Consider the following 144,179-nt stretch of genomic DNA (forward strand, 5'->3'; position numbering starts at 1 on the left):
CACATGGTGGAAGGGGCTCCACCCTCATGATCTAATGATCTCCCAAAGGCTCCACCTCCTAATACCATCACTTTGGGGGTTAGGTTTCTACACGTGAATTTTAGGGGGACACTAAGAATATAGCAGTGGCATAATAGACCTGTGTTTTTGTTGAGATGTGTGGAGAATTTGACCAAGGTTGGTAATTAACTTTTAAATGTATTAGAAAATTTGTAAAATTTACATTTTGATTTATTGTGTAAGTTTATGTTGAAATGGTTAGAGAATTTTCATTTTATATATTTATAATAAATATTCCCTTCTCACCTCCTGGGACTCCTGTCTATTAATTCCAGTGTAAAACAGAGAGGATAAGTTTTACTCAAATATATATTACACTAACTTTGTTCTTTGGCAAGATTAAGATCCTTGTTGGCAAATAAATAGTGATTCTGTGTCATCAGGAAATACTGTGGCTGTCCCTGCACTTCTTAAAGAGGTAGGGCTTATGGATAATAATGTACTACCAAAGTGGTTCCCATCAAAATATTCCTTGTAAACACTCACTGATCTTCACTGGCCCCATTTGTGCTCCAGGTTTTCCCATGTCCTTGCCTTTATTTTTGTTGATATTCCATCGTTCAACACTCTCCACCCATATTTTCTCAGAGATGAGCAGTGCCTGGGTCCACACCCAAAGAGGACCTTTATAACATAGCCATGGCCTGTCCCTGGCCCAGAGCTCACCGGTGATGAGAACATTGATTCAATTAAATAAATATAATTCATTAAAAGGGGTTCATGACTCAAGATATTACTAGAATATTGCAGCACCATTTGCCTTTGAAAATAGGACTGCACGTTTCTAATTCTTAATTTGAAAGAACTACCTGAGAACTAGACGTGACTTCAAATCTCTAACAACTCCATGTATTCATATAACTTGGAGTGTCCTACATGCTAGTTCCCTGATTTTAGTGAAGGCATCATTGTTTATAAGAAACTTTACTTGTTAAAAGTAATGCGTGTAGCCATCATATTTTGCATACCTCCCTTAGTGCTATTTGGTACTTAGCATACGTCAACACATGGAACACTCCATCTAACACATGCCCTACATATTATTTCCCCAAAGATGAAATCAGAAATTTTCAAAATGCTAATGATTTCTGGGTTTATTTGAAATTCATATCCTGGTCTTATATGCCATAAACCTTGTGACTTTTCACTAAGATATACTATTTCTTTACCCCTTCAATCTTAGTTATATCATTTGTAAAATAGGTATAATGACACCTACCTATGAGAGCCTTGTTGAGTCCACTGATATTTATATAAAGAGAAGGCATTTCTCTTTCCATGGTGAGACCTAGCATGGCTGGACATTTTCAAACTTCCAGGCTACTCTTCTAAAACCTCAGCTTTGAATATATTTTTGTTTATACATCTCTCTATCTATCTATATACATATATGTACACACACATACACATACACACACATGTATATATAATACGTGTGTGCATTTATGTGTGTGTGTATATCTGTGTATATCTATGAATATCAGAGGTGAGAGCAGCCCTGTCTCTCAGTCTTAGATGGGTCACATTGTGGATGGGTGGTAATTTGGGTACCCTCTTCCTTTACAGCTTGGCATGGGATCAAGGTCTCCGTTTGTCATTGCTGAAAGTAGGGTTCCCAGGTTAAACAAATCAAAATAAAAAATGTCCAGTTAAATTTAAATTTCAGGCAAGCCACAATTTTCTCTTCTTGTATGCCCTATGAAATATTTGGATGCTACATTTGGGGTGTACTTACACACAAAATAATGTGTTGTTTACATGAAATTCAAACATAACTGGATTTCCTCTATTTTATCTAGCAGCCCTAATCATAAGCCCCAGGACTAGAATTGGCAGCTCTTACAAGAGTCAAGCCCTTCCTAGGCAAGAAACTGACAAATTAGCAATTAACAGGACAGTAAACAAAGTTTGGGGCAGACACTGAGGGTCAATCTCAAAGGTAAAGAAAAGGAAAAGACAGGCACAAGGGAAAGATTAAACACCTCTAGCTCCATGGAGGACTTGGCCCCCTTTCAAGAGAACATTCTCTTCTCCCTTCTGATATTCACATGATTTTCCTCTTTCATTTAGGGAAACAAGCAAACATTTTGTTTTTCTGCTAACTTCCAATGTGGAGACTTTCTAGATTGACATCAACTTTTTTTTTTTTTTCTGTTGTAGGGTCACATGCATTCAAAATACATTTAAATGTGAAAAAGAAAATATCTTTATTTTTCTATTTCTTATCTAATCCTTCTCCGAAGCCCCCGCTTCACCAGATGATGGAGAATCTAAATTTAGCCCAATCTGGCAAATCAAGTTCTATCTAATAATGTCAGTGAACTTTTAGTGGTGATGCATGTCCTCAGAGCTAAATATTCAGTCTTTCAGATGTTTTCCACAATATTCCTGCTTCTCTCCAAAATGGTGCCAGGGTGCATGGGGCAGAGGGCACATTGACCAGTGCAGTGCCACCCGAGTCTGTGCTGGTTCAGCTGATGATCAGTCTGGTGTGCTCCCTTGACTTAAGACTTCTCAAGGGTCAACACACACTGTAGCTCCTTTCTTGTCATGACCCTCAGAGTCTGCTGGGCCATCCGCCCACTCAGAAATCTTCCATGCTCTCCTCATGTCAATGGAAAGCGTCTGGACCCCTGCAACTCTCTCCCAGGTCTTGGGGGGCCAGTCTTGTTGCCTCAGGTCCACGTTCCAGCCTCCCTCCTCCATGGATAGTTCTACCTCCCCTCTGCCCATGCTGAATGTGTCCTTGTGGAGTACCTCTGCTGGGGACAGGTGGCCTCCTGAAACTATGCCTGGAGAAGGATGCCATCAGTTTCCTCATGTTCTGAATTCCTCAAAGCTTCCTGAATGTTTTCACAACCTCCATGCTTGCCCAGTCCGAATCCCAAAAGGAAGAGAAAAGAGGACTCTACTTCGCAATTCCTCTATTTCTCTCACTAAGCTCTTTTAAAAACTTGCTGGAGCCAGAAGGGGCACATTTCAACCCTCACTGCATCATACCCTGAGTTCTCATCTCAGCCATGCATGAAGTGGGCTCAGTTTGACTCTTGGTCTCTGTAGAACATATAGAGAAACTGAGAAAATTATGAGTCCTTTCAGCAAGGCCTGGCATCCACACTTTCACCTCACTACAGAGAGTCGGCATTGGAACTCAAAGTCGATTGATGATTTTTGTTCTAGGCAGGACTCTGGGGTGATAAACCCCATGGGTCAGCCTGGGAGTTAGAAGCCTGCAAGGAAGCATTATTCAGGGACAAATGACTGTCCAGCAGGCATCTACACTCCTGGATGGTCATGGGTCTACGCAAGGTGACTAGACTCCTGACTACCACCCTCCTCTGGCTGCTTCGTGCCCCAAACCACTTTCTTTCTTCAAATACCTCCTTCCTGGGGCCTTTGCATTTGTTATTCCTTCTCTCAGGGATGCCCTTCCTTTTCCCCTTCAGTCCTGCACTTTCTCACCCTTCAGATCTTTATTCCAGTTGCCTCTTCCCAGAAGACCTCCCTGACCATCATCTGCAATTATTTTAGAGATTTCTCTTTGCCTTAGGTTCTTGTTTATTTCCCATCATCTGTAATGTAAGTTCTGTGGTATCAGCAATTAATCTGTTTGGTTCATTTTTACATCTTATGGACTGTGTATTTGAGTATCCCCAAGTGTCAATATTGAAGCCCTATAACCCTCAATGAGACAGTATTAGGAGGTGGGGTTTTGAGAGATAATTAGATTACGTGGGTCAGGCCCTCATGATGGGATGAGTGCCTTTGTAACAAGAGACATGAGACAGCTTCCTTTCTCCCCTCTCTCTATCTGCCTCTCTCGCTTTTGCTCTCTCTCTTTGCCACATGAAGATACCATGGGAAGGCAGCTGTCTGTAAACCAGGAAGAGGGCTCTCAACAGAGCTCTACCATGCAGCACTCTTGCCTTGGACTTCCATCTTCTAGAAATGTGAAACATAAATTTCTGTTGTTTAAGCTACCCAGTCTGTGGTGTTTTCATTACGGCAGACCAAACTGCCTAAGGCATACCTTCAGTGCCTAGCAAATAGTAGGCACTCAATAAATATTTGCCAACAAAATGATAGTTTTTCCATTTATCTACTTCACATTCACAAATGATAGGTCAATTGTCATCATTACTGTATTGTAGCTGTCATGAATTGGGCCCCTACTACGTGCTGGCGCTATACTCAGTCTTTTATTTATATGATTTCTAACTTTTAAAATGTCCTGTTACATTGCACAGATAAACTGGGGCTCCTGTGAGTTAATTTTGCCTCAAGTCACTCAGTTTAAATGTCAATAAGTGGGAGAGCTGAGAATAGACACGGATACTCCAAACCTTAAGGTTTTCTGTTCTATTACATTGCCTCTCAAATAACAAAAAATACTTTGGTTTTATAAAATGCTTTGGTTTATTTTGGGAAATGTAAGGTGAATTGGAAAGAGCACCATTGGCATTTTAGTCTGGACAATTCCTCGCTAGAGGTGTTGCTCTGTGCACTGCCGGGTGTTTCACAGTGTCTCTGGCCTCTCCCCACCAGCTGCCAACAGTGTGAGCCGCCCTCCCCTCACTGTGACAACTCCAAATCTGCAGACATGGCCAAGTGCTCCTGGAGGCAAAATTACTTCTTCTGATAGAGAACCGGTGGTTTAAACTGATACTTACTTGTGTGATCTTGGTCAGTTCAATTATTTCTCTGAGCTCAGTCCCCTCCACTGCAGAGCAGGAACCACGACATTTGTCACCTGCACTGCAAACCTCGTCAGGCCATTGTGTAGTTCTGATGACATTAAGGGAAATCACGAGCACTGAGTGCCTATTATATGTAAGGTGTCCCTCCCAATGCCGTATTTTCCTGTTCACTCCACCCCACGATCCTATGAAGTTCCATTATCTCTATTTTACATAAGAAGAAAGTGAGGCTCAGAGAAGCAAAGTGACATGCTGAAGTTCACAAATTCAGCAGGCATGAGAGAACAGAGTCAAATTTCATAACAAGTGCCCTGAAAAAAACATAGCCAACTCTAACCTATGATATATCTGGAAAATATGACAGGTTGCTCCACTTGGTTATTTGGTCAGTATTTTCACCTTGAAACATAAAAAACAACAACAAAATTATTATGTATACGTATCTTTTCCTCAGCCAGGCAAAGTGGAAAAGAAACTTGGAATATTAGTATATGCCCTGAGCTATAAAAATCATGTCGATATTCCTTAACTTCCTTTGTGACTATGAAAATAAACACCCTGTTGTCACAGAAAGAAAACAATCCATAGACATAATAAAAGAACACTGATACATCACTTGAAAAATATAACATTTTATTCTCACACCAGAGCAAGGCAATGCCCTACTCTGGAATCTATCAAATTAGTATAATTTCATGGAGCATCAATACTTCAAGCTTTTAGTTTTTAACTGCTTTTTATGGTTTTCAGTAATTTCACTGTTGTCATCATTTTGGAAATAAATGTACTTGGTATTCTCTGCAGGGATTAAATAGGAAAAGGTGGTATTGTTTAGAGAGAGAGAGAGATAATGAGACAGAGAGAAAGAAAGAGATAGTTATTACTGGGTGGGAGGGAAGAAGGAGGGAAGACAGCATGAAAACCATTCCAAGAAGTTACAGGTGTACAAGCCAGAAGACAACATCCTTCTTCTCTTACAGAAGGAAACAGTGAGTTTTCTGTGCATTGAGTCAGCTGAGTACTTGTGAATAATTTCAGAGCCGAGTCCCTGTATTCTTCCTGGAGATACAGATTCAGCTGCAGTCCTACCCCTGGCCACCCCACCTGACCCAGCACACTAGGTGGCATGCAGAGTGTCACTTTGGTGGCCTGCAGGAGCGTGTTCCCAGGCCCTCCAGTTCTTCACAGAAAGGGGCTAACATAGACCAGGGAAACCCAAGTCTGCCTTTTCAAAGGCATGTGGGGACCTTTTCATTTCTGTGAGTTGTAGCATCAGCTTTCCTGGTTCTTTGGGGAGAACTATCTTCTGTAGACCATAGAACGCTTCTCTTCTATAGAGAGAACTATCTCTATCTTCCATAGAGAGAAATATATAAAAATCTCTACATATAGACAGATGGATAATCCATATATATATATATAATCTCTTTATATATATAAATCTCTCTACATATATAGATAGTTGTACAATCTTTATATATATGTATATGTATATGATCTCTCTCTATATATACACATACACATTCATAAATCTCCCATTGGTTCTGTTTCCCTGGACAGCCCTGACTGCTACAGCTTGCCTCCTGTATCTGGAAGCTGATTGCATGCCTCTCCATGGCACAGCAGCTAGGAGCAACTTGAACATTATGAGGCTTTATCATTTTACATTAGAAAGAAAATGTTCCCATCCATGATTTCAGTTAAGCCTCATATGCAATCTTTCAGTAAGCCAGGACAGAGGTCAATGTTGCCAGTTATTTTTTAACTGGAAGAACACAGGAGCCAGGAGAGACAGTGGTGAGCTACTGTCCCCCAAATCAGTTTCTGGAGGAGGAAAGTGAGGCTCAGGGAGGTAAAGATGGCTGCCTCAGTGGGTTCATGGGCCCTAGTGGCAGCACCCTAAGGAGACACCAGACCTCCTATAATCACTCAGCACCGGGAAGCTCAGGCATTAACAGGCCCATGACGAGGGGATGGGGACATACCAGAACCTTCAGCTTTCGGGGCTTATTTTTTAATTTGATTGTTTTTCTCTCCTCCTGGGCCAAATCACTGGGCCCTTACGTTCACCGTGATCAGTTTAGCCAGATACAGGAATCACATACCCTAGAGTAGAAACTGAAATGATACCCAAGACCGAGACTTAGTTCTTCCTTTGCCACTAATTAGCTTTGTAATTTACACAAGTGATTGTCCATTTCTGGGCCTGTATTTCTTTTTGTTGTTGTTCACAATATGAAGGTATTCGGCCCAGTCAATAGTCTTCTTCTCACTTTTTGTTTGTTTGTTTGTTTGTTAGCAGTGAGATCTATTTCTCAAGTGAAATGTAACGCTAAACTGTAGTCTGTGGAACCAGCACAGCAAGCAGCTCCAGTTGGCACGGTTGGCTGAACAGAGGGCAGGGAAATGAGCCAGATGGGCTTCCCTCTCCCAGAACACAGTGCCCTGGCCTAGCGGACAGGCCTCAGGCTCTTTCCCAGGTTCCTGTGGCATCACCAAAAAGACAGCGGAAATTCCTAGGTATTTTATCTATAACGGTCTCTGCTATTCTATGAGACTGCTCTGTGCATCCAATGAGACCATGTAAGGAAAGACACTGAGTGAAACCAAAAGCATATTGTTTGGTTACTATGATTATTATAATCTGTGCAGGTAGCTAAAGGGCCCTTGTTTCTGGCCTCCAAAGCACTCAGGCTGTTGGCTTTGCAAAGGATTGGCAAGAACAACACACAAGGTACAGCTTCAAGACGGTGTCTTTGTTTTCTCCTGCAGGACGAAGGGACTGAAAAAGTGTTGATCAATTCAGAGAAAGAAAGAAAGAAAAGACAGGAGAGAGAGAGAGAGAGAACTGAGTGGCTTTTCTTGATAAAGCATTTCCTCTAATCTGAAAGCTAAATACAGAAGCCAGGGCGTGCAGGAATCCCCATGACTGTGGTTAGTCACCATGCCGCCACCCTCAAATTCTTCTCACCACCAGATCAGGCAAGCAGAGGCTTGCTGAAGCGTGCTCTCACACTCTGGTGGCCTGGAAGGATGACAAGAGGCTAGCTTCCGAGAAGAGCTCATTGCACTGGGTTCCTTACAATTGCAGGAGAGAATTCATTCACTCAGTCACTCATTCATTCAAGAACAGTATAGAATCTGTACAATGGAGAACACATGCATATTCCTGTTCCAGACGCATCTGTTAGTGAATTTCCTATGTGCCAGGTCTTTAGAACTTAGGAATGAGTGAGGTTTCACAGGTTATTCCATCTCTGAAAGTCAGTTAAGGCAGCAATCACATCCCCTCGGATTAGATGCCCTACTAGGTGCTGCTATAGAAGTTAAGTTCAGCAATATCAGCCACATTCACTTCAGTTTAACTTCTGGGAGGGCAGGGCCTAGGTCTTTTGTCCCAGAGGGGCTTAGCACAACAACAGCACCTAGTAGGCATTCATGTTGGAAGAATTTAACGGTACTTACCACACCACACTAGGGGACCCAGCTACTTGCCTGTTTCTCTTCGCTACTCTCTGTATGTCCTGAGAGCCCCTAAAGGCTGGAGCCTCACCTCCTCCTGCCTGGCTTCACACCAACTGTTTCTTCCTACGGTGAAGGGCAGTGAGCCCCATCTGAATTCAAATTCATGACCTTGCCACTTGCTATGAGCTGCATAGCATGTGGCTGTGTCAGTTTCCTCATTTCTAAAAGTGAAAATGAAAACACAATTTACACATCCAGAGCTATGGAAAGGTTTAGAAAGAATGCCAGTGATCTGCCTAGGACAATCCGTGGCAAAGGATGGGCACACAGTAATTGTTAGCTATTAATAGAAACTTCAATTTATTTAAACTTCTAAAGTTCATTGAATTGCTGGAAAAAACAGTCTCTCTAGAGAACTTCTGTATATGCCTTTTTCGGATTCACCAATTTTTAACATTTTGCCACATATGCACATTTTATCCTTTCTCTTTCTCCCCTATTTCTCTCTCTCTCTTGTTAAAGATAGATATTTAGATAGAAATAGTAATGGACATGTACATACATAACATAATTATACACATATGTGTGTATAAATTATACATTCTAAAATTATTGTTTTTCTATACCATTTGAAAATAGCTTAGATATAGCCTGTTCTTTTATATTTTTTATTTTTTTAATATTTTTTATTTCAGCTTATTATGGGGGTACAAAAGCTCAGGTTATATACATTGTCCATGTCCTGTCCATCCCCCTGAGTCAGAGCCTCCAGTGTGTCCATTCTCCAGACAGTGCGCCTGGCACTCACCATGTAGTTATACCTCCATTACCTCCCCCCACCCCTCACCTCCCCGAGTCAGCACCTTCAAGCATGACCATTCCCCAGACGGTGCGCAACACACTCATCATGTAGGCATACACCCATCCCCTCCCCCCACCACCCGCCTCAGTCTGATATCCAATTGGTATCATTCCCAAATGTGCATTTAGGCGATGATCAGGGAAACCAATTTTCTGGTGAGTACATGTGATGCTTGTTTTTCCATTCTTTGGATACTTCACTTAATATAATGGGTTCCAACTCTCTCCAGGAGAACCAAAGGGATGTCATATCACCATTATTTCTTACAGCTGAGTAATACTCCATGGTATACATATACCACAATTTACTAATCCATTCATGAATTGATGGGCATTTGGGTTGTTTCCACATCTTTGCGATTGTGAATTGTGCTGCTATAAACATTCAGGTACAGGTGTCTTTGTCACAGAATGACTTTTGTTCCTTTGGGTAGATGCCCAATAATGGGATTGCCGGATCGAATGGTAGGTCTACCTGAATCTGTTTAAGGTATCTCCATGATGCTTTCCACAGGGGTTGCACTAGTTTGCAGTCCCACCAGCAGTGTATGAGTGTTCCTGTCTCTGCGCACCCACGCCAACATGTGTTGTTTTGGGACTTTTTGGTAAAGGCCATTCTTACTGGAGTTAAGTGATATCTCATTGTGGTTTTGATTTGCATTTCCCTGATGATTAGGGATGTTGAGCATTTTTTCATATGTTTGTTAGCCATTCTTATATCTTCTTTTGAAAAATTTCTATTCATGTCATTTGCCCACTTTTTGATAGGGTTGTTTGACTTTTTCTTTACTGATTTTCCTGAGTTCTAAATAGATTCTTGTTATCAGTCCTTTATCTTTAATATTTCAATGTATAATCCTTAAGAATAAGAATATTCTCCTAAATAACCACAATACCATTACATATAGGAAATTTAACATTGTTATAATAATTTCACCTAATGCAGTGGTCCCCAACGTTTTTGGCATCAGGGGCCGGTTTCATGGAAGACAATTTTTCTATGGATGGTGGAGTGGAAATTCTGCGGTGATGCGAGCTCTGGTGATCGGCTGTAAATATAGATGAAGCTCCACTTGCTCCCCTTCTGCTCACCTCCTGCTGTGCAGCTGGGTTCCTAAGCTTCATGGAAGACAATTTTTCCACAGACCAAGGTAGGATGGGGGGCTGGTGGGGAGATGGAGTTGAGGTGGTAATGTGCAGCCCTGTTCCTAATATGCCACCCACCAGTACTGGGCCACAGCTGGAGGGTTGGAGACCACAGACCTAATGTATATTCCAAATATGCCGTTGTCCTGATAATACATAAGCACCCCCCCCCCCCGCCCCCGCTCCGGTACAGAATGCCATCCATTTAGTAATCACATCCACTGAATCTGCTTTAAGCTGGAAGTTTCCTCAGTCTTTCATGACATTGACATTTTTAATAAACACAGGCCTGTTGTAGATTATCTTCATGTGGGTATGTCTGATGTTTCTTTATGATTCAGGTTATGCATCTAAGCATGTATACTTATAAGTGATGATGTTCTCCATGGATCACACCTGGAGGCATGGGACATCCATCTGTTCCTTATTGCTAATGTTAATTTCAATCGCACTGTCAAAGTGTCATCTCTTTTTGCCACTATATAGTTACTATTTTTCCTCTTTAAACTAATAAATGATCTCTGGGGAGACCCTTCTAGCGCTGTGAGTATTCCACTGCCGTCGAATTTCCCCCTAGATTTGCATCCCTGGATGATCCTTGCTGCGGTGGTTGTAGCACAGTAATTTCACAAGTTTATCTCCACCCTTCCATGTTTGTCACAGGCTTTCTACTCTAAGGAGGTGCTCTCTCAGAGGAGGCAAAACAATGTGTTTGAGGACATTTATCCTATTAGCAGAAAGAAATAGGAGCCTTGTGTGCTGGTGAGAAGTCAGGATGGAGATGGGGGTTTGTGTGTTAACCTTAGAGTAGCCCTGAGAACAGCTGGAGACAAATTTGACACCAAAGCCAGGGAAGTGAGAGACCTTCAGTATAAGGAGTGGAAGGAAGATGCTGTTACAAGAGTGTCCTTCATGTAGGAAGAACCCAGGTACTGGGTGCATGTGCCACTGGGCACGCATTCTAAATGGTAGACTAGGAGAGTTTCTCTACCTTTGAGTCTGTTTGTTCTTCCATAACACTGTGACAGTCTCACTGGTATGCTAGCATTTTCCTGTGTTTTAGAATGATATTGGATGTAAAGTGCTGAGCACAATGTTTAACATCATGTAAGTGCTCAAGAAATGCCCCCTTCCCTTTTCTCTTTCCCTTTGTGGTGTTCAGATATCACCATGGAAACTCACCTCTCTGCTTTTATTGAGGCCCCTTTAAAAATTTTGCAATTACTTTAAAAGCTCATTTTTTTCCCCATCTGAAATGAGAAATTCTAAAAGTAATAATATACTATATTTTCTGCTAAAAGTAAATTAAATGCAGGGTCAAAGCTGCTTCTGAACTCAAGTAGGAAGTCTCAGAAATGCTTTTATTGGAAAATTGTTTTCATTATTTTTGGTACATTAAATATAACAAAACTAATTATTTTCCATGATGATAAGGATATCCCTATTTCATTATTACAACTAAAGTACAAAAATTATAATGGCTACTTTTAAAATTGGATACCTAGTTTTTGGTAGGTATTTCACTATATGCTTTGCCGTCATTTCTCATATTCCTCCCAGCTGATGTATGTCAGTATTCTCTCTGCTTCATAGATGAAGATACTCAGGCTCAGAGTGTCTGTGGGACCTGACAAAGGTCTTATTACTGGAAGATGGTAAGCCGGATAGGACATGTACTCTGCCTCTGAAGCAGGTATACTTTGTACTCCAGCTGACTTCTTGACAGTGATTTCAATGTGATGAAAATCCCATGTTTTTCATGTGCTTCTGCACTTGCCTTAGCATAGAACCAAATGTAATCAATCACATAATTAAGGCAGAGATAATTATTGCTTACCATGTATTCCATATGTTCTCCTTCGCTTCCCAATCTTCCTTGCAGTTAAGTTGAGGCCAACTGACTCCTGGTTAAAGAATTATAAGCACCATGATGTGTTATTTCCATGCTGACACAATTGCAAGGTGGTTTGCTTCTTTCCTTGCTCCCTCCACATGCTGAAGTGACCTGAGAAGTAAGATGTTAGGAGGGTTTATTATAAGATGAAGATAGCTTGGATCCCTGAGTCACTGCATGGAGGAGCATCCCAGGATACTAGGAAAACTGCATTAGACTTTGTGTCTGGAAGAATCAACTTTTATCGTACTGAGGCACCATGATTATAAACTTTACTTATTACTGCGGGACAACCTAGCCTGCCCTGAGTAATACAACAGTGAATCCTTTTTGGTGACCAGTTATCATGGGAAGTATAAGAACCTCATTATTTTGGATATCAAGGAGGCTAAATGCCTCCCCTTACTATTACATTACCAAAGTGAAAATTGAATGACATCACCTCTATTCCTATTTTTAGGCAAATCAAACATAGCCTTTGTTTGTTTGTTTGTTTGTTTGTTTGTTTGTTTTGAAAGGGGAGAAAGGTAAAAGGAAAAATGAACCTCTTCTTTTTCTTTATTGAGATTTAGATAAAGCTGAATGAACAGATCTTCTACTCCAAACCAGGAGGGTAGAGGAAAAATAATCCCTGCAAAGAAGTGGTTGTATATTCAGGAGGACATGTTTTAAATAATGTTCCCACAAAATGCATCTGCAAACATCAGAATCTAAAAGAAAGGAATCACAACTAATGAGATTCAGCCTGATTAGAGAAAATGATTTTTTAAATCCCTGTGGGTTTTCACTTTTGTACTGGAAGGCTAGGCGTTGTCTGAGTCTTATTAATAAGTGAGTGATGCCAAGATAACTAAGGCTGATAAAGAATAAATACAATTTTTCTGGATTCAGCTACAAACATCACATGTCACATAAGTGACTCGAATTTGCGTAACTCTTTTATAAAGCAAGTTTTTGTTGGACTATATAATATTTTTCAATTTCCCTGGATGAGAAATGGCAAAAGAGGTTAATTAAAAGTCAACTGAAGACTACTTAGCACTTAAACATGTAATTTCTTGAGCTTCAAACTTAAATAGCTCAAACGATTAAAAAAAAGCTGACTATTATGATTCATGCCTTTCCTCTTTAAACATATTTTTTGTTTCCTTAGCTTGATTTAAAATTTTATCTCAAAACTTTGCAAAATCCTAGATGTTTAAGAACTACATCCTCATTTGAATGAATGAATGAGTGGATGAGTATATACATGTAAGTAGAGAACTAGCAGGGTACAAGAGTCTCTTCCGATCCCCAGAACACTGATTTCAGGTTTCTATAATCTGTCTTTATTTCTGTTAACCCGCTTATCTCTCCCCCCTGACTGTGCCACCTTCCCTCTCCCTATGTTGGATTATGCAGCTGTTACACATCTATCGGAAGCCTGTCAATTCTTCATGACTCAGTTCAAACTGTTCATGCTCTGAGATGCCCTTTCCGACTCTAATGGTCTCTCCGTCTCTTGATGTCCTATTATACTCCTAGGGAAACTCCCTTATCATTTCAGGAAGTTTGCATTTGTCACTGTGTTGTCAGTTTTCTTTTTATGCTTGTGTGCTGCTATGGACTGAACGTTTGTGCTCCCAACAAATTTATACATTGAAGTCTAAATCCCCAATGTCATGGTGTTTGGAGGTGGGGCCTTTGAGGGGTAATTAGGTTATGAGGGTGGAGCCCTCAGAAATGGGATTAGTGCCCTTGTAAAAGGACAAAAGGACCAGAAATCTCTCTCTTTGCCATGCCCTCATTACAATGAGAAGACGGCCATCTGTAAACCAGCAGGAGGGACTTCGCCAAGATGCGACCTTGCTGGCACCCCGACCTTGGAACTCTAGCCTCATGAATTGTGCTAGGTAAGTGTCTATTTTAAGACACCTCACCTATAGTATTCTGTTATAGCAGCCTAAACTGATTCAGATATATGCCTTATTTCTTCATTTATATTGTAAACTTCCTAGGATTAGGGAGGCTAGCCAGTGTATTGCAGAGCATCCCTAGATTTCCTGGATCCGGCTTGGTAGTGGAAGGAAGGGTCAAGTTTTCCATAATATTACTGTTTCAAAATCTAAGTTCAGCTCTGTCTCCAATAACAACTTCCTCTTCCCATGAAGAAGAGGGAGAAGAAGCACATACTCTAGCCCAGAAACAAGGTCAGTGTGCAAGGCCAAGGCCAGCTGTGGAACTGAGTGGAACTGAATGAGGCAGAGAGTTGTGGAGCCTTGAAGATAGAGAGAGGTGGACTTAAAATGTATGTGTGGGGAAGTTATTGTCAAAAACTAAACATTTCTGTATCGATATTTAAAGTTAATTTTGAACATTTATTAAAAACAGATTAAGGATTTCCTGCAATTACTAGTAGGACTCTGAGAAACTCTACTCACTTTGGATAAGCTGTCCATGCAACACAGCAGGTAGGCCTTATTTTGCCTTCAAGAACGCCTATTCAGAACTTTTTTAAATTATTATTTTGAGACAGGTTCTCGCTCCATCACTGAGGCTGGAGTGCAGTGGCACAATCATAGCTTACTGCAGCCTCCAACTCATAGGCTCAAGCGATCTTCCCCCTCTCAGCGTTCTGAGTAGCTAAGACTGCAGGTGCATGCCACCATGCCCAGCTATTTTTTTTCTTTTTTTCATAGAGACAGGGTCTTGCTATGTTGCTCAGACTGGCCCCAAACTCCTGGACTCAAGCCATCCTCCTGCCTCCAGCTCCCAAAGTGCTGGGATTACAGGTGTTACCCAACACACTCAGCCCAGAACTTGTAGGACTTGAGGCTTCATGCCCTCTGCAGGCTCCAAGCCATTTTACATATTTCTCATCTGCCTGGAATCATCTGTCTCTTTGCCAGGATAGCCCCTTTGCCAGTCTTCTTAAAAACTAAAACTCTTTACCATGATAACTTTACTCATTTTCTCAAATATCACCTCTGATACTGAGAAGCAAAAGAGAGATCTTCTCCCATCTTTCTTCCCTGCTTTAAGCTAAGTTAGTTGTTTCTGTCATATGCACCTTGTACTTTCTCTATTCTATCACTTTCCTATTGTAATTACTTTTTTAGTTATCCATCTTCCTTGATAAAGTGTAAGCTCTAAGAAGTCAAGAACCAAGCCTGTCTTGTTAGCTGCTGGACGTCTCTTTCCCAGCACATTGCTTTGGCCTAGTAGATACTGTTGAAAAGCAGAGGGAGTGTCTGGTCTTAGGCAATGAGAGAGGAGAAATTGGGGCATACCAAACCAGAGTCTCATCTTTCAGTTATACCTCTAAAATTTTTCACATTATTGAGGAAGAGATTTAAATTGACACTAGAAACCTACTGCACAACACTTATAGCACAATGCATTTATCAGGAATATGTTAAACTATTTAGAGTTCCTATTTTGTGGCTTAATTGTAGTCATTTTCACCTACATGGGTAGTGTGATCCTATAGTTTTCTACTAAGAATCTAAACAAATTCATTTCTGTCTTGACTCTGGCCCGATCTGATCATTGCTGTCAAGTTTTGTCCACAGAATGGAAACTACCATTTAAATGTCCACCTTACATAAGGAAGCCATGACTAAGAATCGTTAGTATTGTTAACACAAGCTCGTAATGGGTGAGTACTTATTATGTGCTGGGCACTGTGTTAAGCAATTTGCATCAATAATCAGAGAGTCTTGCCCTCTATACAAGGTTGGCATTCTTATTATCCTAATGCATTAATTTATACATCTGACATTTATTGGGTTCATGCCATGAGCAAGACATTGAACTCAGCATCAGGGATACAATAGGAAATAAAATAAATGTAAATTCTCCTGGAAGTTACATTTTAGTAGAGGAGAGAAATGAGACAAAACCTGAAAATGTCAATTATGTTAGTTGTTAAGAATGTTATAAACAAGTGTAGCACAGAAGAGAAAAGGGAGTGCCAGGAGATACACTTTGCATAGAGAGCTCAGGGAAAGTATCTCAGTTTGGGCTGCTATAACAAAATTAAATAGACTGGAAGACTTATAAACAATAGAAATATATTTCTCACAGTTCTGGAAGCTGGCAAGTCCAAGATCAAGATGCTGACAGATTTGGTTTCTGATGGGGACTAACTTTCTGACTCACAGATGGAGAGCTTCTCTCTGTGAGTCCTCACATAGTGGAAGAAACAAAGCAGCAAAACCTCTTTTAAAAGTGCACTAATCTCATTTATGAGGGCTGCACCTTCATGGCCTATTTGCCTCCTAAAAGGCCCCACCTCATCATACCAACATGTTTGGGATTAAGATTTCAATGTAAGCATTTTGGGGGGACACAGATATTTGGACCATAGCAGAAGCCTTCACTGATTAAGGCACATGTGAGCAGAATATTCAAGGAGGTAAGCGAGGGAGCCAGTAAGATACCTTAAGAAAGGACATTGCAGGCAGAGAGAACAGCATGTGCAAAATCTAGCATGCTAGAGTATTTGGGGAACAGGAATGAAACTATTGTGGTTAGAATAAAATAAGTGAGTGAACAAAAGGAAACTGTGAAGGAGGGGCCAGATCATGTTAGACCTTGTAGGCTATTTTGGTGATTAAGACTTTATTCTGAGAGGCAGGAGATGCTGTTAGAGGATTTTATGCAGAAAATGATCTGGTTTACATCTTAAAAGGATATTCTGGCTGCTGTGGGTAGAATAGACTGAATGGGTAACTAGAAGAAATGGGAAGTCTAAAAAGGAGGCTATTACAGTTATCCATGCAAAAGGACATTGTGACTTGAAACGGTGTTTTAATTTTGCAGATGATAACTGTTCAGGTTTAGTCACTACGTATTTTTAGGTGGGACCCAGAGGATTTGCTGACGGATTGGATGTAGGTTATAAAAGAATAAGAGAAATCAAGGATGACACCAGCGTTTTTGCCCTGAGCAACTAGAAATATGACGTTGCTATTTACTGAGATGTGGAAGATTGAAGGAGGGACAGATTTGGGAGAAAAGACTAAAATCGAGAGATTGGACTTGGACATGTTAAGTCTGATGTCCCTATTGGATATACAGTGGAGATGTGAAGTAGGGGTTGGATATGTGTGTCTGGAGTTCAGAGGACTGTTCAGGGCTGGAGACACTAATTTGAGAGTGTATGACATAGGAATGGTATTAAAATCCTAGAAACCAAGTGCACTCATCTAAGAAATTAGGGTAGAAAGACTGGAAGCTCTGAGGACTGAGTTCTGGGGCAGCCCAGCATTTAGGTACTATGTCCATTCAAGGAAGCAAATGCCCAGACAGTGTTAGGAGGGTAAAGGCTTCATGGAACATTTTGTGAAAGATCCAGGGGAGGGAAGCAGGATTGGTAGAGTTAGCCTCCAACTATGATGCAGTTCTGACAAAATTTTAGCCAGCCCAGGGGGGAGATCTGAAGTGAAGACTTCCCTTTAGGAGAGTCCCACATTGGACAAATAGGGCCAGGCTGTAGTACTCTTTCCATGCTCTATCACTGACTAGGGGCTTCTGGCAAAAGCATGGCCTCAGCTTGAATTCTGCAGTCGACCCCAAAGGCACTGACACTGAAGGCTGATTGCCAACAGCACTTTCTGAAGCTGGACATCAAGTTTTTCTTGAAGGGAAATGTAAGTACCACACTTTTATGACTGCCACAGATACCACTTTTGTCCTTGAGGTTGCTTAAGCACAGAGAGACCAGGTAACCAGACTGAAGTCACAAAGCAAGCAAGTTGATATGAACCCTGGCAGCCTGGCTGTAGATCTAGCCTCCACTGTTCATGTTTGACAGTGTCAAATAGTGAATTCAATTTTATTTGGATTGCACCCACAACTCGCTTAAAGAAGTACTACTATTAGCTGAGTAGGTGGGTACTGATTCAACGCCTCCTCCCTTTTTTGTTGGCTCTTAAACATTTTTGGAATATCTGCCTTTCCTCTTTACCCAACACACCAAGGTCAACCACATAAATACCACACAGTTGACTCCTGAGCCAAACTACAAATATTCACAGATAACTCAGAAATCCTCCCTCATCCATGAAGCCTTCCCTGGTTCTCTAAGGAAAAGTCTTTAAAGTTGTACAGCATTTCATCCTAATTATCATTGCTACTTGCCACCTTCTATTGTAATAAGTACGTGCCCCATCTCCCTGTTCTACACCATCAGCCCTTTGTCCTATGATGGTAGCTTGAGGGACTCAAGCCCTAAGTCCTGACCCATCTCAGTGCCCTCTCTCTACTCTCCAGCCACAAGACTTCATCCATCTGCCTGTTTTCTCAACCCTCAGTGCCTTCTTCACACGTTGCTCTTTCCCTTGGAATTGCTGCTTTTTCTCCAAGATTCAGCTTGAGAGCTCTCTCTTTAGAAACATTTTCCTCTTCTACCTCCTACCGATCTCACTTAGATGTCCGTCGTCTGTGTTCCTACTTACACTACACTGGTGGCTTTCAAAGATTTTCGATGATGACCTGAAGTAAAAAATGCATTTTACAACCTGACTTGGTGCACAAAGCCGTACATACACAGCCTCCCATGCAATCAAAACACAATTGTTTCACCAAACTCTCGCATCTTTATTGCTGTGCAACGCACACTGATATCTTCTGGCCCGTTTCATTCCTTTTTTAAACAATGCTGTCTGCAGCCCAGCGAATTGATTTAATGACCTGCCAATGGGTTTCGACATACAGCATGAAAAACACTGCCCCCTATGGACCTTCATTAACACACTCTGCTCACAATACTGACATCATTAGTATACTTGTCTGTTTCCCCCTGGCAGGCAGTGAACTATGAAGATATGCATCATATTGTGCTCTTGTTTTTTCTTCTATTTTAGCATCTGGAAATGTCTGAGGAATGAACCAAGTACATGCATACGCGAGGTCTGCATAACCACCTACTTCCAGTTCGAAAATGTAATGAAGTTCCCAGGATGTTAGGACGTTTACATTAGACTTACCAGATGCTTCTCCTTCACCTCTTGCCTACATACTTCCATGGTGACCTCCCACAGTGTATCAGTGGTGCTGTTCAACAGCACTCCTATTCTGGAAAGTTCTCTTTTTCTATGTTGGCATAGGAGCTATTGTGATCCTACGGAGCTACTTTTCTGACCTTAGGTGATGGCCAAGGGATGGGGACCGAACACAAGGTGAGCCACCTTCTAAATCTGTGACCAAAATGATTGTGACTCACACTTTCTCCAGGGATTGGAAGACATGTTTCCTGACACGTGGAGTAAGCCTGTCTGCAGCAAGGGAATGAGGACAATGCAGAGACCATATAACCAAGGAGGAGTAGAGATGGAGTATGTGTCCTGGCAGCACTCTTGAGCCCCTGATTCCAGTTTTCTTAAAAACCAACAGATCCCTGGATCATGCCTATAATCCTAGCACTCTGGGAGGCTGAGGAGGGAGGATCGCTTGAGGTCTGGAGTTCAAGGCCAGCCTGAGCAAGAGCAAGACCCCGTCTCTAATAAATAGAAAAAAATTAGCCAGGTGTGGTGGCTCATGTCTGTAGTTCCAGCTACTTGGGAGGCTGAGGCAGGAGGTTTGCTTGAGCCCAGGAGTTTGAGGTTGCTGTGAGCTATGCTGACACCATGACACTCTAGCCCAGGCAGTAGAGTGAGATTCTGTCTCAAAAAACAAAAACAAAAGCAAAAACAGATCCCTACATTTCTCCCACTGGGTTATTCAACTGTCAAATGCCCAGAGATGCTTCCACTGAATTCTTCTTTTAGTGCAGTTACAGTATTGACATTACCATTGACTTTTGTCAATTTGATGTGAGCGTCTATTGCTGGGAAACAGAAGTCCCAAATTGTACAGGTGACTTGTCAAAAAGTCCCAGACAAGCATGTGGCTGGGTAGACATGACTTGTGGTTATGACTAAGACTCTTTTCTGGACACCATCATTTCCTCAAATATGTCAGGAAAGAGGACATAGAATTTTTTGCTTGGTAATGGAAATATTTCTGAAACCAAGGGATATGTCGTGATTGTACCAAAAAGGGCAAAGGGAGGCCTTTTTCTTCTTATTTATAAAATAGAAAAGCTGGTGAAAATCATTTTAATGAATGAGTTCTGAGTTTCTTGCCCTTATTCTTTTTTAACTATAAGATCACCACAGTCTTAGGTTTTGTTCTGAAGATTAAATGATATAATGAATGTGAAGTATTTAGTGTGGTTCTTGTCATGAAGTAATCACTTAAATATAGCTTTTCTTATCTCTCCTTTTCTTGTAGAAATCATGACATAGTCTTCTAATTTTTAAATTATCCCTCTTTTTAAAAGTTAATGTCACAGAGAGAGGAGAGATTTTCTGTGGCCCATTGCTCTTTTTATTTAGCTTTCTAGTCTCTTCTCATTTGCTGAATTGCTAAATCTCCTGATGATTTGCGTGTTTGGTTTGGTTAATAGATAGTGGCAATAACACCACATCACATAAATACAGTTTCATCTTTAGAGAAGTCCTGAAAATGACTTGTTAACAGCTCAACATGGCACTAGATGACAGATACTTCTCTGGAGGAAGCATCTACCACCACTGACCATTACAGGAACTCGACAAAATTGTCTGTCCTTTGCCAGACAGGTAATGAAATAGCTTGCCTTGTCGGGGCCTGATGCTGATTTGTCAGAGAAAATTGAGGAGTTTCTGAATCTGCCATATTTGTAGTGTCCAGAATCTCACAATGAGACACGGTAGGTTGTGGCTGCAGGGTTTGACTTCTCACTTTAGTGTAATTTTCTGGGTAACTTGAGATTCTACGTTTGAGGCCTGGGGCAGCCTCTGTAGCCTAAGCTTATCAGGCCGAGGTTGCTTCTGGGATGGGAGAGTGTCCTGAACTCTGGACAAGCATAGAGCCCTGTCTGTGCTCTGGCCCATAAAACAGGCTATGGGTGGAAAGTTGTGAGACGTAGTTTCACATCTCTCTCTGGTGTCCACTGAACTCCAACACATGGAAAACTGGTGCATGAAAGGGTACATAGAGTCAAGACAGAGAGAAATTAAATATAAAAAGGAAATTAAATATAATCTTGACTCTGTTTTTCAATGGGCAGAGGTGGGGTTGGGGGGCCTTAGGGAATGGGGATGAATCACAATCACTTGTGAGGCTTTTGTCAATTTATCAAAGCCCTAGAATTAATTTGGATGAGAAAAGCTCTGAGAAGGTAAAACTAGGCAGTGGTGGAGTTGGCCCTGGGACTTAGTGCTTCTGATCTCTGGACCAGCTCTCTTTTTAATAGTATTATCCTAACATTTCTGAGTTCAGAACACTTTACACCCCTTCCCACAATCTCCCTGTATCCCAGAGAAGACCACATTCTTCCTTTATGATTGATGCCACTAGCATGGAGTGATTTATATAAGGATGGCACTAGAAGACAGCTTTGAGCTCACTCAGTTCATCCAACTCCTACTGCCCCATAGACTATGAAATCAAGACCCAAAGGATAAAAGTGAGGTCCTCAAGATGAACAAATGAAGGAAGAAAACCCAGCATGTACCTTGACATAATTGAGTCTGTTTTGCATTTGTGTGGCCAGGTCCCTTACTACTGCAGATACCTTCTTTGTGATGTGACCAATAAGAAAATCACATGCCAATCTTGCTACACAAATATCTTCCCACTTTATTATTATCCCAATGTCATGCATGTCCAGGATGAACAAAGAAAGATAACTTCCTTTCAAGGACCCAATACACAAGTACAGAAGAATAAATAAATATACTGTGGCAAAGCTACTCAAGAATGCATTCAGCCATTGTAGTGCTGTTTATGAAGAATTTACAAAATAAATAAATAATGTCAGTGAAAAATAGCAGCTTAAAAAAATCCACATCCATATGCTGGACATAGTGGGTTTTTGCACCCAGTGCTCATTCTCTTCTGATAACAATATCCCTGTTTTCCTTCTGGACAACATTTTTCCTTTATTCTCATCCACAGGGTCTGAGAACTTGTGAGTAAAGACTGTGTGACCCAAGACTGGTGTATTAGTTTTCTTGCTGCAGCTGTGACAAGTTTTTTCACTAACTTAGTGATTTACAGTTCTGGAGGTCAGAAGTCCAAAATGGTTTTCATGGGGCTAAATTCAAGACATCAGCAGGCAGGGCTATTTCCTTTTGGAGGCTTCAGGAGGAAAATATGTTTCTTGACACTTTTAGCCTGTACAGCCTTCTGGCAGCCCTTGGTTTATGGCCACATAACTCCAATCTCTGATTCCATTGAGTGCCCTCTGCGTTCTGACCTCTGACCCTCCTGCTTTCCTCTTATAAAGACCCTTATAAATTCCAGGCTCACCCAGATAATACAAGATAATCTTTCCACCTCAAGATCCATGATGTAATCACATTTGCAAAATCCCTTTTGCCATGTAAGGTGATGTACGCATAGGTTCTGGGTATTATGGCATTAACGCCTTTGGGATGCCATTAATATTATTCAGCCTACCACAACCAGCCAATAAAAGCAGCAAATTCCTCCAACAACAGTCATGGTTTTGGGTAAGCAGATAACCTAGGTTGGTACAATCAGAGGGAAACCTGGGACTTGTCCACTGCCATGGGGAAGAAGAGACTCTCTACAAGCCTTGGAGCTGTGGAGAGGTGGCCTTTTTTCATCCGATGGGCAGAACTTGTTTCTGACCAAGAGTCACCCCATTCATTGAGCCTCTGCCCAGGTTTACATCTAGACTACCACTGTGAAGGTAAAAGTGTTTCCATTTTCAGAAGTCAGTTGAAGAAGTTTTTTTTTTTTTTTTGATCATTTGCAATGGAAAAAAGTCCTACCAGTCACCAATAATAATAATTATATTTTCTTACTCTCTACCCAGCACCCTGATAACAGTTTTACATGGATCATCTCACTTTATCCTCACATAGTCCTATAATAAGATTTCTGCTATTATTATCCTCACTTTGCATGTGAAAGTTTGAGGCTTACAGAAGTTGAGTGATCAGCTTACGGACACAGAGCCGGTTAGTGGTAAAGCCTGGATATCACAGTTTATTTTCACAGATTTGACCACTCTGCTAAAAATTACTTTGTGATGTTGAAAGAAGCAGCTATGTAAAATGGCAGGGTCTATATAATAAAATTATAATAATGTAAACAAACTCCGCTTAGCAAGTGTTATGGGAGAGATAATATCTTTGGGGAATACTATGGTCCTTTTGGGGGATATATTCTAAATTTCCTACAATTACAGTTTGTCACCTTTTTAATGGAAACTAGTTTTTTTTATTTAACAAGAAATGCCTTCTTACTCTGTAAAAACGGTGTCTGAGTATTGGTTTTGTGAGCCTAATAATGGCAGGTAAGATTTTGAATCCTGGTGCAACATTGTACTAATTGCTGCCTTTGCACTCATTCTTCCTGGGAGTTGGGCTAGAAATGTACATATGTGCTTCACCTATTGTGCTGGTGACACTAATAGGAAATTTGCATTTTTTTTCCTGGCAGAGCACTGGATAAGTAGATCTCTGATAGATGTCATGATCATAAGGTTTTGAAATGAGCTTGTTTTCTAACAAATATACATCTCAAATATGTATATATGTGTATGTATACATATATGGGTCTATACACATATTCATCATGGGGACTGTTTCAACTTTCCATTCAGATACTTACTTGGTTAATGAGTCTCTTTTTGATTTCTTCAGCTCCGGGTGTCTCTAACTTGAAGTGACATGAAGTTGGCATTTTGGGGGCAGAAAATGTATATCAGACACATTGTCAGGTAATTTACTCACATCACCTCATTTAATCCTCACAGAAACTCTATGAGATGGGGAAACCTGCATCTTTTAGATGAGGAGTGTGCAGCTATGAGGTTATGCAATGTACTCAAGGTCACACGGCAAGTGTCAGAGCTGCGGCAGCCTGGGGTCTGCCTGACCCCAAAGACTGTGTATCTCTCATTTCACATTCCTGGGTTTTCATTTCCGAAATCCTATAGCTTCATGCTAAGCATCACATAGTTAACTGTTTAAATGTGACCTGTCTTGTGTCATTTTTAATTGTTTTATTTATACAGCTTGGTTTCATCTAAAGTGCCTACTTTTGAGGAGTGAGAATTAGAGGACCACATGAACTTCAGAGTTAGATTTGAATTTAGATCCCAGTCCTAGCTATGTGACCTTGGGCAAGTTAAGTGATATTGCTAAACTCTGGTTTCTTCATCTGAAAGTAGGAAAATAACTGCATCCTGGTAGGGTTGCTATGCACAATAAGTGAAAGGATGCAACCTCCACTGGTATTAATACTTTACTTTTACTTTTGCTCTTGTTCGTCCTTTAGGAATGTTGGAATAGCTCAGTAATATGGCCTGATGAATTAGCTAAATTAAATTAAAAGCCTTTCTTTCCTAGTCCCTAATCCTATTCTTCTTTCACAAAGAAGTACATAGAGGAGAAGGAATGAATAGCTGGCATTCGGATGAAAATACCACATCTTTTGGGCAAAGACAGAAATCACACAGTAAATCAGAGCTCATGGGGAAGATTTCATTTTTATAGCCTGGTGGGTGGCACATTTTGCTTCTCTTGTTTGCTTTTATCTTGAGGTCAAAGAAATGATGCAATACATTATCACAAGTGCACACCCTTCTTTTCCTAAACATCTGTGCTCAGAGCATATGTCTGCTGAGACAAGTGGATTCATCTTGCTGCTATCTGGTCTCTTATGTGCTGGCTCCTTTGAAGGATGGTGCATTTATTTTGACCATTTATGCCAAATAATGACAAGTTTAAGGGGAAATCACAAAAAGAAAATCTTTGTTTTCCATCTGGAAAGAGCTTTGAGATGTTTATTGGCTACTTTCTGCCTTAAATCATCAAGGTTTAAGTATGTTCAAGAGCCACGAGGCCTGAAGTTAAGTTATGACTACTGGCTTATCTTGAGCAAATTTTGGCTTGTAGACAAACACCCATGTGGTTTGAATTTCTTCCACAATAAGCTTAAAATATGAGGGTGTAATTTGTAAGTCTTGAAGTTGAATGAATTCAAGAGCGTGCAAACTCTTGGGACAAGTAAGCCAAGTGCCTATGGCAATAACCCATCCTAATGAGAAGCTATTCAGGGATTTCCTAAAAAAAAAACAATTTTCTGCAGTCCCCCAACACGATTGCTCTAAGAAGCTCTCTTTGCAGTATCATCCAAGCAAGAAGCTAGGAACCTAGGAAGTGTCCTTGATGCCTCCTTCTTCCTCTCCCCAAACATCAAGTCCTGTGGGTTTCACACATTTCCATTATCTGTCAGCTAAGCACCCAATTGGCTTCTGACGTCTGCTGTTTGACCCTCTATTCTGTTCACCCTGTAACCAACTGTGGGTTTTTCCAAACACAGATCTTATAATATAATGATCTGCTCATTATTGTACCTCCGTTATGCAGCGCCGAGCCAGGCACATATTAGATGCTCAATAACTCCTTGCCGAATGACTAATGAATAACTGAATAAGTAAACCAGGGAACTTTAAACAAGCTGCACCTTCATTTTTTCTTACCTGAGATGAATATGTGGATATATACCATTCTAGTGGATTGAGGAACATAATATACATAATATAGCTGATTCAGATGCACGTGAAAGGTACTGCGGACCAACAGACCAGCAAGGCTACTTAACTTAGTAAAAACTTTATTTCCCAGCAGAATAGTGTTTTAATTTCTGTTGTTTTTTTTTTTTCCTGGTTTCGTTTTGAGGTCTCCCTCTTGAGAATGGCCATAAGTCAAGACAGGCACTCTCTGGCAGAGCCCTGAAGGGGGAAACACTAGGTTCTGGTATGTGTTTCAGGTAAGACACAATGAGAAAGTGAAGCCAAAATGCACAAAATGGGAAAATGAATTATTACTTACACATCCCAGAGAGGTTGGGGGTGATGACGGCTTGTTCAGAGGCCAGCAAGTTCAGAGGTGGCAACCAGTAAGGGGACAGTGCAGGACTCAACCTGTGGGACGATGCCTTCATTGAGGTCCGGCAGCGTTACCCCTTGGGCTTTCCTGAGGGGGCTGTGGATGGGCTAATTTAAAGAAAACACACGTGAAGGGGGAACTTACTTGCATGACTCTGATGTCAACCACTAGATTTGTTGTCTTCAGCAGCTGTGGGGCATGTTGACGCCTGAGTTGGCGGGAAGACGAACAAAGCAGATGTATCATAATCACCAAGGGAGGGGGAATGTGAATCAGACAAAAGGTGACAGGCTGTGACTAGGTTTCACCTAACTGTGGCAGGCCCAAAAATGAATGCCGAGGAAGCAACTAGGTTAAACAAATTTACAAAAAATAAATATTTCATAGGGAATTTAATGGAAAAAAACAACCTTCCTTTGGCCTTAAAATAATATTTATTTATTTTGGGAGGACAATATGATACTTTGAAGCCCAAGTAGAGGTGTTTTTTTTTTTTTTTTTTTTTTTAGAACAAATGTGCTCACGGAATCAGTTCCAGCTGGCAATGAGCAACGTCAGTGAATTAAGATCAAGTTGAGAGGAGCATCCGAGACTCTGCAGCATGAAGAGATATGGCGTGGTGCACCCAGCTAGGAAGGGCCAGGAAACGTGGTGTTCCAGGCCCAGCAATATCCTCGGCACAACTTCCTGCGTAATAATCTCATTTGAATGATGAGGAAAGTGGGGGAACAGGCAAATGTTTATGCTTTCCGGAGTCTGTGTCATAATTCACGAAAACTCTTTTAATTTCACACAATTTCTTGTTTAATTTATTTTGTGCGCCTTGTTTACATTTTGATAATAAAAGGAAAACATTAACTCCTACACGTTTGATCAATTTTCTACAGCAAGTGCTCAGATTTGATTTTTGTTTTACAAACATGTAATTCTGCTAAGTTTCATTTCCTACCTCAGTGAGTTTTCTCAGAGAATTTGTGGGATTTGTTTTAGGCGGCTTCAACATCATTCTTCATTTTCCTGTATGCAGGGATGACTCGAGTCTCGCCCTGTTCCCTGGGTTACCTACGGTATGTACATGAAGGCAAGCTTGAACCCATCTGAATGACCTTTAAACCTACTTAGTTTCTGTTCCAACAGTAAAAGGCAGCTTCAAATATGGATCATGATGTTCTTACACAGTTTTGTTTTTCTGAAGGTGTTTTATTGCTTTTCTTTTTCTTTATTGAAATTTTCTTGCAAACGGTGCTTTTATCTTATGCCCCATCTTTCTACATTTTCAACCATACTATCTACTCTAATTTAGATCTAGTAATCTTACTTTGGGGGTGGGGCCCTTCTTTTTATCCTTTTGATCCAATATGGACTGCTTGGCCCCTAAAATGGCTTCATTAACAATATTCTCTGGACTGTCCTTTGCTGTTGCCCTCCATGGAATTCACCACTTTCTAGTGGTCGTGCCACCCTTGTTGTTTCTATTAGCTTCCTAAGCGTGGGTACATGGGAAACAGACTTCATTCATTCTTACCTATCCTGGCAATTTGCCCGCATACAACAATCTAGGTTGGAAAATTATTTTTCCCTCATAACGTTGAAATGGTTTCCCTGTTGTTTTCTAGCATCCAGTGTTCCTGACCTGTCTGAAGATACCCTGGCCTTTATTCCTTTGTAGATAACTTCTTTTTTCCCTCTGGAAGACTGTGGGTCCTTCGTTTTATTATGAGTGTCCTGACACTTCTTAATGACATATCTCATGTGGGCTTTTAAAAAGATGTCTTGTGTGGCACTTAGTAGGCCTTTTCTTTTTACTGAATTCTGATTCCCTGAAGAGGAATTCACAAGAAATTAAATCCACTCTTTTGAAGTATAGTTCGATGAGTTTTCACCAACGTGTACCCTCATGTAAATCACCAAATCAAGATGTGGAATATTTCTAGCACTACCAATAGTTCCTTCATGTTTTTTCTTAATTCTTCAACCCCTCACCTCTAGTGTTTAGGACCACTGATCTTATTTCCATCTCTGTTGCTTTGTCTTTGCCAGAACGTCACATAAATAGGATCAAACAGTATGTAGACTTTTTTTTCCTCACTTCTTTCATTTAGCATAATACTTTCGAGATTTATCTATGTTGTTGAATATATCAGTAGTTTGTTCCTTTTTATTCCTGTGGTATTCCATTGTTAGGATGTATCACAATTTGTTTATCCAATAACCACTTGAGGATTTGAGGGTCACTTTGGTTGCTTCTTGTTGTCATGTAAATAAAGACGCTATAGACAGGGCACAGTGGCCCACGCCTATAATCCCAACACTTTGGGAGGCCAAGGCAGGAGGACTGATTGAGGCTAGGAGACCAAGACCAGCCTGGGCAACATGGTGAGACCCCATCTCTACAAAAAGTAAAAAGAAGATGAGTCAGGCATAGTGGTACGTACCTGTAGTCCCACCTACTCAGGAGGCTGAGGCAAGAGGATCACTGAAGCCCAGGAGTTCAAGGCTACAGTGAGCTCTGATCATGCCACTGCACTCCAGCCTGGGTGACAGAGCAAGACCCTGTCTCTCAAAATAAACAGATGCATAAATAAATATATTGTAAATATCTATGTATAGCTTTTTGTGTGATCATATATTTTCACTTCCCTCAAATAAATAGGAGTAAGATTATTGGGTCATATGTAAATTACATGTTTAACTTTATAAGGTATTGCCAAATTGTTTTCCAAAGAAGTTATACTATTTTGTCTTCCTACTTTCAGTGTATGAGAGTACCAGTTGGTCTACATCCTCACCAGCACTCAGTATTTTTCATTTCTCCATATCTATTTTTTAATGTTAGCCATCCTAGTGGATGTGTGGCTGTGCCTCATTGTGGTTGGGACCCTTGTCCTTTTAGGATTTACATTTCCATCCCTTCTAGAAACTTTTCTGGTATCCTATCTTTGAAAATGTTCTTCTCTCCTTTGTCCCTGTTACTCCTCTCCAGAATTCTTTTTCATTGATGTTAGATTCACTAAATTTGTCTCTTTTCTCACATTCTTCTCTGTCTTTTGGATCTTTGTTCTATAAAAAGAAAATCAAAGTCTCAAGGCCACCCCCCCCAACTTCTTATGCAAAAGAAAAGGTAAAAGCCTCAGCACCTGTGAAGAGCTGGCTCCACAGATCATACATTAAGCAAATTCTTTGCTAACCTCACATAAGCAAGGACATGCAAATTGTACCTATGTCTAACACCTAAAAGTAGAGCATACCTGATTCCACACTAATAATGAATTAGGGGTTTATCTTCCAGGTAACAGAACTGGAGACAAGACGGAATCAGACATTCTTCCACCTACCCTGGGACATCTACATACTTGATGCTTCCTTCACTCCCTTATTTTAGGTAAAATGTATATTTCCTGGGCCTCACAGGAATGAAACCACCACCTCATCAGCTCCCCCTCCCCCTGCTTTCTTCCGTCTCTCTGTATCCCTTTAAAAAGCTGAATGTTTCCCCTTCTGAAAAACAGCCACAGCTTATCTGTGCTTTGTGTTTTACCTGGGCTTGCCCTTGGTATAATAAACCCTCATTGACTGAGATTTTTGCCTCAGTCATTTACTTGGATCGACAGTTCTGTGCAGGTTCTTTGACATTATCTTCATCTCATGCAATTTTTTTCCTTTAATCTTACATGTAATTTTTAACTCCCAAGAATTCTTTCTTGTTATCTTCTAGTTTCTTTTTCATATCATCCTATTCTTGTTTTCTGAAAGCATGTTGTCCTAGGATTTTTGTCAGGGATACTAATGGGAATCTCCTTGAGTCTTTACTTCTCAATTGTTTATCTTTGTCTTTCTCAGCCATTCTTTCTTCACATTTCAGATTATTCTGTGTTGTCTACTCACAATTAGGAGTTAGACAAAAGGATGTTTTCTGGAAGCTCTGTGTAAAAATGGACAAGGCAAGCAGAGCAACAGAAATTTTTTTTTTCTTTTTTTCTTTTTATTCTTGAGACAGTCTCACTCTGTCACCCTGGGTAGAGTGCAGTGGGTCATCATAGCTTACTGCAGCCTCAGACTCCTGGGCTCAAGTGATCTTCCTGCCTCAGCCTCCTGAGTAGCTGGGACTGCAGGCATGTGCCACCACACCCAGCTAATTTTTCTGTTTTTAGTAGAGACAGGATCTCACTGTTGCTCAGGCTGGTCTGGAACTCCTGAGCTCAAGCAATCCTCCTGCCTTGGCCTCCCAGAGTGCTAGGATTACAGGTGTGGGCCACTTTTCCTGGACTAACAGGTTTTTCTTTAAGTAACCTCCCTTCTTACTCATTACTGTGTATGAAACAAAGGTAAAAGCTCTGGTGTAGATTATCTGACATATAGCTGTAGAAGGGGAAATTATGCGGTTAATATTTATTAAGAACCAACTATTTGCATAAACACTTTCAAATAATAACAATAAAAACAATGAGTAGTTATATAATGATTATAATCTTCCTGGCCCTCTCCCAAGCACTATTCATATATTCATTTCGTCTTTACAAGAACCCCATCAGGGATGTCTATTATTATCATCCCTCTTCAGAAATGTGAAAACTGACACACAGAGAGGTTAAGTAATGTGTCTCAGGTTGCACAGCTGATAGGTGGCAAAGCTGGGCTTGAAACACAGAAGTTGGATCCATTGTCTTTGGTGCTAGCCAGTGTGCTCTACTCCCTTCCTGAATCCTTCTGACAAATCTATGAGGTGGGCACTATCATTGTCACTTTACCAAAGACAATTCTGAGGCCCAGACAGATTGAATGACAAACCTGATTCCACAAAGCTCACAAGTAGAATCTGTTGGACTCCAAACCCTGTGTTCTACTGCTCAGATTTGTCCAAAGAATGATAATTTTAAACACTTACAAATAAAGATTTCTTGACACTTATAAATAAAGATTTCTTAACAATTAAATCAATATTATTCCAAGCAGAGTAACATTTGAACTCAATATTTTCTTTTATATGATAAAAACAAAACAAAACAAAAACCTTGTTACTAATGATCCATACAAACTGTCTCTTCCACTTTAAAACCAACAATTAAGATTCAAAATATCAGTTATGTTGTTCCTCAATAACATAACGGATCAATAACCTTCATTTTGTGTTCTTCTTAATTACTGCGTGGGGGTTTCTGCGGAGACATTCTGGGACGGATCTTGTGTATTAATCTCTGCACATAGTCCTTGTTCTTCACAATGGAGCAATCAGACCTTGATTAATTTTAGCATTAAACTAACTGCTATCTAATCAGTTGACAAAATGCTGGTTTTGACTTTGGTTTTCTGTGATCTGTTTGTTTCTGATGCTTCTGATTGGTGTTTGCTATGGGGAAGAATAAAGAAATAAGATATACATTATTCATTGACGTGAATAGAAGGATTTTTGTTTTTTTTTTATTCCCTCAGGCTTTGACAGAATGACAGAGCAGTAACTCAAGGCCTAAATGTAAACCACCACCCTCCCTGTCCTGCTATTTTTTGAAGAATAGAGAATTTAAACCAATCATCCAGTAAGTAAAATGTCCCTCTAGAATTCCACATCATGAAAAATGGTACCAGCAACCACTAAATTGTCCATGACAAAAACCTGGGTGTGAGTCTGTTTCTTTACTTTTCTTCCTTGTAATCCAGATTCTTTCAGATTCTGAGAACATCCTTTCTCCCCTAGCTAATAGAGCTTAGCATCTTTTTCTTCATCTATTTCTTGCTGTTGTAAACATCCATCCCTGCTTCCATCTTACTTCCATTCATCAGCCCTCCATACCGGAGTGGAATGATCTTCCCAATACACAGTCCCAGACCATCTGTCTCATGTTCAAAATTCCCTAGTGGCTCTCCAAGTTCTCCACTAGCTCTTCAGAGCCCCAGGGGTCACTGGGGGTGACTCAGAGGTCCAGATACCCCTGAGAGGGACACCCTCCACCCTGCTTTGAACAGAGAAGTCCTATTTCTATCTGCTTTTGTATAGGAATTCTGAATAATATTTTATTAGAAAAATAAATACAAAGGTTTCGTAACTGAAAAGCCTTGAAAACTGGTCCCCGGGAGAAAATCTGCATTCCATTCTATGACATATCTATTTCACACTGTGTCCTACAATGACATAGAAGGTTATTAGTGAAGAGACCCCTGCCTTCCAATCAATCCATTTTATGCTCCCAATTCCAGCTCAGCCTTTAAAAATTTAAAATTGCTCTGATTTACTTGTAGCTCACTGGACAACCTGTATCTTCTCAGGTCATCTCCCTGCTGAAAGGGCAGCCTTGCAAAAATAACAGAAAAATACCTAATCTTGAGATTTCCTAGTAACAGTTAAAGATCAATCCTATGAGTTCTCCAGCTAGCAGGCACCCCCCAGGAGTTCTGTTTTGCACAACTTCTGAAAAGAGCTGAATGGACAAAAAAGAGATGTAAATCTTTCTCTTTAAATTTTTTTTTTTTTTTGGAGAATCTGCTTTTACAGAGTTCCTGAGTAATCAGCAGGAGAACAAGCTACAGCCTCAGCCATATCTTGAGGGCAGAGTCACATCTCTTGTGATAATCCCCTCTCCAAGGAAAGGCGGGGGAAACCAATTCTTGGACTTTGACATCCTGCTGCCGCTTTTGTTATTAATTGAACTGACACAATGGCCATTGCTTTTTTTTTTCTCTTCATCCCCCTTAAAATCAGCAAGCCTCTTGGCCTTAGTGCCGGCACCCCCTTCTCTTTTTGGGGGTGCCATGCTGTCTCTCTGCTCTCTTCCCCACCTCCCTTTCCCCTCTCTTTCACTCTCTCATTCTTTCTCTGCTCTAAGAAGATAAAATAAACTCTTTTACTTGTATATATCCAATTCTCTGTGTGAGAAACTTTTCTCCGCCCGTGCGGTGAGCACCTACTAGGCTTTCCACCCTAACACCTGCCTTGGCATATTTTCTTTCCTCTGCCTGGAATCTCTCGGCTCTGCTGATTTGCCTAGAAACTCTTATTTGGTCCTCAAGTGTCAGCTCAAGAACTAATTTCTGTAAAGGATCTTTGATCTGTCCTCTAGATGAGCATCGTACGATAGAACATTGTACAATGATTGAAATGTTCTATAATCTGTGCTTCCAATCCAGTAGCCACAAACTACATGTGACCATCAAATCCTTAAATGTGGCTAGTGCAACTAAGGAACTGAATCCTTGATTTTCTTTATAAAGTAATTTTAATTCTTACAAATTTAAATGCAAATAACCACACATGAGAAGTGACTACTGCATTGAAAGAACAGCTCTAGACAAACCTACATTGAGACCTTTTGTTATAACACTTCTAAAGAGCTGCATTATAATTATAAATTTGTATGGACATGCATTATAGTAGTTTATGAACATCTATCGGACAGGACTGTGTCTTTGCCTGTATGAATCCTTTGCTGCCAACACAGTGTCTGGATCATGGTAGAGATTCTTTGAATGTCGAATGAAATTGATGAAAGAAAATATAATAATCAGGGAGGAAACTGAGACATGCAAATGGGGAATTATGGGGACACTGCAATCAGATACTAAAATTGTTTTGAGTCTAGGATCTTTCGCTTAATGGGTTAACAATCTAGGCAAGTGGCTTCCCTTCCCCAACTTTTCCACCTATTTAAATAAAGCACACAATGCATAATTTCTCCTCACTAGGTTTGTTGGAATAATTTAAGGAACTATGGCACATGAATTGTATATTAACATAAATCAATTAGTTACCACTAGTCTTCCCTTCAAAATTGGCCAGTATAGATTATCTACTTTTACATTTTGTTCTGAAGCATATTTATGTTACCTGGAATCCAAAAACTGAATGATAGAAATGTTTGAAAAATCCACGCCAAGAAAAAACAGGTTGTAATATATACAAACAGCCAAAAAATACTTTTGAAAGAATTACAGCTGGTGGGTTTTAGACCCAAGCAAGCACAGGTGTGTTCCCAACTTCAATGAAACCAAATCCACCTCTACGTGGGTAAAAGTATTTTCAGAAGCATGCCAAGTGACAGGTGGTGAGCTCGACCAGCATAACTAATAGTAGAAGAAAAGAGAAAGTCAGAGGGATAGAGGCTGTTGTTGGAAACACGGTGATTTATTATTCACTGGGAAAAATGCAGTGTCAAGAAGTACAGGGTCTTGCCTGACATCAGCGCTCTGAATCAATTGAAGCAGTTTTATTCGGGTGAGCTGCAGCCAGAAACAATTGTCCACCTTTGTCATCACTTTGTATGTCTAAGCACAAAACCAAGGGAAGGCTGCAATCAGCAGGAGGGAGAGAGGCTGTAATCACCAAAAAGTATTGAAGTCATTGATGTATATATATAGCGAAAGCAATCCTGAAAACACTGCAATGATTAACATAAACAAACACACAAATAGAGGCATGTGAATAACTCCGTCTCCAAATCAAAACTGCAAGCTCATCACAGTACACTCCAGTGGCAAACTGGTGAGCTCTGCATTTCTACTGCTCCAAACCAGATTTCTACTTGAAGTTAATCTAATCAAAGCATTCTAATAGTAAGACAACTTTGATCACTTAGAATAATGAGCTTGAAGATTGATAGACTCAACTGCAAAATATGTAAAATCGTAGCACTACATTTACATTTTTCAAGGGGGTTTTCTTTCTTTCCATTTTAGGACATTTCCCTTTGATTTTTTCATTTTTTTTTTTTTCACTCTTTGGATCAATGCTCATCATGAAAAGCCCGCTATCCACTTCATTACTGTTATTTTATTTTCTTGTTTGCTATTTGATGTGCTTTTGGTTGGTGCTCATTTATTTTGTTTTGTTTTTTGCTTCACATGCAGCTAAGACCAGAGAGTTAAAAGCATTACAATCATTGAAACAGAAGTCAGTTCAACCTAAAAATTGAGGCAAGAATCCATATATTTTATATCAGCAGCTCTGCTGAGTGCTTAGTGAATAAGGAGCCCTCTTCATCTGCAGCAGGCAGAGTCCTGGGTATAGACACCAGGAATCCACACTCTACTTGCTGGAACCTGTGACTGTGAATGTGAGATGCCACACTGGTTTTTGTGCTATATGCCATTGTTGACCTTAAAAAATGAGTAATATCTTAGTGGGCCTGATCTGGGCCTGATCTATTAATAATCATGTGAGTTGATGCATTATTCTTGATTTTGAAGCTGGAGACAGCCACGTGAGAAGGAGCACAGGTGGCCTCAAAGGAGCAGAGGGTGATCCTTGGCTGACAATCAGTGAGGGAACAGAGGGAAGTGGGTCCTACAACCATAAGGAACTGGATTCTGCCAACAACTTGAATAAGTTAAAAGTGAATTCTTCCCAAAGCCTCTAGGGAACAGCCAGGCTGGCTGACATGTTAATTTCAGTCTTTGGAGATCCTAAGCAGAGAACACATTCGAGCTTACCTGGACATCTGACCTACAGAGCTCTGAGACAATAGTGTTATTTTTGTTATTTTAAGCCCCTAAGTTTGTGGCAAATTTTTACACAGCAATAGATAATCGACACTGTATTCTTGTAGAACACAGAGTTAGTTTAGCAGAAAAGGAAACTATCTGAGTAATAATTATAATGCAGTGTGATATGTATTGGTATCAGGGAAACTGAAATGTGCTGCAGTGAAACAGAAGATAGCATAGCTGACTTTGTCTGGAACGTCAAGGTGACATATGTCCTTCAATGTGAAGAATACACAGGAGTTTGGCAGAGAGAGATAGATCAGAAATGCTATCTAGGCAGAGGGCACAACATCTGCAAATAGCCAGTATCACAGATTGGTACCCTGTAAAGTAGACTTTGAGATGGAGATTAGTGTGCAGGAGTTTTATCTAGGAGTGCCCTGGAGATCCTCACCTGTAGAGAGGAATAGAATCAGGGAGAAATACGCAGAGGGAGAAATTGTGCTGTAATTCAGCCCCCAAATAGCCCTTAGCCAACACCAAAGGGAGCTCTTGAGCTGGAAAGGCCCGTAAGAGATGTCCTGAATTGTTGATCAGCAATGAATACAGGCTGTACGTGGAAGAAGAGGTGATCTTGAGCAAAGCAGTTTTTTGCAGCTGAGACTATTCTCAATGAGGGGGTGACAGCTAAGGGCTTTCCCAGCCAATTCACGTTTCTAAAGTGAGGTCTGGGAGGTGTACACAGAAGCACTGAGGAGTCTGGTCTATTGAAAGGTGAGAAATAAGGCTTAGCCAAACAAGAAGATATACAGAAAAATATGGAAGATTAGTAAGAAATTGGTCTAAAGATATGGGTGTGTCTTGGTTCATGCAGGGCCCTGTGATTCGGGCCAACAGATGGATGTGTAACCTGTTGGGATGGAGTGACAATAGAAGGTTTTATGCAGACGAGTGATTTGTGATTTGCATTTTTATTAGTTAAATATTCTTGTGGCTATGGAGAAAGAATAGGTGTCTGATTTAAGGTATAAGGAATGAAGAGAAAAAGAAGTAAATTAAGGTATCAACAGAAAGAGTCAGCAGAGTTGGATTTAAGATGTAGGGGAGAAGCTGGACTCGGATAATCTTTGTGGTTTTATATTTCATACTTATAATGGGCTTATTATATTAGTTTATTAGAAACTCTTATAAATAGTTTATTGTTTGAATAATTGGGTGTATGTTGGTGCCATTAACTAAGCTAAGAAATAGAGGTGGAGTAGATTTAAAGGCAAAAATAACTTCTTTGTTGAACATGTTTTTGAGAAGTTGGTAAAGCTAGAAACAACTTGCAGGAAGTAGGGAATACAGAAATTGATCAAATTAGGCAGAACCACGCTAGACATAGAAATTCAGAAGTCATTGGCAGAACATGACATGCATTAAAGCCTTGAGAGTGTTGACAATTTCCCAGATAGTCCTCACTGAACAGGAAGAGAGTGAGCAAGATAGAATCTCAAGGGAACAATATCTAAGAAGTAGGTCAAAAACAAGCGGAGAGTGAAAAACCCTGAAGAAGCTAGAGGTGTAGGAAGAAAAAAAAAGGGTATTTCAGAAATCAAAAGGAAAACCAATGAGTTAAATGGTTAGAAGTGCAAATGCTGGGTGTTGGAACTACAAATGGTGAGGAAAACTAGACACATTCATTGTCTTCCTGGAGTTGGGTTTAAGATGTAGGGGATAAATGTACCCATAAATAGAATAATTACACTTCTGTGGTTAAATATTATGAATACACAGTGTAGCCTGCTATAAAAAAGTAATGGGGAAGCCTGACTTCACTTGGAATATAAGTGAAAACTTCTTCAAGGAGGTGCTGTCTGAACTCTTTGAGCTGAACTCTGAAGGGCTAAGTTTGTCACCTCCCAAATTCAAACGTTGAGTACTAATTCCTAGTACCCCAGAATGTGACTGTATTGGCAGATAGAGCCTGTAAAGAGGTGACTAAATTAAAATGAGGTCATTAGCGTGGGCTCTAATCCAATATGACTGGTGTCCTTACGCAGAGATTAGGGCATGGATGCACACAGAAGGAGAAGATGGCCAGCCACAGGCCAAGGAGAGAGGCCTTGGAAGGAACCAACCCTGTGACACCTTGATCTCAGACCTCTAGACTCTGGCTAGGAGTGTGAGAAAATAAATTATGTTGTTTCAAAGCCATTCAGTCTGTGGTATTTGTTATAGGAGCCTTAACAAACAAATACAGGCAGGAATCCCCCTGCCAGCGTGGAAAGATGAAGATATAGTGACGTGGAAGAAGCCAACAGGTATTAGATATCTCCCGTGGATAGGATTTGATGGGAATGGATTGGATATCGGGAAACAAACCTTGTTGTTATGATAATAGGGTCATGAACACAGTCTTCAGTGAGTGCAGGGCTGTATGTGGGATGTAGGAAGTTGGAAAGTTGAATTGTGCATGAGAGGAGAGGAGGCGAAGACTGAGGGTGTGGTATGTGTGTGTTGCACATGGTCAACACCTTCTAGCTCTGGGCATTGGGGCTACGTTTTATTTATAGAACAGACGAAAGGTCTACCCTCATGTGACTTAGAGGTTGTTCAGGAAGTCAGACATTATACAAGTAAATACACTAATCATTATTTACTGTTGTGTTAAGTCTTTTGAAGAAGAAATATAAACTTTATGGAAGTATATATTCAGGCAAGAAAGTCGATTGTGCTATATAGGGGTAGTTACTACTAAGGATGTTATTTTAGGGTGGGGATGAATTTGATGGTTGAGATAAAAGAGCCACAGGAGGGGGAGAAAAAAAAAGATACAATAGAGTGGGAAAACTAATAAGCAGTCAGGGTGCAGAGAGGAAAAAACATTTGTAATCATGAATGTACTATGTCCAGTGCTCCTGTGGGACGGGAGGTCCCCTGAGCCGGCAGCAGTGCCACTGTGACGTTTATCACTGTGAAGCCCAGCAGAAATGGCCTCCTCTGCCTCTCTGAACAGCATGTAGGCCCCATGCCAGGCAGCGTGTCTGGGAACAGCCACACAGTTCTGCTGGGCTGTACCTTCCAGGGGGCCTGGCTTCCTGTGGAGCTTCAATGATGGTACAGACAGTGGGATACTCAGGCAATTGGGGAAATTGGAGGGACCATCTGGCAAGGATTTGAGATCAGAAAGGGAGTGTCTTAAAGTGATAGTATCCACTCTTTCAACACACTTCTAATGACAACTTGCTAGGGTACAAGTGTGAAACAAATTCTCCCTCAAAATGTCCAAGAAGGAACCAATCCTGCTGACACCTTGATTTCAGACTTCTGGTCCCCAGAACTGTGAGACAATAAATTGCCATTGTTTTAAGTTTGTGGTATTTTGTCACAGCAGCCCTATAAAACTAACCCACCCTTTAAGCTTACATTCTAGTAATAGAGGTGACAAATGCACGAGTATGATACATGCACAGCAACATGTGTACAGATGTCTGATAAGGTGTATTGAAGGAGCAATCTGTGGGACCTCATAAAGAAATGGTGGGAGGGAGATGCTACTTGGAAAGAGATATTCAGAGAAGGTACCTCTAAGGCGGTGACATTAGAGCAGAAACTTGAAGGGTGAGAGCAGTAGAAGGTGACAGCATGGGCGGACACCCCGAGCAGGGGGGAGTTTGATGTGTCCCAGGGACAGAATGAATACTAGGGCCAGAGCCCGCAGGAGGCCACAGGCAGCTACCAGGCACTTGAGGAACATGGTCAGACTTTGCATTTTATTTTGAGGGTAAAGGGAGTCATTCTGAAAGACAGAGGAGGAAGCTTGAGGTCAAATATGAGGAGAGTGTTTGGTGTACAGACTAGGCATTTGGGAAGCTAGCAGGAATCACAAAGAAACAGCAGTTTCACCTTCTCAGACATGCTCGTGACTGCATAAGATTTCCACCTGCCGGGGATGTTTGAGTTCACTTCCTGTTTTGTACTAAATGGCCTTTAGCTCCCTTTTTCCAGCCCCGCATTGACAGGATACCTTGGGCAGGATCACTAATCAGGCTATGTTTAACGAATATGGGGGCAAATACAGCAATGGTGGCCAAAAAATAGTAGTGAGAAGGTGAACATTTAACACTTTCATTTTATTTGAGGACAATCCAGAATAAAATCCTGGAGCTTATATATTTAAAAACATAAGTGCAATGATTGTGTGGCTTTATGTTCTTCTTGTGAGATCAATGTTAATCTTATGATATTCTTTCCTGGGGTTGTGGAGTTGGCTAGAGAACTAGGAAAGCCTCAATATGGTATTTATGGCCTCCATGGGGGAATGGCAATAACTAGGCAGAGGAAGAAAGAAAGGAACATTTTTGAGCAACCTACTGCATGCCAGGCATTCTGCTGGGTATTTTATATACCGTAACCCACTTAACTCTTACAACAATAGTAACTTGGTATTATTGTCTATATTCTTCATATAAGGAATATGAGTCTCAAAGAGGTTGAGTGATTTGTCCCAAGTCACCCAGACTGAAGCCAGTGAGCCCTGGCCTGCAACTCCCCAAAGCTTGCACCCTCCTCTGGCATCACGCTGCATTTTCCTCCCTGCTGAGAAGAACACCTTGACTTAGTGGACTCCAAACCAGACACCCCTATGTATGGCTCTGTTTTCTCACCAGTTAACTAAAAGGATTAGATTAGACAGCCGAAGGCTCCCTTCCAACACAGGATTGGCTCAGGCCCATGAAGCCCCAGAGCTTTTCTATTTAATTTTCCTACTCTTTCTGCATCCAGTATGCAGAATGAAACATGTTCATTCCCTCTCTATCTGCTCTTGGGGTTGTAATTCTTATCTTTATTGCTACTCCTGCAAGGAGAAGTAAATTATTATGTGTGTATTTTGTTTGTTTGTTGTTTTTTTTTTTTTTCTCTCTCTCTCTCTCTCTTGCTCTTTCAAAGTTGATCGGCTTACTTTCATGTAATTTTTTACAAAGTAGATTTCCAACTACCTTTAACCACAAATTAGTCATCACATTGGGCTTTTCAGGGTTATGTTAAGTCATTCGTCATAGATGCTGCTGATAATAGTTAGCTTAGGCTAAACGTTTCCTTGTTCAGGGTATTTATCACATCCTGTACCTGCCATGCCTGTGAACATAAAAGACAGGGAGGGTGTGAACCAGCTCACAGGAGGCACAAGATAATGAGTGTGAAGGAGCTGGGTAAACTGCAAAGGCCTCTGTAGTTGGGAGGTGGTTATTATTGGCTTTAAATCATTCTTTGGCAGGTTTTATTACCAAATGATGGAATGGATGGAGAGGAAGTGTACACAGGTTCATAAGTAAACAGGGGCTGTGTAAGAAGAAGAAGGGCTTCCGTGTCCGAGAACCAATGTGTCCTAGCTGTGACCTTGGGAAAATCACATATCCTCCCCGAACTCTGGCTCTACTCCATGGGACTGTTGTGAGATTTACATGAAATGGGGTCTGTCAAGCCCTACCCCCAACCCCCAATGCCTGGCCCATGGCATCTGATAAATTTTGGTTTCCTCTCACTGCAGTCTCCTGGTTAGAAACAAATGTCCACAGGAACAGCTGGATTCATCTGGACCAATCATGTAGTACCTCTTGTCCCCTGTTGTGGATCTTAGAGAGGTCTATAAGCTGCGATTCCTATGCGCCCCATGCAAACACACTTTTGAATGTACTCCCTTGGATTTGAAAACCTCTAGTGTGCTGTTATGATCTCTCACTCTGGTTGACCCTAGTCCATTTTGCTTCAAGAAATGGCTTTTGGAACCAGGTTCATGTTCATGCTTTCCTGGTATCCAGAATTCATCCAACCCTTAATTCTGGCTTAATGCTCTTTAGGAACTGACCTTCAATGGAATACTCTACTGGTTTCCATTATGCTGGGAATAATATTCCAATAAATCCCCAGTTCCTTGCCAGGCCCCATATCCCCAAGGATTCTCTTTCTGACTTATCTTTCTATCTTCCTTCTTTTCATCATCCAGCTCCAGCAACACAGGCCTTCCTGCTGTTTCCTTGGTCCTCTAACCTCACTCTCACCTAAGCCCATTTGCACATGCTCTTCTCCCCACCTGGAACTCTGTCTCCAAGTTTCCATATAGCATGTGCTTTCACCAGCTTCACATCTTTGTTCCAATGTCAACCCACGAAGAAAGCCTTCCCTAACCATCCTATTTAAGCAGCAAATCCCCTAGATTACTATCCATCCTCTTACCTTGTTTTTCTTTCACTGCTTTTTTTTTAAATTATGGTACATATTAACTATGTATTTTGCCTGTCTTCTCCCACTCGAATATGAATGATTCAATACCAAAGATTTTCTTTGTTTTGCTTGGTCCAATATCGCCAGCCCTAAAAAGTGCTTGACACATATTACACATGCTACAAATACTTGTTGAGTGAAGGATTGCATATACACACTGACTTCTATGAATAACTATGTCATGGTACTTGAATTAAAGGGATGGGAAACAAATATTCACTAAGCTGGGGGCTGGTCCCTTCAGTGCATTTTCTCTTTGAGTGACAACCACATCACTCTCTGTCAGGTAGGAGTTACTATGCCCATTTTACAGATAACAGAGAAGAAAGAAGTTCAGAGATTAGAATCTTCACATAAAATGATGGTATACAAAGTACCTCAGTTTCTCTAACAATAAAGGTGCAGTCAGGATTTGTTTAATAAATAAATACTTAATTGGTTACATCATCTAGGCTACAAAACTATGCCTAATAATTATTGTGTTTATTGTCATTATTATCATATTATTATTACCACTCAGGTTCCTTTAACAAAAGGCAGTGATCACTGCCCACTTGAGCTTCTTCGTGGCCACTCATTTTAGGTTATAGTAGAAGTTCGAGGGAGAGCATCTGTGGTGACACTCTCTAATGGAGGACCACTGAGTCCCAAAGTGAAAACACTACTGGATTCAGTCACCTACTAGGGCTGGCAGTGTCTCAAGCAAACTCAGGCATGTGGTTGGCCTAGGTAGAGAGGCATGAGATGGAGATCCAAAAGCATGGCTCAGTAGCCAGGAAGATCTGTGTTCAAGTCCACACTCCTTGAACTTAGCTATGTTAATAATAAGAATATAACATATATTTTGTATACTTATTGTGAAGATTAAATTAAATTATACATGTAGAGAACCCAGTAAAGTGTCAGACTCACAGCTCATGCCTGAAACAACTGTGACTGCTATTGCTACATAGTCCTGTGCTCTCTGTTCATACGAAGGAGCTGAGGCTTTGAGGGGTTGTGGGACTTGCCCAAAGTTACACAGAGGCAGAGCTCATATAAGGGCCAAGATCTGCTGAGTCTCCATCAAGTTCTACATCCACCATGAAGTGCTGTCCTTCTAATGCTTTCTTTATCACAAACCACTAGTGCAGTGCTTGGTATACAGTAAGTGCTTGTGAAATAAATGATTACGAAATTGCAATATCAAAATACCATCTATAATGGGATTCCCTTTTATTTATTAAAGATTTACAAATCTCTTACTATTTCCCAAGTGTTGAGCTATAGCTCGGGGATAAAAGGGTCTTGAATAATAGACAGTGCCCTTGCCTTCATTGAGCTTACACTTCATCCCCAGATTCATACAGTATGCTAGTAACAGATGCTAGTTTCTATACACTGACCCTGAAAAATAGAAAACAGTAATGTGTGATTTAATACTTTCCAATTCACTGCTTTTATTTAAAGAACAATTTTCATTCCAATTCTCTAGCCTTACCAGTATCACTGAGTAGAGATAATTCTTAAATACTCCACAAGGTGAAACACATGGTTTCTTTCTTTTAATGAATGCATACCAGCATCCTTTTAAAATCTATTTTCAGACACAACATCTTTTTTGTGCAAGCAGATTTTGTGTTTTAAAGAAATGAACAACTGAAGCATGTACATAAAAAACTTTGTCTTCATATTTCAAATTTTTTGTAAAAACATTTACCCATTGTTCAAGAAACCACAGTGCTCCTTGAATACTATCAAACATTGTCTTTTAAGCTAATCACATGGTCAGCTGCTTGAAAGTCTAAGATAGTATAAATACAGTAGGCTGAGCCTGCACATTCAAAAAGAGATCAATCAGTCAACAGATATGTAATAAGTGCCTGCTACATGCAAGACAATATCCTAGGCATTGGTGAAAATAAGAGAGATCTGATCTTTGCCCTCAAAGAGCTTACATTCTAGAGGAAGAAACAGAAGTAAACATGTAACCAAAAATACATTATGAGGATAATGTTAGTTCTTGGTAAGTGTTACAAAAATAGAAAATTGATCCATTTGTTAAGAGTGACTGAGGGTATTGCTGGGGGTGAGAGGCTCCGAGATGACATTTGTGTTGACAACATGATGAGAAGGGAGCAGTCATGTGAAGACCTGCGTGAAAGCACTTCACAGAAATAGTGGATACAAAAGTCCTGAAATCAAGCACTCAGTGTGCTGTTCCAGGGGCAGCAAGAATATGGTTGGAGCTTGGGGATGAAAGAGAGAGTGGCCTGAGATGAAGTTCATGACAGAGGCAGGGGCCACACCAAGAAGGGCTTGTTAGGGCATAGCAAAAATCTTGGGGCATGGATTCATGCCAGAAAGTCTACACTGTCTGATTACAAAGCCCACTCTGGCCTCCGTGGGAAGAGCAGCCTCCAGGGCACATGGGTGGTGAGGATGAATTCAGTCAGGATTATGACACTGGATCTGGATGACCGGTCAGGCTGACCCAGACTCAGATTTCAATGGTAAAGATGATACAAAAAGACAGGATTTGAAACATTTTTGGAAGAAGAGCTTATTGAACTTGCTGATGGATAGGACTGGGGTGAGGGAAAAGAAAAAAAATAAAATCTATGATGACTCCTAGTCTTGACCTCAGTGACTGGGTTGGTGCTGGTGCTGTTTGCTGAGATAAGGAGGCTTAGAGGAGAGGGGGTTTTGGTGGGGGCCAGGGTTGCATGGGGAAACAAGTGTTCTGTCTTAGCCCAGCCTGAGTTTCAGATCCCATTAGACTTCCAAGTGGAGATGCTGACTAGGAAGCTGTTCCCAGGAGCCAGGAACTCAGGGAAGTCATCAGGGCTAGAAATGCAAACATGAGAGCCTTCCTGCACTGATGGTATTTAAAGACAGGGAACTGCATAAAATCACCCAAGGAAAGGGTTTAGGGAGAAAAGAGGTTTGGTGATGGAAGCCTTGAGACTTCAAAAGTTAGAGATCTGGCAGAGGGACAAAAGACAGCATAACAAGCTAAAAAGAAGGGAAATTTAGGAGGAAAACGATGTCAGAGACATATCCTTTCACAATTTGTTTTCCCTAGTTGATCCTTATGAAACCATGTGTTCTTATTTGCCCATTTGGTAGCTGGTTTGACATATCACATCTTGTTCCTGCTGTGACTTGGGTTCTGCTCTGACTTGGGATCTGATTTTTAGATGCTCAGTTTGGAGATCTGTGAACTTAAGACACTTATGGGTGTATTGTGAAAGCCAGAAACTAGGCTTTCAAATAAAGAATGAGGAAAACAAAAACAAAGGCAAAACACTGTCTATGAAAATACAAAATCATTTCTATAATCATTTATTTTTCCATCCAACAGGTAGTGTTTCTATACATGCTTTGGAGCAAGCAGGGACTGTGGTTTTAATCTTTGGGTTCTCTCTGACTCTGGTACCTGGAAGAGGGAGGAAATAAGTTATGGACTTTGGCAGACAGGTCTGGAACAAAATATCTTATGACATCTGTAATAAATTTGTATATTTACTTGTCCACATGTATTTTCCTCATCTAGACTATAGACTTAGCCTCTTATAGGACACTGGTCATGTGCTAATAATATGATAATAATAATAATATGATAATAATGATAAAATAACTACCATTAATTTAGAGTTACCTCTATGCTAGGCACTGTGCAATGAAAAGCTTTATTTAATCCTCAAAACAAACTTAAGAGGCAGGTGTTATTATTATCTCAATTTTTCAGACAACTAAACTAAGGCTTATAAAGTTCAATACATTCTCAAGATCACCTAGCAAGTAAATGGCCAAATTGCAAATTGAACTTGGTTTGACTTCAAGCCTGTATTTTAAGCCAGTGCTTACATCACCTGATATTCATGTCAAAATGCACATTCTGATTCCACAGGTCTGAGAGGGGGTCTGAGATTCTACATTTTGATCTAGCCCCCACAATGATGCTGATCGAAAACCCTCTTCTGAGAAGCCAGGTTCCAAACCTCTATGTCGTACTGCCCTTCTTTATCTGGAGACATGTTTGCTGTGCTATGGATGTCCAGTGATGCATAGTGAGAAAATGGACATGGGGAGATGGGACAGCAGATAAATCTTCTCATCTATGTGGGAAGCTCATATCTAAAGGTCCAACCTGTTTGTTGGCCATTAGTCTGTCTTCTTTTGAAAAGTTTCTGTTCATGTCTTTTGCCCACTTTTTAATAGGGTTGTTTGATTTTTTCTTGCTGATTTTCCTGAGTTCTATACAGATTCTAGTTATCAGCCCTTTATTGGGTATGTAGCATGCAAATATTTTCTCCCATTCTGTAGGTCGTCAGTTTGCTTTCATGATAGTTTCTGTGGCTGTGCAGAGGCTTTTAAATTTGATCAGGTACCATTTATTTATGGTTGCTGTTGCTGTGATTGCCTTTGGGGTCTTCTTCATAAATTCTTTGCCTAGGCCAATGTGTGTAAGAGTTTTTCCAACATTTTCTTCTAGAATTCTTACAGTTTCATGCCTTTGGTTTAAGTGTGTTATCTATTGTGAGTTGATTTTTCTGAGAGGTGAAAGGTGCAAATCTTGTTTCAGTCTTCTACATGTGGCTATCCAATTTTCCCAGAACCATTTATGGAATAAGGATTCTTTTCCCCAGGATAAGTTTTTGTATGCTTTGTCAAAGATTAGATGGCTATATGAGGAGGGTTTTATATCTTGGTTCTCAGTTCTGTTTCCATTGGTCTATGTCTCTCTTCTTGTGCCAGTACCATGCTGTTTTAATTACTATAGCCTTGTAGTATAGCTTGAAGTCTGGCAAATTGATGCCTCCCAATTTGTTCTTTTTACTTAAGATTGGTTTTGCTATACAGGGTCTTCTCTGGTTCCATACAAAGTGTAGAATTATTTTTTCTAGATCTGCAAAAAATGATGTTGGTATTTTAGGAGGGATTCCATTGAATCTGTAGATCACTTTGGGTAGTATAGACATTTTAACAATGTTGATTCTGCCAACCCATGAGCTTGGTTTTCCACCTGTTTATGTCCTCTGCTATTTCCTTCCTCAGTTTCCTCAGTGTTTCATAGTTCACCATGTAGAGCTCTTTAAATATTAGTTTAATATATTCCTTAGTTAAATATATTCCTACTTATTTTATTTTCTTTGTTGCTATTGTGAAGGGTATCAAGTCTTTGATTTGGTTCTCAGTTTAGCTGTTGTTGGCGTATAGAAATGCTACTGATTTCTGTACATTGATTTTATAACCTGAGACTTTGCTGAATATTTTTTATTAATTCCAGTAGTCTAATGGCCAGAATAAAATGCTCAACATCTCTAATCATCAAGGACATGCAAATCAAAACCACAATGAGATATCACTTAACTCCAGTGAGAATGACTTTTATCAAAAAGTCCCAAAACAATAAATGTTGGCATGGATGTGGAGAGAGAGGAACACTCATACACTGCTGGTGGGTATGCAAACTAGTACAACCTCTGTTGAAATTAATATGGAAATACTTCAAAGAGCTAAAAGTAGAACTACCATTTGATCCAGCAATCCCATTACTGGGCATCTACCCAAAGGAAAAAAAGACATTCTATAAAAAAGACATCTGCACTAGAATGTTTATAGCAGCACAGTTCCCAATTGCAAAGATGTGGAAACAGCCCATCAATACATGAGCCTATCAATACATGAGTGGATTAATAAAATGTGATATATGTATACTACGGATTTCTACTCAGCCACAAAAAACATTGGTGATCTAGCACCTCTTGAATTATCCTGGTTGGTGCTGGAGCCCATTCTTCTAAGTGAAGTATCACAAGAATAGAAAAATAAGCACCACATGTACTCACCATCAAATTGTAATAACTGATCAACACTTATGTGCACATATGGAAGTAACATTCATCGGGTGTCAGTCAGATGGGAGTGGGGAAGTGAAGATGGTTATATTCACACCTAATGAGTGTGGTATGCACTGTCTAGGGGATGAATATGCTTGAGGCTCTGTCTAGGGTGGGGCAATGGCAATATATGTAACCTAATCATTTGTAGTCCCATAATATGCTGCAATAAAAAAATTAAAATTAAAATTTAAAAAAAATGACCGTTAGGGAGCAGCTTTTGGAAAATTCCCAACTTTGTTCTGCTTTCTGACCTGTCTCTACCTTTTCAGGGTAATCTTGTGGCACAAGTGATTGCATTTAAAAGCTTTAGAGTTTTATTAATTTCTGCTCCTCCCTGATGCAATCCCTGAGCTGTCTTCTGTGCAGTTCTTCCATATCTGCTGTTTGGTCTCTTTGTGTTCTTGTGATATTTGGACTTGGGTGCAATAGCAACTTCCCTACTCTGTGCCTTCCATCTTTCAAGTTGTGTAAGTTCTTCACTTTTTTCTTTGAGGGTCCAGAGTTTGAGAGAATTTAGCATGATTTTATTTAAATGTAGAATATGTGATATCTGGATATAAAATGAAAGTAAATCTTAAATGGGAAAAAATAAAAATAAATAAATGTCCAATCTGACCTCTACATTTCCTAACTCCCTTGTAAGGAAGGAGAGATTTCATTTCTCTTGTTTTTGTGATTGAGTTATTGTACAAGGCTGCATAAATACATGTATCAATCACATTTTGGCTAAAACTTAAATCTAGAAATAAAAAAAAATTCTGAGTTAGGTCAGGCATCTTCCAGTTTGTACCTTTGTGTATAAGATCAAGGAGAACTTCACCTAGCTTTTTCAGGCTTAACTATAAATTACATTTTGTGCATGTGCATGGTAATTTTTCCCCCTTGAGGTATTTTTCTCCTCACTAAACTGAAGCCTTTACAGCCTTATCTCCCTTTCCGTCCCACTGCTCATAAGGTAGGCTAAGTTCCCTCTGCTTCACAAAGGGAAGGATAGAAAGCACAGATAATTTAAGTGATTTGCCCAAGGTTGCCCTGGGAGGCAGGGATAAAAGGAAGAAGTGGACTCTGTACCCCTGGCTCCTGGCCCCAGACCTGTCTCCCTCACCACACTATTCTCTCTGTGTGACAGGCATTCTTTCTCAAGGAGGCAGAAAGCTGATCAAAAGGATGGGATTAACAACCTTACAAACTTAAAAAAAAAATCATTTTCAAAGAATAGGTACTAACAAAACTCTATTAGACTGCTCCCATGAATTCAAGCAGGGTGCTCAATTCTTTACTGTGTCCCTGTGGCTGGATTTCAGGGACTCTTGAGATTTAACCAGCCCAGTTACCCCTGGATAGGGTCATGGTTCCCCATCCTACTAACTAACACCATAAGTTTTAAAGAAGCAATACAAACAAGATGGTGAGCACATGATGAATCATCAGAGAAGACACTTTGCCCAGGTCTGAGGTGTGTGTCTGACCCTTTAAGAATGACCCAGAGGTAGGAGGCAGTCTGTCAGAATTAACCTGGGCTTTGTCAGGCTCTGTATTGTCTCTTTTGCTCCTCTTTTGCCTTTTTTTTTGAGAGGGGAGGATCTAATTGGAAGTGTTTCTTATTATATATTTGTGTATGTGATGCTATATGCTATATAGCATATCTGTGTACCTGTCATGTCAACTGACTTATCTTTGCTCCTGACTCTGTCCTATCCTCTCACGCTATATCTGATCTTCATCCTCCGTTTCTCCTGTAATGAGCACCTACTCATGGCTTTGCTCCTCCTGGCCCACAATCTCACTTCGTAACTGGCCCAAGACAGGTATTCAATATGGTATCTTGAGGTTGGCTCTTTGAAGTCAGTCTGAATATAGCACTTAGTCTACTCCACCCCCCTTTTCCTTGTTCTGTTCAGTGACGTTATTCACATGTGGATAGGCTTGTGGCTCTCTGGTTGGGGCGGAGATTGAAGGAGCCATTCTCCTTTGCCAGGTCACAAAGGTTGAAGCCTGAACACAGGAATTGGTTACACAGGCCAGGCAAGGGAAAGTGTCTGTGGAGATCAAGAACAAAACTAAGTCCAACCAAGCAGTCAAGACTTATAGCACATTCACTCAGCCAACTATCAAGTGCATGGAAATAAGAATAAAGATGGAAGCAAAATTTTAGAAGCCAGATAAACACAGGAATAAAGCAGGACACATAGATGGAAGGACTGAAAACAAGGTCACTTGAGACCCAGCATGAGCAATGTTAGAAGACTAGTGGTCTACCATAGATGGGCCGAGCCATATGGTACCAGGGAGGTTAGCCTGAGTTGGAAGCATAGCAGCTCAGCGGGTTCCAGGTCAGCCTTCTTTACTAGGTTGTAAACTTTTGAGAGAGGAGAATGTACTGTAATTATTTTGTATCTGTCATATAAATTAGCAAAGCCTTTGGAACACAGAGAGTGTTCAGTACATGCTCACTGTCTGCACTTTGTTATCTCTCTCATATATATGCTGCTTCACTTATAAAAACTTTTTTTTTTATAAGATACAAGTTCAGGCCCCAGTGGAAAGATGGAATCTATTAGTTAAGTTTATATGAGCTCAATTTGGGGTAGTCATTAACATCTCATCTCTGGCGTCTATCTTCTCGGGTTTGAATCCAGCCCTGCCACTTGCTAGCTACGTGAATTGGTAATTTTATCTAACCTCGCTGTGCTTCCATTTTCTTGTCAGTAAAATGGGAAACGTGACAGTCCCTGACTTTCTGGGGCTATCATGATGTGTAAATGGGTGTAAAGCACTCAGAACAGTGCCTAGCACTTAATAGGTGGCTTGACAAATGTTAGTTATATTTATTATTAATTGCAACTTAATAGTGACTGTATCAGACAGGGTTCACCAAAAAAGCAGAACCTCTAGGAGATATGGATGGATGGATGGAGATAATAAATGGGTATTTTACAGGGAACTGGTCTTCTATGATTGTGAAGCTGGTTACACAGTGTCTGTAAGGCTGTCTCCACATCTGATGCTGGATCCTGAAGTCCACACAGAGGACCTTCTGGAAGGGAAGATCATGAACAGGCTGGAACCCACAGTGTGAACCACAACCTCACAAGTTTGTACCGAAACCCATGAAACCCATGTGTATTCTCACTGCCTCTGACCTTGGTGATGAAAAGAGTGTCCTGTCCTGCAGAAGCTGGGACCATTCATCACAGAGCTAAACATATACCTGACCTGGGAGTTAGAGAAGCTGAAGGAGGGACCCAAGGGAAGGTAGAGAAATTGCAGACCTTGCTGCTGCTTCATGCCAATGATGTGAGTTGCCACAGCAGTAACACAAAGTATCAGATACAAAATGGCTGCTGCTTCTCTTCCAAAATCTGCCATGAATCTTTCTTGTGGCCCACTTTAGCTGGAAAAACACAAGAAAAGGAATCTGGGAAATGTAATTCAGCCTAGCCACATTGATAAATGACAAAACTATCACGACAACAGGCCAAATTATTTTAGCTAATTTAGCAATATATAAGCCAATTGAAAATCTTACCACTTGCAATTTAAAATATGATTTAAATTAAAACATGCATTTAAAATATGATTGTAACAGCAAATTAATTTCTTAGAATGGGAAGCTTTCTTACAGGTTAATATTGAGGTCATGAGACCATTGAGTTGCCTTTTATCTATTCTCTCTTCTTATAGCTTAATACCCTGACCACAAATTAACCTTGAGTTTCCTAAGAAGTCCAGAACTCGTGTGGTAGCTCAGTGAAGTCATGAAGGACCCAGACTCTTTTAGCTTTCTGCTCCACCATTGTTCTCATATAGTTCTTATCACTGGGGTTGCAAAATAGTTGCTCTGGCCCCCAACATTGATTCCATACTCCAGAAAAAAAAAAAAAGAAGGCAATGAGGTAGAAAAAAAGTTTCTATGGCTGAGAAATAAAGCATCCCCAGAAATCAGCTGGGGACTCCAGCTTATGTCTTATTGATCAGAATAAAAGCTGGGAATTGAAGTTTGGTGTGTGTGTGGGGCGGGGGGAGCGGTTCTTCTTATGGACATGCTATTGCTTTAAACAAAATTAGAGTTCTGTTACTAGTAAGGAAGAAGCTAGGAGAAATAGATATTGGAAATGTCATTGGCATTGACTACCAGAGAGGAAAAGATTAGAAACAGGGAGATTAGCAAGAAGTTACTAAAGAAAGAAAGATAATGTCTCGGGCACGGTGGTTGTGGTAGAGGTGATTGGAAGGGGTGGTGTCAGGATGCATTGGGATGTTGAGCAGATGGACTTGACATGGAGTCTGGGGAAAAAAGCTTATGATCCATCCTTGATTCAGCACAAGATTTGGATGTTGAACTGCCTGGATAGCCTAGATGCTGACAATGCCACAGATCTCAGGACTCCGTGCTTCACTCTTACTTTCTCAGTGATGCAGCAGGGCACAAGGAATGCCGGAACAAACAAGGAATGGGTATCAAGGACGTTGGATGATTGAATTCTATAGGCTGAAATAATGGGATCAAATCTTGGTGGGTGTTTTGATTGTATGATGGATGAAGTGCAATGTAAAACTAAAAAAGTGGGGAAGACAGGTTTGGGGGTGTGGTAAAATCTCAGCGTTAGCCCTCACCACCTGTGCCTATGAAGAATCCAAATCCTCTGAGCCTCGGCCTCCTTCTACTCAAGATGGGGACATTGATATCTTTGTTATAGGGTTGTTCTCAGGATTACTCGAAATCTTATGTAAGAACGGCTTAACTTTGCCTCTCACATTCTAGCCAGGGGAATTACCCTTTTTGTTGAAGTTCCAGAAACTCCTATATGAGATGCAAAGTGATTTAGAGGCAAACTGATGTCACAGAAAGGGCCAGACTTCAGCAACAGACAGAAGTGGTTTCAAAATCTGCTTCTTGTCAGCAGTATGTATGACTGTGAGTGACTTGACTTCTCAAAGCCACAGTTCTCATAAATGTAAATGAGGAATAATGACACTTACGTCACAGGCTTACTCAGAGGCCACAGCTTGCTGGGAGAATTAAGTAAACTTAAATAAAATATAGCACAGGACATTGGTGGTCCACGATCTGTCCACGGAGGGCTCTGTTCAATGCTCATCGGTCCCTATTGAGATAAATAGGGAGACAGAGCACAGGCAAGTTGTTCATTTCAAAACTACTGTGTTTTCCATGATGCTGAGTTTTTAACCCAGGCCTGGTTGCCACATATTTGTTAATTCTACTTTGTGGGTCTTTTCTGAGAAACCCTGTATCATGCCTGCAACTTCTCTTGCTACAGCCATAGCCCTGCAGTGTCAGGGGATGAGGGGAATTTTGGTGGCGTCTAATCAGTGATGTGATGTAGTCAATGTGTTCAACAGTGCCCCACCAGTATTATAAGTCCTAGAATGATGAAAGCAAGAGGATCTTAAGAACAGAAAAAAATAAATGCAAGGATTAACTTGGAAAGGAAGGGATGGATTTCCCTTGAGCCAAATTTCAGTGGTGAAATAATGAGTCATGAAAACAGAGACCTTGTACTTTAAATGACACATGAGGGACACCTCCCAGTTCAACCTGCTTCTCACTTAGGGCTGTGAGCATAAATCAGGGCTCAGACTGGTCTGCTAAGGCACCAGGCTGGGCTTGGCGCCCTACAGGAAGGCCGTCAGGGACTTCAGCCGTGCCTTCCATTTAGAATGCCCGCCGTCATCAGATTAATCACACAGCCTTTTCCTTGTGACTAATGGGTAGTTTTCTTTAATCTCCAGAAACCTCTGATCAATTAGCTGCTATTCAAGCCAATCAAGGAAATTGAGATATGGGGTTTAATTAGCTTTCTGAAGGTTACACATAGCATCAGTCAGCAGAGAATCCTGACGTGGAGCTCAGGGCAGGTCTGGTGGACGTGGAAAGAGTGAAGGAAGAAATGGTGATTTCTTATCAAGGTGATAAGAAAATGTGAGCAGCACCCACGAGATGGGTCAACCCCCTGACCCTGTGGGGACATCAGAGGGTCCTTTTCTGTGGTCTCTTAAAAAGAACTGACTTCGCCTTTGAATAATTAACTTTCATTTGTGTTAGTGTTTGTTTTCAGACCCTGATGTCACGTCCTTGTCTTTAGCTTAGTACATGGCTTCATTAGGCCTCCACGCGACCTGTGTGAGTGTGAGGAATTGGCCATCAGATGCCAGAGATTCCAGGCTATCACACATATGAAGATTTTAGCCATGCATGTGTGACAGTCAATAAGCCATCGTCATCATTGTTATCTGTACTCAAATTCTATCAATGCAAACTCCTTGGTATTACTGAAATCATTTCTCTTTTCTTTGTTTCTCTTATTCTGGCTAACTGCTAGAATTCCAGCTACCTCTCTTTTCGGCTTTTGGTAGCTCTAACACATCATGAGTGTTCAGCCCCTCAATCATCCATGGTTTGGCATCTCCTCCCCAGCGTTCTTTGGACACTGACAAGCTCCTGACTCAGTTGGTTTATTTGCATACAATGTGTTTGGAGCCTGATTTTGCAGCCACATTGTTCTCAGATATCCATGTCTGTTTACTCTCCTTGCTCATACACTCTTTTGGGTTTTCTTGATGTTCATGTGCTCGTTACAAACTGTGTTCCCTGGGAGCAAGTTTGACATCTATCTTTCCTGACTCTTGGATCCAGCTATCATTTCTAATCCTGTTTCTGACCTTTATTCCTGAATGAATCCCTTGACTTGTAGCCACAGGCATTTCCACCATACTCTGAAAAGGGATGGATACCCAGGGACCAGTGTTGACTTCATGGGTGTGCAACTTGTGTGGTCCTGGAGGGCCCCATGCTTCATGTGTTGATGTTGCCATCATAAAATTCTTAATAATCTTTTTTAACATGGGGACCAACATTTTTATTCTATATCAGGAACTACAAATTGTATTGCTGGTCCTGCTGGTGACACAGGTAGTCAAGACAGCCAGTGCAGTCAGTCATTACTTACTTGTGAATTTGAAGAAGCTCCAGATTTTGCAGCTAGTCTGCTCTTCTGCCTGAAATATCACTATCAAAGCTTACCCACCCTCGAATTCTCACCAATTAACTTCAAAAATTCACAGGGGCACCAGAAGTCATAATCTGCTCATGAGGTCCCATATTTTTAGAGTGAGAAGCAACCTTAATGGATCTGCTGCCTCAATTTTACTTTGCATGATACTGGCAGGGCTCATTCTGATGTTAGATCTCACCTCCACTCAAATGCCATTCTCTTAAAAGTTCCATCTCCAATTACCCATTCCAAAAGCAATCTCTGTTATCTTCCTCCACCCCATTTCCTCATTTATTTTCCTTCATAGCATTGATTACACTGTCAATTTATATTTTAGAATGTATTGCCTGAGTCCCCTCCACCACACCACCACCACAGGGACGATTCATTGCTGCATCCTTCGTTTCTGGTGCAGAGCCTGACATACAGTATTCTAACAACAGATGCTACATGAATGGCCACTGGTTGACAGTTTCTCACCATTAATGTAGCCATGTCATCCAACCAGAGGCAGAGGTCCAGGGGTAAGTGGAGCTGGAAAGTGGAGAAGAGAAATCAACATTTTTTTGGATTCATACCGAATGATAAATGTCTTAAAGTTTGTCTATCTTTCTCTACAAGAATATATGTTGTTTGAGTTAAAAGATTATTTCATTGGCCTGGCCTCTAATGATAAGGCACAGGGTTGGGCATCGGTCAAGGTATTCTAGTTTACACTGTGGTACTGACCGCCTTGAATTTAAAGCAACAAATGTTTGCTTCTTGTTTACAGGAGGCCCATTTTGTGTGCAGGTGCCTCCAGACAGCTGTCTGTCACGTGACAGCTGAGCACTGCTCCTCCGTGAGCTTCCAGAATTGTGCCATCTGCTGAAGGGTGGCTGGGGAGTAGAAACCTGGCCATTAATTCCTTCTGCCCAGAGCAACAGGGATCACTTCTGCCCTCGTTTTACTGACCAGAAGGGGAGGAGAATGCGCACCTACTATGCGACTGCAAAGAGGAACTGGAAATATTGGCTAACAGCAGTGTCAGCTGCCAGGTGGAGTAAACATGTTACTGCCTTAGGGATGAGGGTAGGAGAGCCTCTAGCACATTCTCTCTCTGCCACACCTGCCTTCACCCACCTCCTTCTCTGATCACCTTCTCTACTTTCTAGCTCTCTCTCTCTCTCTCTCTCTCTCTCTCTCTCACACACACACACACACACACACACTCTCTCTCTCTCTCTCTCTCTCCCCGGGACATTAGCTGGCGCACAGTCACAGGTGCGTGGGGTTCCCTGCCCTGTATATCTTGCCCTCCTTGCACACAGAGAGAAGGGCAAAATTAGGAGGGAGCTCTGCAGGTCCAGCAGGCCACCCCCCACCCCCTCTGACACCTGCTGTTCACCTGCAGGAAAGCAGAGGCACGGACTGTCCTCCAACCACTACCAGGGCTTTCTTGCCCTGCCTCCCAGAACACTGAAAATGGTAGTGGTGTTTTTTTCTTTGTTTATTTTAATTTTGAAAGAAAGCAAGGGTGCTTCTTAGAACTCGGGTAGAAGCAGTGGATTCTTACTCAGCGTTACGTGAGCTCTGTTCTGCGGTGAACTTGGTATTTATGCAGCTGATGCAACTGTGACATTTGATGATCACACAGCCCTTCTCTGGAGAAGAGCACCTTCTGGAAGGGTGACTGCTGGTATTCTTAGGTCCCCATCCACAGTACCATTAAAATATTATGAAAATTTTAGCTCATATAAAGTTTTAACAAGTTTAAAATTTACTTAACAAATATTAACTTCATTCACCATGGAATGGGTCACCTAGTACGGTTTTGAATGAATTATGTTACTTATTTGAATACACAGGGAAGATAACATTACTCACACTTTAAAAATGAAGAAACTAAGGCTGAAGGGTGTGAAGCAATGTGCCCGGGATATAGCGTTACTACTCGTCAGAGCAGCCTGTTGAACCACGCTCCTTTTCTCTCCAAAGCCCATCTCTGTCCCTCCAGAACACAGGTAGTATCTAACACGCTGGACACATATATATGTGTGTGTGTGTGTGTGTGTGTGTGTGTGTGTGTGTATGTATGTGTATATATATAATATTTTTAAAAATATATATTTTAAATATTTGAAATATATATTTTATATATATATTTTTAAAAATATGGATATATTTAAAGGACAGGTGGCTCAATATCAAATTATATACATAGGCAGTATCATTCTGAAATGTGTCCTAAAAAGGTAAAAGGTAAAAGTCTAACCAAGTTGCAGAAAACGTGAGACCAGAAACAGGTATTTGCTGCCAGCCATAAACAGATGAGTGGACAATAAAAGAAATGAGATGACTTGGCCATTTTGACAGGGGCTGAACCTGTGCTTAAGTGCTTAGCTAGCATTAGAATAGGTTTAGAGCTTTATCTTGCCCAGTGGAATAATTAACAAAAAGGCCTTGAGAGTTCCATAGGTTGGTCTATTGTGGCTAGAAATAGTAATGGTAATAATAATAATAGTATAGTAACAGTAGTAGTAGTTATATTTTGTGTATATTGAGTGCAGCACACATTTTGAACTAGGCATTGATACACATTTAAATAAATGTTCTGTGTGTCTATTTAATTTGCACAACAATCCTATAGGAACATTTTAAAGATAAGGAAACTGAGACACCAGATGCTACATAATTTGCCCAAGGTGCTTATCTAGTGAGTTATGGAGTCAGGACTTCAATGTAGATCTTTCAATTCCGGAGCATGCGCTCTTAACTTCTTCCCTGTATGACTTCCTCAGATGTAGCTGTTTTCTGTTACTGTTATAAGCAAGAATGAGCGTGACTGCACAAAAACTAGTGAATCCTTTTTTGGAATTAACGTCTGCTTTTCAGTGTACTATAATAGACATTGTGCTTTATATATCTCTAGGATTTTCAAGAGCACTATCACAATTTATATTCTTATGCATTGATAGTCTGTTCTATTCCTACAAATATTTAAGGCTAGAGCCTTAGTAACTATTTTATTTTTTAATCAAAATAAATTCACACAAACCATATACATATATATATATATATATATATATATATATATATAGCCATTTTCATGGTTATTTTAGTGTTTTCTCCTTGAATGTTTTAAAATAAACATTTATTGACATGTACTTTAGATGCAACAAAATACACCCATTCAGGGTATACAGTTTTGATAAGCACTCATGTACCCATTGCCACAATCAGAACATTTCCATCATCCAAAAATCTACCATTTTTGACTCTCTTATGGCAATCCCTCTGCACATTCAGCCCCAGACCACCCCTGATCTGCTCCCACAGGCTGATTTTAAGGACTGAGTGGTATTCTGTAACACGGTATGCCCTAGTGCATCAGTTTCCTGATTGTTGGACATAAGTGATTTCTAATTTTCTCTACAATAAATTACTATCTAATGAGTAACCTCTGGTAATACTTCTGATAATTTCCTTGGAATAAATACTCAGACATAAAATTGTTGGAGAAAAGGGTATGGTATTTTTTTTTTTAAATAAACTTTTTTTGGGAGAATAATTTTTGGTTTATATATAAGTTGCACAGATAATATAGAGAGTTCCCTTTTATCCTCTACCCAGTTTCTCCCATTGTGAACATCCTACATTATTACTATTGCTATGTCACTTTGATACATTTGTCAAAACTAAAGAATCAATATGGGTACTACTGGTGAATTGATACTATTGATAAATCTATACTAAATTCCTATTTCATATTTTTTTATGTTTATTCTAGGATCCAGTTCAGGATACCATATTGTATTTAATTGTCACTACTTCTTAATCCCCTCTGATCTGTGACAGTTCCTCAGTCTTTTGTAGTCTTTCATGACCTTGACACTTTTGAAGAATACTAGTTATATAATTTTTAGAATGCCATTCAAATCGAGTTGGTCTTATGTTTTTCTCATAATTAGACTGGAATTACAGGTTTTGGGAAGAATCGTTTACAGAAGTGACATGTTTTTCTCATCACGTCCTATCAAGTGTACAAATGATCACCAAGATATCACTTGCAGTGTTAACCTTGCTTGTAATGTTAAAGTGGTGTTTGCCAAATTTCCCCTCTGTAAAATCACTGCTTTTCCCCCTCTGTGCTCTTGCTGATATCTAACCCAACAATCTCTTTTCCTTCCTTCCCTTCTCGTTCTTTTTTTCTCATCTTTATTTCCCTTCTTATTTTCTCTTTCCCTCTCTGCCATCCTTTCTTTCTTCCCAAGAGATTTCACAGAGAGAGGATTATAATTTAGGTAGGGGCCATGGAGAAAACTTATTTATTGAAAACTGTACAATTTCAAAATTTTTGTTGGATGCATTATCTCCACAGATACTAACAAGTTCCCATGGAAGTGATTATGTTATTGTCCCCATTTACAGAAGAAACAAAGGCTCCCTAATTTACCTAAGGTCACACACTCATTACATGAAATGCTATCCCAGATTTCCTGCCTCCATCCTCTTTGCACTAGACCACATCTCCCTGGCTCCCATCCCACCCATGATAGTAGTTGCCTTCTGAAATTTCCAGTACATTATCTCTGAAAATATCTTTTGCAGTTCTTTTTTTTCCCCTGAAAGATTAACAGGCAAAATGCACTCTCTTGAAGTTACTATTGATGGAATTCCCATAACCAGGGTCACAGGTTGGTGCTATTTGTTTCTAAAGGTGTATAGTTTGCTTTTCTTCTTCAGCAAAAATAAATGTGCCAAAAGGAAAGTAGATGCTCTGGGACTCATGAGAACTCACACTCTAAACCCTGGAGTCCAATATCCAACCTGCAGGGCAAATGAGAACTGCCTGAACTGGGCAAGCAATCCACCTACGCTTCTTAGTACATTAAACATTTTTTCCTAATTAGCCAGCTGACATGAACTCAGAGGCCAGCAGACTTAACTCCCTGCCCACTGATACCACATCTCACTAACACCTCAGACAAGAGGCCGTGGGTCCGTGAGTAATTGCCATTGAAGCTGAATGTTTCATTTGGAACTGCTCAAATTTAATTACCTTACCATGAAAGGTCTTGAAACAGAGGCTGTAAGGATACTGACAAGAGAGAGGCAGGTGGTGCAGGTCTCGTGTCAGAAGCAGACAGTCCATGGCATGTGGCCCTGCTCACAGCACCACCACTCTGAGGACTTGGCTGTGCATCATCCTTTCTGACATGGGGTCTCACTATGTTGCCCAGGCTGGCCTTGAACTCCTGGGCTCAAGTCAGCCTCCTGCCTCAGCATCCGAGTATCTGGCACTGCAGGTGTGTGCCACCTTGCCCATGGATCATTCTTTCTTTCTTCCATTCCCAAGCCTGGTACTATGTAATCCACTACTCGAGTTAAAACCAATTATAGTGTAGAACAGTTGTCTGGCCCCAGATAACCATATATACGTTTGATATTATCAAGAGTAATCCCTTTTGAGGTAATACTGCAACACAGTGCCGAGGAGGGACACTTCATATTGCATGGGGACAAACTTCTTTACTCCTGTGTGGTCCTTTGGAGAACAAGAATGGAAAGAGCAGTGTAGAAAACAGTTGGCACTCATTCCTACCAATTCCTCTCTCCTCACACCTCCAGCATCTCTATCTACTCTCTCCCTCCCATTCAGCTGACAATCATATTGTCTATTTTACTGAGAAAATAGAAGAACTCAAATGATTTAGGAGAAGCTACAAGAAAGACCAAGAACCCAACCTAAATAAGTTTCCACTGGTGAAACATGGAACACCTTGAGCATTAGACAGAGATTGAATGAAATCAATTGATTCATGCGGAGTGTTTAAAACCTGTTAGTTCATTATGATAGTTTTCTCCATTCAAAGAGAAAAAGAAAGAAAGAAACCTGCTTTTCTACTGCCACTACCCCTCCTTAAAAAATAAAAAACAAGCAAAACAATGCAATGGTATAGACAAAAAATAAAAATAAAAAGAAGGAAGGGTGTAACAGCTAAAAGCAATGAATAGACCCCGCTTTCTGGTTCTGTGGGTATGTTTTAAAATATAAGTATTAAAAAATTGAGACAAACAGAGAAATTCAATTACACCCTGAGTATTGGATGATACTAAGAAATTAGTGACAATTTTCTTAGTTGTTATAATGGCATTCCAGTTATGTGAGATTATGTCCATGTTTGTTATAGATACGTATGAAAGAATATAGGAGTGAAATAAAGTGATTCAGATTTGCTTTACAAAAATAATATAAAACAAAGGACAAATTAATCAATTATGAAAACTGTTGGTAATTATTGAATCTGGGAAGTAGATATGTGGATCAGAAAATTCACTCAACTGCTGTATATGTTTAAATATGTTCCAATAAATTGTAAAATAATGAGTTATGTTAAATCTCTGGAGTGGCTCCTATGTTCTAAAGGATGATGGACCATTATTCTCTTCTACCATTGAACTCAGGGATGTACTGGACTCTTAGAAGTGGTGGGACCTGAAGGGACGATATCCTAGCATGTTTTTATATCTCATGTGTTCCTTTCATTGACTCCCAACACAAGAATCTTAGTATTATTGCTCCTTTCACCTAGTAAAAGTCTAAATACAATACTTGAATTTGAATTCCAGTTCTTTGTGAACCTGCATGAACATGGGCAAGTTTCTTCCTTTAAGATTAAAGTTCCTATAATATGAAATGATAAAATGAGTATAGTATAAGAGTTGCTGTGAGAAATAGAAGCAATGTGTATGCAATACTTGTTCAGGGGTTGACATGTGGTAGGTGATCATGACTTCCTTTACTTCCAGCAGTTATGTCTAATTCAGAGATTCTTCTGAGTCATCCTAGTCATTGAAACAAGCAATCACATGACAAATGAATGACCAATGATTTCTGGTCACATGATTTTTATTGGAAATGTATGTATCTACCCCTGCTTTTGGCAATATATCCTCAAGTTCAGTAAAGGTCATATTGTGAACAAATCTGGTTGCTATCGAATGAAAAGGAATTACAACCTCTAGAAAATCAATGCTGTTTTTGAAATGGATTTGCAGAAAATCACATGGAAGTTTCCAATACTGCTGCATAGCAGAGTAAAATTATAAATAGCATACACAATATCCCATGGGCTTTTTCTAACGATATAAATATCACTCTTTTTAAATCAATCTGAAATAAAAATAGCCCAGAAAGATTATGTATTTTCTTTCAGTTTAAGTTTAAAATAGACCCTTTGAGGAAAGTATTAACTCTTTTTCTCCTAATTAATCAGAGGTTTTGTTGTGCTTTGCTTGAAGGTTTCCCTCTTTTTTTTAACTGACCACCAAAAATGTTTCTTACTAACTTGGCATTGCCAAGACTGATTTTATTCTCAGCATTGGCTCCTAAAGAAGCTATTTCTGGGATGCTGCATTATCTCTCTTGCTGTTGCTATTGCCGAGACTCAAACAGTCCCCACTTCCTAAGAAACTTCCCGGTAACAGCAATTTGGGTGAGTCACATATTTACATGGAATATGTTTGTCCATCCCACTCCATGTGCCATTATAAGGCCAGGGGTACTTTGCTTCTACTTCAAGGAGAAACACTGAGCTCTTACTTATTCGGGAATGATCATATCTGTGAATTCCTCATTCTATTTAATGTTCAGTAAGCATGTGCAAACACCACGTCTTTAGAATCAACTTTAAGCTCAAGATAAGCATGCATGATTTTGATAATCTTTCTCCTAGTTCCTCTCTGGCCTCACCTTCAGCAACTCTTCTATAGATAATTTTCACTCCAGCTTTACTATTATACGTTATAAGCTCAGAGCCTTGTCAGAAATTTTTCTTTTAAGTATCAAACCCCTCCTCTCCTATTTGCCCAGCTAACATTTACTCATCCTATGCTATACATCTCAAAATTCCCTTCTTCCAGGGAAGTCTTCAGTATTAATTTCCTGTAACTTCTGTAACAAACTTCGTGGCTTAAAACAACACAAATTTATTCTCTTACAATTCTAAAGGCCAGAAGAAATCTGAGATCACTGGAACCAAGTTAAAGGGTCAGCAGATCCCACTGTCTCTGGTGCCACTAGGGGAGAGTCTGTTTTTTGCTTCTTCCAGCTTCTGGTGGCTGCTGGCCCAACATGCCTTGGCCTGTGGCTTCATCATTCCAGTCTTCGATGTCAGTTTCATCAAATGCTCTCTCTGCTTCACATTGCCTTCTTCTTTGTGTGTCTGAGTGCCAATCTCCCTCTACTTCTGTCTTTTGTAAGGGTGTTTAGGGCATACCAGATAATGCAGGATACTCCGTCTAATTTAAGATCCTAAACTTATCACATGTTACTTAAAGACCCTTTTTCTGAATGAAGTTAACATTTACAGTTTCCAGGGATGAGGAGCTGGTATCTTCTGGGGGCATTATTTAGCTACTACACCTTCCCTGATCCCTTCCCTAGCTTTTGAGGCTGTATTATGAACTACTTATCTGAATACTGATTTAAAACTTTGTATTTAACTTTATAATGATATGTATGATGATGATGATGATGATGATGATGTCATTTATGTTGACGATAGCTAACTTCCCTGTAAGGTTCGGGAAGCTAGTCAATGTCCCCAGCTTCCACCATACACTCGATGTTGAATGATGTTTGGGGAAAAAAAAAAATATAGACTTTGAATTTCAACTGACTCTGACTTTAATATGGGGCCTCAGGCATGTTTGTAAACCCTCTTGAACCTCAACTATTTAATGAGGGTGTTGGATTTTGGAAGATTGCTAAGATCCCTAGTGCCTTAGAGCATCTCAGAAGTCATTCTGAGCTCTAAACTCTGGCTCTGGGATCAAGGTGAATGATGCACTTGGCCCATATTGTTGAGAACACTAAGCACATAACACAGAGTACTGTTAATAATTTATCATGCTGGGGGAGTTACCTTTTGAAGTAGTAGTCATTACAGAATGTCCATGTCCCCAAAGCTTTAGAGGAATGTCAAAAGTATTGATAACATCTGTTTGCTAGATGGGTAAGCTACTTTTACTCCTGATTGGAAAGATGTTAGCCTTTTTGGATTTTTTCAAAAGACTCTGCTTTATTCATTTATTGCCTGTCATCCCCACAGCGTAACAGCAGAGAATCATTTGAACCTAAGTGACCTACTCACATAATAAATGAATACTAATATCTCAATGCTTGGGTTTGAGGACCCAGGTCACATACCCATATAACATTCTGCCAATGGGTTAATGAAATGTGAATCCTATAAATTCAGAAATTAACCTCAGATGTAAAAGTTGTATGCACACACACACACACTCAGTGCCTTCTACACAAGTCACTTCATAAAGCAGTTCTCAAACGCTGGGATGTGAACCTTCTAGACACTCATAAATATTAATTGATAATAAAGGGAAAATGTTGAAAAAGTTATCAACAGCATTATATAGTGCTGACTTGGTCTCTGAGAGCCCTCAGAAACTCTTCCTTTAGAACAATAATCACGGAAGCATGGACCAAATAAAAGACTTTAGGCCAAACTCAGAATGGAGTTGCATGTGATTAACTTTCATTATCACTAATGTGTGTTGTGGCCATAACCACAATGATGTGTGACCGGGAGCAGTGCTCTTTTAGTGGCAAAACTGTCCCTTGCTGCTGTTGCTGCTGTTGTTGCTTTGGTTTCAGTTCCCGATAAGAGGCGATGATCACGCATTGCTCAGAAGCTGCTTATCATAGTAGCTTTGGAACCAGACTGGTGTGGATTCAAGTCCTAGACACCACTGGTTAGTTGTATGGTCAAGGGTAAAATACCTGACTTCTCTTCCTGTAAAGGAAGGACAATGATGTAGGGGCTTATTGGAGGCAGAGGTGGAGCGATGAGACAGTGGCCAGAAGGCAGAGTCATACGACCACTATTCCCATATTGGGCTTTTCTTCTAGGCTCTTGAGGAAGAAGCGCTTTGTGAAAAACTTCTTCCCAAACACTGCACACACAGAAAGTTACTCTCTTTATTACTTATTTGGGCTTTGGCTCCTGATTTGTATCTGTTTTTTTTTTTTAAATTTTATTTTTTGTTACATCTTTGTTGAGACATAAATCATATACCATAAAGTCTTTCCGTTTAAAGTGTACAGTTTGGTGATTTGTTAATATAGTCACAAAATTATGCATTGGTTACCACTAATTTTAGAACATTTTCATCACCCCCAAAATGCCATACATTAGCGGTCACTCCTGGTTCCCTCATCCCTTTAGTCCCGGGCTACCAATAATCTACTTTCCCTGCCTATAGATTTGCCTATTCTGGAGATTTTATACATTAAGTTTCCTTTTGTGTGTGACTTCTTTCATTAGCATAGTGTTTTCAAGGCTCATTCATGTTGTAACATGTATCAAAACGTCATTGCTTTTTATGGCCAAATAATTGTGTACTATGTGGATATGCCACATTCTATTTACCCCATTCATCAGTTGATGGGCATTTGGGTCATTTCTACACTTGGCTATTAAATGGTGCTTCTATGAGCAACCCAGTACACATCTGAATGTACATATATTTTCAATTATCTTGGCTATATCTAGGAGTGAAATTGCTGGGGGGGTCATATGGTGCCATAATAAGGATAATAGCCCTGTAGCGATGTTCATATGCTAATTCCTAAAACCTGTGAATAAGTTATATAACATGGCAAAGGGGAATTAAATTTGCAGATGGAATTAAGGTTGCTAATTGGCTGACCTTAAAATAGGGAGATTATGCTGAATTACTGGGCAGGCTCAGTGGCAGGGATCCTTAAAAGTGAAAGAAGGAGGCAGAGTCAGAGCATCACAGAGAGATATGACCATGAAAGAATATTCAGAGAGATGCAGTGTTACTGCATTTGAAGAGAGATGAAGGGACCATGACCCAAGCATTGCAGGCAGCCTCCAGAAGCAGGAAAAGGCTTCTCCCCCAGATCCTGCAGAAGGAACTAAGCCTGTTGACACCTGAATTTTAGCCTAATGAGACTAAGTGTCAGACTTCTAACCTCTAGGATTAAAAGGTAATAAATGCATGAGGTTTTAAGCCACTACGATTTAAGTGTTTGGTCAGGCTCTTCTTAGCACCAACTGGTAATGCCACTGTGGCAGCTGTGATGTTAAACAATCACGGCCAATGCTTTAACCAAATACAATGGGCAGTGGGGAGCAAGCTGTGAGTTATGTCCAACGACTGAGAATCTCTGAGAATGGAGGTTTTCTGCAAGTTCTAGGGCCATGAAGTGGTGCTGATTCTACTGGGAATGGCTTTTGGGGAGGTCCAAACCAGTTCTGTCCCTTAGGTGGCTTGGAGGTAGGACGCTGCCTTCACAGCTGCTGCGGTTTGAAAGCTTTGGCTTTCAAACTACTGAGGGGCTGGGAGTGTGATGAGATTAGTCCACATTAAAATGTCACAAGGCCCTGTTCTTACTGAGAATCAGCCATTTTTTAAAAAAATATATACTGTTTTGATTGCTATAAGCCCATTTCTGAAAAGGTGGCTGTTGATATTTTTTGCCCGTGTTCTCTTTTCTTTTTAAAGAGGTGAATTTTCAGAGCTCCTTCCTCTATCCTTCTGGAAGCCGAGCCTTTTTTCTCTGGATTCCTGCTCTGGAGAGCTGGGCAGATCAAGAACAGGACTCAAGTCATGTCCCTTCAAGCTTATTTTTTTCTCAAGGTGGACTCCAGTAGCATACTTAACTGTTCCTCTTTCCAAGCGTCCCACCCAGGTTGTGTTTATTCCTCTGGGTTGTACTGTCTTACCGCAGTTTCCTTTCCCTGAGTCTGTAGCACAAATGACTTAGCTTCCTACCAGGAACCCCCTTCCCTGGCCACACCTGAATCTCTCTGGCCTTCTGAGGATGTCAGAGCCATAGAAGGACAAGTACATCAGTTCACTATGAAGGAGCACTTACAAATCTCTGGTCTGTACCCTTACTTGGGGCTTACGAATTCCCAGGATGTCTTCTCTACCCGCTCCCACTCCATTGCACTAAGCAGTTATGCCTAATCCCTCCTGTACTCTCCTTTCCTCTGCACTATGGTCTCAAAGCCAGAAAAACTGGCTCCAGACCTGAATCTGATATCTGCTATGTTTATGATGTTAGACATGTTATTGTACTTCTTAGGAACTGATAGGCAAAGGTCAATAAAGATAGCTATGTCACAGGAATGTTCTGGATATTATATATGATAATTTATTGGAAAGAACCCTCTGTAGTCTTCTTCTCATTTATTGACACACCTCGTTATTCCTTTTGCCAGAGCTGATTTTATTCAATTGTTAGTCTTGAGTTCTAAAGATTTTTTTAAATTTGTTTTTTGCGGTAAATGTAAAGACAATCTTTAAAAGCGACTTTGTCTTGTCTAGATGTTTTAGAAGACTACTTCAAAGCTACATATTGCCAAATAATTTCCTTCACCATGTTTGTGTGCTTTTTACTGTTTTTTCATCAGCTAGTATTACTCTAATTGTGGGAAAATAACTAAAGTTTAATTTAATACAAAAATAGTACATTTATTTCAAATAAAACCAAATGACATCATAACCCACAGTAATAAGTTGGATAGAGGAAAATGTTAAAAGAATTGAATTATTAATTCACACCAGAGTGATAAGGGCAAAACACACACACTCACACACACCCACACACTCACACCCTTTGCCAAAGCCGTCATTACTATACTCACATTTCAAATGTCACTTTTAGTTTCAGCAAAATTATATGAGCTGGCATGAGAATCTGATGTTGATCCTTTGGATTATAATGGTTTTATAGTTTTGTTTGTGATTACTTTGTAAATATTCTTAGATTTTATACCAGTGTAAGTGCTACATGCATAAGGTGATTATAATGAGATTATATATATGCATATTTGTTACCTTACAATAAAATTATCAAATCTACACTGGGGGGGGATGAGAATGTATTTTTTGCAGGTGGCATCTGTATATTACCCAAGCATGAGAAATACTGCTCTGGCTCACAGAAAGCAGGCAAAGCTCCCGGGGAGCCTTCAGAAGGAGTTTATATGGAGGCTGAAGACATATCTTTAGGCCACAATGACAAAATAAAGAGATGAGAGACACTTCCTCACCATGAGGGCCAGAAAGCTCATATTACCAAAAGACACATAAAACTCTTGGGCAGAAACCAATTAAAAATAATGAGGAGAGAATGGTTTACTGGGAAGAAAATAAGTAAAATAAGAAACCATTGTGGGGGCCCATTTTCAAGAGTGCAGGCCTGGGAGAAAGAAGATCTGATTTAGAATTCTGTTTTCACCCCACACTGAATGAATCCCATTGGCTGTGTAGCTTAATATTCTTGAGACTCAGTTTCTGCAACTTAAAATGCCTCTTGCACAGATTTGTTATGTGGGTCAAATAAAATTACAAAAGTGAAAGTACTTTGTGAGTCCTAAGGCCTTGTGTATATGTCAGTGGTGCTAATATATTTCATTTTTTTAAATATGTCCATAAGGGATCCCTGGAAATTTTTCTGATTCTTTACAATTACACATCTCAGCAAGAAGATAAAAAGCCCTAGAAAGCTCAAGGTCAGTGAAATAAGCAATTCTTGCATCTAATCTATGCTCAGATCTTGGCAAATTCAGAGCTGATATATTCTACAAAAACAAAACCTTAGGGAGATAGGTTTAGTCGTAATCTCTGACAGGGAATTTTGATTTTTGTCAATAGATTTACTTGTTGTTAATCACAAATTTTCTTTGATAGATTTGAATACATACACATTCTCATATTTTTGCACAAATATGTTTATGTATGCATTCCTATACAGCAACATCCAGGCCCGTGCATGTATGCACACTTCCACGGAAACACACACAATTGTGTGCTTTCATTTGCACAAACCACCTGCACACATGTGCCCCTCTCAGCCTTGAATGGACCCAGTTATGTGGCCACAGTGACCCACAGTCTCTCAAGGATCAGTTTCAGGCCTGCTTTATGCATGAATCAGCTTTCCCCATCTCAACCAGTGATGCCTCACTGTCCTGTTTTATAGATCCCTAGAAAGATCCCTAGAAAGCATTTTGGGAGCCACACAGATAGATTTCAAAGGTGTCACACCTGGGTTTGAATTATGACCTTGGGCAAGTGATTTGCTGTTTCTGAGCCTCAGTTTCCTTGATTGCAAATGGGGATTGTGAATACTACCTCATGGTAATGCAAACATTACATGCAATGATGTAGATGCTTCCTCTATGGCCTTTGGTGCTATTTGAAGCTGATATTTTTTATAGGGATTATATATATACACACAGACACACATAGTAAGAGACACGACAATCTTAAAGTCAAGTACAGGTCTTTATTAAGACCAGAGAAGAGAAAGTCCTCCCCCCAAAATATCGCAAGACCATCAGCTGGAGGATTTCATGGCTCTTTTTAATGCTTATCTATTACCAGCTTGGCTTTCCTTACTGCACATCTTCTTGGTTCTCCTCTCTGTAGCATCAAACTCGCTTTGCTTGTCTGAATTTACTACTCTTCCCAATTTCTCATGGCCTCACTGGATGTGGCTTTACCTCAAGGCATCCTCTCAGATTCTGAGCCTATCGTAATGACTCTGGTCTCTCCATGTTGCCAATTCCACATTTGCGAAAGAGGAATTTGATGTCAAGACTCATCTTTTTCACACCAGGCCATAAGGATTTCACTTTGGAGTCCCACAGATCTCAGATGAAAATCTAGCTCCAACATTTAAAAAATCTGTGACCTTAAACAAGTTACTAAACTCTCAGAATCTCAATTTTCTTGTAGTCACGTAGGGATAATTACAGTTTTTACTCCTGTTGGATTCTTGTGAGGAATAAATCAGATAATGTATAGGAAGTGCTTAGTCTAGTACACGATACATATTTAGTCCTAAAGAAATACTAACTATTGGTGTCAGTTCTGGCCCTAGACCAGAGGTCAAGCTAAGAATGGGTTGTCTTTTTGTCAGCTGCCCACCCTGAGCCCGTCAGACATAGCCACAGTGCAACAGAGTGTGGATTGTTTCCTGACGTAAGAGTGTCAGCAGGCCAGACTTTCTATAGCTATATCTACTCAACATATTATGGGATGTGAGTTTCCTAAAACTCTACATAAAACTGAAAGACAATGCAATACAATCAACATATACATGACAGGACTGTCAACTTTGGGAAAATCCATTCACATTCAAAATTAAAAGCTTTTCTTTTCCCTTGCGTATTCATTGCCAACAGAAAACATGAGCCATCTGTTAATAATAAATATTAAGAGGAAGACATGCACAGGATGTTATGGTGCTCTATACAAACCTGGGGACTGGTAGAAGGTGGAGCTTCCTGGAGCTGATCACATAAGTCTTGAAAAGGGAGTCAAAGTTAGCCAGATTAACAAAATTGACAATGGAGAGAGTTGGCACTCTTCGAAGAGAAGATGATATTCTCACATGCATCCGTATTATTGGTAGGGACACATCCTACCTGTTTAAAATAAGAATCTTCATCCTGCAAACCAATTTTTCACAAAAATGTTAATGAAAACCTAAGGGATTTATTTTCTCAACATGTATATTCTCCCTGAAAAGATAGTTTGGGTTCAGAATCAGGAAAATATAGGTATTGTTAGAAATTACTACTTAGAAGAATTTACTGAGAGTTTGCCAAGGATCTGACCCATAGGTTGGACTGGACCAATCTTTACCAATTATGCTATAGATTCTACAAAAGGAAGAGTCTAGAGAATGTCATGATGTACGATACAGTCAAAACAGGAACCCAAGGTACTTCAAAATTGCCCAGAAATATTTCTCGGCTTCTTTACGGAGGGTCAGACATAGTCTTAGAAGACTTCCGCTTCCACGGTGTGTTTCTCACACTTCCAGTCACTGAGGATCCCTTCCAGGGACTACTCTGAGCCTCAGGGTGCCCAAAGCTGTGTAGTCCGTGGCAGAAGGAGGAACACCTCCCCGACCTGGAGTTTCTGTTGAAGCAAGTGTCCCAGCGCAGTGGTGCTTGGCTCTCAATGCGAATTTATTAAAGAGGTATGTTTTGATTCTTTGAAAAAGCAAATATCGAATGATACAGAAGCAAAAAGGGAATAATTTAACAACCATCTGTGTGCTTGTCATTTGTAATTAACAGGTATTAACATTTTATAATATTTGCTTCACACATTGTTGTTAATAAAGTTGAAGCCCATTGCTCGGTGGCTGCTTAGTCCGTTTCATGTCACCCCTCCTTTCCGAGAGACGGCTATCAGGATGAATTTGATTTGCAATTTCCCAGTCAAATATTAAAGCTTTAATTTATAAACAACATGTTGGAGATTTAAATGTTTTATACAAATATTATCATATGATGTTTATCTTTCTGTAATTAGCTTTAATTTCACTCAACATACTAACACGCTGTTTTTTAAAGGTCTGTGTTGATGAATGTAGACCTAATTCACTCATTTTAATTGCTGAATTGTAGTCCACTGACAGATGTTTAAGGTGAGTTTCCAGATTTTCCCTGGGTTTTTCAAGGACCTGGCATCACATGCCTGATGGAGACTTATACAGATTCAGACTCAGGCGAGAGTCACTTGTGATACTGAGACATCCATTGTTCTTGGATCAAGGCTGGTTTTTGTTGTTGTTGCTGTGGTAGTTGTTCTCCCTTCTGAATCCAATTTGTCATTCAATATACTTTTTTCTTAGGATGAATCTTCACTCTACCCAAAATGCTGTATGTTAGTTCTTAAGGGCCATGCAACAACTCCCTTGACGTTTTCATGTATATCTGAGGTATATTTCTCTCTCTCTCTCTCTCTCTCTCTCTCTCTCTCTCTATATATATATATATATATATATATCTCACCAGGAAACATCATAGAAATAAGTTTCTATGGCCCATTCCTTCAATTTATCAAATATTTTCACACATGCCAAAAATCAGCAGCAGGGGGGAACAGCATCCTCAAATATACTAACAGTGCCTCAAACTGCTGCAGTTCTTTATTATGCATTGTTCTCTGTTCCCTGTAGGAATTTCCATGTATAAAATTGTTTTTAGAAAAGACTCAATATCAATACATCTTATGTTTTGGAAAATGAGAATCACATAATAGAACATGCAACATTTTCGCTCTGGTCACCAGGAAACTCAGAACCAAAATTCCTGCTAGATCACTACGGGACACTTTCTCTTGGTGCTAAAGGTCTACTCTGTCACATTTAGCTCTTTTAGAACATGTCACTTTTATTTCAAACTGACTCACTTTGTTTGTATAAAAACAAAACATCATAATGTATGTGACCATATAATTATTGTGCAAACTGGACACATTTTAAAATAAAAGGGGACAACAAAGTTAGTTAAAATATACTTTTTTGAAACATTATGCTATATAGAGTGATATGTAAATTAATCTTTTATAGCTTGGTCAGACAAATATTCATCTTCAGATATAATCTTATTTAAATAACTTCCCACTTTGAGGGAGATGCCCAGAGTGTTTTTGTGACTTTGAGCTGTCCTATGGACAGTAAAATCACTGTGACACTCCCCTGGTGGGTTGGTATAAGAATTAAGTGCCTTAATTATAGAATAATTATTAACTCATAGTAAGTACTATGTATGTATTTTGTCATTTTTTTTACCTGCTATAGGATGTAATTTTATAGTAGTGGATTTAAAGAAATAAACAAACCAATCATCATCAACAGCAAGAATAACACAATGTACCTTCAGTGATATTTTTAAAGCTGGTCTTATGAAAACTTACTTATTCAAGGACTAACATGTCAGACACCACGCTAAATGCTTTCTCTGTATAACTTATCATGTTTTAATCTTCATCACAGCACTCTGATACAGATATTTATTTCTTTATTTTACATAGGCAAAATGAGATCAGAAAGGAAGAGTTACTTTTATAAGATCACATGGATGTAAATAGCTGAATGGAGATTTATATCCTAGTCTTTTCACTCTAGGGTCAGTGCTGGTAACTACTAAGCTTCTTTATGTCAATAAGGTAAGCAGAATTAAAAAAAATAAATTAATAAACCAATGATGTTTCTTATTGGCACAGCCATTGGTTCAACTATTGAGTTGGAGAGGATATTATATTATTTCAGCAATAAATAACTTAGGAACTATAACCTGAGAGAAGGCTTGTTTGGGCAAAAGACATGATTAATAAAAATGACTGGTCCTTATCTACCAATGATTGTGATTCATCCTATGTACAACAAATTCCTCTCCTATGTTAGGCCAAGAAGAGAAGTATGTTTGACTTCACATGGCTGATCAAACCCTCTCTCTCTTGCTTGTTTTCCTTCCTTTTTCTTTCTTTTCTTTTTTTAAAAATTCTAATCCTTGTCTTCCAGGACTACACCAAGCTGTGTTGCTCTGGAAAGAAGTTGCAAAGATGACTTCTGTGCAAAATGGCACAAGCTGAATTTTTCCCAGTGCCAGGTAATACCTCACACAAGACAAACTGTGCAAACTCCTCACATTCTCTTGGTGCTTTTTCAACACAGCAGCTGCACAGACTAAATTCTGCCTCTTTCTGTAATTCCCAAAGGAACCGCACCATTAACAGCCTCTGTTTTGAACTCTCCTGCTTCTACATGTCCCATTTACCTTTCCTCTGATTACCTCCCAGAACATACTTGTCAACTAGACAATCCCAGTTCCACATTTCCCTAGCCTAATAAAGTTCTGTACTCAAATGCTGTTCTTATCCATCACATTTGCCTTTACCTCTCTCCACCCTGAGTTTGGCTTAGGTTTTCTGGACAAGGTATGCTAACATAGATCTGCTGGTAACAATCCCTCCACTTGACAAGCCCCAGAACTGATTTCTCTTAGAATTCTGTTCTTGGAGGTATCTCTTCCTTGCATATTCCCTAGGCTGGACCCAGATTATCTCTTCTTTATAGTCATAAAAGGAAATTGTTAGCAACATGACTATAAAGAATATAGATATTATCCATAGACCAAAACATATAAAAACATATAGCCAACAGGTTATCTTGATGACAAAGAATATTCTAGAATAACCCTTGACTTGCTAAAACCAGGAATACATATTGAGCCAAATACCAGCTTAGTGGCAACTAACACAATCTTTCTGACTGCATAACCATTATATCTTCTTCTTTCCCAAAAGACCCTTGTGCTAACATGACATTTGTTCAGAGTTATATTTAATTTGGCTGTCTTAAAAGCAAAAACAGATATAGACACAAACACATATTTTAGGACATAATTGTTTTCTTTTTTCTCCAGAGAAATGTTTCCTGGATGTCCTGGGGGAGTGGAGGTGAGTATTGCTTGGCACTAGTCTCTTTGTTCAGCAGGATGTTGTGCTAGTTACACTGCACATGTGGAATTCTGGAAGGAGCATATCTTACAGCCCAAGAGCTTGGGTGTTGGAATCAGCTGCCTGGGTTTGGATTCTCCCTCTGCCACTTTCCTGCTGCATGGTGTTTGTTAAGTTACTTTAACAACCTGGTCCACTTTAGCTATGTCCCACAGATTTGTGTATCCTTTATCATTTAGTTCAAATAATCTTTTGATTTCCATTTTCATTTCCTCCTTAATGTAATAATTGTTCAGCAGAAGGTTGTTTGGTTTCCATGACTTTGCGTAAAGATGAGAGTTTCTGATGAAGTTGATTTCAAATTTTATTTCACTGTGGTCTGATAACACACATGGTATAATTTTCTATTTTTTTAAATTTGTTAAGACATGCTTTGTGGCCTAGGATATGATTAATCTTAGAGAATGTCCCATGAGCTGATGAGAAAAATGTATATTCTGTGGTCTTGGGTTAGAAAGTTCTGTAAATGGCTGTTAGGCCCATTTGTTCTAGAGTTCTGTTTAATCCATGGTTTCTTTGTTTATTTTGTTTTCTGTCCTGCTCTGTCAGAGGGGTATTGAAGTCTCCAGCTATTATGGTGTTGCTATTTATCATTTTGTTTAGATCAAGTAACATTTGCTTTATCAATCCAGGTGTATCTGAGTTACGTGCATAAATATTTAGAATTGTTATGTCTTCTTGTTGAATTGTATGCTTCACTATTATATAGTGACCCTCTTTGTCTTTCATCACTTTTGTTGATTTGAAGACTAAGTTATCTGGAATCAGAACTGCCACACCAGCTTTCATTTGGCCTCTCTTTGCTTGAAATATTGTTTTTCATCCCTTCACCTTGAGTCTGAATGCATCCTTGTGGGTTAGATGTGTTTCCTGAAGACACCAGATACTTGGCTTGTGTATATTTATCCATTCAGCCAGCCTATGTCTCTTTAATGGGCAGTTCAGCCATTCACATTTATTGAAAGAATTGATAAGAAGGACAGATTTCTGTTTATCCTGTTGAGTTGAGCTTTGTTGCTTTGTTTTTTCCCTTGAGCCATTGTGGTATCTGGCCTTTGACCCTTACCTTTTGGATGATTTTACACTGGTGAGTGTTTATTGTGCTGATCCATGTGTAACACTGTTCTGAGTACTTCTTGGAGGGCAGGTCTTGTCTTGATGAATTCCCTCAGTCTTTGCTTGTGTGAGAAGGTCTTTATTTCTCCTTCATATAAGAAACTTAGTTTTTCAAGGTACAAGATTCTAGGCTGGGCATTATTTTGTTTGAGAAGAGTGAGAATAGAGCCCCAGTCTCTTCTTGTAAGGAAAATTTATATGAAGAAATGCCTACATCCAAAAGACAGAAAGATCACAAATTAACAATCTAATGAATCATCTCAAAGAACTGGAAAAGGATGAGAAAACCAACCCCAAGCCAGCAGAAGAAAAGAAATTACAAAAATCAGAGCAGAGCTAAATGAAGTCAATAAGAAAAAAAAACTATACGAAAGATTAATAAAACAAAAAGTTGATTCTTTGAAAAAATAAATAAAACTTACAAGGCTCTTGCTAGATTAATGAGAAGCAAAAAAGAAAGGACTTTAATAAGCTCAATCAGGAATAAAAAAGGAAAAATTATAACTGATACCACAGAAATATAAAATATCATCTATGAATATTATAAAAACTCTATGCATATAAACTTGAAAATGTGGAGGAAATGGACAAATTCTTAGAAACACAAATCCTCCTTAGGCTCAATCAGGAAGAAATATTCCTGAACAGACCAATATCAACTACCAAAATTGAAGGTGCAATAAAAAAATTCTTCCTAAAAAGAAAAGTCCCAGACCAAATGGTTTCACATCTGAATTTTGCCAGACCTATGAAGAAGAACTGGTGCCTATCCTGCAGAAATAATTCCACAACATCAAGAAAGAAGGAATCCTCCCCAACCTCCTCCAACATCACTCTGACACCAAAACCAGGAAAGGATGCCACCAAAAAGAAAACTGCAGACCAATATCCATTATGAATATAGATACAAAAATTCTCAAGGAAAACCTAGTAAACCAAATTCAGGTGCTTATCAAAAAAATAATTCATCACAAACAAGTGAGCTTCATCCCAGAGATGCCGGGATGGCTCAACATATGCAAATCTGTAAATGTAATTCATCACATAAATAAAAGCAAAAACAAAGAGCATATGATCCTTTCAACAGACACAGAAAAAGCATTCAACAAAATTCAGCACCCTTTATGATAAGAATGCTTAACAAAATAGGCATAGACAGGACTTACCTAAAAATGATATAAGCCATATATGACAAACCTACAGACAACATCATACTGAATGGGGAAAAATTGAAAGCATTCCCACTTAGAACTGGAACTGTACAAGGCTGCCCTCTATCACTATGTCTATTTAACATAAGTGCTGGAAGTCCTAGGCAGAGCAATGAGACAAGGGAAGGAAATCAAGGGCATCCAAATGAGGACAGAAGAGGTCAAACTATTGCTCTTTGCTGATGATATGATCTTATATCTAGAGAACCCTAAAGATTCTGCCATGAGATTATGGGAATTGATAAACAAATTCCACAAAGTGTCAGGTTACAAAATCAATGTACAGAAATCAATAGCATTCCTATATGCCAGCAATAGTCAAACTAAGAACCAAATCAAAGATTCAATACCCTTTATAACAGCAACAAAGAAAATAAAATACTTAAAAATATATTTAACTAATGAGGTAAAAGACCTCTAAAGGGAAAAGGATGAAACACTGAGGAAGGAAATAGCAGACAATGTAGACAGGTGGAAACCATACCATGCTCATGGGTCAGCAGAATAAACATTGTTAAAATGTCTATACTACCCAATGAGATCTATAGATTCAATGCAATCCCTATTAAAGTATCAACATCATTTTTCACAGATCTAGAAATAATATTTCTATGCTTTGTATGGAACCAGAGAAGACCCCATATAGAAAAGCATTCTTAAGCAAAAATAACAAATTGGGAGGCATCAATTTACCAGACTTCAAGCTATACTACAAGGCTGTAGTAACTAAAACAACATGGTACTGGCACAAGAACAGAGACATAGACCAATGGAGCATAACTGAGAACTCAGATATAAAACCACCCTCACATAGCCATCTAATCTTTGACACAGTAGACAAAAATATACTGGGGAAAAGAATCCTCATTCAGTAAATGATGCTGGAAAAATTGGATAGCCACATGTAGAAGAATGAAACAGAACCCACACATTACATCTCTCAGAAAAATCAACTCACTATGAATAACAGACTTAAACCTAAGACACGAAACTATAAGACTTCTAGAAGAAAATGTTGGAAAAACTCTTACACACACTGGCCTAGGAAAAGAATTTATGAACAAGACCCCAAAAACAATCACAGCAACAACAAAAATAAATAAATGGTACCTGATCAAATTTAAAAGCTTTTGCACAGCCAAGGAAACTATCATGAAAGCATACAGACAACCTACAGAATGGGAGAAAATATTTGCATGTTACACATCCGATAAAGGGATGATGACTAGAATCTATATAGAACTCAGGAAAATCAACAAGAAAAAATCAAACAACCCTATCAAAAAGTGGGCAGAGGACATGAACAGAAACTTTTCAAAAGAAGATAGAGTAATGGCCAACAAACATATGAAAAAACTTTCAACATCTCTAATCATTAGAGAAATTCAAAGTAAAACCACAATGTGATATCACTTAACTTCAGGGAGAATGGCTTTCATCAAAAAGTCCCAAAACAGTAAATGTTGGTATGGATGCAGAGAGATGGGAACACTCTTACACTGCTGGTGGGATTGCAAATTAGTACAATCTCTATGGAAAGCAATATGGAGATACCTTAAAGAATTACAAGTAGAGCTACCATTTGTTCTAGCAATCCCATTACTGGGCATCTACCCAAAGGGAAAAAAAAGACATTCTACAAAAAAAGACTTCTGCACTTGAATGTTTATAGTAGCACAATTCACAATTACAAAGATGTGGAAACAACCCAAGTGCCCATCAATACATGAGTGGATTAATGAAATGTGGCATATATATATCATGGATTTCTACTCAGCCACAAAAAAACCGTGCTGATCAAGCACCTCTTGTATTATCGTCATTGGTGCTGGAGCCCATTCTTCTAAGTGAAATACCACAAGAATGGAAAAATGAGCACCACATGTACTCACCATCAAATTCGTACTAACTGATCAACACTTATGTGCACATATGGAAGTAACATTCATCGGGTGTCAGGCAGATGAGAGGGGGGAGGATAGTGTGGATATATTCACACCTAATGGGTGTAGAGGACACTGTCTGGGGAATGGACAAGCTTGAAGCTCTGACTTTGGTGGGCAAAGGCAATATACATGTAACCTAAACATTTGTATTCCCATAAAATGCTGAAATAAAAAATAAAAAAATTAACAAAACAATCTGGTCCTCATTGTTACCATTTGGAAAATAATGGAAACCACCCTGGAGGGCTTTGTAAAGAATGAGATGTAATATAATATTTCAGATCAAGAACTTCCAACAGTGCTGCAATACAGTCAGTAGTCAATCAATTTTAGTAAATTTTATTTTTGTAGGAAAGCTAACGTATAGGAGGAAAAACACAGGCTCTTGAGTCACACACACCTAGGTTCTCTTTCTCCTCTACCATTTCCTACAGCTGTGATCTTCATGGAATCACTTCTTGGAGTCTCATATCCATCATCCATAAAATAAAGACAATCATACTTATTTCCCAAAGGCTCATGAATGAGAAAGTACATAAAGCTTCAGGTAAAAATAGGTGTGCAGAAAATGTTACTTCCTTTTCACCTTCTCTAACATGGGAAAACCAGTAGAATAAATGGGAGAGGGAGGAAATGAAGGCATTAGTAAAGAAATCATTTTACAGGAAGCTGTGCATGTTAGAGATTAGCTGACAAGTTGCTTGGAGCCACCCGTCAAAGTCCAAGTTCTTACTTTGCCGGTGTTCTTCCTTCCCTGCCATACCTCTGGGTGTCTTTATGCGGAACACTGTCTTGAAAGTGAAATGTGGAATTAGAACCAGTGGGTCTTCTTTTCCAATTTGCAAAACCCTCAGAAATCTGCTGAGACTACCTCCACATATTCAGTGCAAGGAATACTTCTACACACGTGAGTCTGTGTTTTTTATTTATTTATTTATTTTTATTTCAGCTTATTATGGGGGCACAAATCTTTAGGTTACATATATTACCCTTGCCCCCTGCTCCACTCAGAGCTTCAGGTGTGTGCATCCCCTAGATGGTAAACATCGCACTCATTATGTATGTATATACTCACCCCCTCCTCTTTCCTGAGTCTGTGTTTTTCTCTTTGCATTCATTCGTGTCCATGTGTGATGGTTTCCGGCATGGAGCTTAAAGTACCAGCCTTTATAGTCAGACAGATATGGATTGATGCTCCTGCTTGGACACCCTGAAATGAGTGTCCATGAGCAAGTCATTTAACTATGACTAAAAAGTAGAGATGGCAGTGGTACCTTTGGCAGAGAATATGAGGACTAACTGAGACAAAAGACTAAGAACCATAAAGGCTTGCATGCACTAAGTGGTAGATCAAAACTGATGATTATGATTAACACAACTATCAATCTTTCTATAGATAAGCAGAAATAGATCTGTGACTGTGGTTGGGTGAGAGGCATCTGTACAGGTCCCTATCTCTCTTTTTCTAAGGGACCAGGAAGAGAATCCATAGGCTTTTTGTTTCATATCTTGTTTGAAGGCATCAGAGGGCCTGGCTAACTCTCAGCAATTTTATCAGTTCAGTGCTATATCTGCCAATTGAAGCTGATCTACTATCTTTGTGCTGGCTGCCTCTGGGCAAATCCTATCCTGGGCATTGGCATGAGCTCACTCTAACTTACCAATGTCATGGAAAAAATAAGAAAATTGACTCCAGTAAAACCTGGTCCCATTCCAGCTCCATTCCTTCCTCCCTATGCAATATTAGGCCAGTTATTCTACTTCTGGGAATACTCATTTTCTTATTTACAGAATAGAATGATAATATTCACCTGTGAAGCTTACTTACAGATGTATCAGATTATATGCTTATAGAACCAAACACAGAGATCGGCACTCATTTAAACCATTCAATATGTATCTATTATGCTCCTACTGTGAGCTAGGCACTATGGAGTGACATCAGAGAAGAGGTCCATGCTCTTTTGGAACTTGAAATTACTGGAATGTAATAACCGTGTCCAGAGAATATAAGTTTTTTTCTTTTCTCTTTTCATCTCTTTATATGGAAATGCTTTACAGTTTTTGGAGTCTTTGGCCTCTTAATGTCTGTCCTCTGCCCCACCGGTGAATCTGAAGTTCAGTGTGCCTCAGGCAAGTCTATTATTTTAAAACCAGGAAGTTGATAGTGATAATTTTAAGCTCGAGGAAGTCTTGAGGTGGGAAGAAGCACACGAAGTATTGCAGAGGGTTCTCTTGTGGGAGAAGTTGGAGACCTGCCAAATGTCTAATAAGAAATGAATTTTCCTTTATTTAAAGAAGGAAATGGTACTTTCCCTCACAATAAAGGAAAGAAAGGCCTCCTCCGGCTTTGGTTACCAGCACCACCTCTCTTCTGACCGGAGGGCAACTGGGGTGAGGAACAATGTGACAGATGCAGGCCTTACCTTAGAAAGCCTCCCAGATAAGTAAAAATGGAAGGTAGAAAAGCACGTGTTATTGGCAGGAATGATCTAGAACACAGACAGGGATGTTGCAGCAAACACTGGACATGCAATATGGGTTGGTATGTTAGAGAGAAGCGCTGGGTCAGCACTGCTTCCTCTCATATCCTTGATATGGCGGCGGCAGCAGGGGCTCAGTCAGCTCCTCTCTCTGCTCTTCCGCATTTCCCAGAGTCCCCTGCAGTTAGACTGTGGCCTATGTGACAGGGTTCTGGCGAATAGGATGTGGCCAAAGTCACTAATTCAATTTCCTGAGAGCCTTCTCAGTGGCGGTTCTGATCTGTTCCCAGCCTTGGGGATTGTGCTAGAAACACAACCAAGACAAATTTCTGCCCTGGAAAAGCTTGTGTATTCTTGTGGATAAAACAGATAATGAGTGTGATGAATAAGAAAATACGTGGTAAGAAATATCACTAAGTAAAATACACAAAAATATATTTACATATATTTTATATATTATTTATTAAATATAAGTAAAAATACAAATGTTTAAGTATAAGTAAAATTACATAAATATAGGCATATACATGTGTATATATATTATATATAATATCTATGGTACAAAATATAAAGATCGTGGTAACTGCAAAACCAAGAAATAAGTTAGATAAGGAGGATGAGAAGTGCTGGGAGAATTATTTTAGAGAGGATGTCCAAGGAAATTTCATAGAGAAAGTAAAATTTTAATGAAGAGAAAATAAGGGTATTAGCCATGCAGATATCTGAGTAAAGAACATTCCATGGTTGTCGAGAAACACAAGGAGGTCAGTAGAGTGGAAGAAAAAGAATATAGTAGAGGAATGTTCAGAGAGGAAACAGAAGTTTGAGTCATCTGTGGCCTTGAAGCCATTATGAGGCTGTTGGCTTCCAGTTTGAGGGAAATGGAGAAGTCAGTTCATGAGGAGTGAAGTGTGGTTTATGTTCCATGAGAATCACTCAAATTGCTTTTTGAGAATACTCTGGAATGGGTGTGAGAGGCAGGGCATAGGCAGAAGACTAGCATGGAGGCTCCTCTAGTGCTTCAGTTAAGAGAGGAGGCTGGCTTGGGTCAGGAGGTGGGAGGTGTGGTGAGGTTCTCCATATACTTTGAAGGAGCCCATAGGATTTGCTGATGACCAAGATGTGGGGACTCCAGAATTCTTGTGCCTGAGCAGCTGGAAGAAGGGAGTTGTCATCACTGAGTTGGGGGAGATGACAGAAGGAGCATGCTCCCTGTGGTGTGAGTGATGTCAAGACTTCAGGCTTGAGATGCCCAGTGGATATCCACTTGGAGATTAGAAGTAGAAACGTGGATGTGTGCATTGGATTTGGGGGGAAGAGGTCGAGGTTAAAGATCCACAGTTGGAAGTCATCAGTGGACAGATAGTATCTGAAGCCATAAGACTGAATGGGATCCTCCTTCTTATCTTTCTGTGTGCAAGATGGTTCAGTAGCAGGCACAGTGCAAGAAGGGGATATATCAGCTTGAAGACTGGGGATGTATGAATGGATAATGGCCTTAGAGCCAGCCCACCTCCTGAGGAAGTTTTCTGAGCATCCAAGCAGAACCCAGAGACATTGAGAAACAAGAAGAAAGAAAGAAAACCACATTAGGGGAATTTTACTAATGGGAGAAAAAAAAAAGGTAAATGATTTACTAAATTATTTGGTAACCACAGACTTTCTACACAGTGACTCAGAAGGTTGTTGGTGGAAAGTGCACCTTACAACCTTGACATTGAAATGAATAATAGTAGGCACGAATGTTGTAATGAATCATCCTCTTGTTTCACTCACAAGTCATCTGGGAACTCCAGAGCCATTCTAATGACTGTCGTGGGTCTAAGGTAATTTCAATAAAACAAAAGTAGAATTGTTTCTCCACTGAAAGCTGCATTATATTTGACAGGTTAACACAGAAATCACATGATCAAATGCAGGCATAGGGCAGGCAGCATATGTAAATAAATGAAAATGTCTGAGTGTGTAGATATGAATGGTGGAGGTTTTGGCAAATTAGGATACAGCGGCTGTTCAGCTGGATGTGACCATGTGGGAATAGAGGTCTGATTTTCTTCAAATTTTTGAGAGTCTAGAAATCTGGATTTTTATGTGGGAATGTCCAATATTTAAATATTGACAAGTAGTTTATTTTACTAAACATCTGTGTACATGAAGCAAAGCATGTTTTCTGTCTAGTGGTAGCTGATTAGACACAAATTTTCGACCCTTGATTGAAGATCTTATCTACCTGTTTTTGTGTAACCATTTACTGAGAAGCTACTATGTTATTTGTGGATAGAAGTGAAACAGAACTACATATGGCATGATTGAGTCCCACCAAGTGGGGGACGTAGACAACTCAACATATGGTGCCATGCCCTGGTCATAAACTCCAGTATAATCATGAATCAAAGTGATGAAAGCTACTCAGCCATAAAAAAAAAATAAAAAGATGAATTACCTCTTGTATTATTCTGGATGAAGCTGGAGTCCATTCTTCTAAGATCACAAGAATGGACAAAAAAACACCACATGTACTCACCATTAAATTGGCACTAACTGATCAACACTAACATGCACATATGGAAAGTAACATTCATCAGGTGTCAGGGAGGTGAGAGGAGGAATGAGGGGATGGGTAAATTCGTACCTAATGGGTGCAATGTGCACTGTCTGGGGGATCAACACACTTGTCAGGTGGTGGAAAGGCAATTTATGTAACCAAAGTGTTTGTACCCCTGTAATACTCTGAAATTAAAAAAAAATGAAAAAAGAAAAGAAAGCAGACATATTTGTCTTTGTCTTGGTCCTGAGCTTAAAGGGAAAGCCATTCAATCTCTCATCACTAAGTACGATGTTAGTTGTGTGCTTTTCTTAGATGCTCTTTAGCAGGTTGAGGGAATTCCTTTCCATTTCTAGTTTGTTGAGTGTTTTTATCATGAAAGGGTATTAAATGTTTCAAATGGTTTTCTCTGTACCTATAGATATGCTCATTTTTTTATTCTTTATTGTGTTAATATGGTGTATTACATTAATTGATTTGCAGATGTTAAACCAAACTTGCATTCCCGGGATAAATTCAACTTGGTTCTGCTGTAATCTTATGTTCTTTTTTGAAAATGTTGCTTGATTTGGTTGCCTAATATATTGTTTTTTTTATTTCAGCTTATTATGGGGGTACAAAAGTTCAGGTTATATATATTGCCCATGCCCCCCAACCCCCTCGAGTCAGAGCTTCAAGTGTGTCCATTCCCCAGACAGTGCACATTGCACTCACCATGTAGGTATACACCCATCCCCTCCCCTCTCCCCCCACCTCTGTCCGATACCCAATTGGTGTTATTCCCAAGTGTGCACTTAGGTGATGATCAGGGAAACCAATTTGCTAGTGAGTACATGTGGTGCTTATTTTTTCATTCTTGGGATACTTCACTTAATAGAGTGGGTTCCAACTCTCTCCAGGAGAACAAAAAAGATGCCATATCACCATTATTTCTTATAGCTGAGTAATACTCCATGGTATACATATACCACATTTTACTAATCCATTCATGAATTGATGGGCATTTGGGTTGTTTCCACATCTTTGCAATTGTGAATTGTGCTGCTATAAACATTCAGGTGCAGGTGTCTTTTTTATAGAATGACTTTTATTCTTCTGGGCAGATGCCCAATAATGGGATTGCTGGATCGAATGGTAGGTCTTCTTGAATCTGTTTAAGGTATCTCCATATTGCTTTCCACAGGGGTTGCACTAGTTTGCAGTCCCACCAGCAGTGTATGGGTGTTCCTGTGTCTCCACATCCACGCCAACATGTATTGTTTTGGGACTTTTTGGTAAGGAATGTCATTCTGCAGTTTTCTTGTCATGTCACTGTCCTTTGTCAGTTTTGGTTATTAGGGTAGTATTGGCACCTTTTCTTCTATTTTATGGAGAGTTTGTAGAGAATTGTTTTTAAACCTTTTTGAATATTTGGTGGAAGTAAAATAAAGTGATTCCAACTGGGCCTGGGATTTCCTTCAATGGAAGGTTTATAAAATTGCTAATTTGATCTCTCTATTTGTATGTTCTATTTAAGTTTTCTATTCCTTCTTGAGTAAGTTTAATAATTTGTGTCTTTCTAGGAATTGTTCATTTCATCTAAGTTGTGTGTTCTTTTCTAATTTTGATGATGTGATTACAGTTATGTAGAAGAATATATATACACGCACAATATATAGTATTATTTCTATGTATTTTAATATTTATAATATGACATCACATTATATTTAACATAGTGATTTTTCACCTAATATATATATTTATATCTTTTAATGCTGACACAAGTAGCAATTATTTTATTTAAATATTCACAGTACTCTCTCATATGAATATCCTTCATTTTATTTATTCATTCTCCCATTGATGGATAATTGGATTTTGTTTCTAATTTATTACTTTTATTAATATAAAAAATTCTTCAGTACACCTTTTTGTACATGTCTTATTGTGCATATGAACATGAGTTTCTTTCTAGAGTATGTATGTGGAACTGGAAAAATGAAATTGGTAAATGTATTAATCAGGTTTCTTGAGAGAAACAGATCAATAGAATACACACACACATGCATACACACATGTACATATATAGATACATGTGTGTGCAGAAAATTATTTATTATGGGGAATTGGCTCAATCATGCAGAGTAAGAAATCCCATGATCTGCCATCTGTAAGCTGGAGATCCAGAAAAGTTGGTGATGTCGTTCTCACCAAAACCTGAAGGCCTGAGAAGCAGGGAAGCCAATGTGTAGTCGCAGTTCAAGTTTGCAGGCCCAAGAGCTGGGTGCCAATAGTGTAAATTCTGGATCAAGTCTGAAGGGCTGAGAACCAAAAGCGCTAATGTCTAAGTGCAGGAGAAGATGGATGTTCCAGCTCAGGAAAACAGAGCAAATTTGCCCTTCCTCTGCCTTTTTGTTCTATTCCAGCCCTCGGTGGATTGAATGATACCTGCTCAGTTCGGTGACAGTGGATCTTCTTTACTCAGTCCACTGATTCAAATGCTAACATCTTCCAAAATATTCTCATAGACATGACATACTCAGAAATGGTGTTTAACCAGCTACTGGCATGTCCTGTAGCTTACTCAAATTGATATATAAAATTAACCATCATAGTATAGGGTATGTATTTTCAAATTTACTAAATATTACCATATTATTCTTAAAAGTAAATGTATAAAATAATGTATAAATGTATAAAAATGTATAAAATAACTTGTCCTCTGAATGAGAAAGTCTTTTTCCATACACCCTTACCTGTACCTGGAATTGCAGGACTGGCATCTTAAAAGATGTCCTTTTAGGTACCCACAATCCAGGGCAGCACTGTCCTTTAGAAATTTTGAGTAGATTTTAAATGTTCTCACTACAAAAAAATAAGTATATGAGTTGATGGATCTGTCACTTAGCTTGATTTATTAATGATTAATTCCACAATGTAAACATATATCAAAACAAGACATTGTACTCCATAAATATAAACAACTATTGTTTTCCAATTAAAAAGAAACTTTTTTTTTGCCATGATGGAAGCTTTTTTTAATTTGTCCTGTCCAAGATAGTAAACATTAGTCACATGTGGCTATTGAGCAGTAGAAATGTTAATGTGACCCAGACACTGAATTTTTAATTTCATTTAATTTTAATTAGTTTAATTTTAAATGTATATAGCTACATGTGGCAGGATGCCAGGTTGAACAGCAGAGTTCTCCATGGAGAGAAAAGACCTTCCAATGCTGGTGATGTATGACAAGTGTCAACGGGGGGAAATGCAGTAAATATGGCTAACGTTCAAAGGAAGGAAAGAGCACTGTCGGGAATTTGAGGATCATTTGGAAAGGCAAGGTTTGAATTAGGAGTAAAGCTTATATTGGGAGAGAAGTCTGAGTGAACCAGTCTGCAGTGGGGAGATGAGTTATTAGCCACTAAAAATGACAGTTATGACAACCCTATACAATGTGGATAACTGCTTGCAATGCCTTATTAAGTGAAAAAAATAAAAATAAAAAAATGGTGTGGATACTTCACAACTTCTAAGAAAATAGTTTATGCACAAAAAACTGAGAAAAATATATAAAATGAGTGTGTTACAGTGGAGACTTTAAAAATTATTCTTTTGTTTTTTTTAAAAATGTCTTTTTCATGATTTCTTTTATTTAAAAAAATAATTAGTACATCTTGTGGATTTACAAGCACAAATAATTCACTGAACAATTAAAAACAAAATGTGTCCAAGTGAACAAGGTGGTATTCGAGAAAAGTCTTCAGAAAGTCTTGAAAAAGTCTAAGCATAATCTTGACTTGAATAGCAAAACTTCTAAGTAGAGAATCACACAGAGAGATTGTTGAAAGTTCCTGAGTCTGGGTGATCCTTCAGCAAGACTATATTATGACACATTCTGGATTGATTATTCTGAACTACCTGCTGTGATCTTAGTCAATACAAAGTGTGAATTATTTAAGAAACAGATTTTATTCTTTCTTATAGGAGCACGAGGCAGGCACTGGTTCCCTTCCAAGTAAAAACCAAAGAATCCGATAGAAAACATACTCCTTAAGGTTTTGATTTAATTGTTCCCTTCTCTTTGGTTTTTGTATAATCCCAGGGAAGTAGAAATTTGGTACACATTTCCAGCTGATTTATAGAGAGACAACCTTGATTTCCTCCACAGTTTTGGTGGATATGACTGGGATATCCAGCTCTTGCTTTGGTTATTCTCAAAAAGGAGAACAGATTTTTTATTATAAAATCGTAAGCTTGCTGAAAATTGAAAATATGAACAATGAACAATGAACTTGGAGGATATGTTATTGACCTGATGTCACATTTTTTCCTGAACAGTAGTATTTATTTCCTCCAACCAAGAAGATTCTTATACATAATCATAATAATATTAAGTAAAGTAACTTTGATATATTACTACCATGTAATCTCCAAACTCCATTAAAATTTTCTAAATGTGCCAATAATGCCCTTTCTAGTGAAAGGGTCTAATTCAGAATCACATGTTGCCATCAGTTCTCATAGCTCTTTAAACTATTTCATGCTGAGACAGTCCATCAGTCTTTTCTTGAAGTTCACACTCTTTACATGTATTAAGATTACAGGCAAGTTAATTATACAATGTTCTTCAGTTTAGGTTTTTCTAATATTTTGTCATGATTAGTTTCACATTACACATTTTAAGCAGGACTGTCAAGAGTGATACTGTGTTCTTCCCATGGCATCTGAGGCAGGTTGAATTCTCCAAGGTGGCTCCATAAAGATCTTGCATGCCACATGCTGTTCTCACCTATTGTCGATTCTCATCCTATTGAAAGGAAGGATCTGTTTTCTCTTCCCTTGATGTTGGTGGGCCTATAACTAAATAGGATCCAATGCTGCCTATCTTCCAAAGCTGGGTCACAAAAAGCTGTATATACCTTCCTCCTGGTCTGTTTGGGACCCTCACTTATGCCCCAGCTGCAATCCGCAGCCTCTGATTGTTCTCTGTTGAGGCTTCAGACATCATGGAGCAGGGGCACATCTTACTACAAAACCCTGCTCTGGGCCATCATGGCTCTCCCCAACCACGTGTAGATGCCAGTTTTGCTCTGCCCCACCTGATGGCTTTAGAATTAAATTATTTAAAAAGGGAAGGGCATGAAAGGGAAAGGAAGGAAAGAGAAGGAGAGAGGAAAAAAAAAGGGAAGAACAGATGTTGGAGTTGGTAAATTGTGTTTGTATTCTAACGTTGCCATTTAAGGTATCATCTCTGGCTCCCTGCTAAACCCAGGACTCTCGGTTTCTGCATCTGTAGAGTACAGGTAATGATAACATGCCTCTCACATGAGGCTGTTGTGAGGGCTGCTTGCTCCACTCCCACCAAAGCTGAAACAGATAGGCCTGCTCTAGAAGGCAGAGGCTTTTTACTTATCTTCGTATACCTAATGCTTAGCATGGTAAGCATTCTATTAATATAAGAAATAAATCAAATTACATAAGGAATGAGTAAATTATATTAAGAACTTTATAAATTGGGAAGTGCCACATGAGTGATGGCTGTGCCTATCAAATAAAATTTTCTATCTCTGTGAAATATTCAAGTGCATATATATATATATATATACACACACATAGGTATATATATAGATATAGTATATATAGATATAGATTGTCATTTTCAAACTTAATATTTCACTTCTAGCTTCATTTCTGGCATATGATAGGTTCTCAATAAATATGAATAATCAACTAAATGGATATGTGGATGTGTAGATGTATGAATAAATAAACGATTAATAGATGTTTTTAAAAGAGGCTATTCTGAACTGATTTAATTTTTAGACCTTGCCCAGATGGAAGCCACTGAGAGTGTCATGTGAACAAAATGGAGAAAGTGCTTGGCCAGCAACACAGTACAGAATAGATGAGAGAGGTGCCAGTTCTTCAGTTGAATGTATTGTTTAGGTGTCATAAATGGAAAGTTTAGATTCAGAACTGTTATATTGGCATAAGAAACTGAATGTGATTATTATACTGGCAATTTATGCAACTGTTTTGCAATATACTACAGGATAAAGTCCAAATTTCTGAGTATGGTATACAAAGTGCTTCCCCATCTGGCTGCAACCTATGTCTCCAGCCTCATCTGGCATTTCCCTTTCTGTCTTCCTCTTTACATGTGGGCATCGATTGAACATTTCTCCTTTCTCAGTACTTTTCTTCTGTTGCAAAATGGAAATGATAATAACTTCCCTGACTGTCCCATTGGATTGCTGAGACTCAAATGATACAAAGCATGACAGTTAGTAAAAGTTATTTCATCCATTAAATATTTGCTAATTATCTGATGAGTGCCATAAATGGCAAAAGACACTGGAGATGAACAAGCTAGAGTCCTCATCCTCCAAGTGAAATGAGAAATACAGACATTAGAATGGTCATGCCTGGTAAAATGCAATCAGTGCTATCAATCTGTATTGTGGATATTGTTGGCACACATTTAGTTATTACTTTTTACTCAGCAAATATTTATTGATCACCCTCTATAAGCTAATCTAGTTGGCAGCATTAACATTGTTCAAAATATATAGTCTCTTTCCTCATAGGGTTTATTTATATTAGTACAGTGAACAGGCAATAAACAAGCAAATGAATAAATCATATTATTGTTCTTGGAAATAAATGCTATGAAGAAAAATAAAATAAAATGAAAGAATAGAGACTAATGGGAGGCAGAGACAAGTTTGTTTGTCCTAGGGAAGGAAGGCCTTGTCCTAGGGAAGGAAGGTCTCTCCCAGGGGGAAATCTTGAGAATGCCTCACAGAACTAGGGTGGGAGCTTTGCAGATGATGAAGAGGAGGCAGAGGGAATAGGGGATGAGGGGCTTCTGAGATAGGAGTGTATTTGTGAATTATAGGGACAGCAATAAGTCAAGCAATCAGAGCAGATTGAGCTCTGCGGTGTGAAATGAAGCTGGAGGTGTCAACAGTATCCAGACCACGAAGGAACTGGTCTATAGCAACAGTTTAAATTTTTTCTACGATCACATTGACTGATTGACTCAGTGTTTATTGAGGTTTTGAGTAGAAGAGTGACATGATCTGATTTATATATTGAAATGAAAATAAGCAGTACGGGAGCAAGAATGGAGGATTTTGTAGAATTCAATGGGAGAGGATGATGGCTTGAGCTTGTGGTAGTGGTAGCATTGTTGAGAAATGGTCAAATTCACAGTAGCTGTGGGACATAACCAGTGAGGACTTGCTAATCCACTGGACTTGGGAAGTGAGAAAAGCAATCAGGGGAGTGCATGACAGAGAGTAAGCAGAGCTCAGGGGAGGGATGGGCAGCTAAAACTAAACGTCTTTGTTTCCCTTTTATTTAACTGGACCTTTAACCTTCATTCTTTAGGCATTATCTCTATTTTATTGTTGGGGGATTTTGGCCTCAGAGGTTAGAGTATCTGCTCAAGGTCGGACACCTAGTTAGCAATCTATCCACCAACAGAAGGCCATTGTTTATGAGGCTGTAATAACCATGCATGGAAAGCCATGCACACGAGCCAGCACCACAGCCAGGTGCCGTTGCCTCACGCTAATCAGAGGAGGACAGATGCATATGCAGGTGATCACTTCAGAATGCACAATAGGTGTCTGAAGAAGGATGATGTCAGTATTGGCTGGGGAAGTGAACAAGGTTACACTCGTCTTGAGCAATCAATGGAATTTTGATTAGTGAATGAAGATAAAAAATGTTACTCAAGGTCAAGACACAAAGCTGAGAATAAACATGGGCATATGATGACAACTCACAAGAAATGGTGAATAGTTTACAAATGGATAAATTGTTATTCCTTCATTTATTCATTAGGGTAACAAACCCAGACCAACTACTCACTCCACGACACACCATGCCAAACACTGGAAGGTGGAGGCTCATATCTCTATATACAGGTGAAGTGACTGATATTCTCAGGGAGTTACCTACAAATCCTAGTGTGAAAAGGGACATGAAAGAAATGGAATTGAAGTTCACGACATCTTATTCCATATTCATCAAAAACAAGGTAGAGGGCAAGGAATAGTATAATCAAAGGGTAGGCAAGAGAATGGAGAAAGCCTGGAAAGTAAGAACAGCATTGTGAAAGATGTGGAGGGAAACAAATTGTCTACTGGAGAGATTGGGACAATAGCCAGGATGAAGGCTTTTGCACAATCCTTTGGGTCCCATTTCTGGAGACCACAGACTCTGCCCAGATAACTGGATGACTAGGATTTTATGTGAATGATGACGTCAAGAATAATTTCTTTTTTTTCAGTTTTATTAAAATATAATTGACAGACTAAAATTGCACATATGTAGGCTTACAGCATGATATTTTGATTGCATATTATTTATATGTATTGTGGAATGCTTACCACTATCAAGCTAACATATCCATCAGCTCAATATTACCATTTTTATGTGTGGAGAGAGCATTAAAGATTAACTCTCTTTGCAAATTTCAAGTATACAATATTGTGTTATGAACTATAGTTACCCATGCTGTATGTTGGATCTCCAGAACTTATGCAACTTGCTTAACTGAATCTTTGTACCTTTTGACCAACATCTTCCAATTTCCTCCGCCTCCCAGCTCCTGAGAGCCACTATTCTACTCTTTACTTCTATGAGTTCACCTTTTTAAGATTACATATGTAAGTGAGATCATGCCGCATTTGTTTTTCTATGCCTGTCTTATTTCACTTAGCATAATGTCTTCCAGATTCATCTATATTATTGCAAATGGCAGGCTGTCCTTTTGTAAAGCTGAATAATATTACATTATATGTGTGTGTGTGTGTGTGTGTGTGTGTGTGTGTGTACACCATATCTCCATTCACCTGTCAATAGCCAATTAGATTGATTCCCTATCTTGGTTATAGTGAATAATGCTGCAGCAAAAATAGTTTATTATTTGCTGCAGAACAACTGACATGTATAAAAGCACTCTGTGATTAAGTAGGTAAACACAAACAATCATTGTTGGATAATCATGGCCCTGAAGTCAGAAGACTTGATTTCTGGATTTGGCTATGACACTAATTAGATTTGCCACCTTTGCAAGTCACTTTCCTTCTTTGGTCTCAGTTTGCTCCTCCAGAAAATGAAATCTGACAACATGTGGCAGTGTGATGCAATGGTTAAGAGCTTGGATCTAGAATCAGAAAGAAGTGTGTTTCTTTCACTCTAGCTCCACCACTGCATAACTGCATGACTCTCAAATTGCCTCAGTTTCCTCATCTGTAGAATAAGTGTATATTTCTTGCAAGGTCAGTGTGAGGGTTAGGTGACATAACGAATACAAATATTTAGCACAGTACCTGGGATATACTAAGTGATTAATATTATGTGATTATATTAGCGTGTTAGTATCAAATTACCTTATATTTTATATTATGCTATTCTGTTAATATTATTAATAGAATAAATAAATGTTTTATTATCATATACTGCTATCATATTGTTATTGTTGCTTCAAGTATATTCCCATTCTTCATGTTGCATGAATTTAACTTGCATGCTGAGTGGTGCACAACCAAGAACTGCTGTGTTTCTTGGAATTTTCTTAACAGGGACAATGTTAGTAATGTGATTACATAAATGAAATTTTAAAACTCTCAGAGGAGAACTAAATACCTCTGTGGACATTTTATTTTTAAAAACAAGTTTTCTAAATATCCCCAGGTCTTTTCTGTGTTCAAAAACAATTAATACTTTGAGAAATAATTAAATCTCTTTATAGTCAAATGACATTTTTTAAAAAGCATTGATGATCTGCATGGGATTTTGGACAACTGTTTAAATACAATGCACCAAAATAAGTAAACAATTGAATAAAATAATATAATAGTTCTTCACTTGAGGGAACTTTATGTATCTTCTAACTGCCACTATCCTGAAATTAGCTGAATTAAGGGGCAGGAAGTTAATAAAAGTATTTTTATAATATTTATGGGAGAATATTTCAGCTCCTCACTTCAAAAATGCATCATTTTTATGTATGCTTTTAAAACACACAGTAACATTTTCTGTGTAAGTCTGTGTGTGTGTGTATGTGTACATTTACACCCATGCATGTGTGTGTGTCTGTGTCAGAGTCAGGCATGAGACATTATGACAATATGTTAAGGCTGCACAAGAGCCTGGTGATGGACAAGACAGAAAATAAAACTCTTAGCATCAGAAATAAGAACCAAAAATCCTGGTTATTCAGAACCATCCAAGATAAGGACAAATAATCTATTTTCTTCAGAGCTATCCTTTTTAATGTTCATAACTACTACTTTTATCAAAAATTAACACTGTTTAAGTTATGCTGTTTAAGAAGTGATCAATAAATTTAGAAAGAATTCCATTGATGGTGTATGTCATTATCAATATCCATGATTAAAATAAAATTAAAAAAAATTCATGCTGAACACATGAGCTCCTCATGGAGGGCATTCTTGCTTGGATTTTCAACTAAAGCTCTGGAGTCTATAGCTGCACTGTCCAGTATGGTAGCCACTAGCCACACGTGGCTATTGAGCCTGTGAAATGTAGTCAGTTTGGACTGAGATGTGCTTGTGAGTATAAAATGCACATTGAATTTTGAAGATTTAATAAAAAAAGTAAACTGTCTCATTTATAATCTTACACTGCTTGTATGTTGAAATGGCAATATTTCGAGTATATTATATTTAAGAAATTCACTTATTTCCTTTTACTTTTTAAATAAATTAGAAATTTAATTGCATTATATTTCTATTGGGCAATGCTGGTACAGAAAAGTTGCTGATTTAAGGAGCTTACAGTCTTGCTGGGGTAACAGTATTTAATAGATCAAAAAGTTAATGTGTATGGTCATACATAACCATATGCCAAGCTATGTTATTTATACATACAGTATTATTTGGGATCAAGCAATAATTTTTTTTTTAACTAAAAGCTTTTCAACCTAATGAAGGTTGGGATGACAGAGCACTAGGGAATGCTTATTGTTGTTGTTGTTTTGTTTTTTGGCCAAGGCTTTCAAGATTTCCCTTCCTTCCCAAAGAGAAAGTTAACATTATTTGCCTCTCTCTCTCCTATGCATTTTTAGAATGATAATAAAAAAATTATAATGATATAAAATGCCTTAAAAATGTACCTTATATAAACATATAAAATACTTTATATAAAATGATATAAAAATGCCTACCAAGTACCAATCACTGGAATAGACATTTGACATTTGTTTTCTTAATATAAGTGAAAATTGCAGACTCATCTATTAAAAGTCATAACTCCTTTAGATTTTGACTCTATCTTATACATACAAGGCTTTGCAAATTATTATTGCTTAGTAAATATTTGTTGGATGGATGGATAATTAAGTATTGCATACAAACAGTGCCTCTCAAACTTGAGAGTATGTACAATGGAATGAGATCTGGGGGTTACTCAATGACCTGCCTGGGATATGCATGACCAAGTACAAAACATACCACATCTTTCCAGAGAGCATACATTTACTTAATGGCACGTAATTTAAACCACATTTTTACATCAAAGGAAAAATGGAAGTATTGTGTGAGAGACTGTCAAAATCTAGTAAATTTTTAAGATAGAGCAAATGAGGAACTTCAAAGGAATGCCATTCCCATTCTGTGGCAGACATTTTAATGCTAAGTCCTCAGCTCTGACACTTTCACTTTTCACTCATGAGCTGGTCCCCAACTATACTTTGGTGGGAAAGTTTGCATGGAACTGCTCACAGTGAGCAACCACCATCCTTAATAAAATAGAACCCACTGGTGGCAGGGACCCTGTGGGGGTCCTGAGTTCTTGTCTAGGATACCTCATACTCCAAGTAGCTTCAAAATATCAGAGGCTTCCTTCCTTGGAGATGTGGTGACATAGATAGTTTCTTTCTACATTTTTGCTGTAAAGATACCTATATTTCCACTGTGACATCACAACCTAAAACTCTGATTCACCAGAATTGACAATTAAATTCTCAATATCCTTACATTTTCCTTTCTGGCCTTATCATATCCCCTGGAGCAGCCAAGCTGCCCTCTGTGATCTCCTTTAGCCCAAGTGTCACCTTCTGTGTGCCTCCTGCCTTAAAAGGCTTTGACTCAGCTGGTTGGTTAAACAGGGAAAAGATGCATATTAATGTTCCTGGCCTGGTGGTAGCCCTAGTACAACACTTCAGCTCAAGTACCACTCCTGGCTTCTTTTCCTCCCCTTGACTGTTGCTTTCTATGGGAGGAGGGTCTACCTCTCTAAATGGTGAGTTTGGTAGACAGAGCTGAGCATCTTTGGAACAGCCCACTTTCCTATACCTTTTAGACACATACATTCTAGTCTGTTCACCACTGTGCCCCTGTGGGCAAGGCTCAGAGTGCTCCTTTTATGCCAGGGTGGGTGAGTCTGTCTAATTTAGTGGGAAGTATTTGCAAACTCATATGGCTGCAGATGTGTGTTCATGTCCTCCGACCCTGACTTAGTTAGCTATGAAGCTGATTATTTGGACCTTCATTTCTCTGATCCTTATGTTCTTTTCACGCTTATTTTCAAGCTCAGGAGAGGAAGAGGGGTATGATTGATGGGCTTCTAAATCTCCACTGGACCTTGGCAAAGCATGAAGGGAGTGTGAAAGAGGAACACATAGAGTATCATCATGTCCAATGAGTGGGTTTATAACAAACACCTACTTCACTTCTGCTTGGGGAAGTGAAGCTGCCATCTTGTTGGCCTTGTGTGAGGCGGGAACATCCTTAACTCCCACCAGCTAGAACATACTTAGGCTTCCATGGACTCCCCATCTCTAAGTCAGACCCAACAGAGACTGTCCTTTGAGGGCTAATTTTCTGTCTTGGACTTGTGTTAGTTCACAGGATTCACACCAAAGGTGAACACCTCCGGAGAAAATTGTATCTATGTGGCAGGAGGCTCGGAGAGATCCATAAAGCAATTGCTACAAGATGGGGAACCTTGGGCCAAGGTGGGGGTAAAGACGGAGACAGAGACAAGTGGCATAGAAGGGTCTTTCTATCTCAAAACGATCACCTGAAGATAACTTGAAATCTTGCTCTTGTTCTTACCTGTCTTCTCCTCCCACCAAAACAGATCTTTAAATAGACAGTGTTTCCAAAGGTTTTTTAAAGTCAAATTTTCTGAAGTTAGTACCAGGTGAGGAGGGGGAGCAGAGGGTAGAGACTGCACCTTAAAATAGAGTGGCTTGAAGGGAACCCTGCCATCTACTTATGGCAAATTTTAAGAGCCGCAAGGACTGGCTTCTTTGCTTCAGAGATTCCACAACCTTCCTCAGTTGGAAATGATTTCAAACATCCTATGTCCATGGAGAGGAAAGTGCACATTGTAAAGCAGGTTCACGTGCACTGCTTACCAACTTGTCTGAGTCCAGCGAGACAAAACACTCACCCACATGAGTTACAAAAACACTTTATTACTTACAGACACGAAACTAGGGACAACAGAAGCCTGGATCATGGTAAGCCTGTCCCCCAAGGCTCAGGAAAGATGCCTGGGGCCAAGTAAGTCTCATCAGCACATGCCTAATTGGTACCACAGCTGAGAGATGGTAGAAGGCAGCCCAACCTGGGTTTTATATCCTGCAGAAAATGCGACACTCTGGGCTGAAGCAGTGAAGACATCCTTTTTTGGAGGGAATTGAAACAGAACCTGGGATATTCCAGTCAGTCCCTCTTTATGTCAAGATATTTCATTTCCAGCACGTTCTACAGTTATTCTTGAGAATTACAAATGAGAAAGAGGGTAGAACAGGGTTGGTCCAAGGCCACTGTCCTACATACATGAGAACAGGAACACAGAACCATTGGCTAGAAGCTGCCACTTGATGACAGGTGAGGATCATTTTATACTATGTGAATGTAGCTTTCAGAAGGTTATTATAGATCATCAGCATCAGCTTACTTGTTTTGCAGACTCATATGGGGTCTCCCTAACAGGACAATGAGCACCAATGAAGGGGATTCTGGGTCTAAAACCAAGTCCCTTTTGACAGTCAGTCTCTCTCTGCCACACTTGCAAAATAAAATGTAGAGATCATACTTTGCATTAAGCTACCTTTTAAATTTCTACTGAGTTTCCATATTTTTAAGAAGATGCTGAAATTCCTTATGCAATTCTTGATGACTATGTAATTGTCTGATTAAATCTCTGGCTGAAAGGTTTAATCTAAGTGTGAATGTGGAAAAAGTTTGGCACATGAATATAAAAAATGTAAATAAATTCTCACTTGAACATAATCAAGGTAGAAAAGATTGATCTTTTTTACTGAGGAAGTTTGTTTCATTTAGAGAAATCTTGTATAAAGTGAAATCATAACTTTTATTTGGTTGTAAATGATGATACTAAACACTGTGGGCCTTAAATCTAAGGATTCCAGGGGAAAATCTGAAACATTTAGTGTTCTAAATTATGGCATTGAATCGTCAGAGGAATCTGTGCTTTAATCCTTCAGCACGAAATCCCCTCTGCGCTCCATTCTCTTTTTGTCCATCGTTCTACTTATCCCAGTTTTCCTCTTTTTCCTTTTTATCAAATTATCATGCAATGAAGTTGACTTCTTAGTGTACAGTTCTATAGAGCTTAACACATATGTAGATTTATTTAACCGGCCACCAAAATCAGGATTCAGAATAGTCTCATCATCCAAAACAACTTCTTTGTATTAGTCCTTGATGGCCACAAGTAATATCTGATAACCACTGATCTGTCTTCTTCCCTTCTTTTATAGATTGAAAAATAATATAATTACTTTTAAGAATTTTGTTAAAATTTTGGAAAGGATGAGCACAGACTAGCAACTCTAGTAACAACATTTTTTTTTTAAAGAATCAGGTCAATTTCGAAAATTTTCTACCAGCTTTTCTCAGCTATGTGACTTTATTTGCATTGTGGTACCACAGCAATGATATTTGTGACTCCCAATTTCTTCCAAGGGTATTCTACAACTAGCAGTACATTCCAGGTGTGCAGGAGAGAGGTCAATTCACTGCATACAATGGATGCTTTGGGGTTTCAGAACTTCTTTTGCATATGAAGTTGCAAGAGCCTACTAGACTAATTGTTAAACAGTTAGGAACTTATCCTAGAATACAAAACCAAACAAAAAAAACCTAGCATGCAGGCAATGATTTATACACAAGGAGGTCCATCAAAGAGTTAAAAAGTAGGAAGAACCCACATGTTCTTCCTACTTCACACCCCAATAAAAGTGAATGGCATTAATAAAATGATATTTATGGATGATAAAATACTTTTCAGTCATTAAAATAGCTAAAGTCTTAAAATATGACATGAGAAAAGAAAGCGCTCATGATATACTATCCAGTGAAGGATGTGTGAAGTGTAATGGGGCAAAAACATAGCCATCATTTGTCCACATAAAGAGTATGGCCAGTGGTGACCTTTTATTTGTAAATGAGTATCATTTTGGTCTCTATATCATTTTTTTTCTTTTTCAAATATTGTATAATAAACAATTGTTTTCTCTAATATCATATATAGAATAATAACTAATAATCTAACAATTTTCTACCACTCATGGATGTAATAGTCTTTCTAATGTGTCAGCTTACCTAGGCATCAGTCTCCACTTTTCAATCAAACACTAAGCTAGGTGTTGCTGAGAAGGTGTTTTGTCGATGTGATTAAAGGCCATAGTCTGTTGACTTGAAATAAGGGAGATTTTCCCCAGATAATACTGGTGAGCCAGATTCAATCAGTTGAAAGTTTTTAAGAGCAGAGCTGAGGCTTCCCTGAGGAAGAAGAAATTCTGGCTGTGGGCAGCAGCATCAGCTCCTGCCTGACAGTTCCAGCCTGCCCCTCCCAACAGCCTGCCCTACAGATTTCAGACTCGCAGAGCCGGCCCCACAATCGCATAAGCCAATTCCTTGCAATAAAACTCTTAATATATATCTCCTACTGTTTCTGATTTTCTTGTTGAGCTCACACTGATATAATGGGCCAGGAAGTGTGCCAAGAAGATCATGTGCAATCACTCATGTGTTACATGCAATTATTCTCTGCTGTGTTTTGTATCCCCCAAGAAGCTGATTCTGAGACAAGTAGTTTATTCAGAAGACAATCCCAGAAAGTACAGATAGGAGGAGAATGGGAAAGTAAGACACGGAAAAGAAGGCAGCAAATAAATGATATGGTATTGAGCAAGTTATCCCTGTGGGCAACTAGAGCATGCAGTAGTGGAACTCGGACACTGTAAATTGCTCCAGAGTTGCCTCAACCAAGGGATGAAAGTGCATGCATATTTACCAACCAACTCTCCAGTCATTATTGGGCCAGAGGCATTAACATCTTCCACACCCAGGACGTCTTCTGCTCTTGAGCCCAGAGACTCCTTGCCCAGGAAAAAGACCCAGGAAGGAGTTGCAATGATGATTTTTATAGGTCTTCATTAAAGACAAAAGCTGAGGGCACTTGGGGTTGGTGATGTGTAGACAGCATTTGCTGCATTTTCCTCATTTTTATAGATGAGGAAACTGAGAATAGGCATTTAATTTATTCAAGTTAAATAACTAGTAAGACTCAAAGTGAATCGGTCTCCAAAATCCTCTTAAATGTTTGCTACAGAGCATATAACTAATAATAATAAAATTAGCACAGAGAGCAACATTCATGACAATGGAGGACTAGATGGGCTGTTGTCACTCCCTTTCTTGTATCACACTAATTTTTAGGAGTGTCAGCACTAACTGTTTCTCCACACCGAACTAACTCAAATTCTTATATTTTTAAGACTCCAGATTCTTCTCTCATCCCTTCTTGGTAAACACTCCAGGGTGTGCCTTGAGCATATTAGCAGAGGTGGGAGAAGTCTGCAGTTGGAAGCGTGGGTGTCTCGGTGATGCTTCACAATGAGGACCTGGAAAGATTGGTGCATGTATTTTCTTTCGCCCTCTTTTTCCTTATCAGGAACTTTCTTTTACCATTATGTTCTCTTAACACTGAACTCATCTGCATCATCTCCTTAATGTCTAAAGCAAATCTTTCATCACTTCATGAGACGTCTGCAGCACCTTTCTGAGTACTGTGCAGGCACTATTAGGAAGACAGATGTTGAGGAGAGAGGAAATCACGTTTATTTAAATACTTCCTATGTGCTATTACTCCAGATTGTGCATCTTAAGTATTTTGCCTTATTTAATGAGTAGTATTAATTCCATTATATAGGTGAGGAAACCGGGCATCAGAGAGACTGGATATCATGAGGAGGGACGTGACTAGCTGAGATTCAAAATCATGGCATTTATTCCCACAGCACAGGTTCTTTCCATCAAGCTATATATAGGGCCTGACCCAAAGGGACTGGATTATAGGCTACAAACTATGTTATATAAGAGATCTCCTGGGAGAAATGCCAGAAGGCTGAATTTGGTCATTGCCAAAAGAATAATTCAGGCAAGATGTGTTATACATTTCCTATTAGGGAGTCTCAGGAATATCTCTGTAGAGAAGATGGAGTTTGCTCAGGGTATGCAAAGAAAGACAAGTGAGCAAGATGTGCACGTGGAGAGTGTGGGAGTATAACTGCCCTTGGTGCAGGAGCAGCGGTGGGAAATATTTATTGGTTCTGAGCGCTGAATGTGTGCAGTCTTTTTAATTTATGGGCTTGTAATTCTACCAAGCCCCAGCTCAAGATGGCTCTCTTGTGAAGCCTACCCTGAACCTCTGAGGGAGTCTTGTCTATGCTCAGAGCATTCTCTCATATTGTGCAGCACAGTAGTCTGGTGTGGGGGTTCTGAACCTGAGATACAGTGCTTGAGCTAAAATCAGGCTCTACTTTTCCCTAGCCATGATCTTAACAATTTATTTAGTAAATTCGTACTCCATTTTTCTCATATGAAAAGTGGATAATAATGACATTTGGTCCATAAGGATGTTATGAAATCAGTATGTATATGGCACTTAGACCCATGCTTGGTATCATCTTCTAGACCCATAGTTCTCACCTGGGGTGATTTTGCCCAATCGTGCAAACGTGAGAACAGGAAGGCAAACGTGAGAACAGACCAGTCCAAGGTCCTGAGTCCTTGACTGTAACTCCCTTCAGAGACAGTGATGCCCTGGCTGTGCCCCAAGTCTGGGAAGAGGGAGCAGCTTTCCTCTGTGACGCCTGTCAGGTTGAGCCTTTATCAATTACATGGGATTTTGGCCAGAAGCCGGACTCCTCATGAATGAATTAATTAATGAGTAGAGTCATAGATCTTAAAGGGAAGTAAATCTATCCGAAGTGTACGTGAACAGGTATGTGCCTGAAGTAATTTTCCCTTTAGCCAACACAAATGGTAATGACCAGTACTTGTGGATTTGGGAATTATTATGGGTAATAGGAGGGTAAATCAACCACTCTACATTTCTATCATTACTACAAATTTTTCAACTAAATGTATTTTGTTTTCTTACCTGACCTGAGATAGCATAGGAGGCCATTTGAAGTTTCTGTTTGTTTTTACATTTTTATTTTTTTAATTTATTTTTATTTTATTTCAGTATATTACAGGGGTACAAATATTTAGGTTACGTATATTGCCTTTGCCCCACCCGAGTCAGAGCTTCATGCATGTCCATCCCCCAGACGGTACTCATTTGAAGTTCATTCTGGCAAACTGGCTACACACACCCAATTTCAGGGAGTAGAGTTTAATTGTTTATAACCAAACTCAGGCCCAGTGGGGAAGCTGTTTTAATTTAAAAACACTAAAATAAAATAAAAGTTCTGAAAATTGTGACATAAACATTTTTTCACTAGAGACAGTCTAGAGTGAGGCTTCCGTGTGGGTCTCTAGAAGTAGATTGGCTGGGTGTCTCTCTGATAATGCTGGCTCTGACATTCATAGGCTGTGTGACTTTGGAAAAATTACTTGGCTTCTCTGTGCCTAATGTTTCTCCCTATAAAATGAAAATAACAATAGTATTGCTTGTGAGGATTCAATGTGTTAATCTCTGTAAAGATTCTTAGGAGAATAAATCATGTATAGTAATTCCTGTGCAAGTGTTTGCTCTTCTAAGGTAGGTATGATGTCAAGAAATACTTCTTCTGCTGTGAAGTCACCATTCATCTGGGATCTGAAGGGAAAGTAGTTTGGCAAAGCAGAGAGTGATGTAAATACCAAATAGAGAGAGTGCAGTATGTACTCAGAGCTGGAGAAAACACAACCTATGGTGGAATGTATTATAGGATTTGAGGATACTGAGATGGGAGGATGAGGAGTAAGCAGGTGATGAGTTTTGCACGTCAGGCTTTAGAATTGTATCCCAAATTTGTGGATTTTTATTGACAGGATGCAACAGGGGATTGAGAAAGTCAGAATTTTCTTGATGTTTTCTCACCTGCTGCTAATGCTCCTAATTCTACGACTCTCCATCTTTACATGTACATTTGGCATAAGCTGTAGTTCCTCCAATATCATTTGCAGCTTCTCTCTGCTAACAAGACTCAAATTTGCACTCCAGGTCACTTCTGTCACCAGCTACAAAAATGTGGCTTTTTCTGTGCTGTCTTTAGGCTGCTACCCTGGACCCAGAACACGTGGTTTGGGGGCAGGGGAAAATTAAGACTCCCAGATTTTTCTCTGCACTAAAAACATAATGGTAACTCTCTTTTTATATGTAATTCAAAATGCAATTTTATTATTTTGAATTTATGACATCAAAACAACTTTTTAAAGTAAATATCCTAGCTGTGTCATTCTAGAGAAAGTATATTGCCCTCGAATTTCTCTCTCTTCTCCCATGCCTCCTTTGCTTCTGCCCTAAGTGCATGTTTAGTTTTAAACTGAAAGAAAAAAAATCCAGCCAGACTTTAGGGTTTTTAACTAATCACCCCAGAAAGTAATTGGACACCCTGGGTTTTATCAAAGAGCCTGTGAGTTGCACCTTAAAAATCAGTGGGAAACAGTGACAGAGAGTGTGAAGCAAAGTAAAATATGAATGGTTGATTATATAAAGAATACCAGCCGGTGCCAGCCCCTGCACACATAGTGGACTTTGCACCAGATCCCTGACTTCCTGAATGCTACTGTGGATGGACTTATCCACAGCCAGTCCTTCCACATCCACACAGTAGATGCAATCTCATTGCATTGTTTCAGCAAGTCTCCATTCTTTCCTCTGCATGGTTAAATGTTCCCTCTATCCCCATTGTTCCCAACAGCATCCAGACATGCTGCTATGTATCTCATCTTAAAAACAAAGAGAAAGGAAAAAAATCCTTTGGACCACATTCTCCTTAACGGGTACTACCACTCTTCTCTTTGTAGCAAATGCCTTGAAAACAGTGGTCTTTTCTTCCTGTGTTCGATTCCCCTCCTCTTTCCCTCTTGTGCACTCTGTGGCTCCATCAGTCCCCTCCTGACAATCCCAGTGCTCAGTCTGACTCCATGGTCAGTTCTCAGTGTCCATCTACTCAGCAACATCTCACACTATCACTCCCTCCTCCTTGAAATCTCATCTTCACACGGCTTCTAACTTAGACTTCTCCAGGTGCTACTTCACCTCTAGCGGCTGCTCTTCATTCCTCCATGGTGCACTCTGCTGGCGTCTCCTCCCTCATGTGGAACCTGCAGGGCCTCATGGCTCCAGCCTGGTACGTTGTCCTTCTCTTTCCATACTCCCTCCCGTGTTGCACTCGTCCAGTCTAATGGCTTCATTTTCCATATTTTTTATTGTCTATATTAAAGGTGGACAGCATGTTTGATATACTTAACCATAGTGAAATGATTAGTGTAAGTCAGCAAATTAACATATCCATCCACTCACACAGTTGCCTTTGGGGTGTGTGTGTGTGTAGTGAAGAGCACTTAATATCTACTCTCTTGGTGAATTTCCAGTATACAATATTATTAATTATATTCCAGCTGCCCTACATTAGATCTCTAGGCTTATTCATCTTACACAACTGTAACTTTGTAACTTTTGACTTATATCTCCCCACCTCACCGCCTGCCCCTGGTAACTATCATTCTACTCTCTGTTTCTATGTATTTAACTTTTTATAGGTCCTCATACAAGTGAGATCATGTAGCATTTTTCTTTATGTGTCTGATTTATTTCACTTAGCATAAGGTCTTCCAGGTTTGTCTGCATTTTTGCAAATGGCAGGATCTCCTTTGTTAATGCTAAGTATTATAATATTCCATTGTGTGTGTGTGTTTATGTGTGTATACCAAAATTTCTTTATCTATCCATCTGTTAATGGACCCCTAGGTTGCTTCCATATCTTGGCTCTTGTAAATAATGCTGCCATGAACATTGGAGTACAGAAATTTCTACAAGGTGCTGATTTCATTTCTTTTGGGGTTATACCAAAAGAAGATTACTGAATCATATGGTAGCTCTGTTGCTATTTTTTTTTTTTTTTTTTGGTCTTTAAATGCCATCCTGGATGCTTATGGTAACAAAATATTTAAGCCCAGCCCAGAATTCTAGACTTGTACATCCAACCATCTACTTGAAATTTATGCATGGGTGTCCAATAGTCAATTCAAACTGGACATCTCCACACCTGACCTTTGACTTCTCCTCTATGACTTACACTCTTTCCCATCTGAGTTGATGGCAAGTCTTCCCTTCTGGTGCTCAGGGCAGTAATCTAGATATCATTTCGATTCCTTCTCTCACCTCCCACACTTAAACCATGAGGAAGTCCTCTTGGTTCTACTTTCAAAACGTGTATCCAGAATCTTGCTCCCCTTTATTCTACTGCTTCATTTATTCTGATTCCCTCCTAGGGAAACTACTACAATGTCCTCCTAACTGGTCTCCATGACTTCGTTCTTGCCCGCCTACAGATTGCTCCAACACTGCACTGTCAGAGTGATGCCTTGAAAAGATCACATAGCTCACTGCTTAGAACCCTCCAGTGGTTCCTTCCTTACCTTAAAGGGTGTAAAAGCCAAAGCCCTCACAATGTCTCAGATCTTCTGTGATCCGACTTTCCTGTGACCTTCCTATCTTCTCTTCCTACTCTTTTCTCACTGACTATTCCAGCCTCACAGGCCTTGATGTTCCTCAAAGGCATCAGACAGACTTCCAACTCAGGGCCTTTCCTTTAGATCTTCCCACTGCTGGGATCGCACTTGCCCCAGGGATCCTCATGGCTACATTCCCTGCCCTTCCAAGTCTTTGCTCAAATGTCACCTTCTTAATGATCCACCTGATCTCCTTCTGAAAATTGAATTTGTAGTCTACCATCCCAACCTACCCCTTCTGCTCTCAGGACTTCTGCAGCTGGCTGAAAAATAACTCCCTGGGGAGCTATCACTGAGGGGCTCATAGGAAGTGATTTCTTACACAAAGAGTCTGAAAAAAACTATTTACAGTCTTCAAAACCACTTTGGAACATAGAATAAAAGAATTCCACAGCATTCGGCTCATACAAAAGTAATGTGATGATTGGGGGCACTTTGTACCTGTAAAGTGTTATCTCAATGCCTTTTAACGATGTTCAGAGCTGAGTATTCTTTTAACAGCATTTTACACTTCTCTTCTGTCTCTTTCCAATAGCTTTTACTCTTGTTAAAAAAAAAAAAATGAAGTATCCACCAAAGAGCAGCATGTTCAGCCTGCTGGTTGATCAGATAGATGGATAGCTTTTAGGAGGTGAGGTGGGGCCACCCCTCAATGTGTTATGCAGGCCTTGAAGGTTCACATTCTTTTCTACCAAAATCCATCCTGGTAAAGTATTTTTGAGAATTTTTCACAACCGAACTGCTTCTAAAGTGATATATTAAACATAAGGCCGTGCAAACTCATTGTCTATATTCCTTTTTCTCTTTCTTGTGAATAAAGGAAATCATATGTCTCTTCAGATTTCACAGCCAAAATATGTCACACTTGCACCTGTGGTGTGTGTGTACATACCCACGTTGAATTGCTTTTTAAAGAATTACCACACTTCTCTTCATATATAGAGGCATCATCTTTGGGAGCTGATGGGGTCTTTTGAAGCCATTTGTTCAACCCCCTTATTACAGATATGAGAAAACCTGAAGCCAAGAGCAGCTAAATGACTTGTCTAAGGTCAGACAATGAGTTAAAGGCAGTGTTGATGAGTAATCACCCACCATGGGAAGCCCCGTAGGGTGTCTTTCCATGAAGTCTTTTGACAAAAGGCTGGCAGCTGATCCTATGATAGTCTATTGAAACCATAACGATATTAAAATGATGAATTGGTAGCAGAAACTGGCTTGTTTTTAGATATGGCAAAATGATGTAGGAGCGAGTGCAGCCACCCGTGCTCAGTGGCCATCGATTATTGGCATTCTGTTAGGTGGGCACTTTCTGCTGCAGCCCACTACAGTTCTTTCCAACTCTCTCATTATAAAAAGTTAACTGTTGTTCTGAGATTACATATTTGCATATGTTGGCTCTGTAGGATCTTGTTCCTGATTAAAGGGCCCTTTGCTGCCAATTCTCATGGAAGGCGGCTGCTGCTGAAGGCTTGATAATCATTTTTTATGCATCAAGGAAGGCACAAGAAGCTTCAAACCATAATCATTTCTATAAACATAGACAAGCCGTAAATTGTGACTGATACAAATTAAACTATGTTCCTCAGTAATTATATTTTAGAGATTGTGCACCACATACCCAAACACAATTTTAAACTCTGAAAACTGTAATTGCATGTTTAGAGCCTAGCACTCTTTGTATGTTTCGTTTTGCATGAGTTATTTCAAGGAAATTGATTTCCTGGGCACATCATGATCAGGTTTATTAGGCCATTGGCATGACTCTCATTCCATTATTATTGTTCTCATCATGTCAATCATAGTCTTCTGGAAGAGGACGTAGGCTTCAAGCCATCATGATAAGAAGTAACTAAGTTCTCCCAAATGTCTCTCCAATCTGTTTCCTCCTCTCTATCATTACCATCACTGCCATTGTTGAGGACTTGGGTATTTTATTGTCACCGTCTCCATTTGGTCTCCATGACTGCAGTCTCATCACCCAGAGCTTCCCTGTACAACAGATTTACAATGCTATCCACCACAACATTTGGTAACAAAGGCACTTTACATTATCACTCCATACATGCACGTGCACACACACACACACGCATGCACACACATACAACTGAAAAAACAGTTTTGTGACACAACACTCATGGGTGGTCTAATCACCCTAATAGGCTGTGAAGGTTATCCTGGAAGTTGGTAGGAGTGGCGGGAACTTTTAATTCCACAGAGATCTGGGATGTCTACAATAGGTACTATGACAGCACCCAATGCTGTGTATCTTGGTTTAGGTTTCCTCAAAATCAGATCCCTACACAAGGATTTGGCTGCCAGTAATTTATATGGAAAGTGATCTCTTGAATCAAAAGTGAGGAAATGGGGCAAATCAGTGAAGGGATGGAGGAAATCTACATGGAGCACGTTAATTACCAAGTTACTGCTGTGGGCAAATGGGGCTTATCTTGCTGGCAGCACTTTAAGAACCTGGAACTGGGAACCTAGAGTTCCAGGAAGAAGGGACATTTATCTACTGACTCACCTCCCACTGGTTGAGGATCGCCTAGGGATGTTGCTACCCACCCTTCTACTTCCTAGTTATTCCCTACATGCTTTAGGGAAAGTCACCTTGGCTCCAAAAAAAGTCTTCAGGCAAAGAGCAATGGCAATGTAGGTCCTTGTGGTGGGAAACTGTCCCCATGAAGAAACATGTGTCCTGCAGCTGCAGGTGAGCTCAGGTGAGCTAAGGGATGTGAGCTGGGACATCAGCAGCATCTGTTCACCACGGAAACTTCAGCCCCTGCCTTTTATGTCCACATTGTAATCACTGCATCGCTTTCACCATTGCAGCATCTACCTACCTTTGGTGAAAACCAGAACAAAGTCCTTTCTCTATGCTGAATCCTCATTCTCCCAACTTATCTCTGGCTTAGTCAACCTCTTTTTGCTAAACACGCAGTGAGATGAAGACAATTTTGGACTTAGCACGTAGGCTGGCTTGGGCGGCATCACGGCATCCAGCATCCTCTCTAGCCACTCTGCCCTCCCTCTCCTTTCCAGCGACTCTGCTCTCCTCTCTGCCTCATGCCGCAGCCATACTGAGTCAGCTTTACTGCCTAAGTGTGTCATCATCTCTCTAGCCCTTGATTTTTGTGTCTTCTTTTTCCTCAGCCTGGGATGCTCTTCCATTCTCCTCTTCTGCAAATTCTTACTAATCATTTGGCTTTCAACTCAGATGATATTTCCTCCAGGAATCTTCTCTGACTGTTCAGGTACAAATTAGGCTTCTCTCCCTGGCCTTGTAGCTCCCTGTATTTCTCTCATCATCTTACTATCCATGAGACTCTGTTTGAATTGCTCATGCACTTGTTGGTCTCTCTCAAAATAGATCATGCTTGCATCATGAGGGCAGTGGGCTTGGCTATCTTATTTACCACTGTTACTTCAACACCTAGGACACTTTCAAGCTTAGTGGATATTTATTGAATGAATAAGTGAATTCTCAGCCCCTAGTCCTATGTCTGGCTACAGGAACAGTATTTATTTAATGGATAAATACAGGGAACATGAAGAGGCCACACATCCCTAATGAAAGGAGGCTGGAAGCCTTCCAGTTGGAGGCCAGTGGTGTGAACACATATGTAGATCCCAGAAGCAGGGGGCTATGACATACATGTTCAGTATATATGTGTTAGATGAGTGAAGCAGTCTGCTCATGGAAGCAATGAGAAACTGGTTTCTCTAGATAGACTAGAAACAATTAGAGAAAGCCCTGAATACTGGGAAAGGCACTAGGACTGTGTTTTGTAGAAGAGGATGAATCATCAGGTATAATGGCTACGTGTCTTCAGGACACGGTCCGAACTCCTTAGCAGGCTGCAGTGACACTTACTTTCCTCTCCAGCTTCACTTTCTTCCACTCTTCTCTCAGGGTTTCATCAACACCATTTTCCTGCTTGTTAACACTCAGACACACACATACCCACACATTCTGTGAAGGAGTCTGTGACCCAAATGTAGTTGCTTGAGCTGCCTTCGCTCTCTGGTTCTCCCGTGCCTTTGTACAGGCTGCTGCTTCTGCTGAGATAACCCCTCCTTCCCCACTCTGCTTCCTTGCACTCCAGTATCTCCCTGAGAACAACCACTCCTCCAGGATCAGGCCTTGGGTACCCTTCATCAGACCTCTCAACACCCCTCATACTGCACTTCAGTTCTTTATTTAGAGCATGCATCACACCAAGATGATTACTGAGTTTTTAAATCCACAGCTGACCTGCATGAAGCCAAGGCTGGTCCTCCTTCCTGTGTCTGCTCAGAGCTCCCCACCCCAGAGATCAGACTGCCTGAAACACTGGGGCTATTCAAGAGAGGTTCATGAATGAAAGAACAAATGGGCACTCACATAAATGAAAGGGCTTTGAGCAGGGGCATGAGGCATGCAAGCAGAGATTTTAGGAAATGGATCTCATTAGAAAATGCATGGTGAACTGCAGGTGGGAGAGACCTGTGGATGTGACTTGGGTTTTGTGGCTCCAGTGGGTATGTACTACCATGGTGTTAGGAGACTCCCCCCAAAAAAGATTCTAGAGACATATAGAAAATATTTAAAAGTTGGCAAAATATGAAAGAGATCTCTTATTTCAAATTAGGGATATCTGTCCTGTGATGTAGGTTTCAGAGCTTTGTGGTATACCCATCTCATTGCATCTGAGCTTTTGCATCATGCAACACCCCAATCTGACTACTGGGAGAAAGACGAGGGACTCCAGGACCCCTGCCTCAGCCCTCAGAGGACAGCCCGGGCTGCAAGGCTGTTAGCCGAGCTGGCATGCTCTGTGGAACAGATGAGCTTTTAAAAGATTCAAGTTTGGTTCAAAATTCACAACTCGTGAGTTCCAAATGGTTCTAAATTTGGCTGAATGTGTTTTTCCCTAGCCGTGTGCCACTGAGCAAGACGTAGTGACTTCATCGAGTTAGAAAAACAAAGGGCTGTTATTGCCTCTGTGCAGAAATAAACTTGATGAGGACAAAAGCAAGTGCATTGCAAATACTACAGCAGCAGGCCCTTAATTTTGTGTATTTTCCACTCAAACAGCTTTCTCTGGCATCAACAACAAAACCATTCACTGGAAGAACACCGCCAGTTACCGGCTTACTTATAAGCAAAGTGGCACTAAGTGAGTTATCTTTCAGCTTTGTTGAACAAGCAAATTATATAGTAAATTAAATCACATTTTACTGTTGAGTTGGTGTGGTGCAAATTAAGGAGTGCACTTTGATTCACCCTTGCATCTCCTGCATGTTTCATAGCCTGGATGTTCCAGTGTCAGTATAGGATAATTTAGCCAAGGACTCATTTTGATTTTTTTTCTTTGTTGTGTTTACAAGTTCATTGCAACCAGCCCATTTGGGATAGTGTTAGCCTGACACTGAAGTGGCATGCTTTAGCTTCTGGTTAATTATTTAAGTTAATGATGCTTCCCTCCATTTTTTTTTTTTTTTTTTTTGTTAGTGTCCTCCAAGACTGCAGTCCCCAACCACCAAGCCATGAACTACTACTGGTTAGGAACTGGGCTGCACAGCAGGAGGTGAGTGGCAGGAGATCAATAAGCTTCATCTGTTTTTACAGCTGCTCCCCATACTCACATTCACATCACTGCATAAGCTCCGCCTCCTGTCAAATCAGAGGTGGCATTAGATTTTCACAGGAGCGCTAATCCTACTATAAACTGTGTATGTGAAGTATCTAGGTTGTGTGTTCCTTATGAGAACCTAATGCCTGATGATCTGAGGTGGAGCTGAGGAGGTGATGCTAGCACTGGGGAGTGGCTGCAAACACAGATTATCATTAGCAGAGAGGTTTCACTGCAAAATAAATGTAATGTGCTTGATTCATCCCCAAAGCATCCCCACCCCCAAACCAGTCCATAGAAAAATTGTCTTACATGGAACCAGTCCATAGTGCCAAAAAGGTTGGGAACAACCGCTGCTCCAAGACACCTAACCAAAGTATCCACAGATGAAGACTAGACACTTTGTTGCTAAGTCTAAAGGAAGATAAAGAGAGTGAATTTTTGGAGATAAGTAACTGATCTCCAGGGAAGGATGCTAGCTACATTCCTTTTGGCAACATAGTAGAATGAAAAGCAGCTAGTCCCTGAGATTCACAGACCCAAATTAGTTAAAGTCTTTTTTAAAGATTTTAATTGACAAATAAAATTGTATGTGTGTATCATGTGCAACATGATGTTTTAAAGTATATATGCATTGTAAAGTGGTTAAAGCAAGCTAATTAACAAATGCATTAATTCACACCATTACCATTTTGTGTGTGTGTGTGGTGAGAACACTTATCCACCCTCTTTGCATTTTTCAAGGATACAATATATCTTCATTAACAGGCTTGGAGTCTTGACTGTAGCATCAGGTTCAGTGGCTCCGAGGTTATGGATGCTGCACAAAATTACTTATGTTCCAAACTTAGTGCAAAGTAGGTGTTCCATAGATTCCATTTCTTCTCTTTTATCAGGATCTTGTCTCAGTGATTGCTTGAAGAGTCAGAAGCACCAGCTTTGAATGTCCTTTCTCTTCTCCAGAACAAAGAGTATGTTTCAGAGTGGCAGGTGTAGTTTAGTTTATGTTATTGTGATGAACAGTAAAAAGAAAAAGAAATGATAACTGTTACTGCAGGGTTGTCAGAGTGAGGCTCAATGACACTCATTATATATATTTTTCAGTGAAAGGGTCATGTGAGTTGTCCCACATTTTGGCATTTCTGACAAATGGGTCAGTGGAGATGGGAGTGTTAATTTATTGGAATGGATGTGTGGCAATGGTACTCTGAGAAAAAAGTGCCATGTCATGATTCTCTGTCATCAAGATAACAACAGACTGACAAAAACCTCAAAACATCCACTAGATACAGCCTTACCCACCCAAACTCTGTAGTCACTCGATTCTTCTAAGTGTTCCCCTTCTGGTGATTGGGGAAGGCCTCCATCTCTATCCCTGCCATTCTAATGTTTGCAAACCACTTTCCTCAAGGTCTATGTATGCCACTTGAATTTATAATAAAAAATATTCTCCAATATTCCAGGATTTGGTATTATTAATAGTTACTGCTAAAAAGAACCTGTTATGTTTTATTTTGTATTTTATTATGTTACAACACATTATTCTATTTTATTTAGTTTTAAGGTCTCTTAACCTTTCTGAAGTTATTTTCTGGCTCATAAAAGAAAGGATTTGAATCAGGCTCTATCGTGACCCATTGTGACTCTGGAGACCTGAATTTATAAATGCCTACGGTAAGAGAAATCCTGTTACAAGTGTTAAAGAGGAAAAGACTGTGTCTACACCTACATCCACATTTTACATTTCACTAGATCAAATCACCATGGACCTCAAGTAAATCATGCTTGTCAGAGAAGGGGAACCCTATAAAATTGCCAATAATCAACTGTGTCTTGGACCTACAAATATGGCAAAGCCATGTGACTTGACCTGTGATATTGTTTTATATGAAAGGAGAGTACTAGAAGAGACTTTAAGCCTTGCACAGTTTTGTAAGGTATGCATTCATCAAAATGCACTTTAATAAAATTTCTTTCTAGATATCTCGATTTCATCCACATTTCTACATTTCTACCATCCCTTCATTAACCCAGCCGACTATGATGATGATCTCCCAATTGGTATCCTGTCATCTCCTTGGGCCCCTTGTCAATCAATCCAACACAACCTGAGTAAACATCCAAAATAAAATCTAATTGTCAAGCATCCTCTATTTCAAACCTTTCATTGTGTTCCCAGTACTGTAGGAAAGTACCAAAACTCCTTGAAATGGTTGATAAAAATCTTTTGACTCTGACATCCACCCACTCTACCAGCCTCATCCCATACCTTATCTCTGGCTCTAGCCACACTGGCCTCTTTCTGCTCTCTCTGCTCTCCACACTCCTCCCCAGCCCTATGTCCTTTCTAAGTCCTATTTCTTTGGCCTGGAAATCTCCTCCATACCCTGCTTCTTGACCTCATTCCTCATCATGTTTAGGGACTCAGCCCAAGCTGCTGCTCTTTGTCTGGAAACCTTTTCTGAACTCTAAGTGGGCCAGCACCCACTTGCAGAAGCTCTTCGGGAACAGTGTGCCCTACTTGCTCTGTCGGACTTGTCTGGATGATTAGTGGATGAGGGTCTGCTTCCCCACAAACCCCTGTCTGATGTTACTCTCCATTTTATCTCCAAAACCCAGCCCTGTATATGAATGATACTCCATAAACACCTGTGGAATGTGTGGTTAATGCATGAGAAAGTGGAGAATAGGAAGAGAAGTCACTGATCTTTGGAGACCTTAAGAATGTGATCTATTATATAGGCTTTCTTTTCTCACCTATTTTCATGGCAATAGATTTTTGGTTTTGCCTTTTATCCACGAGAAGGTTTAACTAGTAATACACAGGAACTAGGACTAATCACAGTAGTTAGGAGAAATCGGGGATTCCCACAAATTGTACTCACCCCCCGTTTTTATGTCGCAATTAGATAACTCAGTGGTTTGCCCCCAACTTGTCCTTCTGTAATTATTTCTGTAGTATACCTACTTCAACACAGTTGAGCTCTTGAGAGTAAATTCTAGGGAACTCAGGGTCATGTTAACTCACTAATCCTCTCTTTGACTATTTAAACAAATGAATAATAGCCTGGTCTTAGCAACAGGAAGTTAGTTCAACAACAAGGAAGTTTTGGGTTGTTTTGTTTTTTCCCAAAGCAGGTACTGAAAAGGCTTAGTTTGCATAGTTGTGCTTTGAGGTTTTCTTTTATTTTGTCTTGCTATGTAAGTGTTAGAAGCCCTGGATTCTGAACTGTATGCACTGCACTCCTAATGAGCACAAGCTTAGCCATATTGAGCAGTATTAACAAAGACAAGGGAAGCATTTCTATAGCTGGGAAATTTAATGGCTAAGAAATGTGGTTCACTATTAACAATAGTAGAAAATAATAAAGTGAGAATAAGAACCCCAATTTTAAAAATAAGGGAATTTATTCCAGAGAGGGTAACAAAAGTCTGAAAGGATAGTCCAGGCACAGGCACACTGGGATGGGAACTCAAGATTTCCCGGACATTCTGATTTCTAATGTGTTCACATAATTGTTTTCATATTTTTACTTATTCTTTTTCATTAACTCATTTTTATCTCATTGAATACTCTGTGGAGGGAACTCCACGTTCTAACTGGGAGTTAACAAACTGTGCCTTGCATTGTAACCCGGAGAGCACAATTTCAGCCCTATAACCAGAATACAGCATAATGCTTTTTATTCAGTCATTAATTTATCTATTTATTAAAATTTTATGCCAGCTGTATGCCAAAAAGTAGCAGATGTTATACTCAGTTATTTGAGGCATCTCACAGTGAACTAGAGGGAAGTGGAGTAACCAAGGACGGTGACTGACAGTCTTAGTTCACCGTGGTCTGAGAGTTTCCCGGAAAGACAGGACTTTCAGTGCTAACATCAGGAATGACCCAGGCCAACTAGGATGACAATTAAGAGAACAGGGACAGATGAGGGAAGTTGGGAGATCCAAGTTGTCTAGACCAGAGGGACGAAGAATGTTATAGTAAAGAGTCTAAATTACATTCTGAAAGGCATAGGAAGCTTTGCAGTATCTTACTCCAGAGTCACTAGTGTATCCATAAATGAGTATTCACCAAACTCGAAACTAAAAAAGGAAATTATTTCTTTCTCATGGGAGAATTCTAATTTTTTGCCATGAATACTATTAACAGTAACAGAGGGAGAACTCCCAATCATTATTCTAATCCTGAGTCTACCTGGTAACTTTGAGACTTGAGTGCAAGAAATAAATGGAGCATGTCATTGTTGTCTGTGTCATTGTGAGTGACAGACTGAAGGAAGACTAGAGACTTAAAAAAATGAGAAGAGAGCTGGTTAATAAAATTTCAAGATTTTAGAAAAGCACTGTGACTATTCTTTATTCATTCAATCAACATCGCTTGCTAAAATACTATGAGCTTGGTGCTATGAATATAGCATTAAGCTACACTCCCTGGCTTTAGTAGCAGACAGAGGGACACCAGAATTTAATGCATAATTGCCACATAGAATGGTAGGTGCCATAATAGAATCAGTGTTTAGGGAGGACCAGCCATAAGGACAGATCTGCATGTTATATAATCCAAACCTAAAACTGATGGTCAAAGGCCTTAAAGCTTAGTTGAAATATAACCATTTTTAAAAAACAAAACAAAGAACAACACAGATTGTATACAACCATAAATAGGGAACAAATCAAGTGCCAGGACTTGTGTGTTTCAAAATGAGAAAAGTGTGTGTGTATATGCTAAAATCATATGTGTGTGTATGTCTATGTGTGTATATATATATATATATGCTACCTCCTATGGAGGTGTGTGTGTGTGTGTGTGTGCATTAGGTTGTTTCACTTTGAAAGTGTCAGAAAAATATCATTCAAACTGACTTGTCTAATAAAGAAGAATGTTCTTTCATGCAAGAAGCCTAGAGGCTGGGAATATTCCATTCTTGAAAGCTCAGGACTCCGCCATAATTCTGTTTTCTTCCTCCCGTTTTGCTCTCCTCATGGTTATAAGATAGCTGCTATTTCTGTTCCCCTCCAGTAAAGAGTAAACCTTTCTGTATTAGTTTCCTAAGTCTGCCACAACAAAGTACCACAAACTAAGTGGCTTTAAAAACAAAACCAAACCAGAAATTTATTGTCTCCCAGTTCTGGAGGTTAAAGGTCTGAAATCAAGGTGTCAGTAGGGTCACACTACCTCTGAAACCTGTCTGGGAATCCTTTCTTGCATCTTCCTTTCTTCTAGTGTTTTGTTGATTTTGCATCAACAATCTTTGATGCTCCTTGGCTTGGAGCTGCATATTGCCAATCTCTGCCTTCACTGGCACGTGCTGTTTGCCTTGTGGGTTTCTGTTCCTTCACGTGGCCATCTTCTTACAAGGACAACTGTCACATTGGATTAGGGGATCACCTTACTCCAGTATGACCTCAGATTAACTAATTATGTCTGTAAGAACTCTATTTCCAAATCACGTCACATTCTGAAGTACTGGGGATTAGGACTTCAACATATGTTTTTTGGGGGGACATGATTAAACTCATAACACTGTTCTCAACCAAAGAAACTAAATTCTTTCTTTTAGTTTGTCAGGGTTATCTTAGGTCATGTGTTCACTCTTCGACCAGTAATCTGGACTCAGGAATACGGTGAATATGTTGGCTTACACTAATTGGGATCCATCTCTAGAACTGAGGATGGGTTAAATCTCTGAATAAAATAGGATTCTATTACAATCCTGTTAGAAAGGAGAAGGAAAGAGGAATGGATGCTGAATAGATAATCAGAGTTTACTATCATATATTATTAAGTATGTATATACTTAGTAATATATTTGTCTTATTATAAGTACAATTTGTCTTATTATAATAAAAATAGTTTATAAAACCAAGTGCCAAAAAATTTGAAAGTCTTTAGGAATAAAGGATATTGACAATTAATGAGTATGTATTATGCTGTATGCTACCCATTTACATATATATTATCATTTGATTTAACAAAAGCCCTACGAGGGGGATGCAATATTTATCCATTTTATAGAAGACTAACTTAGGCCCTTAAGAAGTACAAAGATTTATCTCAAATTACCTGGCTAATGAGTGTCCAAACCAGGATTGGAACTCATGACTCGGGGTCATTGTATTCTCAGTCATATGCTATACTCTTGCACTCTTTTATGGTGCCTCAGCATACAGTGAAAGGGATGTTTGAATTTTCAGTGGATTTTCATGTTGCTTCATCTTTTCATTTTGAGTCAGTTTTGCATCCATTGTCTTTGGACACTAGGAAACTGAAGCGTGGATGGTATCTACTCTTTCCTACATTTGAAATAATGGGGGTGGGGTTTGATAAGAATTACAGAAGGTCTTAGATTTTACTCTGCTTGCTAACTAATCAGGTAGCTTGCCACAGTTTCATAGAAACTGGTCGAAGACACAATATTTCTGGGTCAGATGTGAAAGACAGTGTATTACTTACAACAATAATAGTAGCCAGAATAATGTTTTTGCACTGGCTCCCTAAGCTCCAACTCCCAGAGGGCAACTAAATGAGGAGAAATTGCTGCCTGGCCATGCAGTATGATGTGTTACAGAAAATAAATCCAGAGATTAGGAAACCCCAGTTTTATACAAGGTGGCCACTAGAAAATCTGCCTAACTTTTGCCGTAGAATAACACATTGTCTTTATCATGCAAGGCAGTAAACAAATCTTTCCCAGAGGGATTAAATGTCTCTCTCCAAAACCTCTTTTTTTTTTTTTTAACACAAAATATTTGAAATGACAGTCTGTAACAAAAGTGCTAGTCATTCTTTTGCTCAGAAGATATGCAGAAATATGACAGGCTCAAGAACAATTATCACCCAACATGTTAAATATTACCCCATAATGATTTTTATCATATAATATATTAAAGTTTAGAGGTTGAGTAATCCAACAGCAAATTCCAAATCATCATATTGCAACCAGTAAGTAGAGATAACTTGGTTTTGCTTGGTAATCAGAAAACAGTTTTTCCAGGGCCCTTGAGATATAGTTATTTGAGTTAAAATCAATAAGACTTTTTTTCTTTTAAATGTTTTCTATAAAAATGTGTTTGTCAAAACACTGAAGCATGAATTTAAAGGACACTGCCCTCAACGTGTTACATTCAAAGAGCTAAAGAGTCTTTACAATGAACTAAGTTGCTGTACTGGCACATAGTTTATGTTTACTGAATGAATGAATGAATAAATGAATTATTAAATCACCATTAAATCTAATTTTAGGGTTTTAGTTCAGTTTGAACTTTTTCCACTTACCCTGAATTTTTGTTCATTATATCAACTGCCCATTTGTGTGGTAATTTATTCTGAAATACTTTAGCATAAACAATGTTTATATATTATATATATGTACATATACATACACACATATGCATGCAAATTAACTTTAATCTACATTTTAGTGGCAGTTAAATTGCATTTGAAGTGCTGAATCAGAACCAACAGCCCATCGTGTTTGTTTTTAAGTACTTCAGATATCATTATCAAAATTTATACTAGAGGAACCATTAATTAGCATATGAGATGCTAGAAATAATTTTTTATTTGTGAAATAAGTGGTGTTCAAGGTATAAATAAGGCTGATCACGAAGGCATCATGAGCCACAATGCCCTTGTATAAATGAGGGATGAAAATCTAGCAACCTATGGCCAATCATGTTCAGAAAGTCTATGTCTAGAGCTAGTATCAACCATCCCACATACTGAAGGCCCCCATTGCTTGATATGACTGGAGAGCGTAGCTTCATCCTCTCATGTTATGGATGTATCAATCTTGAAACCTGGAAGTGATTTTTTGTTTTTATAAGTACCTGTTATAGTACCTGAATATAGCAAGTGAAAACTTCCTAAGAATAGGTTAAGGCACTTTTTTTGCCTCGCTAATAAATTTTTGATCATTTAGAACAATTTGAACTAAAGCTTGTTTCTGTTGTAATATGCCGCTTCATTGCCAAGCTGTCAGGAAAAGGATGTCTAGCTCCCTCCTACCTTTAACTGTAGGGGACTAGCAATATTTATCAAAAAACTATGACAATGGCTGAATGAACAGATTACGGCAACACATCTATTCAGAAATCTCTCAGGAGTTCATATGACACTGGTCAAAGTATTTCCACATGACAGTAGTTTTGGGTTCACAAATTTCAGGAATGGTTGGATATCAAGTCCTCATGGACATGTTTCTAGAATATTCTAGTATGCACATTCTCTTACCAGGTAACTGAATGAAACTCTCCATTTGTCCTTCCCAGTTCCTCTCTCTGGGTTACTGCTTGTTTCTCTCTCTGATAGTTGCACATTCATTCATTTATTATTTCTCCAAATATTTTTAATGTCTCATATCTGTCAGGTAATGAACTAAGTGCTGAGTCTACAGTGATAAACAAGGTATATTTGGGACACATATGCAAACAGGCACCTACAGAAAGAAAATCGAAAGAAAAACATATATAGAGAGATAGAAAGCAATGATTACCCAAACGTTTAACATTTTTTTTATCTGTAAGAGATATTTTTATCATTTTGTAAAGTCAGATAACAGTAATTTCCCCCATTCCAGAGAGTGATCCTCTCCCATATCCGGTGTTGTCTGGAAATCTGCATAACATGCACAAGATGACTCATCAGGTGCCAGGTACTGCCCTAGAACTTTAACATACTCGCTTATTTTAAAGGTTCCAAATCATTTTTCAGTTTAACACCTAAGCTCAGCAGACTATTACTTTAGAGAGACATTAGAACAAAACAAGGTTTTAAAACAGACGCAGAAACCAGTCTGCCCACACCCTGGGGCTGGGATGTCTGTCGGCACAGCCTCACCACCTACGTGTCCCTGAGGCTTCATGACCCAGTTTGGGATTGCAGCCCCACTCCCGGTGTCTCCAGAGTCCTACTCCTCCTCCCTTGAAAGTATAATTCCCTTCTCCTCAGGGCGGGCTGCAGCGGAAGGAAGCAAATGTGCGGTGGTGGCTCCAGGGGGTGGGAGCGTTTCCACTGGAGACTATGCAGGCGCCAGTTTTATTTCAAGAGCTCCTTGAACTATAAGTGGTCAAATGGGTGATTACTATTTCCTGGAACAGACTTCAAATTTCACTTAGCGTCTGCATTTGTGAAATGGTGGGGATTTGTGCATTAATTCATTCAACCAAACTTCTTTGAACACTTAGATGCCAGACTTTCTGTTTCTTAAATTCAAGAAACATGTCATTTTGTTTCAGATATAGATTTGAAAGATCTGATTATGCTGTTTCTGTTTTCAGATGGTAGTCTGAAGGAGTATTTACTTCTTTGCCCTCTTTTGAATTTTGCTATCAACAGCAATAAAATTTGAAAAGAACATTCGATCAAAGGAAATGACCGCTACACCAAAATAAAAAATTACGGAGAATATGTGCCAAATATAGAAACATTTGGACTTGCTGCTAATTGACTTTAACCTCCTCACCTTGGGCAGGATATTGCTTTCTTTCAAAGTAAGTGTCACAACCCTGAAAGGCCCACCCAATGACTCTTTGATTAGATTAATGAGATAGAAATAACAGGAGAACAAGGGAGGAATAGAGAATATTCTAATTAAAGCCAAACCTCACTGCGTAGATCTGTAAGAGACGTGCTTTGGAGGGAGATACCCCCGCCCCCCCCCCCCCACACACACATCATTTTCATTTACGAGCTCCAGCTGTGGGCAAACTAGTGCCTATCTGGTCCACCCACATATTTATATAAAACCCTTGAGCTAAGAATGGTTTTTGCATATTTAAATAGTTAAAAGAAATCTAAATCATTAAAAAGAATATAATACAGACTTTATGCACTCCACTAAATAATAATCCCACTAAATAAATGCCTAAAATATATATATATATATATATATATATATATATATATACACATATATATATATATATTTTTTCTTTGGAGACAGAGTCTCGCTCTGTTGCCCGGGCTAGAGTGCCATTTGTGTCAGCCCAGCTCACAGCAACCTCAAACTCCTGGGCTCAAGCAATCCTATTGCCTCAGCCTCCCAAGTAGCTGGGACTACAGGCATGCGCCACCATACCCGGCTAATTTTTTCTATATATTTTTAGTTGTCCAGCTAATTTCTTTCTATTTTTAGTAGAGACAAGGTCTCGCTCTTGCTCAGGCTGATCTCAAACTCTTGACCTTGAGCGATCCTCCTACCTAGGCCTCTCAGAGTGCTAGGATTATAGGCATGAGCCATCGCACCTGGCCAATGCCTAAAATATTTACTATCTTTCCCTTAAAAAATAAAAGTTACCAACTCCTAACCTATTAGCCAAAGTACACTGATGGAGGTAAGTTGGGTCTAAATAGGAGGAAAAACAGTAATAATAGATACCAACAGAGAAATTCTAATTAAGTGATTTTATTGGAAGAATGAACATGGCTTAGAAACACAATCAAACCGGCTTAAAGAAATTACACACAATGAAGTGGAAAATGACAATGTTACATGTTAGTGAAAATATAAACATGGAAGTTAAGCAAAGATAAGCCTATACATTATAAAAATAACTATTTATCACATTCTACATTTACTAATTCATTTAATTCTCATAACAACCCTGTGAAGTAGATCCTATTATCCTCATTTTATAGATGAAAGAAACTGAGGCACAGAGAAGTTAATATTTTTCCAAGTTATGTGTTAAGTAGTTAAATATGGATGTGACCCCAAGTGGTCTAATCTGATTCTAGAGCCCACTCTCTGATTCACTGCAGGATACAGCCTGGAACAATAGCAAGAAAAAAAAGTCTACTGTATACAATAGAAAAAAAACAAAACAATTTTCCTAAAATGAAAATTTCCATTTGCAGATTGAAAGGGATATTGATATTCCAAGGTCATGCTAGGTAAGAGTATAAAATGGAAAAATCAAGTAACCTCCAAGATCAAATCATCTAGCTGACTTCATACTCCTCAAAATTTAATGGGAGAAGTTGGTACACTATACACACAAAAGGAGGGAAAGAAATTGAAAATTTGTAATTTTTCAAGTATAAAGGGAACAGATAATCTCAATCCTGGAGAATTCATAGGACATAGAAGCTGTAGCTCTCCTGGAAAAAGACTTGATGACAGTACCTGGTCAAGCAACAACATATCACAATGATCTCTGAAAAGAAGACAACATGATCAAATGACAAGATTGAATTGATGTGACTATAAAATATGGAATTTTATATACTAAACAAAGTGAAAATTTGAGGTATAGGAGAGCATATAAATAATATGTGGGAGGTAAATATTAAAAACAATTGATCTCATGGAGACAGAGAGTAGAATGCTGGTTATCAGAGGATGGGAAGGTTAGTGGGAGGGGGGGATAAGGTGGAAGTGGTTAATGGTACAAAAATACAGTTAGATAGAAATAACAATTTTTGATAACACAAAGTGACTATAATCAATAATAAGTTAAGGTATACTTTAAAATAACTAAAAGAGTGGAACTGGAATGTTCCTATCACAAAGAAATGACAAATGCCCAAGGCAGTGGATACCCCAATTACCCTGATTTCGTTAATTCACGTTGTATACATGTATCAAAGCATCACATGTACCCTACAAACATATACGACTATTATATACCCATAATAATTACAAATAAAAAGAAAAAATGTAAAAAAAAAAAAAGAAAGCTAAACCTCAGCAGTCTAAAAATAAGGTAACTAATAGAATTCAGGAGATTTGGGTATTATAAGAGGTAGGAGAAATTTGAAGTTCAAACACAATAAAAATAGTACATTAGTTTGCTAGGACTGCTGTAACAAAATACCACAGAGTGGGTTGCTTAAACAACAGAAATTTATTTTCTCATAGTTCTGGAGGCCAAAAGTCCAAGACTGAAGTGTTGGCAGGTTTGGTTTCTTCCGTGGCCTCTCTCCTTGGCTTGCTTGTGGCCACTGTCTCACTGTATGTTCATACGGTCTTACTTCATGAATGCTCCTGGTGCATTTTTGGGAGTCCAAATTTCCTCTTTTTACAAAGAAAGCAGTCAGATTGGGCTAGGGCCCTCCTCAAGAGCCCCATTTAAGTTAATTTCCTTTTTAAAAACCTTATATCCAAATATAGTTACATTCTGAGGTACTAGGGGTTAATGCTTCAACATATGAATTTAGGGGAGACATATCGAACCATAAGAAATACTCTAACCTATTTTCATGTTTTATAATTTTTTTTACATTTTATTTTATTTTTTTACCAACAAAGCAAAAGAAAATTTTTTTAAATAAGAGAAATTTTTTTTTTAAATTTCAGCATATTATGGGGGTACAAAAGTTTAGGTTACGTGTATGCTTATCACACAAACACACACAGAGACGCACAAAAACCTTTCTGAAATGTAACAATTCCTTCAGTTTCATTTCAATTTCTTCATATTCTGATAAATATAGGTAAGGGTAAAGTAATACTTTTTCTATGAAAATATGCTTAACTTATACATGTGCATTTTGGGTAAAATTATTTCTATAATGTTTACCTTTATTTATCTAAATATGCATACAGAGATGACTAAAATGATGCTCACTAATTGCTGATGAAATAATTTTTGATGAGTGTTATTTGGGATGATATTTGGTTTTCATTTCTACTAATTTGGGTTGAATTTTTTTATTTCAAAAATATAACATCATAGCAAAAGCAACATGGTTATTTGGGAAAAAAATAGAACATACTAAGATATACAGTGATTGTAGAGAAATAAAAACTGAAGAAGGCAGAGAGTCTCCTTTGGGAAATCTGGTGGGGGGGTTCACTAAAGGAATGAATTTAGTTTGGATTTTAAAGGTTGAGTAGTAATTTTCCACATAGAGAAGGAGGGAAGGAATCTTCTTCTAAAGAGTGACCTTTTTTAGGCAAAAAGTCTGGAAGTCTGGAAAAGGCATGGTTTTCAGGACATAGATGACATATTAGGTTTGTTTGTTCAGAAGGATGGTAGGAGATGACATTAAAAAGTTTGCATATGCCATGGTAAAGAGTTTTAATTTCATCTGATCATAATGGAGAATCCCAAAGGAATTATTTAAAAATAGAGATTATATATATATATATAGTCTATCTGTCTATCCATCTAACCAGGTAGTAAATATGTTAAGTTTTCTTATAGTCTCTGTCAGAACCACTTAACTTTGCCTTTGCAGCATGAAAACAGTCATAGACCATATTAAATGAATAAGCATGGCTATATTCCAATAAAACTTCCAGTAAAACTTTATTTACAAAAAAAGACAGTGGAATGTATTTGTCTTGGGATCACAGACTGTTAAGCACTTTTTAAAGAAAAGGAGCGTCATGCTTAGCTTTGTGTTTTAAATTGATATCTCTGGAAGCTTGTGAAGAGGATGAATTTCAGGAGAAACAAGAGGTTCCAAAAGTAGAAACTGGCAGGACCATATACATTTCCTTTTTAAAGTTCTCAGCCTACCACATTACCATTTTAAACACGTGTTTGTCTCCCTTGTTGGACTTTGAGGTATTTCAGGTCAGGGACTGTAGCACATTCATTACTGTGCTCCTAGTGTGCTCTTATTTGGGGCCTTGCACTTGAAAGATGCTCATGAATATTTATATATTTAATGAATGAATAAATGAATGAGTAAATTGCTTACTGATTGGATAAGTGGAGAGAAGAAGCCAGACATTTTCTATCCCACTGTTTTCTAAACTTCAATTTTTCTCATATCACCTTCACCATTTTAGTCAAACCAAAGTACTCCCAGTATCTGCAGGCTTCTATTTAAATTATTCCTTTTTAAACAATTCTAAAAATAAATAATAATAAATATAGAGGAAATGTTAAGACTACAACCCCTAGAAAACCAGTATCACTTGTCATACTTGACAAACAAAAATATATACCTGAATATAAAAATATCCACCTAAATCAATCTTCTGTATTGCCGTTTCAAAAATTATTGCTCTAATACAATACTCTTGCTTTATGGAATGAAAATGTTGACTCACAGAAGTGATATCGCTTACTCAACAGCACAGAGCCAAGGAACATTAGAGCTGGGCCAGCTATCCTTTTCTTGGCCAGTGCATTCTGAATCAATCAGGCTTCAATGCAGGAAATAGAAAACACTCTGTGCAAAAAGGGACTTAATGAACAGAAATAGACGATCACAGAATTACTGGATTCCACGCTGATTCTCCAGGAGAGACTCCTCATACACTACAGATGTAGCTGTATTAGTTTCCTGTGGCTGCTCTAAGAGATAGAGGAAAACCAAAGCATTTCCTCCTGCTCTCATACCCAGTACGACACAAAATACCTCACTCCATTGTCCAAATATGTGTGGGGATTTCTCCCCACCAGCAAGTAAGTCTGCAGCAGACACCAGCTGGATGTGCTCTAATTTAATTCAACTCTGACACTATCTACCTGGAAGGTAGAGTCAGATCCCACCGGTCTAGGGCTCAGTCCCCCAAGACTGCTCCGCACTTCAGATGCCAATCAAAAGCACAGGGTGTGACTTGTGCTCTGATCAATTGGCTACAAATCAGGGTTTCAACTCTTTCTCCTGGGGTTTGGCTAACCTGATAGAGCGGCTCACAGAATTCAGAATATCTATAAAATCTATAGTGATATCCATTATTTCATTTCTGATATTGGTAGCTGTGGATTTTCTCTCTCTCTGTTTTACTTGATAAGTTTAGCTATGGGTTTATCAATATTATTGATCTTTTCAAATAACCAACTTTTGCCTTTGTTGATCTTTCTTAATTCTTTTCTGCTTTCAGTTTTATTTATTTCCCCTGATATCTTAGTCCTTTCCTTTATTGTACACACATTGGGTTTACTGTTTTACTCTTCTCTTTCAATTTGGCATATGGAAAGTAAGATGATTGATTTTAACTCTTTTTCCTCTAATATATTCATTTAAATTTATAACAACCTCAAGGTACTGTTTTAGCTACCTCTGAAACATTTTATTATGTTCTATATTCACTACGACTCAGTGCAATTATTTATTTAACAATTAATTAACCTATTTTTTAAAATATCCAATTCTACTCAAGCACTGTGTTAAATACTTTGAATATATCAGTGAGCAAAGTAGAATAAATTTTTTTCTTTATGGAAATTACATCTTGCAGGTTAATTTAGAGAATTGACAATAAAAAAGTAAAATCATGGTATCTATGACAGTGCTATGGAAAAAAAATAGAGTAGTATAGAGGGAACTTAGAGTGTCAAGGGTTAGCAGGGTACAGATTGCATTTTTAAAAACAGATATCCTGATGGGCTTAATTGAGAAGTTGACTTGAAGGAGGTGAGAGAGTTAGCCGTGCAGATTTCTGGGAAATAGCATCCCAGGCAGAGGGAAAAATAAGTGCAAATTTCCCTGAGGCGGGAGTGTTCCTCTTGTATGTGAGGACCAATGAGGCAGCAAATACGGCTGGGATAGAATGAACCTTCCATTCTCCCTAGCTCAGCTCAGACAAGCAACACTTCCCTAAACTCTCCACCTGAGATCAGATTTCCGATTATACATTTCGTTAGTTTCTTGTGCCCTCCCTTCATAGTCCTTATCCCAATTTGCAATTATATATTCGTGTAATTATTAGGCTAAAGTCTTTATATTCTACTAGAATGTGCACGGCTGGAACTGTTATATTGTGTATCCCTGAACACAAAATAGGACTCAGACTTTGTACAGGCTCAATGCCTATCTGTTTTCTGATGAATTTAATGTATGAATGGTTGGAGGGTTTGACAGGCACACACTTCAACAGGTAAATCCCTTTTACCAGCAAATAGAGTTTTCCATTTATGAACTTTAGGTCTACAATACATTTTCTCGGCTCTACCTTCTTTTATTTTGGAACAAAAAAGAAACTAGGGATTTTGAAAGCCAGCAATACAAGTATGCCATGGGTCACCTGCATCCCAAGAGAGATTAATAGATCCTAGGGGAAAAAAAATCATCAGTAGTAGTATTTTTTTTTCTTATAAATATATATAATTTAATAGAAATGTAAGAAAATCTATTAAATGTATTAAGATTGTAACTCCTATTACATGTGACAATTTGTCTTGAACAAAAGTTGGGCCATTAAAAAGGTCACATACCAGATATTCTGATGCATAAGCTCATAGCATCAATACTGTACGTGTCACCAGCTGCAGTGTGTGTGCAATCTATTTAAGGGTTTCTAGTTTAAATTTACATCTTCTCTTATCATTTCACTTTACATTTGTAATATCATTCAAAGCTGATTGCAGATTAAACTTTAATACTAAGCAAATTTGTTCCTTTGTAAGTATTGCTAAAAGACACTTTAAATCAAAAGTATGCATTTCTTTGCATGAAATATTTTTGTATTCCATGAATAAAGTATAATTTAAAAAGTTTCTGTAGATCAACTATGATTGGCCAGCCATATTTGTGTCATAGTTGGGAAACTGAGGCCTAGAGAATTTGGTTCGTTCTTTAGATCTTCTAATATAACTTCCTTCTCTGTAACTTCCCAAATTTTCCTTCCTAGCCCATTGTACTGTAAATGTTTGTTTAAAAGCTCTACCTCTCTCACATTATGAGTTACATGAGAGTGGCAATTGGCTGTGGAGTGTATTTGTCTCTGTAGATCCTAGAATTGTCTGAGTTTTTAAGGACTTTACAGTGTAGTTATAACTGAAATGGGATTAAAAAAATAAGGCACTTTTTTGAATAAAACATATAGCCTTTCATTCCTACTATCTTAATTTTTTGAGTTTTGTCTTTTTGGAAGCATTTTTTTCAATATTTTTTCAACAGACCAGTCAAAATATATCATGAATGCCCTTGCATATGTTTATGCCTGGTATAATTTTAGTAGTTTTATCATACATGTGTACATATATACATACACACACAGAGTAACCAGCTTTGTTGTTACATGTTATTCAGCCACGATTATTTCCTCAAGATAAATTTGTATAAATGGAAATGTTATGTCAAAAAAGAAAAATTTAAAAATTACGTTATTGATACATATCATACATATCTCCATAATACTGGAATGTCTGTTTCCTTGCACCTTTGTGACTACTGGATTGTGTATTATTCTCTTTTTAAAATTATTATAGTTGACTAAATTTTTAAAAAAATTCACTTTTGTTTTGTATTCCTATGATTTACAAGGAAATTGAACTTCCTCTAGTACACGTTGCATTTCTTATTTTATGCTCAAGTCCTTTCCCATTTGTCTACTTAAGAGTCAGGAAGATGCCTATCTATTTAAGTTGATTTTGGTAATTCATTATATTTTGAGGACCTTAATCTTTTGCTGTCATATAGCTTTCATATTTCCTTCCCATATTAGACTCATCACATTGAAAAAGAAAATATGATCATATTATGCTTCATAGCAATTAACAGCACATGGAGTTTGCCAATAACAGTGTATAAGAATATTAAATTTTTAATAGTAAGGTAAAGAAATCCAAAATCTCTAAAAATGTTTAGTTTAATGATATTCTTGATATTATTTATGATATTTTTGATATGATTTATGTTATTATTGATGTCATGATATTCTTGTTAGCATATATTGCATAGTGGAAAGGCACTACATTGCATTTAAAAAATTGTTATGTCGTCTTGGAGAAAGCTGCTCTCTCCCTTGACCTTCCATTTCTTCACTACAGAAGATCTGGACTGAGTTATTTTTACCATCCCTTGCAGTTTTGACTTTCTGTTTGTCCATGTTATTCAGCTCCACATAGAATGATCTCATTCAGGCAATCTATTTAGGCCTTCAGTCTGTTTGATGCAGTCCACAAATATTAATTGGATCCTGTGCCAGACACTGTTCTAGGTGTTAGAGATAGAGCAGTAAAGAGGACAGAAAACAGGAAAGAGGACAATTTTTCCTGCCCCGTGGTCCTTATGGAGGGAAGGACTACCAACAAGCAATCTGGTGTCAGTGAACGAAAAGCAGGCTTAGGAACACAGTGACAGCAATGCTACTTGGAGCCGGTGGACAATGGAGTTCTCTCTGATGAGTGAATCATTTATTTTCACCTCTGACTCTCTTGAAAACCTGACAGAAGATTCCATTTGCAGTGGGTCAAGAGATACTTTATATTCATTTTGGATGTGTTTTACTAAAATCACCCTTTGGAAATTTCCTATACCAAATACATCCCTTTAGGTCCGTCTCACTCCTGCTTACTCTGTAAAACATTTTCTTGATTATTCTTCATTGCAAATTAATTATCCTACCCTTTATGTTCTCAATCTCCTTTGCTTATAGGTTTCCCGGATTGTGTGGGATACACTGCACCATATGTGAAAGACCTTTCTTCACATGCCTGTGACCACAGCTGTGCTTAACTTTCCTTTAGGCCTCCTTCTGCCCCTGGAGAAGGCTGTTAGCTGAATGGTCAGTATCCTCTTCATCCTGGTCACAGAGCTAGGCCAAATCTGTCTACATTCCTTGCATTTAAGTGTGGCTATAGGACAGAGCTCATGCTGATGCAACATGAGAGAAGTGTTTTGAGCTTCCAGTCTTGGTCTATAAAAACCTTCTACCCACTCCCCTTCATATTTTTCAACTCAAGCAAGCATCCTGTTAGAAGTGGCAGAACTGCCGCATCTTGGGTCCCTGAACCACTGTGTAGAACAGACTTATACTCCAGCTTCCCCTCCTCAAACCTAGCCTTGACCTGGAACTGTCCTTACCTACTTTGTGTCTGTAGAGTCATTCCACTTTGGGTATATATGTTACAGTGTTTAGTGAACTAACTTAACTGATATCTCCCTGCAGTGGCCATCAAATAGCATGTCCTGCAAGAAGTGGACACTTGATGAAAATTTCATTTGATGGCTCAAAATGGGGAAGAGCATATGGAGTGACAGAATTAGAATTCCGTGTATATTGTCCCACTCTATGACCTTGCATCAAAGATTTCTGCTGAGAAAGTCCCTACCAAAGGTTGAGATAATTAAGTGCTAGAGGGAAAGATAATCTGGAAAAAAAAAAATCACTTCCTGGTAGGGCAAATTGTATAACTATTTACCTGCTTTCCATTATTGTTAATATCAAATTTTATTTACTTATTCTTTTCTTCAATGCCCTTCAACATATTTACACAGATTTCATCACCCATTTCCCATATGTACTCTTTTAGCTAAAGTGCTAAGTTTCAGGCAGTTCCATTCCTGTCTCCTGTCTCTGTCTTCACCTATTTTATTCCTTAACATCCTCATATCTTATTCTGAGCATCTATCAACACCATTTCTCTGAACCTCCAGAGACCAACTAAATAGTCCAGTTCCTGTCAGAAATCATATGTGCTGACGTGAAATGGAGTCTGGACTTCCACAAAGCACAATATAACTAGAGGAACTTTCTTTACCCAATAAATTTCACATGTGAAAATAGAGATATGCATCAAAATTTTATAATAATGAATGTCAGATGCTGAAAGAGGTGGTTGAGGTTATAAAATGCAATTCCTTCTTTCCATATTTTTCTTCTTATATAGAAGGAGAACCTGAGGCCCAGAGGACCTTGGTGGCTTGTCTAAGGTCTTGTAATAGTGGCTGAGTAGGAAATCAGGACAATACTTCTCACAGAATGTATGTTATCCAGTGGATTTTCATTCCAGAAAGGACACTGGCAATACTGTAGCTTTAGGGTTCCATATTAAGGACGAGAGCTGTGTATAAACAAGAGCTACCTGTCATTTAGCTAGATGCATTAAGTACATTATACATTTATCTAATATTTATATACTAAATATATTATACATATGTCTAATCTTTACAGCATTTCCATGAGGGAGAGTTTTATTGTCCTCATTTCAAAATGAAGAAACTGAAGCTGAGTGACTAATTGATGTTAAGAAATTTATACAAACATTTTGCAAGTAGCTTAGTCAAGATTTAAATTGAAGGCTGTCTGGACTCCAACGCTTCTTTTTTTTTCTCTGACATGGCGTGAGTATTACTTTCATAGAGATTCATGGCACATTGTTCTAGATATTAGGAAAGAATGAGCTCTCAGCCAACCTTTAACTATAGCTTCAAAATACTATACTTTTTTCTCATTCTAAATTAATCCTCTATTCAGCTGTTGATCTTGGGGCACAGAAGTTAAGAAAACAAATCTTTCGGTTCAAGAAACTTATGGTCTAAATGAAGAATAATACACAAATAATATTAAGTATGGTATTAAATATTCAGCTTATATTAACTTTGTATTCTGAATTCTATCAGTCCACTGAAATTTTGTCAGGTTTAATTGAGATATGTGATTATTCTTTATAATTAGAAAGGCTATTTAAATGGTAATTTTTGAATTTGTTTATTTACTGATTTACACGTTTCTTCCTAATAAGCAACACTGTAGATACAGCATGGGTTTTGCTATCCTAGATCCTGATTGACAGCATGCCTATCTTTATTGCTTAGGACATGTGCGGCCTTGAGCAAATAAATTATATATTTTGGGCCTCAATTTCCTAAGTAGTTTAGAAATATTGGACCTCCATTTCCTCCTAAGTAAATTATAGCCCACTTGCTAAATTCCAAAGCTGTTGAGTGAACAAGGTAAAATAATAAATCGAATGCAACCTGAAAACTCTAAATTGCTAATAAAAATTTTGTGTTTTAATCAGTGCTTCACATATTTATTTTAAAAGATCATAGATGCATTCCAGGGCAAACTACGGACCACACCCCCATGAGTTCTTGCAGAAAATTGTAATGACAGGATCATGCCTTGTCTCAAATAAGAATTTGGAAAATGTTAGCTAATGAAGAATTTATCTAGACTTTGTTGTTATTGTGAATTGGGTTGGTGGAGATATAAGCCACAAGAAATAGAAAGTTGATAGCCAAAATGTGTGTGTTTTTGTATACATATCTTCACAGGAATGGTTGGAAAGGGTGGAGTGGACAGTGAAAATTGATGGCAGAAATTTAAAGACACTTAGAATTTTAACAAACAAATCTGCTTCCAAAGATTCATTTCTTTGTCAAGCAGCATGATGCTATTATTAAGGGAGTTTATGCTGTGGTATCAAAGGGAAATAACAAAACGTCCTTTTAAACTAGTGGAGAAATAAAAAGGAGTCAGATTCTCTTCATTTTTCTGAAAGTATAAATGATCATCATTTAGCTTGGGTGTCAGAAAAACATGCTTGGAGTCCTGCCTCATATTCATCTTGGCTTTCCCAGTTTCTCCCAGGGATCAAGCACTGAGAAGCTAAAGACCTAACATTTGCCTCAGAGAGACCACAGGATGCTATGACCTCCTCTAGGCAAAAGTTACACTTCAAGGAAAAAATCTGCTCTGCTTAGTCAAGGAAAGCTTAGTGTCATGGGAACTTGCCTTCCTACAGATGAGGACTAAACTCTGATCTTTTTCTTCTGCCCAAATTCCTTCCTAAGGGGTCTGGTGAGTCACACCTACAAATGATAAAATCTCACTAAACGGGTTTTGTTAACCCAATATAACATGTTTTACTTCCCAACCTGATTCTGGTATAGCATCACATGAAAGAGAGAAGACCCCTATCTTAACTCAAGCATTTATTTCCTGTGACTCCTGGTCTTTTAGACAAAGCTTTACTCTTTCAACCAACTGTCAGCTAAAGAATGCCTAAACCCACCTATGACCTTAAGGCCCCATTTTGAAATGTCCTGTCTTTTTGGGCCAAACAAATATATGCCTTCCGTGTATTGACTGATGAGTTTGCCTGTAATTCCATGTCTCCCTAAAATGCATAAAACCAAACTGTAACCCAACCACAGTAAGTCCTCTTGCTCGAATCTTCTTGGTTGTGGCTTCAGGCCATGGTCCTCAAATTTTGCTCAGAATAAACCTCTTTAAAGTATTTTACAGAGTTTGGCTTCTTTTGAGTTGACACAGACCATAAATTTTGGGACCCATTCTAGGAAACAAGTGTGCTCCTCCTCATCCTTTCTCCACAACCTACTCCCTTTTCAGATTTGTTTATTGCTAATATTATTGATTGAACAAATATACACATCTTTCTGGGGTTTAGATTCATGACTTCTGAAGGTCAAGACTGATTCACTCCTGTTCTGTTCATCCTCTTGGCTGAGAACAATTTACATATAACAGGGCATTGCTTGGGCTGGAGAAACAACCCTTCTGACTCAGCTAACCTGTATTTCTGGAAAAACTAATGAGTGTACCAGACTCTGTAAAATACCATTCCTAAGATTCCAGTACTACTGACTCACGCTTCGTGCTAGGTAGGTCTGTTAACCTCTTCTGAGTCTGAACTTAGTTTTCTCATCTGTGACATTATGAGATGCACATGGCTACCTCCCAAAGTCCCTTTGGCTTCTAAAATTCTCTGGATACAATGCCCATGGAGCAGGATTCTATCATTCTTTTTCTATTTCTCTATTCTTTTCCAGGACTTCTAGAACCTGAATAGAAGCATCCAGCTCTGCTTTGTGTATTTTCTGAGCAATCCCTCTGCCTTGCTGAGGCAGCAACCAGCACTGCATGGCTTTCATCTACCTTGCTCTGGGCAAGTTTGTCTCCACAGACTAATTAGCCAGTAGTACTACTAACCTCAGGGCTGATTATGAAATATACTTTTCTCACTCCTCTTTTTCTAAATGCAGAAACTGAGACCTAGAGAGAGATTGCTTTTTCTTCAAAACACTTGACATTATGTTGAGTAATAGAATTATTTATATTCCTTTAATATCTGTCTTCCCCTTGGGGCTGCGAGGACCACAAAGGCAATCCCGGTTTGTTCATTCCACCATCGTCTCCATGTCCAGCCTCTAGAATGTTCCTCCCCACAGTAAATATTTGCCAAATTAATGAATGAATTGGCTACTATAATGAAGATTGTTAGACCTGAGTCTTACAGTAAATGATGCCCTCAAATTTAGACCGTTGTTAGAACCCCCAAATGACATTATATATACAGTAACATATAAAGTTACAGAATTGGGGGGAAAAAGTTTCTCATAGAAATTTAGACTTATGACTCATTTTCTGACTTCTCTTGGTGTAGGGACCAAATAAATTATTTTTATAAACCTCATTTTGAAATAATCATTATAGTGCATGTTATTTTATAAAATGAGTCATTATAAAATGGAAATATTTTGAGCAATTGTTTGTTTCATTTTTTATACATCAAAAGCATCCAAAAATTAAGGTGGTTTGAGTGTCTCTCAACCTCAGAGAGACTTCACAAATGAATGAATGAATGAGGTAACTTGGTCTCACTCAGAGCTGAGCCTCACTCCTGGGTCTCCTGCTTCCTAATCCAGATTCCAAGTGTCTTGTGGGCCTGTGCTAAGGTTCAGCTCACCACACTCTCATCTCTGAGCCAGAGTGCCTGGATCTGTCTGCACTCGCTCTTCCACCCTTCCTAACTTGGCCAGCTTCCCAGTCATTCTGCAGGTCTCAGCTGAGCGGTAACCTTTTTCAGGAACCCCTCCCTGGTGCGCTTTTTTTTTCACGCTGGTTTATGTGCTTCCCATTGGCAGGGAGCATGTCTGTTTGTTCACTCCGCTACCCCTAGGCTTAGTCCAATATCTCACAGATTGTGAATATGTGCAGTAAACGTTCTCAAGTTGTTGAATTATTAAATTCTGTACAACTAACACAACAAAGCATGGAGTTGGCCAAGGTAAATACTTGCTAAAATTGTCTGTTTTTAACTATTTTTTCTACATGGGGTTCTCTTAGGCTGCTGTCAGTATATGAAGTGATAAGAGAGGTAAGCATCTCAGTAAATTACCCCTCCTTCCAGGCTGTTTTATTCTAGACACAGCGACAAACATAAGATCATTTTTCCTGACTTACATGAACTTAACTGACTTTGGGTTCCATGATTCCACAGCCGGATTATCATTTTCACCTGAACTATTCTTTTTCATTATCTTGTACAGATGTGTGAGATCACTCAGACCAAAAGTTTATAGCAATATGGTAGCGCATGGTTGCCTTGACATTATTCAAAGTCCTTTCATTTATACTTCTCTTGGTTCCTTCCTCAACCCTTCAAAATATATTCTTATATTTAATCAATAGTTATTTATTGAGCATCTACTCTAAGCTAAGCACTATTCTAACACAAGTGCTACCATCATGAACAAGCAGAAAAAAAAATTCCCACCTTCATGGAGCTTACATTTTAGTGCTTAGTTTAATATGTAATATTTTACAAAAATGTCTGTGATTTATTATTTCAGTTGACAAAGCAGATATTTTGTCAATATCAGAAAGTATCTGCTTTGTCAACTGAAATGGTGTCCTTTTATGTATCTGCGTTCATTGCTCAATTTTCACCAGGTAGAGGGTAGTCTTCTGTTTCAGGGCAAATTGGATCCTTCCTCAGCCTCAGGGGGTTAATCAGGATTGTATTTGACCAGTCACAAGGATCTTACCATCCTGGTAAGTGATTGGTTTAAAAATAGGCATGTTACACGATTCTGGCCAATGAGATATGGAGTGATCTACTGGAAGGGTCTTGGAAAGGTTTGTCTCATTCTTAAAATGAGACACAAGACATGGATGTTTATTTTGTCCATTCTGGACGGTGTCATTTTATTTGACATGTAGAACTGGGACAGCCATCCTGGAACAATGGGGACTGAAGCTGTCAGAACAGAAGGACATAAACTGTGTTCTTGGTGATGACATTAGGCTGTTAAATCTACTCACCTTGAACTCCTAGACTTCCAACTTCTTGTTTTTTGAGAGTAATAATTTTCCTCATTTTTTAGTTGGGCTTTTCATTGCTTATGGCCATAACTGACCTAACTGATGTAGTTGGTTATAAAGTTCTGCTTGTATTGTGCCTGGCATAAGATAACACAAGGGTCACCTAATAAATATTTTTGGCTTTGTTGGTTTTATGATCTCTCTTGAATCTACTTAACTCTGCTGTTGCAGCTTGAAAGCTACTGTGGATAATGTGCAAATAGACAGGTGTGACTGTTCCAATAAATTTTATGCACAAGACATAGGCTGGATATGGCCTGCAGACAATAGTTTTTGAATCCCTGGTTTTGTGGAAAGCCTGTGGATTTTGGAATTACTCATAACATGACTGAAGTCTATCTCTGTTATCCTTTCTAGTATATATTTAAGTATATGAATTGTATATATTTAGTTGTTTATATAATCCATCTTTTCCATTAGTACTTAAGATCCATGAGAGAAAGATCTCATATATAGAAGTATATAAAAGATACACATATTTTTTTTTTCTGTGCCTGTTTTCATTGCCCAATTTTCATCAGGTAGGGGGGTAGTCTTCTATTTAAGGACAAATTAGATCCTTCCTCAGCCTCAGGGAATAAATCAGTATGGACTTGACCAGTCATGTGGATCTTATCATCCTGGTAAGTTTTGAAAATAGACACCTTACACAATAAAAGATATTGTGTAATACCCAGAAGAGTGTTGAATGACTTAATAACTGCATATGTGATTGATATTCTTAATTATGCTATTCCTATAAGGAGAGAGAAATCTCATCTCAGACAAGTCACCTTAGAACCTTACCAGGGAGTTTCCCCACAAAAAAACCCCTCCGTTCAAGTTCACTGATTACAGAAATAACACAGACTCCTCTAGCCTATTGCCACAGAGCACTCTCAAAATCTCAGCCCTCTGCCATCCAGGTAAATGTTATGGATGCTGGTACTGACTGTACCAGTATTTCAGCCTGACTATAAATGAACACATAGTTATTCACTAATTACTTTATCACCTGGAATGCAAAGAACTCTTGGAGGGCAAAGACAATTTTGTGATTAATGTAACATACAATATCTTGCTACTACCAGAAATTCAGTGAGTACCTGCTGAAATTTAGTTTATTAGCCCATTTAGGGTACTGAGGGATGCTTGTTAGTGGCATTTTACCCATGGAGAGGTGAAATCTTAGAGGTTACCTAACTGAACACACAAATCCTAGGGGTGGAGCTGCTATTCATACACTGGCTTTTCTCAAGTTCTTTTCAAAAGAAAATACTTAGTGATTACCAACTAGCTTCCCAAGAACTGGATTTCAAGGACAAGCACTCATCAAAACCTGTTTCTCGTGTCCTTCTCCTTGTTCTCCTCTTCAATCAGGGGATTTTCCACACTTAGTCCCGGGCAGTCATTTCATCCAGTTTCTCATCGGAGCTTTGATTGCACAGTCCTTAAATGGGATGCAGGCATTGATTAACTTCCACCATTTATTTCAATGAGGGCAAAGCCTCCCAGGAAGCCTATGAACTAAAATAAAGTATACTTGGCAAAGAAAAATGAACTGATGGAAAACTTTGTAGAGCAAAGCAAGGTCAATGACTTTCTAAGTACTATTTCTTAGGTGTTACACGACAAGTTTCTAATTCTAGCTATTTGTTGTGAGTTCTGTGGAAAGAGAAAATTCAGGAGGTTCTAGTTATATCTGGATAATGAGAGGGAATAGCTGTATACAGGTGTCCACTCAGATCCAGGCACTAGCGTAAGATTTGGCTCATATGAAGCCATCCACACTCTCACACCCTATACCTTCATCAGGAAAGGAACTGTCCCTGATCTTGTCAGAGGACACACCCATCACTTGTACACTGACATTGTTTCCTGTCTTTCTTCATCATGGTTCATCCTTCTTGACTGAATTATTAATATGTTCTAATATCTCCCACCTTAAAAAGTAAAATACTTCCTAATCTCTCTTTGATATTTACATTGTCCTCTAATCACTGCTCTGTTTCTCTGGGGTTTTTTTGTTTTTTATAGCAAAAGTCTTTGACAAATTTATTTTCTGAATTCATTTCTTACTCCTCAGTCTCTCTTGCCACCACTGTTGTCTGAAGCTGCTCTTGTAAAGGTCACTAACAATCTCCATCTTGCCAAATGCAAAGGCCAATCCTCCAGCTCTCTTTCTAGGGAGCCTCTCAGTAGCATGTAACACATTTAATCTGTCTTCTTTCAAATATTCTTCACTTGGCTTCATGGATGCCATGCTGTCTTACTCCTCATCCCCCTTCAGTGGCTACCTGTCTGTCTTCTTTCCTTGGTTCCCTTCCCCCATCCTTCCTTGAACACTGGAATCTGCAGGGCTCTGTGGCCAGCCCTCCTTTCTGTCTAGACCTTCTTTCTTAGAGATCTTATCCAAGCCAATAGCTTTACAGGCCTGCTATGTGTCAGTGACTGGAACTCTGACCTTTTCCATGGGCTCCAAGTTCAATATCTCCCCTTGACCTCTAATAAGCATGTCAACCTTACCATGTCCAAAATAACACCCTTGATTCTCATGTATCAAAATTTCTCCTCTTCTAATCTTTCTCATCTTGGTAAATATCAACTTCATTCACTTGATTACTCCTCTTTTTTCCTTGCATTATACTACCAATTTATTTGCAAGCTTTGGCAGTTCACACTTCAAAATATAGCACAGATCTGACCGTCTTTCGCCACATCTTTTGCTACCACTCTATCCTAAGCTTTTATTATCTCTGACACGAACAGTTGAAATAGCCTCCAAATTGATCCTGTTTTTACTCCTCACTGCTGTCTTCCCCCACGCAATTGTTCTCCCCACAGTAGCCAGAATAATTGTTATGGGATGAATTGTGCCTCTCAAAATTCGTATGTTGAAGTCCTAACTCCTGGTACCTCAGAATGTAACTGTATTTGGAGATATGTTCTTTAAAGAGATGATAAGTTAAAATGAAGTCTTTCACGTGGGTCCTGATACAATGTAATTGGTGTCCCTACAGGAAGAGGGAATTTGGATGCTGCTATGTGCATGCACAGAAGAAAGACCACATGAAGGAAGAGGCTGTCTGCCCGCCCAGGAGAGAGGCCTCAGAACAAACCAACCCTAATGACACCTTGATCTCAGGCTTCCAGCCTCCAGAACTGGGAGGAAATAAACTTACATGCTTAAACCACTCAGTTTGTGATACTTAATTACTGCAGCTCTAGCTACTAATATAATAATCTTTAGCAAAGGTAAATCATACCATATCACTCCTTTGTGTAAGTCCAATAGTTTCTTCATTACCTCTAGAAACAATACTCAAATGCTTTACCATTTTCAACAGTCTTATGGGCTCAGGCCCACGCCTGCCACCAACTTCATCTTCCTTGATAATTTTTTTCTCAATGTTCTTTAGCTGTGCTGGCCTTCTGTTTTCCCTCCAATACCTCAATTATTCCAGTGTCAAGATCTGTGTATGTCCTCATGGTTCTGTGAATTCTTGCTGTGCCACCCTCCATGGGGCTCACTCCCTTGCCTCGTTCTGAGACTCCACACGCTCGGAGACCTCCTCTGACAGCCATTTCTAACACGCATTCCCCCCTTGTGACCTCCTGTCACTCTCAATCATTTTACCCTGGTTTATCTTCCTCCATAGCACTTACTTCCATCTGAAATTGTGTGTTATATTTATTTGTTTACTTTCTCTCATCTGTCCCTTTCGGTAGGATGTAAAATCTGTAAGAACAGGGATGTTGTCTTTGTTGGCTTATTTATTCTTTCCATTTACATGAGACCTAATATCTTTGTGTCTACAACAATTCTACCAGTGCCTAGAGCAGGGCCTGGCATACATAAGGCACTTAATAAATATTCATTGAATTAATGAATGTGTTTTCACTGAGCCCTTACTTTTGCGTATCACTTCTGAACTTTCTAGGTTGTTTCACAATCTTGTCATATAATAGTAATAATTAACCTTCATTACTTGCTTACTGTGTGTCAGGCCTTGTGCCAAGGACTTTAATCAGCATTGTCTGATATGTGGGGTGGACTGTTTTATTGAAGAAAGAAGTGACACTCACCCTGGCTAAAGGAGATGGGAATGGTGTGACATGTTACTCCCTCCACCTGGCATGGCTGCTAAAATGAGAAGGTCGGGGGTGGCTGCTGTGGAAGTTAGTTGCCGACACAGGAAAGCCCTCTGGAGCCCTCCAGGGCCAGCCGTGCATTACAGGCTCTGTCTGTGTAAATCAGGGAGCCCATGCCTGATCCCGAGGCTGAGCCACTGGTTCTCCAGCCCAGGTTGCCTGTTGCCCAGCCTGAGGCAGCTGATCTGCTCACATGTTCTCTTTCTACACTGGAGGTTCTTCCCAGGGTCTCTCCCAGTGAGGCTCCTAGAAGAGCTGAAGGCCCAGATTCCGGGGTATGTATGACCTATTTTCCACAAATAATTTGGCAGCCAGTGCAGATGGCAGCATAGGAGGGGCTTCAGGTTCCTTGCTTAGCCTGCCCCCTAAGAGGATGGGTGCTTTCACATATATTACCTCATTCGTCTTTTTTAAACTTCACGTCACCTTTATGAATTAGGTATGAGTATTTGTAATTCACAGATGAAATAAATTGTGATATGCTCAAGGTCATAAAGTGGCAATGATAGAAGTCAATGCTTTGGATATTGTCCCTGGCCTCATGCATTCTTCCCACCCCATCATGCATGCACACACACACACACACACACACACAATCACTTGCAAACTTGATGCAAGCCATAATCACAATTTTTCAAGTCCTTAAACTCACCACATTCTGCCTCCTCTCTGAATTTTCACTGTTCTCTCACTTCTTCCCCGGGGAAACTGGTCCTTCCCTTAAATGTGAATTTGCTGGCACTTTTCTGACCGCCAGCATCTCTATGTTCCCAAAGAAGCTTGCGTTTGCACTATTATAGCTCTACCAGTCAGGACTCTTTTTGTGACAAAAGATGGAAACTCAATCCCAACCAGTCTAGGAGGCAGATCCTGGGGTTCTTCTGGCTTCAGGCATTGCTGGATCCACGGGCTCAGATGATAATGTGATCTTTCTTCCTCTTCTTCCTCTGCTTCCCTTTGTGTATCAGGTCCACTATGGAACAGGCTTCTTATCAAACCAGAAAAAAAAGGGCAACTGGAGGTCCCAGCTCTTCCTTGTCTCCCTAACTTATCATCTGGAGGACTCTCAATAGATTCAGGAGAAAAGCAATATACGTCTATATAACCAAAATATGTTCTGGTCCTTGCTATTCATCTGTGAATGCTGTGGGAAGCACATAGGTTAGACCCATTTAAACTTCAGAGAATTGACAGGGTTGAAAAGGGAAAAAACAGTTCGGCAATCAATAAACTTTTAGCCTACATTTTGTAGTTTTCTTTTTTATGTCTCTCTTCCTAACAAGTTCTATGCTAGCTGTATTAGGGAAAAAAACACTGTTGGTTTTGACCACTCCTAAACTCCAAATGCCTATCACACTGCCTGGCACACACTGAAAACAATAAATATTTCAAAATAAATTAATTAAACCAATTCTGACAATGTACCAAGTGGCCTTTATAAAAATTATACACCCCCTCTGTTATGCTGAAGTAACAAGAAACACTTCAGCATAGTTGATCTAGTTGCCAGCTCAACCCCAAGTCTCCTACTTGCTTTGAAAGTTACCTGGTGAGTAATATTAGACACGCCCATTGAGACTTGCTTCCTAACACTGATTCTAAGTAGCTCCACCTGCCTGCCGAACCGGTCCCTTGCAGATTGTCTACTTCCGAGAGCTACACCCGTGACCCTCTTTGACCCAATGCATCTGTCCTGTGGGCATTAGGACAAAAGACTGTGGGGAGGGTATCAAAATGAGACAACATAAAACAACAAAAATAATAAACAATAAGCTAACATTCTATGTCTTTCATAGTTTACAAAGCAGTTTTCTACAACCAAGCTCATTTAATGTTCACCATGAATATTACGATTTTCTTACCATTTTACAAATGAGGAAACTGAGGCAAGCTTGCCTTATTACCAACCCAGGCCATACCTTGGCAGGTTATTCTGCCTCTGTTCACAATCAGTCCATGAAATTTCTACAGTAGAAAGATTTGGAGGAAACTTTAATGATTATAGGAAAATGTCACACACTTTATAACAGCCATCTGCTGAGATAAACATTCATTTAAGATAATAAAATTGAGGGACACAGAGAAAAGAAGTCTCTTGCCCAAGGGATAGACAACACCTTCACCTTGGCTTTGAATTATAATTTGCCGTGCTGCCCTCCTTGAGTTTCCCTACCTCCTGTTCACCATGAGTCAGCTACTGTATACCTTTCTCCTTTCAGGGGTGTGTCCTGGTGACATGAAGGTTACCTCAGATGTAGATGATGAGTGTCTGACACATGCTCCAGCTATCTTGAGGTGACTTAGCTCATTGAAAGTGAATCCGGCTTGTTAGGCATATCAGGGGGGTCCGTGTCTGTGCCAACAAACCTCAGCATGGCACCACTGGTGGTCTCATGGCTCCTACACCTGTAGGCACTTGGTCGGCTGCCGGCTGTCCCTGGCAGAGTCCCTAAGCAGAACCATGGAGCTTCCTCATGGTGAGCAACAGAAATGCGCTTCTCAAAGTCATACAGTTTCTGGGTACAGAATAAGACCAGGGAATGCATCCACTAGAGTGCACCCTGATTGTAGAAAGTTGAAGAAGTTTAAGACACATACCCACAGTCTTACCTCTATTAAGGGATAGGGCTGGGATCTGAACCCAGGTCTTTCCAACTCCAAAATCTCTGCTCTTGGCCATAGATGAAGCACATCAGCCTGAAAAGTTGGGGAAATGGAAACCACACATAGAGCCCAGGCTGTTTCATTTGTTAACTGCTCGTTATGTCAACTGAAATACTTTATTTTCTTGTCCGTACCATATCGTGTGAAGCCCTATCTGTTCGGTGGGGTGGGGGTCGGGGGAAGCTGGTGATTTGTGCTGCTATTGTTTCTCCACACAGGGTGAGTGTATTTGTGGATATTATTCCCCATGGTCAGAACAATGTGAGCTATTTTTCCATGAAGGGCCTGGTTGGCCCTGCAGCCAGTAATTTCCTGACTCTCAAACCCAGTGGGCCTGGGCCATTCAGACAAGCCCCAGGTGGCCCCAGAAAAGAAGGACAGAGCCCTGCACACTTGGATTCATGTCCTTCCAAGCAGGAATTGTGAGAGTGCAGGCGCCAAGAATTAAGGACGAGGAGGAAAAAGTCTTTCTTCCGTGCTTAGTGTGTTTTCCACGATGCACTGGGCATTCAGTCCAGGGGATCGTGTTGCCAGCCAGTGCTGTGCCCTGATCCTCACGAGGAAGTGAGGCCAAGGGGACGGGGTGCAGAAAAGGTCTGGAGAGATGAGATCAGCCCCTGGTTTATTTTCAGGAGAGAAAAGGTGCTCTATGGAAAGCTACTGGGCCTAGAGTCAGACACAGAGTTGTGTGTGTCTGCCTTCGCCATGAACTTTAAATTCCCAGCAGGAGCCACACGGAGACATGGCATTGTCTTGAACAATGGAGACAAAAATATCAAGCTTTCAGGCTCATTTGAAAAATAAAGTGGGTGATCCTTATTTCCTGGACCCGTGAATAGAAAACTCAGGACACATTGGAAAGGCAATCAACACCTCTGAAATCAGACAGAACAATTTAAGATGATGTTTAATTTGGATTAAGCTATGTGCCATAAACTTCTAGTCCTATGAGAAGATAGGGCTGAGAAGTGAGACTCAAAACAAGTAAAGAAATCAAGAAGGGGCTTCAGGGCAACAGTAGAATTTAAGGAAGAAGAAAAGGAATCAGATGACTATATTTTTAGCAATTTATGTAAATTTCCACAGCAGCTATACCTAAATCAAATAATCCTCACAAAACATGTGCAGTGAGTTTCGCTGTACTTAAAGTTGTTGCCGCAGGTCAGAGAGGGAAAGTCCAGGTTTCTTAAAGGGTGAGTCGGAGATCCTTCACTGAAATCACCTGGGATGCTTGTTAACAGATCTTGAATCCCTTCTAGTTCCACTGAATTTGAATTTCTTAAGATGAAAACAGGAATCCTCATCTTCATAAATTCTCTGGCTAATTCTTATATGCAATATAGTTAGAGAGAACCACTGTTTGAGTTATTACCTGCACACTGGGGGTTACCTGAGACACCTGAAACATGCCCATTCCACTGGCCTCCCCTCAGAGATAATGATGTAACTATCATTAGATCACGGGGGCTGGGCACTGGGATTTATAAAGGCTTTCGGGGACATTCCAATAAGCAGCCCACTCTGAGACCCACTGACCTAGGGGGTTCACTTATATCTGTGACAGCTGTGATTTTAGCCCTGCTAGGGTTGCCAGATAAAATATGAAATACTCAGATAAATTTGAATTTCAGATAATAAAGCATTCTCTTTGGTATTATTTAATCATGTGTATGTTGCA

Source organism: Lemur catta, chromosome 4 (assembly GCF_020740605.2).
Source record: "Lemur catta isolate mLemCat1 chromosome 4, mLemCat1.pri, whole genome shotgun sequence".
Lineage (NCBI taxonomy): Eukaryota > Metazoa > Chordata > Mammalia > Primates > Lemuridae > Lemur > Lemur catta.